This window comes from Diadema setosum, chromosome 1 (assembly GCF_964275005.1).
Source record: "Diadema setosum chromosome 1, eeDiaSeto1, whole genome shotgun sequence".
NCBI classification, from domain to species: Eukaryota; Metazoa; Echinodermata; class Echinoidea; order Diadematoida; family Diadematidae; genus Diadema; species Diadema setosum.
This window is the reverse complement of record NC_092685.1, coordinates 8,884,548-9,028,726: the sequence shown is the minus strand read 5'-3', so window position 1 is coordinate 9,028,726 and position 144,179 is coordinate 8,884,548. Positions and strand designations below refer to the sequence as shown.

The 144,179-nt window shown below is 38.9% G+C and overlaps 6 protein-coding genes across 6 annotated transcripts; 2 read left to right on the top strand and 4 right to left on the bottom strand.

Annotated features, from left to right (window-relative positions):
• Window positions 1-39,601: 39,601 nt before the first annotated feature.
• Window positions 39,602-53,996, bottom strand: LOC140233932 (elongation factor 1-gamma-like). The gene is made up of 10 exons (XM_072314022.1): window positions 53,847-53,996; window positions 53,547-53,705; window positions 50,907-50,970; window positions 49,388-49,530; window positions 48,524-48,667; window positions 46,310-46,439; window positions 45,653-45,839; window positions 43,267-43,445; window positions 42,277-42,401; window positions 39,602-40,652 (listed from the first exon to the last, which is right to left on the bottom strand). The coding sequence occupies exons 1-10, from the start codon at window positions 53,856-53,858 to the stop codon at window positions 40,497-40,499; spliced, it is 1,299 nt and encodes a 432-aa protein (XP_072170123.1). The 5' UTR covers window positions 53,859-53,996; the 3' UTR covers window positions 39,602-40,496.
• A 139-nt stretch (window positions 53,997-54,135) lies between these two features.
• LOC140235665 (nuclear valosin-containing protein-like) lies at window positions 54,136-77,957 on the top strand. The gene is made up of 25 exons (XM_072315681.1): window positions 54,136-54,200; window positions 55,336-55,455; window positions 56,617-56,690; window positions 56,986-57,035; window positions 57,487-57,580; window positions 58,880-58,946; window positions 59,123-59,416; window positions 60,922-61,096; window positions 61,322-61,386; window positions 62,179-62,313; window positions 63,816-63,917; window positions 64,537-64,654; window positions 64,988-65,126; window positions 65,560-65,697; window positions 70,046-70,299; window positions 71,299-71,378; window positions 72,039-72,161; window positions 72,452-72,556; window positions 72,950-73,012; window positions 73,687-73,809; window positions 74,450-74,549; window positions 75,148-75,254; window positions 75,963-76,039; window positions 76,457-76,640; window positions 77,339-77,957. The coding sequence occupies exons 2-25, from the start codon at window positions 55,360-55,362 to the stop codon at window positions 77,447-77,449; spliced, it is 2,874 nt and encodes a 957-aa protein (XP_072171782.1). The 5' UTR covers window positions 54,136-54,200; window positions 55,336-55,359; the 3' UTR covers window positions 77,450-77,957.
• Window positions 77,958-81,596: 3,639 nt separating this feature from the next.
• On the bottom strand, window positions 81,597-82,964 carry LOC140235633 (uncharacterized). Its single transcript, XM_072315645.1, has one exon. It carries the CDS (start codon window positions 82,962-82,964, stop codon window positions 81,597-81,599), a length of 1,368 nt encoding a protein of 455 aa, XP_072171746.1.
• A 175-nt stretch (window positions 82,965-83,139) lies between these two features.
• Window positions 83,140-86,708, bottom strand: LOC140235585 (uncharacterized). Its single transcript, XM_072315593.1, has 3 exons — window positions 86,013-86,708; window positions 84,508-85,981; window positions 83,140-84,419 (listed from the first exon to the last, which is right to left on the bottom strand). The coding sequence occupies exons 1-3, from the start codon at window positions 86,706-86,708 to the stop codon at window positions 83,140-83,142; spliced, it is 3,450 nt and encodes a 1,149-aa protein (XP_072171694.1).
• Window positions 86,709-89,487: 2,779 nt separating this feature from the next.
• LOC140233924 (neutral alpha-glucosidase AB-like) lies at window positions 89,488-130,775 on the bottom strand. Its single transcript, XM_072314016.1, has 26 exons — window positions 130,680-130,775; window positions 119,590-119,711; window positions 118,335-118,574; window positions 117,363-117,536; window positions 114,583-114,685; window positions 112,919-113,060; window positions 111,537-111,633; window positions 110,275-110,376; window positions 109,220-109,298; window positions 108,464-108,637; window positions 107,378-107,439; window positions 106,776-106,853; window positions 106,202-106,277; window positions 105,045-105,171; window positions 103,363-103,586; window positions 102,621-102,717; window positions 99,480-99,581; window positions 98,571-98,629; window positions 96,948-97,132; window positions 95,894-95,958; window positions 95,253-95,326; window positions 94,611-94,685; window positions 93,886-93,999; window positions 93,371-93,480; window positions 92,891-92,991; window positions 89,488-91,967 (listed from the first exon to the last, which is right to left on the bottom strand). The coding sequence occupies exons 2-26, from the start codon at window positions 119,700-119,702 to the stop codon at window positions 91,864-91,866; spliced, it is 2,877 nt and encodes a 958-aa protein (XP_072170117.1). The 5' UTR covers window positions 119,703-119,711; window positions 130,680-130,775; the 3' UTR covers window positions 89,488-91,863.
• A 7,420-nt stretch (window positions 130,776-138,195) lies between these two features.
• On the top strand, window positions 138,196-142,846 carry LOC140226609 (uncharacterized). Its single transcript, XM_072307065.1, has 5 exons — window positions 138,196-138,220; window positions 139,249-139,290; window positions 140,089-140,344; window positions 141,028-141,215; window positions 142,304-142,846. Exons 1-5 carry the CDS (start codon window positions 138,196-138,198, stop codon window positions 142,831-142,833), a joined length of 1,041 nt encoding a protein of 346 aa, XP_072163166.1. The 3' UTR covers window positions 142,834-142,846.
• Window positions 142,847-144,179: the final 1,333 nt, after the last annotated feature.

Genomic DNA, 144,179 nt, shown 5'->3' with positions numbered 1-144,179 from the left:
GATATTACCGTAGAATGGAGAGGTGTTTAAAGTGATGATCCAAGGACTGAAATGCTGGTTTATGCATGCTTTCCGTGTACAGCATAAAAATTTGTTGCTGTTTTTTTTCCTGAGAATGGAAGTATCTGTTTATTCATTAGAAAATCATTCATGCACAAGCAAGCAAGCGCGCGCACACACACACACACGCAAGAAACACCTATATTTACTAAGAATGAAGTTATGGTTAACACAGTGTTGCCTGCACATGCTTGACATAATATTCTGTCATGTTGTTTGCTTCCAAATTAACTTTGCATGCAATGGCGTAAAAAAAAATACCAATTTATCACCCATCACTGCAGTATTCAAGAGTTTTTCCTATACTCGGATATGTTGTGATTATTTATATCGTCACTATATGCTAAAGGTCATAAAATCTTACCGAGCTGATTAACTCTGTGTTCGGTACAGTATATTAGCATGTCAAATCTAAGTGCAACACCACACCATACCCACGTGACCCTCGATAATTCAATGTAGTGAAATCACACAAACGGAGTCGAAGGAGTTTCATCAAAATTTATTAGACCTTAAACAAAGAAACTTTCTGAATCACTAGTATTTGAGTTTCACGTAGTGATGTTAGTATGATTATCAGACACAATGATGCGAAATAGACGAAACGATATTATGGTCACATTGAGATGAATACAAATCTTAGCTGAACTTTTTCTCTTTCTTATTTTACATGAAATAGAAAACTATATTATATCCCTCACATCAACTTTTGTCGCTGTCCTTTCAATGATATACCAATGACAACTTTATAAGTAAAGGGTTCTCATTTCTAAACTCTCTTCCACAAACACGATATTTTTTCTGTGATATTTTAATACACAAACGGGTGGGAAAGTTCGGAGTAGATGACATCATCATTTAGCTATCTTTTGCATGCTCTTAGTCAAATACCAATTTTAGGTCAAAACATAAGAAATTTTACTAGAATTCCAGTACTTGCTCATTTTAAAGTTTGATTTGAGTGAAACTTCTGCCATTTTGTTCTTCTAATGTCACTCCATCTATCAAAGTCAAATTGAAACTAGTGTATGGGATTGCACTTTAATTGTTTTCTCTGATGACCTAAACAGCATAACACAGGGGGCACAGAGCGTGCATGAGCTCAGCTTGAAATATTGATGCTCCTCAGCGCGGAGACATATCCTCGTCGTTGCTACGGACCGGAGCACAACAAACTATATGTCTCACCCTGACAACATAATTCAAATAGTTCCCCGGCCCACCTCTTCTCCCCATCACGCCTGAAGTTTGAGAATGCGAGTGATTTGGTCGTGACTCATTTACAAGCACTGAAAATAGTCCCAGTTGTTGATAGGTAATCGTATTATCATGAGTTTCAGTGACAGCAATCGTACCTGATCTATCAAGATTACATCGAAAGCAGTTTGATGAATGTGGAGAAGCAAACGAAACTAAAAAAAAAAAAAAAAAAAAAAACTCAAGGGGGACATGGGCAAGAAAAAAAAAATCACGAATTAATTAAGGTATGAGAACCCACGTCCTCTCTATCGTACAAATGTATATCCATAAAAGACGACGTTACAAATCATATAGAAAATTGACGGACAAACGAGGAATTAATGTGGTTGCCCGTTAAATATAGATAAAGGACAGGGCTAAATTCCTTAAGTATCACTTCTCACATAAGCAGACGTGGACACAAGGACAGAACTAGAGATAGGAGATGAGCAAGAAAGCTGGTGAATGGTAGCTGTGCGCCATTGTTTGATCACCGATCCATGGGGGCATGGCATGGCAGCCGAGGAGTGACCTCCATAACGCCATCATCAGGGCGCTGGCCGTCAGCAGTGACCATCTCATGACGTCACGTTTCGGCGCCATTCCGCATGAAAGACGCCATGTTGTTTCTTTGGCACTAGAGTCTCGGTAAGCATTCAACAACTTCGGTTTGAATATAAACATCTTCTGCCAGATGGCACTTTCAGGTCTCGGTTATTCTCCTCCACGACCGCTAAAGGAAACAATTTATGACAAACATTGCATACAAAGAAACATAGCTGCGGGATCACTACATTGATTTCCTTCTGCAATCTCAGAGATTAAAGTCCAGATCAAGAATGTTCAGATTTTGCTAATTCTAGGCCGACACCGTGGCTTCCCTTATAGTTTACAGAAACAAGGCAATTATCAAAAGCACGTGAAGTGAATATTATTGTCAATTCATCACGTATATAGGAAGAAAGATAAGAAATGTTAAGTGACCAATCAAGTGATGCTGATGATTGAGTGACAGAGAATTGACACAACTTCTCTTTCAATACTCTAAGTTTGGACACACAATGATTAAATCATTCGTCGCACATTGGTATCGTAACAACAAAGACATTACAATTTGTACAACGAGATGGTTATGATATTTGTCACTGGAAAAGCCCATAAAGACTTGAATTATAACAGCCGACAAACTAAATAACCCGATGTATAATCAAAACCCAACTCTGGCTGCCAATTAATGACGTATGGGGAGTTTCTCACAGTATACAGGCATGTAATAATGCAAAATATCATATTTATCCATTCGTCCTGTCCGGTTTTTCATTATTTGGTCAAATCAGACACTGCCCTAAAGATTAAGTATAAGGGGAATTTGAAAAGCACATTGAGGCGTTTACTTTGAGTCTACACTACGTTTAAGTAAAAATACAATTAAATCTTAGCTGTAGCAGTATATAGCTCTAAATTCGCCAGTTAGCCGACGTCCGGAGAAGACATCTGCCACAGTCTCGTATTTATTTGGATGGATTTGAGGTGTGGCGGTGGTCGACATAGTTTGACTAACCGACATCGGACACCGGACGGGTGACGAACGGATCGGATGTCGGCTGTCGGTACAGCTTATCACAAAGAAGACATGATACAGTAATATGACGGGAGATTTGCCGTCAAGAGAGTGTATATCTCTATATCCGCCGCTATCTGACGTAAAGGGAACTAAAGAGAGGGGGAAACAACAACAACAACAGAGAGAACGGAGTGATAAACTCCATGTCCATGACATGAAAGTATTTGGCAGTGATTCGGTTGCAAGCTTTTCATCAGGCTTCGAACAGAGTGCATCTTGATCATGGCCACCATGTCAACCAAATGGAGTGAATCAAAATGGATTAAAGTTAGTGCAGATGCTCTGCCATTGCCACCAGAAAATATTACTATTTATCTTTTGTTTGTCTAATTTCCATGTTGAAACTATTATATTCGTGGAAGTATTTGCTAGAAGAACCATATGATTCTTAATATGATAGAAGACAAATTCTTGGTAAAGAAACGTTAAATTTTCAGAGCGATTTCAAAGCTTTAAAGAAGTAAATAGAAATATAGGGAATAGCAAGCAATGATGTTCACCTACATAGCAACACTTTTCGAAATGAGAGCAATTTCTATATTTACTGTGTGATGTTCGATTCTATTAGATTTACAATCACTTTAATCAGAGTCATAGTCGTTGATTTCTTTTGTTCATTGTTTTCCAACTAGCGCTCATATTCCTGTGCACAAAGGAGGGGTGATGCATTCCATGAAGTAATACTGGGATCGTGTTTGAATGCTATGTAAAAATATATGGACTCCCATGTATTTTTATTCATCAAAACTTTGACTGTGAAGAATTCAACATCTACCCCGGACATGACGTGAGAAAGGTAGATGACTGACAAGCCCTAATAGTCATAAAACCACGTCTCTCTCTCCCTCTCTTTCTCCCTCTACCGCCCCCCCCCCCCCCCATGTCCGTGGTGACAGTATTGAGCATGCATATCCCGCTAATGGATGCCGAAACACAAGGCGTAAATCGACCCTGGCCTTGGTCATACCAGCTCGAATACTCCTTTTCCATCCATCTGTATCCATCTACACAGTGACATTATACCCGATGTCTATGATACTATCAGTAATGCATTACTTCCTGACTGCATGTTTTATGCTACACACATTCATACCTATGGTATGCCGAAATGAATCATACGTCTGCCTAACTTTGTGTATGTTTCATAGAAGGTCGAGACTTTGCTTTCAGATCCACGTGATTGCAGTTTATAATCTGACCCAAATAGTTTACGTGACTGTTATGATTATGTTGAGGTCTTTTTTTGTGTGTGTGAATACTTATGGTTTTATATATCGAGTATGTTGTCATTTATTACAGGAGTTCAGGTACACTTGTAGTATACTTTTTTATATTTCCATGATATTCTTCTGACTTAACAAGTTCCTCTCACTGTTTACAGTAATACCTTGCTGTCTTTCCGGTTAGGGTTATATTATTTTTGCTGCCGTTTTCTCCGAACTCAGTTTAGTGCCTGGAGAACGGAACATGCTTATGTGTGTGTGTGTGTGTGTGTATGTGTGTATGCTTATGTATGAATGTATGTATGTGGTGTGTGTGTGTGTGTGTGTGTGTGTGTGTGTGTGAGTGCGTGTGAGTGCGTGTGAGTGTATATGTGTATGTTTATGTATGTATGCATGTATGTATGTATGTATGTATGGATGGATGGATGGATGGATGTATGTGTGTAAGAATGACAATCATCACCGCTTAATCGATAAGACTTGGAAGTTGGGTCCTCTGTCCCGATCATGTGAGGTCAGATATTGAGTAACCTGTTCAGGCGAGCTTGGGTTTGAGATTACATCACAGTTTGCACACTCTCACAATGTCATTAACAATCCTGACTGCATGATTGATTACTCCTTCTTGTATTAACATTGATGGCGATGAGTGATCAAGAGGATCAATATACTTGTCCTCGGGAGCAAAGCCGTGATAACCGTGTACGTATGCCAACATAAGAACGGTGACATCTGTGTGTGAGTGTGTGTGTGGTTGTTTGTGTTCTCACTTATATTCCTTGGTTTTCTTCTTCTCACTTAGCTTTCTTTCTCCCGTACCCCATTTCCTTGTTTTAGTTTTCTTAATTTTCTTGTCTTCCTCTTCTTTTCTTCATTTTCATTGATATCCTCCTTTCCAGCTCATCTTGAATGCCTTCGTCTTCTTCATCTCCATCTTACCCCTTTGCTCCAATCCAACGCGGTGGTCATCCTTCTCCTCTGCATTTGATAAATAATCGCCAACCGGCCATGCATGCCGCGTATTTCGTTCCAGGAAGCTACCCACCATTGGTACCGCCGAGGTGTTGAGTTACACGGATGCGATGACGGCCCGCAGTGCGCGTCGGTCAGAGCCCAACCTACCCTAACCCATCAGAATAGAACCGCAATGACGACAGAATGTCTGACCATGCTCTCTCTTGATCGATTCCACAATCCTCGATCACAATGATGTCACTTGGGACGCCATCAGCATTTTTTTTTTCTATTTGCATTGTGGACAAGCGCCTTCTGCTTTTCTGTTGTTACGATATTTCTCAGTTTGTCGCAGTGCTATTTTGACATCTTTAAAAAAAGCAGCAACGTCAGGAAAACCAAAATTCTCCACGCCTTATAAATCACAGAGTGGCGCCCAAAAATGAGTGCCTACGAGTGTCCACTTGCCCATGTCTTCCTTATCATTTCATTTTCACTTACATAGAATTTCTTCTCATTTCCACTACTCTGATTTACATTCTGGGACACATACGTACACTTACACAATGAATGGATAGATGGATAGCTAAACAGGTTTAGAAATATAGGCAGACAATGTTCTTACAAAAATTAAATCGTTCGAACGGAAAAGTGTGATATTTGGCACATTTCAAAGCGACGTAGTGAGTGTGTCCGCGCGCACACACACCCACACACACAGACTTACATAATGTACGTGATATCATACACATACACACATAGGACATTCGTTCACCTATAGACTCTTCAAACAGTAAAATATGACCTTTTGCGACAATGCGACTGAAAGCTAGGCTAGTCAAAATATTTAGTAGTTGCCTGACCTGGGGAAATTAACGGCGAGAGGCACGTGCGCCATGGGATATCCGCCAATGAACATGCGCACAACAATGTCGCGATTTCGTAGTCTTTGTTCATGAGATGGTATCACTCAACAAAAAACATTAAAATGATACTGATGACAACATCATGGACATCATTTTACACAAACATTGCACGATACCGATTTACGGATTTGATCATTCATTTTCTCCTAGCAAAGCACGATCTTCCTCATCATAGCTTATATCTGTGTGCTTTTTTTTAAGGCCTCGGAAATTGTTATGAATGCAATTTGCACCCAACAGCTTTTTTTTTAATGATTGGATAGCTATAAATTTGCAACCTACTTTTTGTCGAGATAATATGTTCAATGTAATGACCTCCAGTCAAAACTTCGTTAGGGGTGTTTTGGAGGGAAAACTGTCAAGAACCAAGTATTTTACTTTCTTTTTATTTGCGTTGTGAAGGTTCTTAACAGTGTTGTCACGTTACAAAACATTAGACCACAACTATTTAGGTTAACAATACTTATAACACTAAAAGGCTAATGATAATAACACAGGAATTCGAGCTCTTCTGTTTCTCAACTGAATGTTTCTTGCCTATAGTAGTAACTGACTAAGCTCTGGAAATCAGTTTGCAAATCTAAAAGAATAGAAATAATTGGAGGTAATAATGATGGGAGTTAGAGTAAAACGAGAATTTTATATGCCATGAATATGACTTACAACGGTTATTTGGCATACTTGTGATTGAAGGTTTACAGTGCTATATATTATGGGAGGCACAAAGAACACATACCTTTTATGATGCACATACATCATATGCGATACACAGGCACACGCACACGCACACGCACACGCCACAACAGTATATACTCTCGCTGAACTCGATCTAGCACAGAAACGGGTCCGACGTTTTTCGTAAACTGCAATCGTCCTAGCAATGGATCTTGTTCCAGTACAGCTATCATGTCTGGACAGCCAGCTTGGTACGTTTTTCTTCCTCAGCTTCAGACTTTTCCTGAACGGAAACTTGAGAGGTGAAGGTTTCATTCGCTTTACTGTTGGTGCACTTTATTACTCGTCCTCAGTAATGTCTTCTCTGCTTATATATATATATATATATATATATATATATATATATATATATATATATATATAACAGCTTCTAAAAACAGTTGTTATAAATTCATAAGTTGCTGAGGACCGGCAAAAATTGGTTTCACTTTATTATCTTTGTCCATGTACTGGTTCATCAACAGCATCCCCTCTAACTTGTCTAATGCTGATGTGAAACTAGTCCCACGAGTCGACTCAAAAGTCAATCTTCCCTCTGCTCTTTTCAAATGGTGATTAGAAAGTGATACTTAATGATTATGTTCTTTCCCTGTAGTTTTATCTGGTTAATGAATAATGTCCTTCATCTTCTCTTTCAAAATAAAACAGAAAAGAATTGTAAAAACAATCATGTAATTTCGTGATTTCCACTTCAAAATCAAATGAAACACGAAGATCTTTACATGGAAGAGGAAATAAATGACTTTTTATTGCTGTTATTTATGTACCATGCATACACACATGCCTTTCTCATAACATGTAGGACAGGTAGGCCTATATCAATGTGAAGTCTGTATCAAAAGACTGGTTACCCATTCTCTGTCCCAATTCCAGGGGCTAGATCATCATGAACATTCGAAGTGCATCTGTTGATAACAACATCCCGTTGCTAGCGGCTGGCAGAGGGCTCGTCGCAGGGAGGGGGTAAAGATATGAGTCAGGATGGCGTACATGGTTGCAAGGGTGGCATTGCATAGCGGGTTGTGGGGTGGGGGGGGGGGGGGTGACCGGAGAGCTGCTACTTGATTTTCTCTCCTAACGTTGCATGGAAAGTCTACTCGGAAATGAATGGGAAGCAACGGCTCAATCACCATGGTGTACACGCGCATGTGTCTTTTCGTCGTTACTGTAGGCCTACAACTGTTGGCTTGAAGGACGTCATTTCCCGTGTCAAAAACGAACTTTACATCTGCGACGCGAACCGTGAGATGACGCTATTAGGAAAAAAATGATGTTCTGTCTGCACATGCACGATCGTGCATGTGCAGACATCTGTTACACTGTCCAACCCGGGAAAAGCGTCGTCTTTAGCGTTCTCGTCGCAGATGTAAAGCTTTCTGATAGTGTACTTTATAGATCTGCGACGCTCGTACAACAACACGGCTTTTTTTTTGGGGGGGGGGGGTGGAGTGGGGGAGGGGGTGTAGTTCTGCACATACGCCAGACAGCTGTTCCCATTGTCCAACCCAGGAGGCACGTCATAAACATTGGTGTCGCAGATATAGAGCAAGACGAGCGACGGAATTCTTCACACAGTCTCCATGGTATTAGTAGATTTGCACGTTTCGCAAGATTCGTATACTTCTTCCAATCTTCCAGGTTTTGTGTTTGATTCTGTAAAACTTGTACGGTGGGGAATAAAAACGCCATCGCATCTGTAAAAATGTACATTGTATAAAGATGGCAACTTTTTGTGGTAAAAATGCCATGGGGTTAAAGAAACTATCTATAACTTTTTTACATTTGACAGTTACCTCTTATATTTCTACCAGGAACCAGTATAAAATACAGCGTATTGTCTACATTATACCTTCATCACCTTCGACTTATTAAGAGGTGCTCCGTTTGTGCTCCTCATTTCCGTTTTTAAATGGTTTTATAAATCAAAAACATTCCATTTCATTGACACGCTTGAAAACGTATATCTATTCATTAGGCTGTTATATATATGTTTAGATAAACATAACCCACCCCCCCACACACACACACATGCACACACACACACATTCCCATGAAAAATACACTGTACTAAATTTGCTAAACAGGAGATAAACTAATTCGTTTCACCTGCTACTAATATCAAATTTAAATGTTAACTAATTGCTGAAATAATCACGGTATATGTAAATGAGTAGACGGAGCGACTGGTTGACCGTTTTCGTGTATCTGGTATTTGTTTGAGAGTGCGAGTGTTCGTGAGTCTGCGTGAGTCTGTGTGCTACAGCTGGTGTGTGCGTTTGTCTTTATGTGATGTGCATTGGTGGCTGTGTCAAACTTGTGGTGGATTGAAACAAGACCACAGTCACGTCATTCCTTTAAGTGTTATGACACTGGAGTTAATGGCTTTCCTAGCAATGCAACTGGAGAAACACATCTGTCATGGCGGATTCGTCGCTGGGATGTCGGCGTCTTGTTTGTGTAAGCGGTGTGTTTACGGCGTCGCCAGGGCACCATGCATCGGCCCGTCTCGACAACACTGGTCGTCGTATGTAGGAGGTCAGCTAGTCTCCTGTCCTCGTGGCTGTACATTGCGTCATCTTCAATGTCGATATTAAAATCAACAGACTACGATGTCATCCCGTGCTAGATAGGTCCCTGTGAGGTTGTCACATGTGATTTCAGTTCATGTACCAAGGAGAATCTCATGGGCTGAAATCGTCAAACGTTTCTTTAGATTTATTATTATTAAGTGGACCCAAGGGTTAAACGCCAGTCCATGTAATCGCGGAGGCAATTTTATGGACCCCATAAAGGCTGAAGCAAGACTATGAATCGTGAAGGAGGAGAAGTACTGCGATTACATTATATAATATGTTAAAGTAATTATGGCTGTCTGATTGGCCTATCTATGTACATGCCGCGATGGTGGTTAGGTTTCATGAACTCTGTACGGTATGTAACGATGCGAGCATTCGCGTCTCCACAATGCATGCAGTATTAAGTTATGCGCTGCGTAAAAACAAGTGAAACCCGAATGTGGGAGAGAAAATAAATGACTAAATTATTAGGTAAAGTTAGGTTAGACCACCCATAACACCAAAGGTTATATCTGTAACTCCAAAGTTAAGACAAAGCCTCACATTGTCATAGGGAGTATCCCCTTAGTTAAAAAGCAAGGAGGTGGGAAAATCTCTTTCTTACCTCTATAGATAAAAGCGCCTCCCTGACAAAAGCTAGGCCGTGAGAGGAAGATGCGAGTTAGGTTAAAACCAGCCACCAAAACGGCGCTAAATTCATATAACATTCTGTCATGTATCAACCGCCTGTTTCGCACCTGTTTCAGTCCCTGTCCATGGGTAGCAACCTGTCATAACAACTCGTCTCGTAAAGCAAACATTCTGGAAAATACGGCTGAGTGATGGTGACTTTGTGCCCTCGTCAGAGACATGTTTTGTCATTTCATTGCGATCATGAAATTCTCGCGAACAATACATGAATACATTCGTCTCAGAATGTATACAAAAAAAAATGTAAAAAATCACAATTGTGACATGGCTACCATCAGCACTCCTATCACATAACGTAAAAAGTAATACTCATATGTATGTGGTATTGTCTGTATTGCATTTTACCTATCTATATACAATCGGTCACGAATCCAAGCACCTTCTACGTGGGCCTCTTTTTCAATAATACAATTATTGTGAACAAATGGTTTCATACGTGTATGTTTATATGTTGTAAAACATTGTTCATTTGTTTTTCATGACATTCTATCGAAAACAAATACGTGATGTTGAAAGTAAATTTTGATTTGACTTGACTTGAAACATAACATTTCATAGACACGCCCTCAATGTTATACGTTATACGTGTAGTACCGCTCGGCTTACAAAAGAAGAAACTTTTCCAAAACAATAAAAAAAAAAAGAAGTGTACATTTTGGAGACATGTCGTTAAAGCAAACCAAATCGAACTCATGCTTCGGTATGTTTCTAATGGTCCAATCCATATTATACCTGAATTGCACGCAAAATGTTCGTATCAAGAGCTCTCGCCGAAGTGAAAAGGGGTTTACTTTTACACACACATCATCGTCACATACTACGAGACTCCGGGACGAGACTGTACACATGGGCGTCACACTTCAGCGTAAAACCTCATCTGAAACGGTACTTTTTGCTGATCCAATATATAGTAGAACTAGTTGGGCACTTTGAAATTAGACTCCTGCCGCAGAAGAACGTAAAGTAGCCCGACATTATTTGGATAGAATGTCTGCCATGATCGGCTTTGGAAAGTTGCATACTGGTCTGTCACGAACGTTACTCTGAGTCTGACCTGCCAACATTCCATTTAACATTGACAAATCCGCGGATTTGTCAACCTTTTTTTGATACTTGATCATAATGCATTTTTTTTAAAAGACTTGGTGTCCCTATCAAGCCAGTTCTCGAATAAAAACTACGTTGAATGTCACAAATGTTATAATAGTTATAGCACCATGAAAGAAATAAAGTTTTGATAATCAGGCTTACTGGCAATCGGAGCATTGACCACAATTCTCTGTTTTTTGTTGTTGTCGTCGTCGTCGTTGTTGTTGTAGTGTCAGTTCCTTGTCAACAGGGAAGAAAGATAGATGAACCCTTAAATACTTGCAATCCCTCTCAAAATTAAAACAAAAAACAAAAACAAAACAATCAAGCAAACAACAGCAACAACTAAAACGTCACCAGATGTCAATGTGTCTGTGGTTACAGCATGATCACTGTACAATGGGCATTGACCTGTGACGTGTATCAATAACTTTACATTGGCTGCTGTGCTGATTACTTGATGGAATTCACTGAACGCCATTAAAACAGTTCCTTATACAGGAGCAAACTTAATTATACAGAGCAGTGGAAACTTCAATAGAGTTGTAAATGGTTACAAACTCTTATACGGTCTTTCTACAAACTGAGAGCAAAACATCCTGCCGCTTCACGATGTACATCTAACATTTAGACTAGAGATATTGATGCGCACACCTTACTGCTACACAGTAAAAAAAAAAAAAAAGTTTGTTGGTTGTTTTTTTTTAAACAGCATGTTGAAGCTTCTTCAACTGCTGCCTCATTAGAAGTCGTCTTTGCCAAGTTCATACCCTTTACGATAGATTTCACCGCTGAATTTCACCCGGACTTTTCGCCGGCTTACCCCACCCCCCGTGGGCGCGGTGAAAGGAGAGGGTGAGATGGACCTCATTGGCTGGACGGATGGCGTTATGGCGTGTTGCTCTTGTTTTGCTTTGATTTTGCTTTGTGTTGTTTCATGAAGTATGCGGCGGTGGTAGTCTGTCAGGATTGGCGTTGCAGAAAGAGGCTGTTGGATCAGATGTCGTCTGGCAGGGACTTCGTTTCATCGCCAGCTGCGCCACTCGCTGAGGCTGTCCCGTGCCAAACGAGAGCTGCTTGTAGCGGGAAAGCACGCTGACGTCCAGCCGCGCCACAGCCTCTCTGCTGTCAGTCAAACACCTTCATACCTTTGACGTGCAAAGCGAGAGAATGGAGGAGGCAATAAACTGAGAACAGAATCGCATGTTTCAGTGTGGTTTTTTTTTTCTTGAATTCCTTCATCTTTGAATCCACATTAGAGAGCCATTTAAAAGGCACAAAGCTAGGGTACATTAGTTTCACAACGCTCTTCACCGTAGGCGAATGAACCAAATCAAAGTCCAAACTAAGATATGATATTATTTCATACACCCATGATTCACTGGGGGTTTAACTACAGTGTGTGGAAACCGTTGGAAAAGTCTTCATTTGAGTAGCACATGATGGCACGAAGACATTACATATTATTCAGTGTGGCGTAATATGTTTTATGTCGAACACAGCATTTACGTAACAAATAGAGAAATATTGGTGGCAATTAATGGTAAATTCTAAAAACAATTATGAATGAAGCGCTTGAGACGATATTCTTTTTTCAAGAACACCTGAGATTGATAGGTCCTACACAAGGATGTTTTTAAAGAGATTTTCACCTCGTTGTTATGTCTGATGAGAGTACCGTGGAGTATTGGTAAGAAGCTGTATTTTACGGAGAAGGTGCAGAGTTCGAATCCCACCTGCTGTGTTAGTACTTGAATGTCATATATTATTTTGTCTGTAGTTGTTCCCCTCTTTACCCAGGTGTTTAATGGGTACATGACAATGCTCTGGGATATATTAGTATTAGCAAGGCCCTCTGCAGCAGTGCAGTGCTGACACTGAGGTTACCGTCGGTGAATCCGACTTATATATGTTATTATCATCAGAGCTTTATCGTCAGAGATGCCCCTTTGTTGCATTAGAAGCAATGACATTATGTATGATTAAAGGAATCACTCAGTAATCTACCCTGCATTGTCCAGAACCAGCACTGTATATACTTTGTAATACAAAGTATACCTAACATTCTCAGCAAAACCTGTTTTGATCCTCTTCTTTTTTTTAAGTTAATGAATGCATGACGTAGGGAAACATAATTTCTTATGATGCTATTGTTTTCCTTCCATGTCATCATGCACATCCTTCAAAGTTTAGTTTTGTTCTTGCTTTAGTTTTCTTGAAAGATTGATATTTTGGGGATGATGTAGCACTGCTTGCTGAAAACTCTCGTTGATGGGGATTATAATTTTGTTTATGACCTGATCACTTGATATTCAATATAAAAAGAAACTTGAAAATTTGACACATGTTGTATCACAATAAGTTTTTCTTACCATATCTAATGGTTGATGTTGCTTTGTTGTTGTTATTTTTCCATAATAGATAAGTATAACTAACGGTTCTTCCTCGAGAGAGCCACTTGAAAGCTCATACCAGATAGCCAAAACCCTATCTATCAGCTATCCCCTTATCTCGTGAATTTAGGAGAAGACTTAAAAGCACTTTTTTTTTCTTTCCATTTTATGGTGAACATCGACTTTACCCTATATGCAATAGAATAACAATTTGCTTGAAAAAACCTAACTGACAATCGACAAGTTATGACAACTGACACTAAAGATGACCACTTGCTCAAAATACATATTTCGCGCATGCGTGCACACACAAAGCGCATCCGCCTTGAAAGAACAGTTTCATTTTACGTGTTTCCATGTTAATAACTGAGAAGTGGAAACTAATCGCTCACCCAATAGAATTACTTGATTCACAAACAGCTAAGCTATCTTATCGCCTGTCCAATTAGTTCAAAATTCTGCGGATTACTTGCTTTTATTTCGTAGACATTCCATTAAAGGAATATTAGGTTACCATAATGAACATTTTCCGTCGACTGGTTCGAGTTTTGAATTCCGTATCTTTACATTCTATGTTGGAGTGAAATGCTGCTCTGCTCGTTTTGTATAAAAGTTTACTACACGTCAGAGTAATAAAGATAAAAAAAGACACTTGCTATTTGCTTCACACTATCATATATATGCATTTTACAAACGGGCTCTAAAGGAGATCAGAGACATCAAGTGTAGGCAATATCCCAGTATAATATGCAGGTTACCATTCAAAGTGAAACTGGTAATGAACATTGAGATACCACGGTCGAGCAGACCAACTCTGCCGTTTCATTTGGACTTCATTTCTATTCGAGTTGACATCTTACGACACTCGGTCGGCACTCCATCGGACTGGAGCTCGAGTTTCCCCGAGCTGCAAGCTCCACTGTTCCCGGGGCTCAAGCTCTTATACCAGCCAGAAAGTGATGGGGGAGAAAAGGGGGAGGGGGATACACTGCAACTAGCCCGAGACGATTGGATGTAAACACGACTTCCCACAGGTTCCTGGACTCCAGTGCAGCTTGAACAATTGTTGTCGGAGTGGAAAAAAAATGAAATTGGGGTTTCGGCGTCTTGTTTCACAACGAGGGAACAGGATCTTTACGATAATGGAGTAGGAAAGGAGGAGGGCAAGAGGGTAGAACAGGGGTAATGGATGCTGCTGAGGAGTAATTTGGGTACCCATGTAGGAAGTAGTTTCTCCCCGTCGTGTCCCGAGGACATCTTTACTATTTTAGTGATGGAGGAAGAAAGGACATCCAGTGAATTCAGGAAGAACGAGCAATGACCTGATGCCTGGATTAATTCCAGCAAGGATTCCTGCTTTGATGTAACCCAATAGCAAGACCTGGTATATACATAACAGTAAAAGTTATGTATGTTGCAGATGCATTACGTCCTTTAATCAACTAAGTGACCTTTTTTTTTGTGCAAAGACGAACCATCGAAAGTGAAAGTGATGTTCTCTGATCATGATCCATTTTTGTTTTCGTTTCTTCAGCGACTGTCAACGTATATATAGATGGACACATATACCTATGAATCTTCTTTTGTATTAAATCCGTCAAGTTATTCGAAATTTGAATAGAATCTTTTGACATAGGCCTATCTGAAACAGACACATAATTGATGTGATTGATTTCATTAAAGTTCATTCAAAAGCATGCATATATATATATATATATATATATATATATATATATATATATATAACTTTATTTGTATCATTTGATATCATTTGCAAAGTTGTATGTATATGTTTGTGATATACTGTGTTGTTTTCTGTTGGAAAAAAGAGAAGAATGAAAATAAATTAATTGAAATTGAAATTGAAAGTATTATTAGAAATCTTGAGCTTTTCAAGCTGTATACCTTTAATGATGAGGCTCTAACAGAGAAAGATACATTGTCATTCCTTTAAAAATGATCGCTGATGCGGCGAGTCTATGTTTAACAACATTCTCGTTGAGCAAAGGATTGACTTCTTTAAGTTACAGGTGTATGGAATATTCTTATATTGAAAAGATCATAGCAGAACAACCTTTCGCTCTTTTTTCTCGTTTCTTTTCAGCTCAAATCCTTCAGGCAACGTGAGCTTAAGTTTGATTTATGTCGCTTTATAAAATGCTGATAGCGTTTCATCATTGGTCCTCTTGAAACTCCTTGAAAAAATGGAGGGTGCTTTACGTATTTGTAAAATGAAGTCATTGAACTTACTGAAAGAAATTATGCTCAGTCTTTATCTTTTTAACCTGACATATAGTTTCTTTACATTGAGAGAAACTAAAGCGAAACGAATCTGTTTTCCATCTTGATGACTAGATGTATGTGTGTATGTGCGTGTGTGTGTATGTTGTGTGTGTGTGAGAAAGAAAGCAGGTGGCAGTAGCCCCCCCCCCCCCGCACTCTTTGTCGGAGCATGTCTGCATGTAATAGGGACAAGTAAATACAAGTCCCTAAAAACAAAATAGAAAGAAATCAAATGTAACACCAGGTTATCTTCGATATTGTATCGAAAAGATATACGTATAAATTCATTTTAAAAAATTGTAAGTTGCAAGAAATTAGCAAAAGGGGGAGGGGGTAACATAATCCTCTGAGTTCTCATCATACAATTTCTCTCCCCCTTCAGATGATTTTTTTTTTTTGGTTGCATACAGCCTTGTGTGTCATGGTGTGTGTGGGTGTGTGTAAGATAATTTACGCTGGAAAGGGGGTGTGTCAAGGGGGCAGGGCTCTGCGCGCATCCTGAGGATTTAGGTGAGCTATCACGTTAGCAAATCATTGCGTAACAAGATGCATTCCCTTCTGATATTCAGTAGTATAGTCACAAATAACCCGTAGAAGCTATTGTAAAAGCATCATAAAGTGTAACCCACGCGTAAACATTGGGTTGGTGTAAATAACTCAAAGGAATGGTATGGTATCGACATTCAGGAAGTGGCCAACATGTGGAAAAGCACACAAACACAATAATTGTATGTGTGGGTTTGTGTGTGTGTGTGCGAGTATAATGTTTATGTTATGTTGTACAGAAATGCCAACTTAGCTTACTTCCCTAATATTATTTGATTGGGAATCTATAAATACCGCTGAACAAAAATCTGTAGTTGTGTGTTTTATTTGCTATTTTTATCATTGCTTTGAGATCAGTTACGGTAGCAGGTGTGCACATAATGTGCAATTGGATTGTAATATGCGTAGCACGTGGTGTGTGTTTGTGTGTATGTATCATTCCATTTTTTAGTATGTCCCTATCTAATAATGCATTTTCCGCACTAAAATGAAATTGAAATTGTAACTGAAATAGAAACGATTATTGTAGCAATGTTTTTTCAATCCCTCTATCGTGTAGCTAATGACTTCGTATAATCTCCGCTTTCTCACTGACTCTCGGAAACATGATTTGATTGGTTCAAGAAAGTAGCATTGATAAGATACACAAACTCATGAATTCAATCGGCAGATACATTGCTTGAAATCTGATAGAATGTCTTTCCATGCTCGGCAATGTACATATAATTATCTGTGTGTGCGTTGTGTGTGTGTATGTGTGTGTGTGTGTGGGGGGGGGGGGGGTCTCTTAACGTTGTTTCTAATGATATTACTAACCAGTCATTCATTAGCAGCGGACTCTATGATCATAGAGAAGCTCGGAGGTCGCGGAGCACATTCGGCGCATAACGATGCAACCAAACTTTATTCCTCTGTGCAACTTTAAAATTTAAAGAGAATCCCGTGGTTCTCCAAGGGGCGATAAGGAATGTAAAGAGACCAGATGAATGGCCGATGTACTGTCAGTTAAGGACCCTCAAAACGCATGGTTTCACACGATTTATTTTTGGGAAGGGGGCAGGGTTTCATCAATTTTGGTCGAGGATTAGTTCTGTTAGCACTTCTCATGTCTCTGTTTTGTATAGTAAAACATTGATTAGAATATCTGCAATGATTACGAAGCTCTATGAAGTTCCGGTTTCAACGAAACACGCGCGCACATATACACACTCTCATACCCACACACGCACATACACAAAGGAAACAAACCTGAAAGACTGTCTGAACACCTATACTTATGGATGGACTCAATGCCTGTTGACCAGCTGTATGGTCTTACATCCAGATAGTGTACCTGTTTGCCATCATTATAAGCAACGTCATTATCATCACTAGATAGGGACATACTTTGAAAAACGGATTGATACATACACACAAACACACACCACATAATCTAATTGTTTGATTCATATTGATTCATATTGCGAGAAACATCGTCGTATGCCACTATTTCTTTTTTGTTTATCCCAAGTATAGTGATTGTGAGAAATGAAGCACCGATGAATAAAAAGCAATCAGAAGACTAAAATCCTGCCAGACATGTCTCTTTAACATAACTTTGACATGAACGATATGTTTAGTTGACAAATTGAGTCCCCTTTACGTGCTGTTTGAGGCTAGGAAAGAGAGCTAAGCAAACGGCGAGAAACTACTGGGTTTGGTTTGTTGTATGTTTCTCCAGTGTGTTTAATGTCACACCGTTGACCTTCATCATTCATCATTGAGCTGATTTACGGAAGGTAGACGGGTGTGTTTATGGGATGATCGGTCATATTTCGCCTTTTTTTTGGGGGGGGGGGAGGTAGGGTGGGGTGTATCCGCCCACATGGCATTCCAATATAACCATCAATAGTTCTATTTGGGCATGGCATTTCTGCTGGTTTTATTTAGGCACTTACGGCTCCAAGTGGACCAACCACTCCAGTTTCGTTTGATGTCCCCTCCCGATTCATAAAGCGCCGAGCCTGTGAGATATCTCTCGTAAACTGAAAACAAACATACTGGGAAGGTGCGGTTCAAGCGCGTTGTTTTACATAGTGTAAATCATGATATCGAGAAAATGTCTTCTCATTTTTCCTTGCTCTCACGATCTCCCTCTTCTCTCCGTTTCTAACCCCCCCCCCCCCCAAAAAAAAAAAAAAATCCCGGTAATATCACAAAGTGTATGCTATGTTCCCATTGCGTTGCGCCCAGCTCGTGAAGGTATCCCTATAGCCTTTATAGAAGATGAGATCGCTCGCCTTAAACTCTGGAAATGACATATTAGCACAACAAAGATGTCAACAAGATTCATCTCATATTGATTTCTAACATACATTCTACTGATACATCTCAGATTTCTAACCTTAAGATTGAAGGAATGTCGATGTAGTGATATTTATAAAACTAACTATAGGGTTACCCCCGTCTCCTGCCTGGATGTCTCTCATTGCGAGAGTTAAGGAGTTAAAGGGTGTGTACAGTATTGGTGGAAATGAGAATTGGGCTATTAACTTTTTGCGAGATACCAAGAAAACACTTATGATATAGTACAGATCATACCATTTTAAGAGGAATACAAAGCTTATTTGATGAAAATCGGGTTTGGAATGACTGAAATATCCCAAAACAAAGTAAAAAAAGCAACCGTAATAAAGACAGTGTGGGTCCCATACTGTCTTGATTAGAATCGCTCTCTTTTGGATATCTCAGCCATTTCAAAACCAATTTTCATCAAATAAATGTTGAATTCCTCATAGAATATTACATACTCTTTCATATTTCATAAGAGGTTTCTCATTATCTCACCAAAAAAATGTTAGAAACCTGAAATTAGTTCTCAACCAAAACTATACAATCCCTTTAAGAGGAGTTAAGATTTGTTAGACGACGAAGTGTTTAATTTTGTACAGTGTTTGCAGCTAGTCTGTCAGCGTCCGTCTATCTTTTCGTTATGATGATAGTTGTGTGGGCTAAAACTGGAACATCCACTACTATAATCACTGCTATTGCCAATTACGCCTACGACTTTTTTCATTTACCATTATACTGTCTACTGCTACCACTTTTCTCCTTTATTTCCTTCATCTTCTTTCTTGCTTTCTCTGAATCTGTTTTTTCTTCAGCTTTCATGCAATAAAAACTCGTTAACTCTCTGTGAACTTTTCAATGAGTGCATCATTATTGGTGACTTTTGACTGAACTTTTAAAGATGGTAACTGCTCACTCTTCAAGAACTTCTGCATTATGTAATCACAGAGAATGAGATAAAGTTGTGAATAGTCATAAAAGAACGCGAAGAGAAGACAAGAACAGAGGAACGCAGGGCACACAGCGCATCAGACTGAGCAGTGAGAACTACTATAGCATATTCGGCATACCAAGAAGAGGCCCCTAGAGGTACGAACACACACCGCGTAGCGTAGTAAACGTTTATCACGCGGACTGAGGCGGAGAAGCTCCAGCGTCCGGCTTGCGAGGCGCATGACGTGCCACGCCCACCTCGAGGTGAATCTACACTCGTGGTATGTCATGACAGGTCTATCATTGAGATCGTTTCGAAGAGTAATAGTCCCTGTATGATAATTGGGAACTCTAATTGTTTTTCTTTGCTTTTATGGATCATCATCAAGGGTTGGGTTGCAATTCATTCGATTAAAAGGAACACGTAGTAAAGGTCAACATCAGTATCATCCTCAGCAACAGAAAACCAGAAAGACGCCGAAACTCTTATGACCTTCATGTTTACAATGGCTAAACCATTACAGATGATGATTGGTCAGGTAAATCTCTCTTGGATTGATATAACCAAGGAGATACCTCCTTGATTTAACAGTGTGTGAATTCCATAATCATCAGTGCAGTACATGTAGAAGGTATCAGATGCATAGCTTAGCTTCAGCAGCTGCCCCCCCCCCCCCCCACACCCCATTAAAGGCAAGAACGCTTCCAGCGAGAGTAGAGTTATTGCAAATGATATATCAATCGAAAATGATGATTGTTTTAGTGGACGTATCAAAAACTATATAGATTCAAAGTCAGTCTCTAATTATGGTGGTATATATAGCGTCGACAAAAGTAATAGTAGTATCAGAAGTAGTGTAGTAGTAGTAGTAGTAGTAGTAGTAGTAGTAATAGAAGAAGTAGTAGTAGTAATAGTAGTAGTAAAAGTAGTAGTAGTATAGTAGCAGTGAGGAGTAGTAGTAATAGAAGTAGTAATAGTAGTAATAATAATAATAATAAAAGTATTAGCAGTAGTAGCAGTAGCAGCAGCAGCAGCAGCAGCAGCAGCAGCAGTAGTAGTAGTAGTAGTAGTAGTATAGTTGTTGTTGTTGTAGAAGAAGTAATAGTGGCAGTAAGAGTGATAGAAGAAGAAGCAAAAGTGGAAGTTGCAGTATAGAAGCTAGTTATTTTTAACAAGTCACAACCGCTAATTTAGCTACTGTTCTTGTTGTCCTAGTTTATAGCTTGGACAGTATGGTTAAGGTATCGACACTTACAGCAGCTGCACCTGTTCTCGTGTTTTAGAGTGAAGGATGGCGTTAAAGAGAAAACTTAAAGATGAGAATGATGGAGGACAGCGGCAAGACTAGAAATAGGATCAAGGCAAACATCGTAAATTTGGGGAAGTGTGAGAGTAACTTGTCGTTCTTGGCCACCTTCCAACTTTCCTTGAAAGTCTCTCTTCCTATACTTGCAGAGTTATATTCTAAGCGTTTATTTACACATATCTAAATATGGCAAAAATTATAAACAACGCATACTTACTCTTAGTGTCAACACGAGTACCTTGGATTTGAAACTTCATCGTGTACTGTCGAGTTTTCACACACATTGGAGTGGGGTTTTTTTTTCTTCAGAAGTTAGTTAGATATTCTACAGACATGATTTTACATCGAAACATGTGTGTGTGTGTAGGTGTATAGAGCCCTTAATTGAGACTCTGTAATGCCGCTACCTCACAAACAATATGAGGGACAAACAAGAAACGAAACACTTTGGTCCCGATTCCCTCACTTCGCGTGCAATATTTTGTTCCTAAGCAGTGTATAACGTTTCTGTGAATCTTTTGTATCAAGTTAATGGTGGTTGAAAAAAAGCAAAATAGCAATTTCACGTGAGTACGTCGGCGTTTGAATCTCTTTCAGTAAGCCTCGATCGGTATTCAGTTTCGTTACCAGCTACTTAGCATTTTGTCACTCCCAGAGTAACAATGCGTGCTTCTTAGCGGACGTATAGGCTGTGGCTAATCCTCTCTCACACGGCTAACAATTGCTCACTTTCGCTTTAAGCTTTAAAGCATCGAATAGTTTAGTAACGGGCGAAATATTTAAATCTGCAATTTACGATCTCAGTCCCTTTACTTTTCCACCCCCACCTTTCACAAAAAAAGAGATGATAATAATATGTCTCGGCTAATAATGTCTACGACATACAGTGGGGAAAAAGTTTTGGGGTGTGGTCACGCACAGTGAGATGATGGCAGGTCAGATGGAAGAGCAGAGTCAGTAGGGGTTTGTGTGGGTGGGAATTTCAGTGAGAAGCCATTGACAAGATGCCACAAACGGGGAGGATGGGCTTCACTTCTCCCATGAATCTATTGATACAAGACAAAAAGAGAGGTCTCAATGAACCATGTTTCCAAACTAGCCAAAATAACGCATTTAGTCACTTCACTGCTTTTCATCTACTTTGAGGAGAGGCAATTGTTGAGCTGTCAACATTTTTCTTAGATAGCTGTGTCATTTTCTAGTACCGAACGAGAAGACTGACACGTCGTTTCCCCCTTCAGGTGCAACTCCCATCCCACCTTAAATTTGAAAGAATGTGAAGTTTAGCAACTTGGGTAAAATGTGATATCAATCTCCGCGAAAACGAGTTATCGAACCATTATCACAGAGCGATTGCGAGAAAAAGAGGATGAAGAGGAAGAACAAGAACAAGAACAAGATGATGTCAGAGCTGATAAACTATTATTATATTAATAGCTATACTGTTTACTGTCAGATAATTCAGCACGACTCTGGCGCATGTGAAAAAATAGGAATGAGATCAATTACTGAACAAAAATTGGCCAAAAAAAATGTTTTATGATTCCACGATAAGATAAAAATGATCCTATGACTGGATTTGTTGTTTGTTTGGTGTTTTTTTTTTAAGTATAGATATGACGTTGACAGGTTAAGGTTATCTCGCTGACTGAATCGAAACTAGGATTCGATTCGAAACGTTGGCGTGTAAATGCAATGGCGTAAGAAACAAATAAAATAGTACATATAATCATAATTATGTTTGCTCCCAAAAGTTATCATTAAACACAATCATGATACATGTGCGCATACCACGCTACTCATGAAACACATCGTCACTACGAGAGTGATGGTATGAGTCGGATGGCTTAATTCATTTTCATTGTTGTTGTTTCTGTTCTTCTTCTTCTTTCTCTTTGGTGTTTTTTATCTTTATTTTTCGCCAAGCAGAGATACGTTATAGTAATGTTTGATCTTGTGTGTATAGGGGGGGGGTGTATGTGTGTGTGTGTGTGTGTGTGTGCGTGTGTGTGTGTGTGTGTGTATAAGTCGGACGTTTTTATGGTTCAGAGAAATTGGGATCAACCTTGTTATGGTTCTTGGTATGGTTCTTTCTTCAAACTCAAGCAAGAGGGGGCGTTTTCTCACTTAACAAGAGGCCCGCAAACATCTCTACAGTCGCTCAAGTATTTTTTTTTTTTGGTATTCTTTTCTTCATGGTCTTTATGAGTATTCATAATATTCCTATACTAAAATGCTATATATCACTTTGTAGCACCTATAGACCAACCATTTGAATCTCTTTCTGCGTGTATTCGTGAATTTCAGCTTTGTAGACTTATCATGATCTTTACATTATTTTGTACGTATAAGCAGACTGACATAAAGAGAACGACATAAACGATATTACTGCAACCTGACAAACGAGAAGTGATGAATATAATAAAATGTTTCAGTACCGAAAACTGTCGGCACTCCTTCATTATATAGCATTGTCTTAACTCTCACAAATACCTACGTGCATACTCTTTACACCAAAATTTTGATTTAGGTTCTATTTTCGTTATCCGCGGTTTACAGAAACATATCGAAATGATAAATCAAACTTCATGTCCCTTTCCTTCTATCTGTGTTCTGTCTTGGTACATTTTTTTTTCTTTGTCGTATCTGTTTTCCTTTATATTGTGTGCATGCCTGCTTGATCCTTTTTATGTGTGACATGCATACTATAATTTATGCAGGGTTAGGAATAGCTCAAAATCTTCCTTAAAGGCATGCATAATTTACCATTTGCAGATGAAACAAAAACCCAGTTTTACTGCTTAAAATAGTTCTAATATGTGAGTTAGGGATAGAGGCATCCAATGAGGAAATTTGAATCAGTATGATTAATGTTAAGTATTGTTAGATATACAATATGTGAACAATAGTTATAATAAAATGGTCCTATATTAAACCGTCTACAGTTATGATTTATTGAGAAAAACAGTGATATATCCTTATATTTTAGGCTTTAATGCGAAATTTTGACATTGTAGGATGTTTTGTGATACAAGTGACCTACACATATGCATCAAATGTGATATCTCGAACATTTTTTAAATCACTGCTCCCAATGGTAAACGGTACCTTTAATCCAACGGCATTTCAAAAGCGTACTCCTCCCATGGATCTTGTTGGTATATGTTTTTGCTTTCTCGGGCAGATGAATACAAGATTAAATGAGTAACAGACTGTACTGATTAAGCTTCAACTGTGCTAAGTCAACAACGAGTTTCTTTGATTAGTTCGAACCACCCCCCCCCCCCCCCCTTCGTGGCTTGCTGAAATGTGTACAATAGGTCTAAAAGTGCCTTGACCTTCATAGCTACTGCGCACCCACCGATTCACTCAGCAAAAGCATGTACCTTTCAGGTGGTATTTTAATAGATCACCGATACCACTCAACTAGAAAAGAACCAGGGAGACAATGTTAACAAAGCATTTTCAAAGAGGATTATATCAATTAGTCTGAATGAACTTACATCTCCCAGCGGGGTTAATACAGTGGCCGCAACAACTTCCTCTTACCGTTCTTATCTCACGTGTAAATCTATCGCACAAGAAATGCCTCATGGTGGTTTATTTTTATACTGTTTTATCGTATCTGCCATTTTTTTTTTGGGGGGGGGGGTTCTTTGAAATCAAAGAAAGAAAAGAACAAAAAATGAGCTGTTGATAAGCAAGAATATTTGAATAAGAAAATGTGGTTACTGTCATTATATCAAGCCATCACGAAATAAAATTAAATGAATTGAAAAAGAACAAAATGGAATGAACTGCACGCTTTTGTCTGACAAACAGATTCTCGGAAATGTGTTCTCAGATGTATCACGTTAATGGTTTAACATGATTGTATGGAAGTGTTTTCTAACAAAAACAGAAACTTTTTCCCTTTTTTCTTGTATCACTCTCTTTGAATAATTTTCCTTCTTCTTTTTCTTGTTGCCACTGCTCTACCAGAGGGCCTATCCATTTGTTACCTTAACATCGCCAGGAAAACGATTTCTCATAATTATGCCTTGGTCGAGAGGGACCTCTTGGGTACAAACATCGTTTTTCCACGAGGACGTCAGCAGTAGCGGGATTTGAATTTGGGATCCACGTTTGAAAGTCAAGAGTCTTACCAACGACACCATGTGCAGTGCCCTAATAAATACTATACGATGAAATTATTACGTTCATTCTTTCATAATAAATGTACGTTCTAGTCTTACACCAGCAAGGGTGTTATACTATCATAGCACTTAATTTTACAAAAATGCGAAATCTTTCCACGTCAGATGCACTCTTTAATCCCATAATGTAATGTACACCCGAGTAAAAGCATTTTCATGTGAAACTTGAGACGCCTTTAAGTTGCATCAAGTCGAAACAGTATACAATATGCAATGTTTGATTACATGTATTATTTCATAATAATAATAATAATAATAATAATAATAATAATGATAATAATGATAATAACAGATTCTTATATAGCGCATTTCAGACTTGAAAAGAATTTCAATGCGCTTTACAAACAAACAAATTATACCATAGTACAAAATATAATAACAACAATTACAATTTACCAAACAATATAATACTCTACAATAACTATTTCTTAAACGTACATAAAAGGTCAGAGTTGCCAGTACTACTGAGATAACTGCATTAATAACTTCAAATTTAACAATCATAGGCGACTTTGTATAGATAAGTTTTGAGTTTTTGTTTGGAATTGTGTATTGGCATCTGACTTCTCAGTGGGTCTGGCAGAGAATTCCATAAGGTAGGTAAGGCAAAAGAAAAAACCCTCTCCCAAGAAGACTTTGTTCGAAACTGTTTATATAAACTAAATTCGAAGTGTGATAGACTCAAATCAGCCCTTTTCTTCAGGCCAGATGCTATGCCATGATAACGTTATAAACTGCTGTACTTCACTTGCAAATGTAGTCATTATAAAGAAATAAAGTCATACCTAAAACCTACATTAAACCAAGCATAGAAACTAGACTAGACTCTCGCTTTTGTGATAGGAGTTGTACCTTACTGAATTAGAATAGTGGTTTCTGTGGCAACCTCATGGTTTGTATGATACTCTAAACAGAAGTCGAGACAGTACTCAAAATAGTCAAGGATCATTTGATATCCTATTTTTAAAATCATCAGGGTGGTGTCAGGTACTACATCATCGTTCATGTACCGTGCAAATGCCATAATTTACGGCTTGAAGCATTATTTCCTTGAAAAAAGAAATATATGAAAGAAGCTTTTGTGAATAGCCTCTTCAGCTTTGACAACCACTGAATAGAATAATTTTGATGACGACGCCGCAACTATGTTTCCAATGTCTACAGTGCTCAGAGACATCAGTATAACATTATGGACTAACAATGCGCACCGATTTATTGCCGATGGCTTCTTCTTCTCATATCAGTACAAAGTGTGTCGGGAAAAAATAAAGGGAGAGATTGGGATGGGGGTAATAAACGTAAACAATGAGGGTTATTGCGATTTTGAAGCTGATCGCAATCTAGTTGTGATTAATAGCCTCATCGTGCTCCGTGACTAACCAACAACGGAATGCAGATGCTCTCGGGGACCTGCCACACGAAGCACTTGGAAATGACAAGCAAAGTATAGGGCAACATTAAGTACAGTATATAGGCATGTCGGTTGTCTCTCTCTCTCTCTCTCTCTCTCTCTCTGTGTTCTTGTGTCTTCTTCAAAAGCTGGATGAAGGGATGTCGATTGTAGACTGCCAAAAAAATTAAGTTTTGTTAGTTGGAAAAAAAAATAAAACAAAACAAACAAACCCATATATATATATATATATATATATATATATATATATATATATATATATATATATATATATATTATATATATATAAGTGTGAGTCGTGTGTCTTCAGCTAATGATACCGCCTCTTTACTCTCGTTTATATATATATATATATATATATATATATATATATATATATATATATATATAAATGTATATTTCGTTATCTTCTTTTTTCTCTATCTCTCTCTTTTGATAAAAAAAAAAAAATTATGGGATCCTATCGTCCTATCAATACATTCTTTAAAGGGATCGTACAGTTTTGGTTGAGACCTAATTTCAGGTTTCTAACATTTTTTTTTTTGTGAGATAATGAGAAACCTCTCATGAAATATCAAAGAGCATGTAATTCTATTAGGAATTCAACGTTTATTTGATGAAAATTGGTTTTGAAATGGCTGATATATCCAGAAAAGTGCGATTCTAATAAAGTGTGGGACCCACACTTTATTACGATCGCTTTGGTTTACTTTGTTTTTGGATGTTTCAGCTATTCCAAACCCGACCTTCATCAAATCAACTTTCAATTCCTCCTAAAATGGTATGCTCTGTACTATATCATAAGTGTTTTCTTGGTATCTTGCTGAAAATTAAAAGCCCAATTCTCATCTCCACCAATACTGTACCATCCCTTTAAGACAGCTATTTCCGCGAACTCTGCCTAATAAATGCTTGAAATTCTATCCATTGCTCAAAAAGTTAGACATTTTACCTGATATTTTTATTGCAACTGATTGACAAATTGCTCTACATCGACGTAAATGAGCATTGATAAGATCAGTGTTTTAGAATTTCATGAATTTGAATAACTATGCAGTACCCGCTGCATGCTCTAAGGATTAGAAATAGCACTTGATTTCGGGCGAAAGCTCGATGGTCTAGTGGAGATGACGTCTGTTCGGAGATCAGGAGGTCGTAGGCTCGAATCCTGCTCGAGTACGGACACTCATGATTTCTTTTATTGTGGCTACCACCAAAACACTGATCAATTCACAGCTTATTTACGTCGATGTAGGACAACTTGTCAATCAGTTGCGATAAAAAACATCTCGACGGAAGAATTTCATGAATTAGAAAAAAAAAGGAATATTGTTCCCTACCTTCTGAAAGAGTAAGTCAGGTTCTCTGTGGATTACTCTCAAGTATTGTGCTAGAAAATGAAAATAAATGTTTCTTATATTTTCTTTTTTCTGTGGTGACATATATCCAGCAAGAGCGGGTGAAATTACAAATTAAAGAATTCATAACTTCTGAAGATATCGTCCAATTTTTCTCAAACTTCACTGGTGTGTGGTGTTCGGAGACTAGATAATTGGACCTTTCCCAACCTGTTGTCTAACCATACACACAGAAGCTTCCTGGCATATCTCCGATATTAGCTTGCCACATCGGTTGTCGCTGGTGGCAGTTGCTGTTAGTTGTTGAAAGTAAACAGTTGCCTGTGCCTCTATGTGCCGGAAGCTTTCCTTCCAACTTCTGTCATGATTCACACCACATCATGGCGCTATACCTCTCCTGCAAAGACAAGCAAAGAAAAGTTTGATTTTACGTTTCTTTACATTTTAGAGTGAGTAAGTCATTGTTTTGGCATAGTGCCTGATGATTAGGACATTTAAAAGATGGCTCAACCATAAAAACCTGTTGAATATTCATACTTCACAAGGTCGAGTGTGCATACATTGAGGCCCACTCTTTTTCTTTCTGTACAGCAAGCAACAGGCTTGTGAGGGCGCAATTATATAATTCAGCCCTGACAAGAAAAAGAAAGTGTATAGTTGAAATGAGTCAACGTAGTTTGTTACTTGCATGTGTGGCAGGTAAGGATCTGCCCGTTTGTTTGTTTGTTTGCTTGTTTGTTTGTTTGTTTGTTTGTTTGTTTGTTTGTGCTTATTTGCTTTTTTTGTCGAAATGCAAACATGACCTTCATTTTGATGAAGGTCATCTATGCAAGACAGACTCTTATGACAAATCTTCCAGCAAAGTTTGAAATCGACGAAATCCGAGAAGGCAAACAGACATTCACTCGTCATAATTATGTTGAGGGCCTGATACCAATGTCTATACATGTATCCAAATACTAGTGAGTAATTTTCAAGTATCATCATCATCAATATAATCCTATCATTATCATCAGCATGATCATGCTGATCTGTATAGTCTCTGCTATCTCCTGTGACTTAACACTTTAGCTCCTGTCCAGTGAGTAAAGACTCAGTATCTGTGGTGATGTACATCATCTTCATATGATAGATTCTCGGAGCATCCTAAAGATCGATCCATATATGGCTTTCCAAACTTGGCTTGGTATATACATGTGACATTGCACCCTTATGAGGGAGAAACAACCCGGATCCAATGTCTCATCTAAAGGACGGGCCGTGACAGTGTGTATGACTTGCCACGAGTATTGTGAATCATGATGTTGCAGTCGTGCCAACAACAATTTCGTGAAGCCGTGCATTAACGGCACACTCTTCATGTATTTCAAACTGGACATAATTTATGTAATCACTGTGAGAACGTCCAACAAAACCGATATGAGTGGAGCATAACTCCATTGATTTCAGTATTACAAACACCGCACAAACAGTATTATAAACACCGCACAAAAAGGCCCCGTATTATCAATTATCTGCATACGAGTGACTATAAGATCAAGACTTCCATAATTTATAAAGAATGATGAAAAAGGTCATTACAGATTCGCATCCCTGCGTTTTAATGTCTGTTGCTCGAGGTCATCGCAACCGTAGCTGTCACATCACATCGTCTGGATTTAACAGCTATGGTGGTGAGCTAAAATCATGGTAGCTCCATGATTAAACTCTTCAAAAGATTCCCCCATAAATGGCAATGGCCCGTGTAAAGCTTATCATAACTTTGCAATTCTTTCTTCCACTGGGCAGAGTACGACGAAAAAAAAAGTTACTTGTATAGACATACATTGCAATCAGTGCGAACCCGGGAAATATTTGTTGTATAATTCAGTGGCACTCACTCTCTCTCTCTCTCTCTCTCTCTCTCTCTCTCTCTTTCCTTCTCCCCCCCCCCCCTCTCTCTCTCTTTCCCTCCATCTCTCTCAACGCTAAACAGACTGTGTGTGCCCTTTAAAAAAGTTTGATTCTGACGTGTCAGAACTGTGTTCACGATTGACTGCTCTGAAAAGAAAGAGCGGTCTGCACCCACCAAGGCAAATAATAGGACACACAATGTTATTGTCGGAAGTTGAAAAAAAAAGAGAAGAAGAGAAAATTCTCATTCTCACGAGACATCCATGGTTCTGTGTGATTAATTTTCCAAATATTTGGTCGAGGGAGCCAAGCAGACGATGTTTCAGACTTGTGCAATGAAGGTGTCTCTCAACTCAAAAAGGGCTCAAAGTGGACGATGTGAAGTATGTTAGAATACTGAAACAACCATGTACAGCATAATATAACATACATGTATACACATATGCACACAACAGATACATACGCATAATAATGTACATTTAGTAACATGCATAAATATGTTCTCACTAAATCAGTATACATACTCATAACTATCAACACAACTGTGCAGTACATTTGTACCTATTTGCGTACATGTATATGCAATGAGCAATGTGGTGCGTGAGACGTTGTTTAAAAGACAGTTCGTTCCAAACCTCATGGTAGGCCGTCCAGCATAAGCAATGTAATGACAGATTTTGGGTTATTTGTAGTGTCATGCAGAAAGAATCCGACATAAAATATATAAATCAGCTCATACGATATCGGGTGAATGTATAAACCATGTTATTGTCATATAACAATGCATGATAACTTCTTTTACTCGTGTCTTTACAAGATATCGGCCAACAGCGGATCACGTCAGTCTTTATGTTTGTTGTTGGGGTTTTGCTGTTACTCTGAAGCGTCTATTTCTTTTAATGGCACTTAAAGGGGCTGTACAGCACTGGTTGAGGTGGGGATTCATGTTTTTTACATTCCTAAGTGAGATAATGAGAAACTTCTTATGAAATATGAAAGAGAATGTAATTTTAAGAAGGATTCAACGTTTATTTGATGAAAATTGGTTTTCAAATGGCTGAGATATCCAAAAAAAAAAAGTGATTATAATAAAAGGCGACAGGCCACAACTTTATTAGGATCTCTTTGTTTCACGTTGTTTTTGGATAGCTCAGCCATTTTAAAACCGATTTTCATCCAATAAACTGTTTATACCCCTTAGAATTGCATGCTCTTTGACATCTCATAAAGTGGTTTCTGAATATCTCGCAAAACGTCAAAAGCTAAATCCTCACCTCGACCAGAACTGTACACACCCTTTAAGAACTTTCAACTGTGTTTGCATAACACAATAACGGAATAATGAGTTGAAATACATAAGTTTTTATTCGCTCATAACTATATAATGCGCCTAGCTCCCAAATCCCCACTCAAAAGAGCTTTACCCAACATTACAAAATTGATATTCTCTCTATCTGGTTGAATAGTTGTCTGTCGACCTCGTGTTTCTTTTTTTTTTTTAAATCTTGTCATAACTGCGAAATCTGCTCCAATCTGACATGAAGGATCGTTACGTGGATAATACGGGCCGAGAGAGCACAATGATTAAACAGACAGAGGAAAAGTACAGATGAATTGTCAACAGGCAGATCCAGGCAGGCATAGCATTGTGCGCAGCCAGCGTTTCGAGGGCACTAAATTGCGCACACACAAAAAATGGGGAAAAAGTAAAGGAAGAAAGAAAAGGAAAGCTTAAGCCATTTGCATTCAAAACGGTTTCAAAGGGATGAAATGGTTGGTTAGATTTCGGCAAATATTTGCACGGCGTGGGCAGATTATGGAATTGCATGCGCAGATTTGTACACACTCAAACACGTATCATAACCACATGGAAGGTTTTATTCCACTAGTTTTAGACGGTAATGTTGGCCAACGTGTTGCACATGCTGGAGAGCATGGCGGCATTAAAGTGATTTTGGTTTCACATCACAATCGTGATCAAGTTTCCTTTCTTATTAGTTTTCAATGATTTTCCATGGCTAGTAATGACTGAACTGCTGTCGACGATGCAAATTCATTATGCAGAAATCGTACAGCCTAACAGTTATACAGAAAATCATATATACGCGAGGGACTTTCAACGAAGACAAGGTACGACCTTGATATGATCAGCAATGTTTATGCGTCGCGTTTAGACATAAGATCCATGACTGTATACAATGATGGCTAAACCTATAACAGACGAATTAAAAAAAAAACCTAAGGAATAAAGAGAAGAAGAAATGGTATACAAATATGGAAAAAGTCACCTTCTCAGCCCAACAGATGAAGGAGTGCAGTCTGAGACAAATAATTATCATAATGATATGCCGAAAGATTCAATTTAACCTTTTTGACGGAAACTGATTTGTAGTATTCCGGTCGTATTTATTAGATGCACTCTCAAAAGCCTTCACCAAATAATCATCTTGCCATTTTAGACGCCAATGCCCCAATAGCCCCAACAATGATATCGCCTTCGATATGGATCTTCTAAGTTGCGAGGACAAATCGGCGATTCCACGGTTTCCATGAAACTTTATTTTAAACCAAAGTGCTCTGACATGACAAGGACATCGGTCGTTTATTGAAATAATCAAAGCTGGTGTTTTTCCAAAGTAACGGGAACGAGTAGATGATTGCGATGTGTACCTCGCGAAAAATGCAAAGAAGCTTTTCAAACAAATTATGTATTATTTCGTACACCAAATGTATGCAAATAAAAGAGGTCATGTGACAAGAGACAAACTAGAACAGCCACATGATTGTGTGCAAACATGAGTAGGCGTGACCATACCTTGGAAAAGTTCTTTCCGTAGAACAGAAAAAGGAGAGCGTGGGTCGGGAGAATATCATAGACACAATGCTGGGATTTCACTGCAGGAGTCGTCTGGCATCATTCATTGCACCGCCCACCTATGGGACCAACTTGTAGGCTTGAACACTACAGTATCATGGGACTATAAGTTTCAACCAAGAAGAGGGGTACACAAACAACTCATGATATACTGACGAAAAAAACAACTCATTCTAAAATAATGTTATTCACGTTATGTCCAAGTTGGCTCAGTTGAATAAACAGAGTAAAATGACACGTTTATTTAATAACTAATTTCCCTTTCCTGACATGAAATAAGTAAGAATTTGTTGTATCTTTCGCACTGAATGATTGATGTCTTGTGATGATATAATAACGGTGACTTCCAGGGGGTAAGGATTGTAGACGTTAACGCATCGACCAAAATGTCATGATCTGTAGTATAAGCATACGCTGCGCACACACCAAAGGAGAGCTCTGAGCTGGTGACACCATTCAGCTCTTTAAATTACCGTTGTAAACAGGGTCTGTGTGCTTGCGACCAATGTTACCTACTTGCGAAGCTTCAAACTTAAAAAAAAAAAAAACCCTTATTTTTGTCATATTTTGATGGAACTTTCTGCCTATCTCTTTGTCTGAGTTTGCTTTATCAAACCGAGTCAACATGCACATGATGTGAATTTTCGCTTTAATTGTATTTGTTTTTTTTTTGTAATGAAACCATGATACGAAATGGGTCCATTATATACCCATGGTGATTTCGATACCATTCCCGAGTCGTCGTTAACCAAACAATATATTAATGTACTTTTATCACAGCTCTAGATGGGAAGTTTAAGTCGTCGAGAAGCGATATTGCGTAAGATTATGACATCGTTACATGATTTAATCACCACCTATAACGCCTCCTCCCCGAAAAAAACAAACAAACAAACAAACACACACACACACACAACAAACTCTCAAACTATCAGTTACAGAGAAGCCTGGAGTGACTAAACATGAAGAAATACACAAATCTCTGCATAATCATCCTCTCCAAACATTCGCGGAGTCTTGCTTTACGTGAAAATAAATTGGATTCATACGTTGGCATAAACAATTGCGGTGAATAATTTCATGGGGGACGGATGCGGATTATAGTTTCAATATCCTCATAAACACACACAGTCATCTGACTGCAGAAAGCTTGACATTCCACACAAATCGCTGTGCCCACGTGATCTCCCACTACATTCCGCCACAGGGCTGTTGACGATGGTCAATGCACTGGAATAAAACAACAACAACAACAACAACAAACCTATAATGACGAACTTGACAAACATGGCACGAATATTGTTTGTCTAAACGACTTAATTTATATTTGTGTATACTTAGAACTTATTGTAGTCTTTGACGTCGCGTTGGCGGTGCGAGTCAAAGGGAGCTGGGGAATAATTACTGAAGTATATTTCCGGAGCGAATGTAAAACCATTGAAAGATTGAATTGCGACATCGACAATGCAAACACAGCGGTTAAAGCCATAAGAATGTCTGAAGCGTGATTCTTGCTGGAATAAGGATAACTTCGATCCGCAGGCTGTACCAGAAAGCAGGAAGCAGCATACCATACATGAAATATTTATTTCATGGCCCCAAAGTATACTTTACATTATACCTCAGCAACTGCTATTCTGTATCATCCAGAAACCGTGTGATGCATCAGTTGAGACAATAATCACTTGTAAATAATTCTAGAAGCCACAATGAAACCCCAGTTCGCTTGGTCCTACCACAGCGATTGCACCGAACAACTGCAGTTTATGCCGCATAGCAACAGCTGGACCATAATTATATCAAATAAGCCATGTCCCTTGTTGCTATGTTGCTGTGATAATGACAGTTACTAGTATGACAACTAAGTATTTTAAGATGGAACACACTCTCTTATACATTATATATATATATATATATATATATATATATATATATATATATATATATATATATATATATATATATATATATATATATACAAACGATGATATACACAGAAGATGAATAGATATTTAGACTTCTGTCTAAAGCTCTTCCTTTGAGGACATAGCACCCTTCATAGTAGGATAGAATCACCAAGTGTATTACATACATACTTATGCATGCATGAAAAAAGCAAGCAGATGTGAAGATTAAGTATTCGAAATAATAGATGGATAATCTATCATAATCGAGCTATTACTCTTCAGTGTCAATTTTATTTTCGATTTCAGTTCTTATGTTCATTTTTGTCTTTTGTTTTTATTCCGAGTACCTAATGCGTTTTCACAAATGCACACACTTGTGAAGCGGGGAACAGTTACAGCAACAAAGTATCATGATAGTCTGCGTCCCTCCAGGCATACTGAACGTTTTCATTAATCGACTGATGTATAGCAGCTATACATTTCTTTACCTTTATCATTGCCCCGGACTATTGCCTACCAGCGCTCAAATAATAATGATACACATGTAGCCAAATTAATTCACAGTCGGTCCTTTAACCATCGCTCCTTGGCACAATATCAACTCGAGATGGCGTCTGACACCGTCGTCCTTCTGCTCATCCTACATGTACATGTACTGCCTAAAATACAAAAAAAAATTTCGGCTCGCTCGCTACGCTCGCTCGCCAAAATTTATCCCCCCCCCCCCCAAAAAAAGAGAGAAGAACAAAACGTGATGATGAAGCGAAAATATACAAATTTCGGCTCACTCGCGCGCACTAATTTAGAGTAATTTTTTAAAGTCCTCAGTTTGTTGGTATAAATCGTTATCTATAAAGCCGTCACTATTGATTAGAATTGTAAGACTTGATAAGCAAAAAGTGACAAGAATTCCATGTTTTGTAAGCTGAAATACAAAAATTTTCGGCTCGCTCGCTGCGCTCGCTCGCCAAAATTTATCCAAAATTCATTACATTTAAATCACACTCAAAAAACCCTTTTAAGTGCTTGAAAAAGCATATCATGTGGACTTTGTTTAAAGTCCCTACCGGGATGGGGTTGGGGTTGAACACTTTTTCAGAAATTAGGGGCGCAATTTTCGTGCTTGCCCCGGGCGCCGTCTTCCCTAGATACGCCACTGCTAGTAGGCCTAATATTTGCAAGTTAATGGAAACCATTGTCAGAGACAAAATTGTACAACACATGGACTCAAATCTGTTATTTACAGAGGAGCAATACGGTTTTAGGAAAGGAAGAAGCTGTGGTGCACAGTTATTATCTGTGTCAGAAACATGGACAAAAGTACTAGACAATGGTGGAAACGTTGATTGTATATATTTGGATTATAGTAAGGCGTTTGACAGTGTACCTCACGAACGACTGATTAGGGAAGTAGAAGCGTACGGGATCACTGGGAATCTTTTGAAGTGGATTAAGTCTTTTTTAAGTGAAAGATCACAACGAGTGGTGGTCAATGGTGTTTCATCTTCACAAACTGCGGTATCCAGTCACTGGCGGTATCTAGTGGAGTCCCACAAGGTAGCGTTCTGGGGCCGATTTTGTTTCTGTTGTACGTAAACGACCTTCCTGATGTGTTTTTAAGTGGCAGATGTGAAGTTAAGCTTTTTGCTGATGATACCAAGTTGTATTCACAGATATATGACAATGATGATGTACTGAATCTGCAAGCTGATCTAACCAGAGTGATGGAATGGTAAAAAAAAAAAAAGTGGCAGCTTCCTTTTAACCAGGAAAAGCGCAAAGTTACTCATTACGGAAGGAATAACCCATGTGTCAATATTATACAATGGATGAATCAAACCCGCCCATCCCAGTAGCTACATATGTAAAAGATCTTGGGGTAAATTACGACAAGAAGTTAGATTTTACTCAACATGTGGACACAATTTGTACTGCAGTGATCGTAGGATTGGAATTATTAACCTTACATTTTCTACTTTCAATGAGAAAGGATTTATTCAACTGTACAAGTCTATTGTAAGACCGACATTAGAATATTGTTCATCAGTGTGGCATCCTCACTGGAAGAAGAATGTTGTAAAAGTAGAGAATGTACAGCGTCGAGCTACCAGACTGATACGTACACTCAGACCTTTGAGTTATAAGACTTAAACAAGTGGAAATTGCCTTCATTGGCATATAGACGGCATAGAGCTGATATGATTCAGATTTGTAAGATTGTGAATGGGATTGATGATATGAAGTCTTCAGAGGTTTTTGAGTTCTCAGTTGGAGGAAGGACGCGTGGTCATAAATTTAGGATACTGAAGAAACATGTAAAGTCTAAAGTGAGACAGTGCTCTTTCTCTCAAAGAGTTATTAGTGAGTGGAATAAGTTGCCATCATTTGTAGTTGACAGCCCATCCGTGAATAGTTTCAAGTCTAATTTAGAGAGGTTCTGGAGTCAAGACAAGAACAAATACAACCCCGAAGGGATATTTCTTTGTCCATGTTATACTGCACAGCGCCTAATAAAAAGTTATTAATGTCATGTAATGACGACACCGAGGGGCAAATAAGTTAAGTCTAACTTTACGCCCACATCCAAGGTATGTTATCCAAGGTATGTTATGTACAGTTCGACCTCGATTATCCGGCCATGTCGGGACCGGCGCTCATCCGGATAAGCGAATTGGCCGGATATGGGAGACACAATGTTACTGTATATAGCTGCCATCCAAGGTGCCGTCCCAGTGCACTGTGCAGGTAGGCAGGTAGCGTACCCCGCAACGGTGGTGTAATCTATGCTAGCCTGCGCAAAATTGTAGTCGCTTCTTCACAAAAATAAAGTATATCTTTATGTGAAAATCATACATGTTTTACCTCATTAGATATTGAGAAACCTATCCTGCACATCTTATGAAATTAGTGAAATAGATCCATGAAAGTCAGTGTTTTTTCACAAGTTTTGGATGGAAAAAAAAAAAAAGTCCTTCACTGCGTGAACGCGCCCGGATAATAGAGATTTCCCGATAAAAGGAGGCCGGATAATCGAGGTCGAACTTTATACTGTACACCAGGGTAAAGCACACAGGTTTACACTAAAAGGAAACCCAAATCCAAACAGAAATGTGGATTGAGTGAAAGCAGCAACATTAGTAGAACACATTAGTGAAAGTTTGAGGAAAATCAGACATTCGATGCAAAAGTTATGATTTTTTTTACAAGTTTTTGAGGTTATGATGCATGTGTGGACAACAATATAATGAAAATATGAAGGGAATTCCTCAAAAATCAACTTTTTTAGCATAATGAAAGAGCACTTGACTAATCGCTTTCATGAAGCAAGGGGAATAATTGCTACCCTTAACATACATGTATGTCAGTTATCAAGTTGATGGAATATGTTAACGATCGCCCCGTCACTGTACAGGCATGCTAACCTGGAAGCATTAAACTGCACATTACTTGAATATGAGACCATTCTGAAGCAAATAATTTTCACACAACAATAAATATATAATGCACTCTTAAATGAATCCCACAAGGATTGGAACAGTCATCCCCCAGCATTCCCATCGATTCCCACTGATCAGTTACTAGCCATCCTCTTTAAGATTTGAACCAAACAATCTAACATGCTTTTCACTATCTCACTGTAACCCACGAGGCCATATACCATAGACAGGGCTCGACATAGGTGGTGGTCTGGTGGTTCAGGGCCACTAAAACTTGATGTCAGGGCAACCTAATTAATTGTATCATAAAACATCTTATCATATAAAAACTTCGCAAAAAGCCTAAAACATCCAGAGATATCATTATTTTTCGCAATAAACCATAACTGTAGATGGCTTTGTCTAGAAACAATTTTCTACTACAACTATTGTGCATATTTTGTATATTTAACAATACTTAACATTGATTACACTTATTAACATTTTTACATCGGTTGTTTCTATACCTAACTCACATTTTAGAACTACTTTGAAGCACAAGAAGCTGGGTTTTTGTTTCATCTGCAAATGGTAAATAATGCCATTAAAAGGCTATCTTTTGGTGGCCCAATTGAGCAACTAAAATTTAAAATGGATCTTTACATTTCCTTTTTATTTTTAACCAATACTTTTTTTTTTGGGGGGGGGGGGGGAGAGGAGGCATCAAATTCAAGATTTCAAGATTCAATCAAGATTTAAGTGGCCCATGAGAGAAAAAAGCTAGTGTCGAGCCCTGCTGCATACAAAAGATATGTTACAAGCACTCCAATCACATTCAAAAATATATTGCTGAGAAGTTTACACCAGATTTCAGGCGAGTCTCACACGATACACACCAGTGTCTTGGATCTATCAAATAACACACAACCACAGAACTTGTGTGTTTGCATTGTATTTTCCTGTACAATTTTGTACCAGTCCATGTTTGAAGGCATTCATCACCCAAAACATTGAGCGCGTATAATCAGTCACACATAATAATACTGTGTTAACATTCTTCTCTTTTTGCGTACGTAACAAAAGCAAACAAATGGAAACTGACCAGAAATGTATGTACTGTAATTCACAAGTGAAAAATTGAGCAAAGAAATTGGGATTTCACACACTAAAACAGCTTCTGACGGTGACCACACGAGCATTGAGAATTAAGGGTTTTTGGGACAGACACTGTACGAGGGCTTTCTATAGCTTTGTTAAGAGAGCACCCGACTAGCAATCTGGAGGTCTTGGATTTGAATGCCCATGGAATCCACTATTTTTTGCTCAACTTTTCACTTGTGAATAACACTACAGTGCACTCCCATTATAATGAACACGGTTATACCAGCAATGAAATTCTGGTTACAAAGAAATAAAAATTCAAGCTGCAACACTATCCGCTCTATGTTTTTTATTGTTTATTTGTTCGGTTACATTTGTATAAGGAAATTTAGATACATTGTATCACCAAAAAAAATAAAAAATAAACTGCCGGTCCCAAGAACTTCGTTATAAAGGGAGTCCACTGTATTCTCTGTCATTTTCACACTGCACTGACCACATCACACAAAGTAAAACAACAAAGATATTGACCATGATCTCCTGTTGTGACAGTAGTTGTAAATAATAGGAATTTATTGAAGTTTCCTGACTTGGACATTCACGGGACTTTCGTACATGGACCCCAGAGTGGACGGGAGGGAGGAGAGATGTATATAGAGAAAAAAAATCCCACATAACTGAACAATAATTTATGAATAATATTAAAAAGAAGGGGAAAAGTTGCCTTGAAAGAAGCAGTACTCAAACACTACCCCATGTAGGTTTGACCATCTGCAGTAAACAACCTATACATTTGTCATCTGTCTTGTGTGATTAACTAATCAATGCACACTGGTGGTTAGCTGAATTTTAAGACTATGTAACTCCTGGTCGAAATCAAACCTACTGCCTGCCATTAGCTCCATTTCTCTTATGCGAGCATTCTTCTGACACAGCCTCCTTCCAACAATGTGTGCACCACTCCATGACATATTACTAACAGACGTGGTGCAACAAGTAGCATTACACAAAGGGTCCTCTTCTGATTATCTGTCTCTTCCACAAGAATCTGCCAAGGATAACTGCCGATATGTATGATGCTTTGGACTGGTTGTTAATATCTGGACAATTTCCATCGCTTTCACCTTTGAGGCTAGTTGCAGAGGAATTTCCCAAAGATTAATTTCACTTTGCATTAATATTTGTGAATATTTTTGTTTCTTTACAATCTGACAAGTCAAAAATTAGTCACGTTAGACAGAACAGTACAGGTTATCCTGCTCCACAATTTGCCATGATTCGGAAGAGGTAGAGTCAATGTGACTGATTTAATGTCATTCATATTCAGTACAGTAATGTGCTCATATACACTGCCATTATTCTAGTCTCTGAAATAGAAGAGGAAATGAAAATCTGGAAATATGTAACTGGTGTGAAATCTACTAAGGCTGTTCTCATTTGAAGATCTTTCCTTGGTTGAATACCAAGCCACCTCCGAAGTCGCCTTCCCATGTGAAGTATGTCTTCACCAATGCCTTGGTTTCTTCTGCGTCTGGGTCCAGTTTGGTCCACTTGTAGGACGGGTAGTCTGCTTGCCAGTCCTCGCAGCGCTGTAGACAAAGCAAGCATGTCACAGGAAAACAACGGCAATAATAAGAATTTGGCAGTCAACACTAATACTCTGCCATAAAATGAATGTGAGTCATTCATTGAAGAATGAGAGAAATTTGCTCAGTAAATATTGGTCATCAAAAGGCAAACAAGAAACAAAAGAAATGGATGGTAACAACTGCATCTGCTACAGCTTACTTACAAGAAACAAGGGGGGGGGGGGGTTCTCAAGCTCACCCGAGTATCAAAAGTTCATCTTCCAAACATTCTTAATAAATATTACCTACCAACATAGCAAACTGGTCAAGTTTGGGGACAAAGTAGACCATGTGTTTTCAAGAAGATGAAAATGTGAAAATTAGGTCACACTTTGACTCCCTCCCCCCATTGGCCCCCAATCTGATCTGCCACAAACAAACTGAAACTACAATTACAATCTACACACTCATAGCACTAACTCAGCTTATTACTTCTGTCTCTGGAGAAGATGATTTGTAAAATATCTTAATTTGGAGACTTTCTTCACTTCTTTCAGGGCATTGAGCCCCTTAGGACCACCAAAATTGGGGAATTTGTACAAATATATGTGACCCGCTGCAACAAAAGGATCCGAAAGTCGGGGAAGGACAATTTTTTGAAAATGACATGCCATTATTCCCTTACTCTTCCACTTTAATGTCATATATAACATGACTCATAAAAGTACTCGATTTTGGAGATATTGATGATTTTATTAGCGCATGTCGAGTGGTTTAGGAAATCAGCAATTTTAGAAAACTGCCTTCAAAGTTTTCCTTCCAACGCTATCAGGATCAAGGGGAAGACAGTTTTCACCGTTTGACAATAGAAGGTACCCGTTTGACAATAGAAGGTACGCTCCTAGCAACCTCCGTGATGTTCATTCAAGCTTAGCGCCAGCGGTCTACACACAACCAATCAGTAACCAGGATGCCACGCACTGACCAATGAGATCACCCCCTCGTTGCTTGGGGCGGAGTCAAGATGTGGCGCTAAATCCAAATCTTCGGACACGTTTCTGTTCCGTTGAAAATCGGAAGATCATGGCCCAGAAAAATGCTATTTTCTTGCCTTTCCTTTGATCATTTAGCTTCGAAATTTCGGCAGATGATAGAAAAATTTCGGCAGATGATAGAAAATACACTGCCAAATACACTTTGGCACTTCAAAATTATGTCAAGAACAGAAATCCGAACATTTTGACAGATTTTGATGATCTGATTTCAAACTCCATTTTCTCGGCTCACCAGTCAGCGACTTTAGGATCCTTTTGTTGTAGCGTTTCACATATACTCTACATTTTATCGTATGGTGAAAAACTTTTTATGTGTTTTTAAGAAGTGGAACATGTGAAAACTGGGCCCCAGTTGTAGGTTCTCTTAAAAGTGCCATGACTAGATCTGGAAGAAACGGACAGAAAACCCACACTCATGCAAGGCCTCTGGCACCCTTCAGCCAGATGTATACACAGAAAAGAAATGACCATGGATTGGTAATATGTGAGAAACCAGTGCAATACTAATGAAAACACACACACACACACACAGGATTCTGACCTACCAACACATCTGAAGGCTACAGTACGGAAACAGAAATCATGCTTACATCGAAAACTAGGTTTTGTCCCCTCCAGAACCACAGTCCCTTGATGTGTGTGTCCTTGTCCTTGCCAAAGATGATCATGCTGGCAAAGGCGTTCTTGGCCAATTTCTCCAGACGCTGGAACATACCTATGTATTCGAAAAAATATTTTTTGTTCACTCATTTTCATCTTGCTCCCCATTTTGGCTCTTCCATGAAAAAACCTCAGGAATTTTTTTTTTCTTCTCAACGAATCTATCTTGTCGTTTTCTGACAAACCTTTTATCAAATCCGACAAGATTTGTTTAGCTCATCAAATCTTGCAGTTACTGTTCACCGTTGGGAGCAGAAATTAAAAAATATTTGAGTGAGCACATTTGATGCATATGTATAGTTCAGCTGTATCACAAAACATCCGACCATATGAAAATTTTATTATAAAGCCACAAATTTAAGGAGATATCACTAATTTTCTTGATAAACCTTAACAAATAGTAAAAAGCGGCTTTTACGTGCTGCAATGAGGCCTTGGCAGACCTCCCCCCCCCCCCCCTTCACACTAAGACTGGCATTTATCCATAACATGCCTTGGACACTTGCTGTGGTACATACAGCAAATTCAGCAGTAAGTGGGACTGATAAGGACAGACATCAGTGCTTCACTTAATATATTGTGTGTAGTTGTCATTTTACATTTGAATACGCTAAGACCTTCACACCTCCAGGGTTTCTCCTTCGCTGGTTACGTGCACCATCTAGGAATGATTCTGCCATCACATTGGACTCTAAAACAGAAAACTGATGTAATAAACTGCCACTAAAAACCAAGTACATTTATTTGCTCAGAAATTCCTTTGCATTTCATTGTTCAAACCCACATAAAACAAAATATAAAAACAAGTTTGTTTGAACAAGAGTCCATTTTACGTAATGGTCATTGTCACAAAGATTCAGAGTAGTTCTCAGTCACTCAGTAGTAACTTTAATCACCATACTCTTATTGCTAAATCTTACCTCCAACGAGATTGCATGTCTGGAAGACACGGTTTGCCTTGATGTCTTCAGGGTAGTTGTAGTCACAGAGCCACAGGCTGTACCCTTCTTTGTCAAACTTCTCCCAGAAAAAGGGGACGGCTACTGTCTCTGTGTCATTGTTGGAGTAGCACCGTTTGAACTCATCCATGTTGAAGTTGCTGCAGAGCACAAATGAAAATGAATTCCAGAGTACAGAAACTCAACCTCTGCATGCAGTCAACTGGGCAGTATGTAATGTTTCATGTATTTTCAGCACGTCGAGGCATTGTCACTCAATCACCACAATGCCATTCTAATGCTATCAGTGTACAGCACAATAGCTCTCTATCAACACAAAGAAAACAAAACAAAATTTTTCCTACACCCTATCCTTCTTTCTCCCATAAAACATCTAATGGGAAAATTTCTCCAGATTCAACAAATGAAGATCAGCGAAAAACTCGCTGAAAGTTTGAGAATCACACAATCACTGAAAAAGAATTTTGAATCCTTAAAATTTAGGTTATTTCTTAAGTGATGCCCTTTCTGATGGGAAATCCAAATCACAATCTGCACACGCCCTTGCTGACTCCAGAGCATTGAAGCCAATACACCATCCTGCTGGGCTCAACATGTGGTTTAAAAGAGTAACTAGCACTCTTTAACCCTATTTTAACTGGGCTATTTGAGACCAAGTTTTTACTTGGGGGGGTCAATTTGACCCCCCCCCCCCCCTTCAGATCTCGGCCGCCACGTGATCGCTGCAAAATTTTGCCTGAACATAGAGCCGGATGTCAACTACAAGATTACATGGTCATACAATAGAAAAATGTTGATTTTATATTTTTTGATAAATTAATTATGCAAATTTATGCATGAAATCATATTTTCATATATAACTCCATCAAATCAAAGAGGATGAAGGATTGCTAAATCTTTGTGTCAGAGTTCCTCAAGACACATCAAACAATTTTCTTGTAAAAAAATAGCGTAATCAAAATCAGTTTCTTTTGTTTTTTATTGTTTTGTTAATTTCTTATGTATTTTATTGTTTTTTGACCTTTTGTTTTTCTATTGTTTTTTGCCAAAATTTGTTGCAGGTACTTTTTCACGCTTATCTACATTAGAATTGAATAATTTCAAAGTTCAAAAGTTGAAATAATCTAATTTATATCAATTAAACAAAAAAACACAATTTGCATTGGATTTGCACACGAAATCATGAATTTCAGCTGTTTTCGGGTTGACATGCATATGCAAAACATTGCGTAACTTCAGAACGGTGTACCCGGACGTCGCAAATTTGGTCTCAAAATATGCAGGAGACTTCAATGAAAAAAGTCATGAAACGACCCTTTGCGCGTTGCAGAATCGTGACACATAATGTCGAGGGGGGGGGGGGTGTCAATTTGACCCCCCCCCCCAGTTAAAATAGGGTTAATTAAGCCAGCATCATAATCACGGTTGTAAAGTTCTCCAGTGTTAGCCAGCCTATCAGAATCCAGCTGGTCATAAAGTCGCACATGAAAAGTTCCAGAAATCATCTCTTACAGAACTCACAGCAAAATAAAGATTTAAACTCACTGTTCTTCCAACATATAAATGGGGGGGGGGGGGGAGGGGGGGGTGGGTGCTAAGAGTACAGCACATCTGGCCCTGAGCACTAACACACTTGTATTATGTCTGAGAGGCACGGGGTCTGGAGAATGAGACTAACGAAGACCATCCAGACACGAAAACCTGTCAGCTGGCATTGCTGTACCCTCACTTCCAAATGAGGCAGCTATGATTTGGGAGCTGCACCATTGAATGGTAAGGGATGGTTTACCTGTTAATCAATGTAAACTCTCTTGACTGACAAAGGGAATACAAAACCCTAAGGCCATTGTGTACTTACACTGTTGGGTGCTGACCGTTAACAGAACTTTAAATGATTCAATGATGTGTATAAAGTCTACTAACATCACTGCAGTAGCTTTTATTTAAGATGTGATGATTCGCATCTCATATGGCATAAATAATTTTACATCAAACACCTATGTGAAGCTTCTTGGACAGTTCATGCAAGTTTAAGCATCACACTAACATCAACCCTGCACTATATCATTTGAATACTGTGAAAAGTTGAAGTGCTTTTATGTGAACAAAATACATCTTTAATAAATTTCAAATCAGATATTCAATTGGTAGTCAAAGCCTTTTCATGGGTCCAATAGACGGTATATTTTGATCATGAGTTTACATATAAGACTAATACCTGGAAATTGAAATGTACAATTGGCTTTACATTCCATTTTTAATTGGTTCTATTTGCTGATTTATTTATGCAGGACTTCCTGTGTATTTTTCCCACACCATACATGTAAGGCTACTATCAAGATCTTACCTTGGTGGTAGATCAGCGAAGGGGTCCTTCTTTGGCTTGGGTGGGGGTGGCGCTTCATCCTCATCCTCTTCCACCTCCTTCTTGGCTTTCTTCTCTTGCTTGGGTTTTTCCTGCTTGGGCTTTTGTTCCTTCTTTTCCTTCTTCTCCTTCTTCCCTCCACCGCCAGACAGCTCATTGAACTTCTTGGCTATGAGTAAGAGTACAATATCTTATGAACAACTGTACCAGTCGTATATAGGCGACACTAAACTTGAGGTGCAGAGCATATAAGAATTGTCTCTTGTCAAAGCAAGACTCTCTTCGATACATACGAACATACACACTAGTATCTGGTGTTGAAGTGACTGTGAGTTAGATAAGGTGGTAATTCCTGCCTCTGTGTTACAAATTTAAATAATCAAAGTAGGAAAGAAGTGCTGTCATATTTCCTGTAAGTCAACTGCTGCACAAGTACAAGGTTGACGCAATATGGGATAAACAAACAGCGATGCAGCTTCCTTTTCTGATTTTGTATACTACATCAAGATCAGTATTTTCCATAGTGAAACCACAGTAATTGATGCTCGTTGCACTTACTCCGTGTGAAGCGAAGCTGAAAGAACAAAACATAACAAAACAAAATTGTATACATTTCTGTAGAAAGTGATCTAAGCTCACCATCAAACTGTGCTGCCTTTTCACAGAGAGACACATCCCCGAGAACAGCCTTGACTTCAGGTTGGTTGATGAATGTGACAAACCACCTGTTCAGGTTAACAAAACCTTGGCGGAAGGCTTTGTCGAAAACCTTAGGAAACACAAACAGATGTATGGTGTATACGAAAATGGACATTACATCAATGTGTACAGGTCAAGAAGTGGGGGTGGGGTGGTAATCTGATGGTTGACCATAACTTTGGAAGACCCGAGAATTATAGGTATTCTGTTTTTCACAAATACCTTCCCTAAAGCTGCCCAAATGTAAATTATAACTTTGTAAAAAATTTTGGCAGGAGCCAGTCAAACAGGAAAGGAAACAATAGTTTTACAATCATGAAAATAAACTTAAAAGTGCAATTAAGAACAAGTCTACGGAAACAGACACATTTCAATAAAGACAAATGAAGACACATAATATTTTTACCCTCTTAAACTGATATAAAGGTACTAGCCCACATTTGTAAACCTGCAGCAATTGGTCTCATAGTTAGCATGGAGTTTGGGTATGATTGCAGTAACACCTGTGCAAAATTTCATTCCAATTAGTCCATTTCTTTCATAAAAATAAATGAAAATGCACCGTATGCATGCGTATAACGCTCGCTAGCTCTGGTCCACGTACGTACTACTTGCATGCGATACATGTGTAAGTTACATGTACGTACTAGTAGCTAGCCCCGGAGACCGTGCCGCAAGGCACGGTCCTGGCGGCTACCTCGCAGCTGAGCGGGAGCAAAAATCACTGCCACATTCACGGCGACTTCACAAATAAAGCACGGCTAAATTTCTATCATAAACACAGTGACAATTAATACATTACCCCTTCGACTTGGGTTTTTCTCACCCATTTATCTAGAAACTGCAAAATTTTCTACATTTTTTTAGGAGTAATAAGCGGCCTGCCCCGGTGCAACAGTGGAGAGACTTGCTGCTATATTCATTAGTACGCATTACGCACGCTCTCAATGCACTGCACTGCATGCATGCTGTGCGCCTGTGCAAGTGATTGTGAGTTTCAGTGAGTATCGGTGAGCTGAAGATATTCGCGTTATAAGACAACATTTTCTGCATCATAAGCAATGAAATGCATCAAACAGTCGCCGAAATTAATCATTTAGGTTTAATCGACCCATGTAAGTATTCCTAGTAGTTTTTGTTGAAAAATTAAGGAAATATAGCGCCAAAACGGCACCCGTTTTGTACAACTCCTTGATCTGAATGCGAAAACGGCACAGCCCCAACGCTGCACGTTGGGGCTGGTCACAGTTAGTACGTAGCTAGGCTGCGCTCGTAATTCGATTTTGGGTCGGGTTGACCCGGTTTGAAAATTGATTTTAAAACGATGATTTTCTCTCTTTTATCGAACGGTATAGACAAAGAGCAACAGGTGAGGTATGTTACTGTTATAACTTGTACTTGAAATCATATTGGACCTGTTTTATGCAGTTTTGATTTTCGTGGGTTTGCAAATGTGGGCTAGTACCTTTCATAGAAAGAAAATAGTAACTTTATTATAGGTGCCTGTACTCTCTATTACCCCAATCTACTAGTACTTGTGAACTAGATCTATAAAGGTAAAGAGTTTTGCCAAAGTTTGAGTTTGAATGATGAGAAAGCAATATACAGCGTTAACAATGCCTTCAGCACCTTGAATAGAGAAACGTATGACAAAGAATCTACAACAGTGCACCGTGGTCAGAGCACACATGAAACAATGTCTGAGAGGCACGGGGTCTGGAGAATGAGACTAATAAAGACCCATCCAGACACGAAAACCTGTCAGCTGGCATTGCTGTACCCTCACTTCCAAATGAGGCAGCTATGATTTGGGAGCTGCACCACTGAATGGTAAGGGAAGTACATTGACAGCCTCAATCAAAGACCCACTGTTTGCATGTGGGCACATAACTTAATCTTAATTCTATCAATATTTCAAACAGCCAGACTTCTACACTTTGCAAAGTCAGAGTAGATTCGTCCCAACTGCTTTCTCACTACAGCAACTTGTTTAATAGACATTCAAGTATCAATAGTTCACTCCATCCAAAAAATTGACAAGATTCAACTGCCACAAACAATTTAGTTAGGCATATATACACATGCCACAAAGGATAATACACAAAGACAAAAGGTATATTTTTTCCAAACATTGATGGTCTTGGTTGCACTCACCTGCCTGTAGGCAAGGAGGAGGTTGCAGCCCACACTGATGTCAGCAAGCGTCACCCTCTCACCAACAAGGAATGTACGCGTCTTGAGGTATTCGTCAAGGAAACCCATGACTGTCCTCAAGTGCCCCTTGGCCTTCTCTGTTGCCTGGAATCAAAGCAAAGCCTTACCATTTTTATACTGTCAACGACAGCCACTAATCTGATCAACTATTACTGACTTCATTAGAACTTACATAAGAACTTCTTGCCAGACACATGTCTAAGGAGCGCTGACCTAGGGGGTTTTGCCTCAAAACTGGCCACACGTACTGGAGACATGGAACCACTGATTATTTACAGAATGTATGTCTGAACACTGATATACATGGTATAGAAGGATACACATCATAGAAGACATGCTCAACAGATACAAAAATAGATAAAGATGTTGGGTGGGGGAGGGGATCAGCTCTGATTAATCAAAATTTGTTTGTATCTGTTCTCAACATGACTGGTAACGGTTCTCAGTCAGCCTTCTTCTCATAACACAAGCTACTGTAACTGAAGAGGTCATGAAAATGAACTGTTCAAAACAACAAAATCTTTTTATATTGCATTCATCACAAATCGATGGCAGTTTCACAAACTGCTTTTATGTCTCATACTCATTATGTTACTAAATTATCTCTGTATCTCTCTATTCTAAAAGTCACACAGATTGAGACATGAAAGATACTAAAGGAAATACTTTCATTTTCTACTTTTTCTTCTCCTCCTACAGAGAGCATCACAGATAAAATTTGACATAGCTGCCTCCAACTTACCTTACACAGATTACACAAAGATGTACATCTTGCCACTTGTGATACTAGGAGGGTACACCCACCTGCTTGTTGAACTGCATGACGCCAAGTGTTGGGAAAACCCAGGTGCTGGCAGATGGCTCAATCTCATTATCAGCCAGGTTGACAAACATCTGGACTTGAGCCCTCGACAGGTCGTCAGTACCCCTCAACTGCTCGTTGGCAACTATGAAGTTAGAGTAGTACATCAATGGAGGATGACATTAGGTAATTTGAATAATTAGCTACTAGTCACATTTCCTCTGGAAAGCTGGGAAAATGTTCCTTTTGATGTTATCATATCATTACCTACCTCTGTAATGTAATATACCTGATTATTAAGAATACAGAATAAATCATGTTCTGGGCCCCGTTTTATCAAAAGATATAATCGATTATAAACTTCCTTACCACACAGGCTGCCATAGACTCACCATGGAAATCAACTATATAATCAATTTTAACTCTTCATAAAATAGGGCCCTGGAATGTCTAATATTTGGGGAACATCAAAATGCAAAGATATCTAAACTTCTGGAACCATTTGGACTATCAAACTTGATTCTGGTGTTTTTATCGCACAAAAGGTCATTGAGCATTGATGATTTACACTTTATTCCTAATTACTATCACAGTCATTGTTGTGGTGTATATTCATCTTTTATTTCCTTCCAATATGTCAAAACATAAACATGATGCACACAAGATATTTTGCTCTCTGATCCACATTATGGAGAAAATCTGTGTATCTGATAAAAAGTTTTCTCAGCACTCATCCTGGCCATTAATTCATATGCAATGTGAAGTGCATACCAAGGAGGTTCAAGAGAATGGTGTCACAATTGTCTACTTTCCTTTGAAACCATGTTTGCAGCCGCACTCAAAAAATATTTGAAGTATGTGTCAAATTTGATCTGCATCGCAGATAAGGAAGACAATTGATTCATGTCTCACTACATAATGAACAGCCACTTCCAAAGAAGATATATGCTTCTATGATGGTAATTACTTTTCGCAACCCCTAATAATAAAAGTTGGGATGTCATGTAGTCGTATAGTCACAGGATTTGCAAATAGAAGATGTGTAAAAATTGATAAAATTAATATCAAAATTACTCAACTAGGCATGCCTGGGCACTAATCTGACACATTAATCTATAAAAACTATACTTGCTTATTTTCTCAGTTTTATTTGACAGAAATAAGCGGAAAATTAATAAAATTGGCTTTCCAAAAAGAGTACGGTTTTATATACTTCCACATGATAACCCTCTGACTTACAATTTTACACATGTTTCTGGACCGGATCGATTCTTGCTTTGTATGTTTAATCATTAGGTGAAATTTCATGTCACTTTATGAATAAACAGGAAAAATATCCCCAACATTATGTTAGAGTTCAAAATAGATCTCCAGATTGCCGAGAGAGACAGCAGCATCAAATCCCAATCATCAAAGGCACATGAGCACCTCTGGGATTTATATGTGCATCCATGCAAAACCGACTGTAATAATCAAAACCAGTTGGAACTCCAACTCTTGAACCTCCTTGCACATACATACCGTAATAGGCAATGGCATTGGCCTCAAACAGTGTGGCTCCACTTCCATTCTCAAATGCTGGCACCTGCAGCAAGAGAAAACAAACATGAGGATAAAAAGTGCTTAACATGAAATTGACTATGGCGTTATAAAACATCCCCTCTTCGATGTATACTTATGTAAAATGTCATGAAACAGAAGTTTTATTACTTCAACACTGATTTCTCTACTCAATATGTGTGAAATGCACCAGGCTTGGTCATTCTTTGGAAATTGTTTACACATGGGGAACATTTTTGTAAATAATTAAGTAATCTAAATAGCATGTCTGCAAAGAAATAGCACTAAACTCAGGCATCTCAGCATGGACACCATGGTGTGAAACTTCATTCATCATAATTTATGGCCCCCGCACCAAGGTTCGACCTCCCATGCCAAGGTTCGACAGTCGCAAATAAAAAACATTTTTTGATGAAATGTAATTGAAACTACAAGTATGCATTGTTTCTACCTCTGCCTCTTCTCTTCTCTTTTCATTGTATCTCCCACTCTTGTTTTATCAATTGAATTTGTCTGATAATTGTTCAGTTGAAATGTTAATTGTTTGAAGGGGATCATTTCCAACAAGCCTCTTGTGTGCATGTCCTTTCAAGGGCCGGCGGAGCATTTTGAAAGGCGTGGGGGGCCCACTTCCGGGTTTCATTAGCTAAAAAGGGTCCTCAGCTCACCTCTCCCCTTAATTTCTGGGTTTCTTCAGTTGACAAAAAAAAGGTCTTCAGTGGAAAAACAACATAACCCTACCGCGCTCACTTCAAGATCTCTACATCTATCTATTTCTATTTAGTGCCACTTACGTACTTCTGGGTTAAAAAAAAGTGTGGGGGCCCAAAGTGATGACACCTTATATATTCCTTTGTATGGTGCACAAAAAATGTGGGGGCCTGAGCCCCCAAGGCCCCCACAATTTTGCCGGCCATGCTTTCTATGATCCCTTCATTCAACATGTATAAATTATACCAAGGCAAATGTGTTTTTATTTTTGTAAATGTTATGGTTTCAGATATGGAAATAAATGAATGAATGAATGAACATGTAGCAGGTGGCTGAATCTTGGGTGGTGCTGCATGCTGTGGTCGAATTATGGGCGGTTTGCGTTACTCACCAAATTACAGCAATGTCATTGGTTTGTAAACACACTCACAGCACTATTTATTACAAAAATTGATTATTTACGGCTAAAAAACTAGAGTAACTACGGCAGTATGCGGCCTTGCAGCCGTTCGCGGCAGGTACAGCATACACAGTAATATACCGCTTAACACAGCACTGCACTGAGTATGCACACTACACTATACTAACATACTAGCAATCAACAAAAACCAACCATTAAAATGGGCAGGACCTCTGACGAAAGTGAAATTTTCTCACCTAAATGACAACATATCGCATCCAAAATGAAATTTTCGGTACTTCTTAACATAACAGTTAAGAAACAATGGTCCAAGAAACTGGATTTTTTGTCGTTTTCTTGATGTTCATGGATTTTGAAAACATATCCTCATGTAAAAAGAGAACTTTCGCGAGCCGATGTGGGCCGCCATTTTTTTCGGAAAGTGGATGTTACCATCGAAAAAATGAGAAAAACATGAGAAAGACATCAACAACACCGCCAGATTTGCGATCTTGTTTGCGGCCAATGCATGTGCGCCCGCTATTTTCACGTGCTTTCGCAATGGGAATTGGCGCTTACGCAATGTTCGCGAGACATGTGAAGGCGTTCAGCAGATCGCGGAGCACGCGCATATTGCATTGGGATTGTACATCGTGCCGCAAGCAGAAATACTACGTCGCATATCGCCCTTATCGGCGAAAATTGTGCCGGGTTTTGCCCTGGTAAATCATGAAAACTGCGTTGGTCAATGGTAAATTTCTTTTATGAAAACAGTTGCGTTAATTAATAATCTTGTCTATGATATATGAAACGGTTGAAAATAATTTGCCTGATTTGTTTACAAGTTGAAAAAACCCTTAACAATGCTTAAACTGCCGCAAATGGCATATTTTACTCTAGACTCTAGTATAAACTAGAGCAACATCGTGCACTCCTCCTTCCCCCTTGTTTGGTTCCAGATGGAACGTCGAGGATTATTTTGAAGAAAAAAAAATGAGAATGTCAATGACATCATACAAGACTCAAGAGACTAAAAAGCATGTGAGAATACAATTCGGTAACCTAATGATGAATATCAATTCAATAACACTAACAGGTATCATTTTGAGGTTAGAACTAACTGCCCATCAATCATCATTGACATCATGCCCATACTGCCATGGCCCTTAAACCCCTGCCCTGAACTGCCTCCTCATGCTACAATTTTTACTACTGAGTGCGGTTGCTGATGACACGTAACAACGGTACGGCCACACCGCCCGTCTCCGCATCAATTTATATCTGCAATAGATCTAACGTTACAGACCACAAACGTATTGCTCGCTCAACTGCGAGCTACGTTGAAGCACCAATACAAACTCCATACAATATACAAAGGAGTAGACAGATTTTTCCATCGGAACAAGCAATGGTCAGCTTCTATAGCAAGGGGGCTAATTACTTCCTCCAAGTATTCTAAAGAAACAATTACATATAAAATAATCACATACCTTTCCCAGAGGAAACTTCTTCAGAAACTCAGGTGTCTTGTTGGTTTCCCCGAGCTTGAAGGCCGGTGGATCTTGCACTACTTTTACCTGCGCTCCGCTGTATTTCGCAGAGATCAGGATTTTGTAGGCCCGAATATTTTCGGGGTAGGTGTACAAAGTCTGGACGGAAAATAATCATAAAAAACACAACTGAGTATAGATACACATATATCATGTACAAATAGCCACTAAAATTCGCAAAACAATCAAGGATGATCAGAATATCAACGGATTTTAACACAGTTACACGTGTAGCCTTACCCCGGAAGCCATGGCTACGTACGAAAAGGCTCTGCCTACGTTGACGTTGCACAAAGTCCTATGCAAATTGCATGTACCGCCGACTCGCGACAGGCAGTGAGTTTCGTCGGAGGCCTGTACGCCGCTCGGCTGACACTTTGTTTCACGCCAGAGCCGCCGGGGCTGCTGAAGCTGCAGGATCGATAAGACCTGCCGTACTCCATAGCTCGTCTGCTGCACGCTGCTGGTGTGTACGTGTACGTACGTACGTGCACATGGAAATCTGGTGGATAAAATATCACATGTGTCTAACCATTTACTTTAGAACAGAAGCAGGCAGAGAGCGGGCCGGCTGCTCAATTTAACTACTTTGACGTATGAATATTTCATATATTGTTATGTGTCGATTATTTCATCATTAGTTGTACTCACATTTTTGTATTATCTATTTTCGAGGAAACTTTTGACGCTACAAGAAAAAGCAGAAACCTACGAATGATGAAGGAGCCTTTGACATAGTAGTCCCACGCATTGAGCTGTGTGTATGCTTGTCCCTTCGGAATAGATTCGATTCCAATATCTGTCATTTCTTTGTTGTGAATATGAGTGGTTTGGATATAACCTGTTTATATTTGATAGCGCTGTTCTTTGGTCTGAAAAATAGCAAGTTGCCTTAACACAGACTATAAACTGAGTATAAATAAGGGGTTCTACTGAGCGACAAACAGTGACCGTTGACTGACCCGTCCATAAATAAATCAAATTAAAAAAGCTTTGCCTTGATGGTGATGGTAAATTTGATATACATTCTGTGTTTACAAATCGAAATTTAACATTTGTCTTTAAAAGAATTATTTTGGCATTAGTAAAACTACTAACTACTATGCTTTTTACTTTTAAGTATTCCTTCAAACTTACCAATTGATATCCCTACTTTTAGATTCCAAACTTCCTAAATTGTAGCATATGTTCACTGATTTATTGCAATTGAGTATTCCAGGCCAAGTCCCTACTTCAATTTTAGTGCAATTGTGTATTGACACTTGCACTGAATCGTCTAGCCCAAGAAGTGCTTTTATGGTGCCCATGTGTAGTAACTTTATCTTTGGCAAAGCTTGCTTGGGGTTTTACAGTTATGTTACTTGTGTTGTGTTACTTACTCTGTCTCTGAACCTTTGAATAATGGCATACAGTGTAGAATTTTTGTACCTGCAAAGAGGGGACTTGGTTTTCAAAGTACTGCTAGTACAGTAGTCCAATGTTGGTAAGGTAACAGTTAATGAGGTGTTAGTGTCAATTAAGTGGGATTTAATTAAAGCATTTCCAATGAATGCAATGAAGGAATTTTCACTTTTCAATCAGGTATTCTGGGAAAAATGCAAGTACCGGTAATCGAAGAGGACCACAATAGAGAAGGTGAACTGAAGCATTATATTTGTAAATTCCTCGCACATTAAGCTATGTCACTGGATATTTCCGTGACTCAAGATGATTTTTGTTTCTCTTACAGCTTTGCCTTCCTTGAACTGTGGCCATGGCCCCAGGCAAGCATTCCAGACCTAGTGGGAATGACAGGCGTCAGTCAGGATCGTACTTCCACGATCGTGTCCTGCTGAGGAGAGTGAAAGAGGTGAGATTGTCTTCCTTGCTTCGTTTTATTTTTGCAGACAGTTTGTTTTGTATAGTCCCATCGTTTTTATGAAAATGATGAATTTTTGTCTCAGTCAAAAAAAAGAAAGAATAATTGTGACATTTCTCATTCTCTAACTTATGCTAAGCTCGTATTACTGTACATGTCATATATTTCATGAGTGATATTTTGCAAATTGAGACTTGAAAGACAATTTCAGGAGAGGTTGTATTCATTATTAAAAATCACAGTGATAGATGAGAAATACAAGGGTAATTTTTTTTTTTTTTTTAGAGAAATTTTAGTGAGTGCTCACCATAGAGATGATGTATAGTACATTGTGTTATGAGAGGAAATATTTTGATATACAAAATTTCACACTACACCCAAAAGTCATGGAAATCAAAACATTGCAAAATAAACCAAGAATACTGTATTACTTTCTTTGACTTTCAAGTGCTGCTGTATATATTCAAGAAGTGTCTATATACACTTCAGTCTGTCTTGTGTGTTTGGGTTTATGTTGTATGTAAGTGTATTTCAAGGAGGATGTGAGAATTGCGCTGAAGCTAGACCTTTTGCAGGACATTTAGGTATCACTCTAGCTCTGTCTTGTGTGAATTGTTGCTTGTGTCTTGTGCAAATAGATATTGCCATAAATGTTAATCTCTTCAAAGTGTATAAAGTATTATTGTTTCTTTCTTAAAGCACTAGCTATATATCTGTATGTTTATGTGATCTTGGTAATAATCCAAACAATATTTTTTTCCTTTTGTAAATGATTGGTTTGTACTATACGTTTTGACCTACACGTTAAACAATTATATCCTCACAGTAGAAGTCCTGAGAATGTGCTTGCACAATTCAGTTGTTGGTAGAACCAGTAATGGAAACATGAATAATCAGAGTTTTGAAGGGTGTGTAATGTGTGTCTTCACCTGAAATGAAGAATATTAAAATGATATAATCAAAATGTAGGGATAGGGTTATCGTAATGTATACTGTGTGCTATATGTATGTTTGTTTGTGGTGTTAATTTTTTTTTTTTTTTTTTCAGGGCTTTCCAGGTCAAAGTTATCCAACTGATTGAATCTATTTCTAATGTGAGTTGATGTACAATGTGTAAGAATGTTCATTCTTGCTTCTTTTTTTTTACCAAAGTATGTGGATGCAGAGTCAAGGAATGGCTACGTTGATGTGGACTGCATGGTAGAAGATCTCCAGGAACTATACAGGTGATATTTCCCTGATTTTCCAGACAAAGCTTTGCTTTGTTTCATTTTATTTTTAAGTATCTGTTCATTTAGTGTTGTGAAGTAAAACCTTGTTTGTCTTGAGTAGATGTAGAATTGTGCTTTTCCCACTCTGTGCTATTACATCACTTGTTTTCAATGTATAATGATCCAGCGTTATTTAAAGAGAGAAAGAGCTACAAGTATTTCTGCAATGTGCTGGAGAATAGCCTGTTCATTATGGAAAAGTGAAAATATGAAATATTCAATAATTTGATGTGTTTGATTGACATTTCAGAGAGTACAGTCGCAAGAAGAGAACTGCTTTCAAGAAAACAGTTGAAAAAGGTTAGTGAAGGATAACAGTAACAGCTGTTTTATGAGCTGTAGAGTTTAAACCCTTTAAGCATTTTAATCAGTCGTGTGTTTCAAGAGAAGTTTATGAATGATTGCTTGTGAAGCAAATATCAGAACCCAAAGTGTATATCATGGAATCGGAAAAACCACAAATCAAACTTGAATTATTATGAGATGAATTACAAGTTATTTTGGAATAAATGATCAGTTTTGACTTCTTCAAGTATCATATAATAGCACGTAATTGTGTAAGAGATAAATGAGTCTCAAAGACAGTAATGGCAAAATGAATTTAGAAAATGTTTGTGGATATTTTTGAGCTACTGATTGTTGAGATGCACAGTCACTAGACACAGTCTTTACCACAAATGCTCCAGTGTAGTTAGAGTATCACAATGCACTTTTTCCAAACAACTGTTTGCTGTTGCTAACTTCTTTTCAGTATATAGCTTTTTGTCCCACAAGCAGCAGACACCAAGCCAAGAGCATGAGGAGTTTGAGGCAAAGCACCTCTCAAAACGGCAGAAGCGAGAAGAGTGAGTAAATGTGACCCTGCATCACAAAACCAACAAAATGTCGCCACACATGGATTTTTAGTTAAGAGCATATTCTGAAAGAGCAGACTTAAAGCTTTAAAATGATGTATAACTCAAATAAAATGGACTCTCCTAACCTACCTGTATCTACATATTGGATAGAAAGCACACACTCAGGAAAAGTGTGAACTGAGAAAAGAGGATCTGAAGCACAGGGTCTATTCAGGCGCTTGATCTTTTCCAAGCCGTGCTAGCTGTGCGATTAAAGGGACAAAACACTGGATGTATACCACCAGAGTAACAACAATGACGGGATTATCAGATTAAGCTGAAATTGAGCATGCTTCATTAACACATTCTGTCCATGATTAATACCAACTTTCAAAGCAGTAGCATCATCCTTTCTAATGTTATTGGAGTTGAAAGTGAAGAGTGTGTACAGGGTTTTTAAGAAATGACAAGGAGACTCTAAAGACACACCTAATCACACTATTCTAAGAAAAAAGTGTTCGAGATAAACTGCTAAAAACACACTTTGTTGTTTGTTTTATGATCCCAAAATTTAGTATAATGTAGAAGAAGACTTACTCTTTCAGAAAATATGAAAAGGTCAAGATTTGCTAGGTTGACCCATTCCACTTATTTTCAGTCCTCACACAAAATCAGTGCGTGCGACTTTTTGTTCGTTTTGTGATGCATGGTCACAAATATGCACTGTTTCTGGTGATAAGGAGTTTTGTATATTAGTGAGATGTGAAGCAACTGTGTTCTACTTTGACATGTCTGTACCACAACGTTTTTATCTTTTGTTTCGTTTTATTGGTTGGGGGAGGGGATAGAAATGCTGTTGAAAATTTAATTTGAATTTAGAAATGGGACAGAGTTTCAGGGTGCATGACAGGTGAATTGATAAGATTTGATTTCATCTCGCAGTAATGTTCATTGCAAGTACTACAACTCACTATAAGACATCAGTTAGGAAAAGGGTGTAATAACTTTTCATTGTATTGCCTAATTTCTGATTTTACCATGTTAAAATTCACCCAAACATTTCTTATGCTCTTGTCTACCTTCTCATGATCCAGAATCAAATCTGTCCAGTCCATAACTTTACAAATCTGTAATTGCAGTATTAGACCAGGCTGATCAAGATACAATTCCCATACAATTGGGTTGTTTGACAGAGATCTCTGTGCAGTTTCAATCACTGGTACCTTTGATATTTTGTAAGTGAAAATGAATGAAAATCTTCTTGAAATATGATCAAAATATTTTTGTTTCTCTTTTTTATTTTAAAAGAAATGCCCAGGAGGATTCAGACAGCGAGAATTTTTCTTCAGATAATGCAGAGTATGTTGAAATTCAGGTATGATAGTACTAATTTCCTTCTCCATGCTATTTTGTAGCAGTATTACAGTGTTCTTACAACATCCCTGTCGAATGTGATTTCTATGTGATTATTAGATATGTTTCAATTATCTTACTTCATTGCATTGTGTGTCACTTATCCACAATTATGGCTCATATGCACTCAATTCACAGGATACCAATATGGTAAACAGCTCCCTCCACAATCTTTACAAGCGGAAGACTCCGACCAGCACCCCAAAGTACCACAGTGCTGCATCTACCCCACTGGGCACCCCTCTGACTACACCCCTGGCCACACCCAACAGTACACCCATGGTGACAGACAGTGATGAAGACGACAAGGACAGTGTGGAAATGTCCACTGTGACCCTTGACCTGAAGGGAGTTGGGGAAGATGTGGAAGATGATCAACGTCCAGCCCAGAAACCCAGGCTCTTGCTGCCTCAAGTGAAGAAGAAGGAGGAGGTAAGAGCTAGGGTATTCCCTGGCAGTTCTTCTATCAAACCTTTTTCATAATATTCATTATTTGATTCATAACATTATTTAGTCATGGTATCATATTGTCATTTTTTTTTTTCGAAGAGGACATCCCCAAAAGTAACTTCACATGCCTACAAACACTTAAAAATCTCGAATTTCCCTCCCCCTTCCACTATTTGCAAGATTCTTCAGATTTGAGGGAGACGGATAATCCCCACTTCCCCCCCCCCCCCCCCCATAGAGAGAGAGAGATGTATGATTGTGACTAAAGTGTATGTGTACAAGGTTTAAACCTTACACCCTGCTAGACAAGCAATTTGCTTTTTATGGTGCTACCTAACACATATTTTCTCATTTTGATTCATTGTTATGCTTCGATGTGAATTAAACATGAATTGAATTGATATCAAAGGAAAATAAACATGAGTTATTGCTCAACTACAATGAGAATGAAGCCAAAAGAGGTGTGTGCAAGAAGTTGCTACTTTTTGCCTGGTTACTGACTAGTCTTTTTTCTGCCATCGATACCCCCAATCTAACCCCCCCCCCCCCCCATGAAAAAGTATATAGTTTCCCCTGGTTAATAGAGTTCTGTATTCTTTCAAAATCATGTAGTGCATATGTGACTATATACTGCAATTGCAGAATGCATTTGTCACTGATATATGAATACAGTCAACCTTGCCTAAGTCGAATCTATTTGGACTGAAGAAATAGCTTCGACTTAGAGAAAATTCAACTTATGAGGGGTTAAAATCAATAGAATAGAAAGGAAGAGGACTTGAAAAGACCTTCGACTTAGGTGATTATTCAATTTATAAGAGGTTGCGTAATTAATTAATTTTAATTAATTAATTATGCAAATTAAGCTCAAGATCACATTTTAGCCTAATTAAAAGCATTGAGAGTCTAATATTTGATCTGTAAATCTGTTTTAGCATATTCAACAATTGTACATCACAAAAGCTTCCAAAACTCATTTCAATTCTTATGTATTTTATTGTTTTCAGAATTTCTTATGTATTTCTTTGTTTTTCAACTTTGTTTTTCTTTTTTTTTATTGGAAATTGTCACTGACCACTTTTCTACCAGAAGTAGCATAAAAGTGATCAATGAAAGTGATTAATTGTAAAAATAATCAGGTTTATATGATGTTCATAACAGAGCACTGTTTTCCATAGGAAATGTACACAAAATCACAAAATTGTGCCCATTTTGGGGCGACATTCCGTTACATAAATGGGCGTGGCTTCGCAAAAGTATGCTCAGACGTTGCAAATTTGGTCTCAAAAGTTGCGCGAGACTTGAACAGACAAAGTCATGAAGCCTCGCGACAATGCATTCTCGCGTTACAAAATTATAGCGCAAAACGTCAAGGGGGGGCGGATTCCGCCCCCTGGCCCTTTTAGGGTTAAGCAAGGTTGAGTGTATAATCACTTAAAATTCACAGATTTAATCCTCTGTTATGTTGCATATGACTCATGTTGTAGGTGACTCCTTCCAAGAGCAGTGCACCAATTACCCCAGTAACGCCAGGAAGTACAGCCAAAGAGTCAAAATCTGTCCATCGGAAGTCATCGACCAGGGATGACGACAGTAAAGAGACGAGCAGGAAGAAGTCTAGGTCATCAGAAGCCGAAGGTTCAAAGAGAGGGAAGAAGAAGGGTGGGTTTTATTAAAAGTCAAGAATAAGTCTAACAAAATACCATCCTTATTCAGCCAGCAGATACAAAATTATTTGCTGTAGCCTTTAACACAGCATAGTGGTGAATATTGTTGATATTTGTATGTATGCATATGTGTTAATGGAGGTATGGTGTATATGTCTTCACTTTGTACTGTGATGTTAAAATCCAACTTATGTATTTTTGTGACCATATTTACACACAGTTGTAGAGCCACAGAAGTCAAACAATACATTTGCAGATATTGGAGGAAACGATAATACACTGCAGGTAAGTGATAATGATTTTTCACTCCCATAAAGTATCTGTGGACACAAGCATTGTGTTGTCAATCCTTGAAGATACATTGAATGCACCCAATGTGTATACTTGATAGGTAGAGATTGAGTTACTGCACAAAAAGTATACAACCAGATTTGAAGCGAATGATACAGTACCTAGTGTTTTGTGATATTTATTTGCTACCAAGATTTCATACTGCAATCACTTAACTGAGCTTAAAAACCAGTACAGACATGATATATTTGTGGCCCTTTTATATATTTTGAATGATATTTCAGGAAGCCTGTAGTTTGGCGAGGATTGCTTTCTGCAATTTGTTTCTGTGTATGTAGTGATAAGCAGTCTTAAGAATCCAAAGATTAGTCTAGTCTGGTAAAGCCTCCTGTTCACTCCTCTCAATTTGAATAACATAAATTTTGACATTGATATGTACATTTATTGTCCATGAAGTACTCATCAAACCACAGCTTTCTCAGATTGTTGTTGAAATTGTGTAGAAAAATAAAATTGGTAATTGACATTGTGTGTGTGTGTGTGACTAATCTAAATGGACCCTGTTATTTCGATTCAAAAGGATAATTTATAACTTTTAGTGCTGATGTAACAAAGTTGATATATAAAGTCTGTTGCTTTTAACAATTTATCCTGGGGAAAGTTAATTATGTTTTAGTTAACTGTAATATGTGAATAAGTTTGATTCCTTTTGTTAGGAAGAGTGAATGTACATGTTTGTCATTTTCAGGTTTGTAAATAGAAGTTTAAAACATTGAATTTTGACAGGAGGTGTGCAAACTTCTGGTTCACATGAAGCACCCGGAGGTCTACCAACAGCTGGGTGTGGCACCTCCAAGGGGTGTACTCCTCCATGGACCACCAGGGTGTGGCAAGACCCTGTTGGCCAATGCCATAGCAGGGGTAGGTTGAATTCTGCACAAAGTCATTCTTGCTTTTCCTGAATGTGAAAAAAAGAAGTTCCATAATTTTGCTCAGATGGCTGTGGTGAAAGGAAGGCTGGTTTGATCAGGCTTTCCTACTCTATGGGAATGAGCACCAGTAGATTTTAGTGGGTGATGTATGAATGTTAAAACGTCTTACCTTTATTGAAGAAATGTCACAAAGCAAATTTCACAGCTGAAATGTATCATTTCATGGCCAAGAAATATTAAGAAATTTACCAATTTCATCATTATGACATACAGCTCAGAAGTTGTATTTAAGGTGCATGATTGGATGCCAAAGCAAAGAGCACACAAACTACATTCATGCATATAAACTTAAGCAGTGTAGAGGATCCAATGCTAAGTAATTTTAATCAATCATATCTTGTGACATACCAGTAGGAAGTGACTTTTAAAATTGCACGTTTATTATCAGAAAGCGTATGTAGCTTAAATTATGAAAGGTGGTACAGAAACACACACAAAAAAAAACAGGAACAAAATGTAAGCTCATGGCCATGTCTGTTAAATGGCATCGCAGCGAACCTAATACACTTAAAGGGACTGTACAGTACTTGTTGAGGTGGGGATTCATGTTTTGAACATTCCTAAGTGAGATAAAGAGAAACCTCTTATGAAATATGAAAAAGCATGTAATTTTAAGAAGGATTCAACGTTTATTTGATGAAAATTGGTTTTCAAATGGCTGAGATATCCAAAAAGTGATAATAAAAGGTGACAGGCCGCGCCTTTTATTAGGATCTCCTTGTTTCACTATGTTTTTGGATATCTCAGCCATTTCAAAACCGATTTTCATCAGATAAACTTTTGATACCCCTTAGAATTGCATGCTCTTTGACATCTCATAGAATGGTTTCTGAATATCTCACAAAACGTTAAAAGCTAAATCCTCACCTCGACCACAACTGTACACATCCTTTAAACCTGCCCCAGTGCTCACCTGCTATGTGCAGCCTCTTCATACCCTCATGGAGAAAAGTTATGTGTTGTAGACCTTGCACAGAGTGACCACCTTGTTTCATTCCCCTTTGGCAATGTTTCACTGTGCGCTGCAGACACAGAGTCCAGATTGAGCCAGGTCTATCTGTGTATTAGCTACTTTTCTTTCTTGTAGAGTTTCTGCATCTAACAAACCAACCTTTTTCATGCCAACCGAATTGTTTGTTGAGAATGAAATACTCGTGTAATCAATGAAACAATGTGTTTGCATGTGCATGTAATGCTGAGTAATGTGTTACATATCTTTTACATTCATATGCGCATGGAAGAAATACATCTTACATGTGATGTGTATTACTGGTATCATGATTAAGTTGGATAAGCTGCCAACCTGTCTCTAGTGGCCACCTGTCTATAACAACAACCCTTTGTTTGCCTTGAGTGGGTGCTATATGCAGGTATGACTGTATTCTCAAGTGATCCTAATCCTGTGTGCTACTGCTTAACGACTCTTTGCAGGAACTTGACTTGCCGTATCTGAAGATTGCCGCCACAGAGATTGTTTCAGGAGTGTCGGGGGAGTCGGAGGAGAACATAAGGGATCTCTTTGAACAGGCTCAGGTTGGTGCAACAAGATTTTGGGGATGAAGAGATCTTCCACTATCTTGCAATCACTGCTCAGACTCTTCTGATATCAAGGGGATATTACCAAGCTTTTGTGTCCAAGTCACGTTTGCACTTGCATTCGGTTCTTTGTTAAATCATACAGGCCAGGTTTCTAAAGCAGCCTATTGGCAGGAAAATGGCCATGCAGAGTCTATGTACTTCACAGAGGAATGAGAATCTAAAAAGAAGGAATATCTAATCTGCGTTGTCTGGTCAGGGTCATTGATCAGATGCCTGGTATTCAATCACCCTCATAATTGAACCTAATATCTAACAAAAACCTTTCGACTCAGTTCAGTTGGGGATGCCAGCTCATTACAGGTTGAATTAGATATTGCAGTAGATTGGCACAAAGTAGATGTTTTGTGTATCACATGTAGGCCAGGAAAGGTTGAACCCTCCATCTTCTGATAAATTAGTGGTTAATATTTTCCACAATCCTGGACATAATGCATATGTAAGTGAAAATGCTTCATTCCACCTCTAACTTCTTGCCACTGTAAAAAGTGTAATACTGGGTGTTTCTGCTGGAAGACTGATCTCTTTCTCCATTGCTTTCATGAAAATTAATCAGGCACTCGCTCCCAGTGTGCTCTTCATTGATGAGATTGATGCCATCACACCGAAACGGGAGACTGCACAGAGAGAGATGGAGAGGAGAATTGTGGCTCAGCTGCTTGCATGCATGGATGGTATGATATATGCATATATTCATGCAAGTGCCAGTATATATTCACACATATGTGTGTGTCAGTGTGTGTATGTACCTGATATATGTGCATATACATATGAATTTGTTTGTTGTGATGTGTACAAATATGTACCACCAATATAGTATGTATCAAGCCTTGAATCACATTTTGATCTTATGCATAATATATTTGGGACATACAACATGTCATAGATACATACAAATGAATACAGCATTAGTGTAATCATGACAAGCTCACAAAGATATATGAACTAGATCAAATGTCTGTCTGTCTGTCTGTCTGTCTGTCTGTCTGTTTCTCACTCATGCCTAGACCTGAATAATGGAACTGCCCATGTGATGGTGATAGGGGCCACAAACAGGGTAGACTCACTGGATCCAGCCCTCAGGAGAGCAGGGAGGTTTGACCGAGAAATTTCTCTGGGCATCCCTGACGAAAGTGCAAGGACGAGGTGGGTTCAAAAGCAAACCTGTGAATGAGAACTACACTCCGACTGTAATGAATTGTACACATATCGGTTATCTTCATAAGATTTCCTTTTCATAAATGAATTGTAAAAGAGGAAAAAAAATATCCTTTGCATCAAGTTAATCGTGAGTCAAATTTAAGTAATGATCAAAGACCAGTAATGGTTGCTGAACTGTAGTTACTGCTCATAGTTACATTTGCTGGTATCCTTTGTCAACTTCAATGAATATGTAGACTTGATTTTGCTGTTAGCTTTACCAGTAAGATGGCTGCTCGTGACATGCTCGTGCAGCTATCGGATTATTCAAAGGCAAAGCTCACTGTGTCCTGTTAAAGAAACAGTCTGTGATGACAGCAAAGTTGTCAGTGAAGTGATTTTGCTGTAGAGTTAATATTTTTGTTTTTTGTTTTTCCAGGATTTTACAAGTCCTGTGCAGAAACCTTCGTCTGGCAGAAGAGTTCAGTTTCAAGACTCTCTCCTCCCTCACACCGGGCTACGTTGGAGCGGACTTGAGGGCGCTATGCAGGGAAGCTGCCATGTGTGCTGTCAATAGGCAAGCTTTATATTATGTTCTTCTGAATAACAAGAACTCAGGGCCTTTGACAAGGAGTTCCCCACCCCCTTAATGATGTCTACCGCAAATAATACCTGCGACCCTCCTTCCCAGTCCTTGTTACAGGTCCATAGCTGTTCAGTAATCAGTAGTGTCCACAGCTATTAGACTATTAAAGTAATACAGTGTTAATCTTGCAATTGCTGCAGGCAATATTGCTATCAAATCACCACATGCAAGGGAGAGTCTTGCTGAATTCCTGGCTTTTCCTTGTCTTTTCTCATTCAGTAAGAAAAGTGGAAAGAATCAAAGTGCTTTGATATTTGATTCAGCCTTCATTGAATTGACTTTACATGATGCAAGTGAGAGATTCTAGTCTTTACCTGGGAGGTGTCTTTGGTGTAGGCAGCCTCTCCGCACAGCATAACAGCTACCTTCAAACAAATATGAATCAGTGATGGAATACATTGTAGGGTAGCTGAGAAAACAAAGAGCATGGCTAAAGTTCTACCATGGCAGTGTAGAGTGATGTCATGACACATTCTCATGTTCTATCTGACAGTCATGTACAGAATCCCATACCTAATTGACTCGTATAGAACAAATTGCTCATTCATCAGGGGTCGCGCTTAACTTTTTTTTTTAACTAGCCACACGGACCAGTTAGATTCAATTTTGGCTAGTCCGCAAAATTTTTGACTGGCCAACAGAAATTTTTGACTAGTCCGTCTTGTTTTTTAATCGCATGACTAATGTCAATTTGGGGAGGGCCCCAAGTACATTTCAGTTATTATATCATATATCATATTCATTATCATTACTTCATTATCATCATACATCATCACTATGTTTTGTAACAGTTTTGTGACAGGTTAAATTGTCTCCCGGGTCAGGGGCAAGACATACAGCCTACAGGCCTTCTCGGAAATGTTGATGTTTATTTACGAACGCACACACGCCGTAATCACACCAACACGACATTCACAAGAAGTGAAGAACATGTCGATTATTCATTCTTTTTTTATCTCCAAACAAACGTTTCAGTAGTGACAAATACAGGCCTAATTAATGGTCGATTTGTTTTAAGCTAAGCATCTTTTTGAGGCACCATTATAAACCAGGGTGCTACACAACTTTTTTTACTCACTTGCCCGATCGGGCAAGCAGATTTGCAAATTAGTGTAAAACACTTGCCCGAACAGAAAAAAAAAAATCAGAAAATATAAATAATTGAAAAAAAAAATCAGTAGTATGTCAAGGTTTTAATGGGAAAAAAAAAAGAGAGTGAAGTTGATAAACAGCTGAGGTTGAGAAAAAGAGAGAAATAGCATATTTAAGGCCAATTATCAGGGTTTCATTTTTGAGGACTATTACCACGCTCCTTTACGCCTTGTCAGGAGCACTAAAATAGGTGTAGCTCTCCTTATTTTTTTTTCACATAATATTGGTACTTCAATATTTAAAATGCTTCTGGTAATTGGTTATTCCATCTCCCCTCTACCTGACTCATTTCACTGTGTACTTGTACTCATTTCACTCTGATCTTTCCACACCTTGGCCTCGATCTCATTGGAAAAGAAAACCAAGAAAACACAACGAGAAAACACACACACACACATATTGCAACACACAACAAAAACCTCTTCCCTACACCTTCCTGATTTCCGTGTTTCTGTCAGGTGAAAGAATAAAACAACAGTACTACATGTATGTTGATTGAAACTCGACACCCATATAGGCCAGCCAGGCCAGGCTGCCATGTAACTTCAAAGCACATTCCGACAGCTGGCTGGCAAAACCACATGGCAAAATTTGCGCGCGCGTGTAGATTGCTGGATTGGGTGGAGCTAGGGGCCTGGGAACAGGCAAGGGTGATTTGATAGTCTGTGAGTTATCAAAAGCAGACCTTTTGAACAATTGATACGTCATGATACTATCTTGTCTTCCTTTTGGACTGAAAGAAAAACATCAAAAAGACGAGTTGAGTATCATAAATTTTTACATAGTCATGCAAAAAGATTACTACACTCATGTCATGACAAGAAATGAATCAATATTCCAAGACAAAAACAAAGCAGCCTCGGGTACCTGACGGTGACATCGAGACGCCATGCATTTACCATGCACGTTTGGGAGCAACATGTTGGAGTTGGCAGGGGGAGGGGGTGATCCTGGAGTTTGTGAAAACTTCCCGACACCCAGGGAGGTTAGATTCTCTTCCCGCTGTCTAACCGGGTAGTGAATTTGTCTCGGCATACGAGAACTTTCATTTATTTCTGTGATTTACTTTTTAATCGAGTGATTAATCAATCCCTTTCTACAGTTCAGTAAACATTTAAAATACTCGATCAAGCACACTATTATGATTTATAGTGAAATCGACTGTTCGATATTTCTACTATGGGTCACAAGAAAGGCTATAGAACCATTGTTACTTATAAAATCATGATCTTTGCGATGATTCCTTGAACTCAACTCACGAGCTAGTTCTTCGATCGATATTTCCAGGCTATATTTACACCCTGTTTATAAATTCCAGTGCGCACATTCTTTCGTCTGGCACCTAGCTGGGGTCTGGCTCCTGGTTTTGTGGAAATTTCCACAAGGGGAGAGGGGGTGGGGTGTCAAGTTTCTCGTAAGACCAGAGACTGCATACACAATCTCTTCGCTTGTATTTACTGTCGTGTTTTTCCCCTTTGCTGTTAATGAACATTTAGATTTAACTTTACGAAGGTTGCTATCTAGCAAGTGGTTCTTGTTGTGAGGTGTATGTATTTTTTTTTTCATCATTCATGGGCCGGAGGGGAAAGAAGAAGTATGCTCAGCAAGCTGTCTTTTACACCAGCATCAGTAATTATCGTCACCATCACTCAGATCATTCGGCCCTTGTCCTATAACATTCAGAAACATGACCAACGTGATCACTCGAGATAAACTGCACCTACGCAAACAACAACATCCCGACAACACAAACTCTACAAAAGCTCACACACAGCTGGGATCAAACTTCCTTCGAAATACTGCAGCAAAGCGGAGAAATCGCCGTTACGACAATGCATGTACAGTGCCAGACACTTAAATTAATCACTTTTAAATACTTCGAAATATAAAGGGAACGAACAGAGTGACATTAAACGAAAGAAATTGTACCAAACTAGTAGTGATAATCACGATAATATCAGAAACCACGGAAGAGAATAAGCCCTAGCGGAAGTTTGCAGCACCGAACGCCAAGCGAAATACACTTGTACAATGGAAACTCGGTATGACGAGCTCCTTGGGACCAAGACAATTTGTTCTTTGTAATCCTAATGTTTATATCAGTAGTCAATAAACAATACAAAACAAAGGAAATGAATTCAATGGGACCAGAGAAATCAGTTTGTTATCAGATCTCCGAAGGCGAATGAAGGTCTAGTCACTGTATATTTAATACAACTATATATCGAGTTTCCACGGTACACGGGAAACAAAGTTCGAACACTTTTCACCTGCACATCGTCAAACAAAGTATGCAACACATGAACAGAAACTCACCTCTTAATTGCAGAAAAATGATGCAATAACATCGTTAAGATCACACAGACAACACTCTAAAAAGTCAGTTCGTACTTGGGAGGTAGGGGAATAAGCGGATGAAGAAGCAAAGAAGAGAGAGAGAGAAAAGAAACAGACATTGGACAAAGTGCATGTAGCAGCATGTGCATGTGGCTGGCCAGACACACAATACAACTACCGGTATTCGGTATACATTCAGATACCACGGTGATCGATGTAAACACCAGGGTCCATGGGCGTCTGCTAGTTTGCAGGCACAAACCCTTGTAGGTCGTGGAAAAAGTCTGCATGCGCCAAGACTACAACACGCACCACTGGCACTGCAGCCTCTCCAGGGAGAAGCTACAACACGGCCTATATATATGAGACCGTGCCAGGGTGGTGCATGTAGTAGTCTTGGCGCAGACTCCTTTACAGGATGCACAAATGGACAGGATGCACAAACGGACTAGCTCCGTTCGCGCGCTGCACACCTACATACGCAGCGATTTGCGTTCAGCGCTTGTCACAGCCAGTATGCTGGGAACGACACTGGAGCAATATTTGGCTGGCCACACGGACTAGTAACTTCCGAATTTGATGATTTTTAGCTAGTCCGACGTGATTTTGGGTGGCCAATGGCCAGCGGACCATCGCCAATTTCGAACCCTGTTCATGAGTAGTTAGTCTTGGATGTGATTCTAGGGTGTCACCATTAGTATGATTCTTCAAACATGCTTGATTTATTTGTAGAAGTTAATTTCATTGTGAGTAAGATTTAATTTGACTGCATTTTGTTTCACTTATATAGAATTTTCACTGAGCTCCAACAGAAGCATCCATCACCGGGGGCAGTGAGGGACACAGCGGAGGCAGGTCAGGCACGTCTCGGTGCAGCGCTGCCAGGAGGTGATACAGAGACGACAGGGCAACCGTTGCGGTTGCAGACAACCGAGCAAATGGACACTGGTCTTGCCAAAAGTTTACCCAACGCTGGAAGTGGAACACAGCAGGTGATGTCTGCTGAGCTGGCGGAAATTCAAGAGACTGAAAGCTACAAAACTGGTATGAAATTCTGTCTGTGGAGTTTAGTTTGATTCAAAGATGGTGAAACTATCAGTTGTTCCATTTAAACAAAATTCTATGGCAGTATACTTTTAACTGTGAAAATTTGATGGTGCTGAGTCCAATTTGCTGATTCCACAGAGCAACAAAAAACAAAAGTCTGCATGCCAAAAAGGCATTGATTAAGAAGAGGATATTTGCAATCTTTCATGCTGAAGCCTGTCATAATTGCTCTTTAAAATCCAGTAAAAATACAGATGTTAGTCACAAAATGCTATTTTTGGAACAGTTTATCTTGCTTTATCTCTCAAGCTCAGATAAAATGTATTAGTGCATGAGTACAATTATTCAAGTGTGCTTTCTCAAAGGATAAATGTTTGTATGTTTATATAGATTGTGTCATTCAGTTATAAGATTTCTCATGCTACATGGATGTCATTAGTATTTGTGACACAAAATTGTATATATCTAACATTTTCATTTCACAAATGTATCAATTTGATTTTGATTTGATTTGAATTTATTTCCACTTTGTCTTCACAAAAGTGACAAACAAAATAACTAAGTTATAATGATTATTACAATTAATTAATTATTTGGTAGATTGTATGAATGTTGGTTAAAGCCTTAACAATGAAAGAAAAAAAGCAACAACAGATGATACCTTGCAATCGAGAGGCTTAGGATGGAGTCCAGTGGAGTGACGTTATGTGTTATCAAGCCATCCCTTCTAGTGAAAAGGAAAATATTATGTTCCTTGTGTATGATATAAGTTGAAGGTCCTGTCTGTGAGAAAGTCACTACTCACATGCAGTAGAGATCAAACTCCATTTCCAACTTCCAAAGAGTAGTAGTGAAGTGGCCCACCTCAAAAGCACCCAGGGAAAACAGACAGTGATGCTGACTCCTTAACTTCAGTCAGTTCATGAAGATAGTATCCACCCAGCACATTAAATTCAATGGCAAAAATATCTTTCTCTGGTTCCATTCATCCTACAGTCTTGAGCTGGTTGAAGGAACAGCCTCCCCTGACTGAGAGTCAGCTTGAAAATCTGTCTATCTCAATGGAGGATTTCACGGTGAGTGAGTTTATACTACACAGGAAAGGATGCTGCATCACATGGAAGTCAAATTAAACAACAGTTTCATCACCAGACAAAGTTGATATGAGACATTTGACTTGATGATCATGTGACTTGGTGGTCATGTGACTTGGTGATCGTGCACCATGAATAAACACAAAGATTGTAATGTCTCCCACTTTCGCAATTTTTTTTGTTTTGTTTTGTTTTGTTTTTGTTTGTTTTTTTTTGTTTTCCTTCATATACCTGTGCATTTATATTACTTATTGCCATTAATTGGAAAACTTTAGAAAGACTTTTACCAAGCTATTAGTGAAATGGTTCTATGTAAATAAGACCATAACACAGATGGCCTAAGAAGGTACGGTGTGATGAGGCTCATGCTCAAAAATTGTGCAGGTAAAGGTATAAATCAGTAGGTTCTATTCTATCTAAAGCTATTCTAAATAATTCACTCGATAAAAGCAAAAAGTCTGAGAAATGTTTTCGTATAAAAGTCTGTATCTATCCACTTTTTAAAAATCCTATGAATAGTATTGCATCGTAATGAGGGCTGCTCAAATTTATTAATCACTTATATATAATGTCTATCTTAGAGAATGATTGGCAATAAATTTGAAACCTACATCCTTTACTACATTCTTACCCCACCCACAGAAAGCCCTGCCCAATGTCCAGCCATCAGCCAAGCGAGAGGGCTTTGCCACCATCCCTGATGTGACATGGGAGGACGTTGGAGCCTTGCAGGCCATTAGAGAAGAGCTGACCATGGCCATCCTTGTGAGTGTGAAGTACTGGTTGTGTAATCTGCGTGTCCAGAGTAACAAGAAAGTTGTCACGTTGATTTTATTGCGATGTGCAATACACACAGTAGTTCCATCAAGTACCAGCAAGGGTCAGACTCGGTAATATCAGTAAGTGTGATGTACATAGAAGAAGTATGCACAGGATGAAATGAAATTCTGAACTCAGTCAGTCATACGACCAAGTCATACATTCTCTTCGATAAGCATCTGAGAAAGTTTGGATCTGGGGTTAACATGCATTGATTCAATTTGTTTCTGTCCTAGGCTCCTGTGCGTAATCCTGAGGCATACCAGGCTTTGGGCCTGACAAGTCCCCCTGGGATCCTTTTGGCTGGCCCACCGGGGTGTGGAAAGACCCTCCTAGCAAAGGTGAGTGAGTCACTCAGGATCAGACTGGTAAAGAACGAGACATTACTAGCAAACATCAAGTGTGTCATACCTCACATATCGTTGATGTATGAACTCCCTCTGGTGTTTGTTTTCAACATATGTATCTCTTTCAGGCGTGGGTTCCTCCGTGCAGCTCTGTTGCTGTTAATAGAGGTATCAAGATATGATGAAGAAACTGTCAAAAAGAAAGTTTGCCTGTTATGATCTCTTTCTATGTGAAGATGTATTAGTTGCAAGTTTGGGAAGATAGTATCCTAATCATGAATGCCTGGTTGTGAGATTTATTGTCATTTGTGCCTAAGGTAGACATACTCATGTAAAGCTTTCTCAATATACTTGCTTGCCTTTATTTTACCTTGTTTGAAATTCCAGGCCATTGCAAATGAATCAGGCATCAACTTCATTTCTGTCAAGGGACCAGAACTCATGAACATGGTGAGCAGTGTGGTTTCATGTATCTCCTTCTTATTCAAATTCATGAAATTCTCCTTCGAGACATATCTCCTTCTTGTTCTTCAAGAATGTCATATCAAAATCCACTAGAGGATACGTAGTACACTTTAATTCTCACATCTTTTAACCTGTACCCTTGTCATGAGACAGTTTCTTCCATTCTACAAGACAGAGCAGTTCCTAAGTTAGCCAGAGTATTCCGGCTGATACTGATCATGGACTGCATGTGTCTAACTTTCAGTGCTTTTGCTGGTCTACTGTGTGTGAATGGTAGAAACATATTAGATGATGGAATGGCTAGGAGCAAAAACACTGGCAGAGACACATGGGGGAGCATTTTGATAGGATACAAATGCTACATGTTGTAGGTCTGTGCACAGTCACTGCAAAGAAGAAACCGTGGCAAATCGTGCACATACACAAAGTCGCTGTGTCATAAAAACAAACAAATAAACACACTTGTTCATGTTTGAAGATCACACCCTTGGTTTCTGTCTGAATGCTCAGAGACTTGATTACATTCCCATTGCAAAGGTTGAGACATTAGTGTTACTTGGGAGGAAACAGTGAGATTGCATTCAAGTATAAATGACTAAAACCTGGAACCCTACTCGGTTTATAACACCTGGGATTCTCTCTCTCTTTCTTTACCCAAGTATGTTGGTGAGAGTGAGAGAGCAGTGCGCCAGTGTTTCCAGAGAGCAAGGAACTCGGCTCCTTGTGTCATCTTCTTTGACGAGCTGGATGCCTTGTGTCCACGGCGATCAGATGTGACAGACGTGAGTTTGCACAATGAGTTCAAGAGTCAAAAGGATTGAAATTGCCTTCAAAATTAAACTTCTCTACATATAAGTTGTACAATGTATTCATTTGTTGGTTATTTTGATGCTGGGATGGGTAGAGATATGTTTCACTCAGTCTTTTCTTGCTTAAGGATTGACAAAGGAATATGTTACCCTGTTGCGTATCTCATTTACATGAGCAACTTGAAAGCAATTACTGTACTTAAGTACAGCAGAATTCAAGTACAATTTTGTACCTAGTGTACCAAAAAATTTGATGTATGAGAATATGAGGTGAGACAAGTATAGAATGCTAGAAAGAAATAAAGAAAACTTACATAACTGATTCTAATCATGTCTAAGGCAGGAAATAGGAAAAGGCAAGGTCACACTCTAAATGTCAATAGCAATCACCCACTTTCCACAGTCAGCTGGAAATGAAAATGGAAAAAAAAAAATGTATAGCTTTTATATTCTTGGTAATACTAGAATCACCAAATTATCAGCTTAATGTAAAATTACTGTACTGCAGGCCATTTCTTTCATGTGAAATCATTTTAATTCTGAACCCTTTTCTCCCAATTTATCATCCTTTTCTCCTCATATTGTACCTCCGACTCCCCCTTGCCCCACCCAGTCAGGGTCCAGTGCCAGGGTGGTGAACCAGCTCCTAACTGAGATGGATGGCCTGGAGGCCAGGAAACAAGTGTTCATCATGGGAGCTACCAACAGACCAGGTGAGCACCAGCAGAGACTGAGACACCCTGGCAGGGAGAGTTAAATAAATCACAGATCCCCAAATGCAAATGAAAATATTAAAAATGCAGAGAGAGGAAACCTGGGGGGGGGGGGGGGGGGAGGTGGGGAGGATTTCATGAATCGTTTTGTGCGACAAATTTGTTGGACAGATTTGCTCTTGGCCAATCAGATGCAAGGATTTCACTAACTTATAACAACTTGTTCAAAAAAAAAAAATATATATCTGACAAAACCCTTCATGAAATGCCCCCTGGGCAGCCAGTCAGTAAAAACTATGCATCTTCACCCTTTGTGCATGAGACATATGCATTTTCCGTCAAAGCGTAGATGATCCAAACTTTAAAGTACTGTATCAAGCAGACTGCCAGAAAACCAGATGTGAATATCAAAGTGCGATAATTATCATACGTGGATCTTGTGGCATACACAAGCCCAAGAGATCATTGACACCATGCGGTATGTGCATTGTAGTGTAACGGCCTCAGTTCCGTCAGATGATCATCGACGACCCTTCTGTCTGTTCATTTGATAACAGATTGAGTAAATACCTCCCTTTTTTGTTTACATGGTCAACAGACATCATTGACCCAGCCGTGCTTCGGCCAGGAAGGATGGACAAAATCCTGTATGTTGGCATTCCTTCCCCAGCAGACAGGACTGCCATACTGCAGACGATCACAAAGGTAAATCAACAAACAACTGCCGATCTACAGTCTATTTGTTCATTAATACCATTTTTATAGTGTTTCATGTTCTTGTGCCAGATAGAGCTATATCAGAAACTAGGTAACCAACATTCTCATTACATGAGAGTTATTCAAAAAATTGAATTTACAGTTTCAGTGGCTAGATGTCAAAAGCTAATTTTGTGAAGAATTCAGATTCCGGGCGTACTTGTTCTTCCACTTTTTGGAGTACTAGTAGTGATCTTACAAATAGGTAATCTAACTCTGCAGCAAACAAGCTATGTGAGAGACATTTCCAGATAGCAAGCAGCATGTGGCATGATTTCTAGTCATCTATTAGCATTGCATCATTGTAAATCTTAGCCAGAGATATTGGTGAATTCTGATATAATGATACTGGCTTTGTTGTTGGCTTTGCATCATCAGAACATGCACTAATGGATTGTAAAATCTTGAACAGTGGCCCCTTGTAAATGTAACATTTGCATCCACACTGCCAGTCATATGACTGGTTGAGGGGCCTACACAAATCCACAGCAGCTTTATTCTTAGCTTCTTCCAAAGCTCTCCAGCATTGATGTATTTCTTTGGAATATTCTGATTTATGACTCTTGTTGATATGATGTATTCAGATGTTACATGATGACACATATTGCTTGTGTTAATGGATGCCAATTGTAATTATGCCCTGTACTTTGACCACAGAATGGTTGCAAACCCCTACTGGAGAGTGGTATTGATCTTCAGGCTCTCGCTGAAGATGGAAGATGTGATGGCTTCACGTGAGTACATCAGTTTTTCATGTTGTTTTCCAGTTAGGTGTCAAACGTTCATAATAGACCTCAAGGATAGTAGGTGATGTCATCCATTGTGCTCAGTGAGGTACCAAATTGTTACTGTCATTCAGGGTATCTCTCATTTACATCAACATCAGGTTCTGAGGTAATCTTAAAGGAAGCACATTGTACAGTATCGAGCAGAATACTGCCATGTGATTGCTACATGACAACATCAAGGGTAGATGGACATAGAGACATCGGCAGCAGTAAAAAAGACATCTGTCTTGTGTGGAACATTTGTGTTGTAAGACTGAAATATGCTTGAATGACGCAAGATGCATGGGATATGTTGATCATCTTGTAAGAATGATGCAATGCTGATAATCAAACATATCAACACCTCCACACTCTCTCACACAGTGGTGCTGACCTGGCTGCCTTTGTAAGAGAAGCATCCATGTCAGCCCTGCGAAAGGTCATCAGGCTCGGTCTACTATCCAAAGAGGGGGATCCATCAACCTCGAGGGACTCATCATCAATCCTGGTCTGCAGAGATGACTTTGAGGCAGCCTTCACCAGAGTAAAGCCATCAGTTTCAAAGAAGGTAACACTTCACAATTAGGTCACATTTGAATCTCTGACAGAGGCTTACACAGCAGTGAAGGAAGAATTGATAATGTTTTGGTAGCTAACAAGAGACAGCTAAACATGAAGAGCTCCCTCGGTCTTACAGGAGTAATCTTGTATGATGTCATGAACGGATCCATTTTCACAGTCGCCTGTGTCTTGACAGTGATGTGGCTGGTCTCGAATAGACAGGAGATTCTTTGACTCTAGATGACAGTTTGTCTTAGGTGGATTACTGCATTTAAAGCCAGATTATTTATTTGATATTAGAGAAATCAGACCATCTAACATTCAGATCCTCTATAAATTGTTATGAATATTGGACAAACATTTAAAGGTAACTGCAAACAGATTGCAGAAACAGGACACCTGCTTTAAGGAAGTGGTATGGGAATTTAGAGGGAGTGCATTTTACAGAATAGAGCGAATATGACACTTTTTTTTTTAAAAACCATCCACAGTTAATACATGGTCCATTGAATGGCACAGATTACAGCAATTTTTTTTTTTTTTTTTTTACTATTCAGCTGGTGGCTTAATATTTTGTTTTTCAGAATATCATGAGTTGGTACCTCATGGAAAGTCTAGCTAACTCTTGGTCGTTTTTTTGTTTTTGCTTTTTTGTTTTCATTACCAAGTAACTTCAATCATTTTCTTTACTACATTGTATTCAAGGACCGGCGGATGTATGAGCGCATGAAGACTGGTGTACTGAGAGACTCACAAGTGTTGGAAGATTGTGACAAAGAAGGCAGCAGAGAGAACCGTGGAGATATAAACACTTGAAGAAAGAACTTGGGACTTGAATAACTCGATTCCAAACCTGGTTTACATCCAGGTGTGAAAGTCACTACTGAGGCCAGAGTATTCAGTCTGAACCATGAGCTGTGGCTGCAAAGCTCCAAGCTCTTCAGAAATGGAAGAATTTGATGAGGGAAGATTTGACATGGAGAAGACTGGCATGATGTGACAAGATGGAAGCTGCTGAGAAATTTTGAGATCACAAACAGATGTCAACATGTCACTGGAATTATAAGTAAAGTTATCTATGTAGCTAAAACTTTCAGCAAGAACCAAGAAGTCAGGGAAAAAGGCTCTATCATACAACAAGCAGGGATGCCAGTATAGTCAAGGGCCAGAAAATGTTTGGAGAGCTAAATTAGTGTGCGCGAAGTGAACATCACAAGCACAGTCCGTTGAACCTGGGTCTCTGGGGCCCTGTTAAACAGACCTTACCCTGACAACATGCAGAGAACAAAATTCCTAGCCTTGGGCAGTAAAACAACAGGATAGAGGGAGGGGTACCATTTTAACCCACACCACAAACATTCTCTTGTTAGGTTTTGTAACAACCTACCTGTTCATGGGGGGGGGGGGGGGGTGTTACAATCCATGCACATGATTGGCAAGCAGTGTGTCATTCTGTTTGAACTGTTGCTCATGCATGTTGAGTGCATCCAAGAAATTAGAGTGTTTTTTTTAACAGAATGGTCGTTGAGGTAATGTTGGGGTAATGTCAGGGTAGTGTTGAGGTACTGTAATTACCCTTGCTGGCTAGGGTAGAATTTGGCTAAAGTATTTTGAATGTTCACTTTCCTTGAACTGGGTTTGCTATGATTGTCTAAGAGTGCAGCTACACATATTTAGGGAATTGAGAATTTTTACTTGACTTCTGATGGACCCTTTTATAAGTTTATGCATTGAGTAATTTCCAAGGTATGAAGAAAGAGTCTAATTACAGTACAAAATAGATTATTTGGGGGGCATTGAAACCTGGCCTTTGACCCTTAACCTTTGACCTTTGACCTTCTGGCTGGAAATTTCCCAGAGAATCTCTATTAGGTAATGCATGTATATATTAAGTTTTTAAACTAATAATGCAAGCATTGCATATACTAGTATATGAGGGAAATAGTAAAATTTTGAGGAGTTGACCTTGACCCATGATCCCTAACTTCCCTAGATAATCTCTGCCAGTCAGTACATGCGTATGTACCAAGTTCCATGAAGATACATTGAACCATTTGTGAGAAAAGTGATATTGCAACATTTTCACCTAACCTTTGACCTTTTGACCTTTGACCTTATGACATGAAACTCTCTCTGGAGAATCTTTATGCAGTAGTACATGTCTACACTAAGTTTCAAGAAAATACCTTTGGGCATTGCCTAGATATGGGGGAAATAGCAACATTTTTAGCATTTGACCTTGACCTTTTGACCTTTGACCTCTTGGCAATGTCCCTAAAATCTACTCAACTAATTGTCCCATCATACATCATCCTTGGACCAAGTTTGGTGAAAGCTGCTTCATCCAGTTTTGAGTTATCACATAATGAGATAAATTTTAGGATTTGACCTTGATCTTTGACCTTTGCCTCTGTCCGATTTCACTAAAAAACTAAACAAGTAATTGCCCTATCATACATCATCCTCCGACAAAGTTTGGTGAAATTTGCTTGATCCAGTCTTGAGTTATCGCGTAAATGGATACAAATTCATGATTTGACCTTGACCTTTGACCTTTGGCCGATTTCACCCAAAATCTAATCAAATAATTGCCCCATCATACTTTATACTTGGACCAAGTTTGGTAAAATTCCAGTCAATATTACTCAAGTTATCGCGTAAACGAAAGCGTACGGACGGACGGACGGACAACCCGAAAACATAATACCTCTGGCACCACTTCGTGGCGGAGGCATAAAAAGATTGTCTGGACGTGGTAGTCGTCGTGGTAACTCTGGTTTGAAAGGCTCTGTTGAAATGGGGCTCAAGTGTCACTAGTACCGATTTAATCACCTCACAAGGCTCACATTGACCAGCACACACATCTTCACTACAGTTCAGTACAGTATAAATTAATCCATGGTATCACAGTTATTGCTGAATAGCGCTGTTAGTGACGTATTAACCACTTTACTAAAGTTCACTGTTGACCAATAAATCACTCAAGTAGACCCGTGTGTTCTGCCCTACTTTGGCAAAAGGAAGCAAGTGACAAAAGTGACATTTCTCGTAAAAGAGCAAAATGTGTCTGTCATTTACACTGACGTCAATGGACTATCATGATGTGTTATCTAACATATCTCTTAGTAGGATGAGTGTTTCTGCATGAAATTTGGCCTGGAAGAAGAGCTCATTATGTAAATTATGAAAGCATCAATAACTCAAATTCGGATGGTATGTCACTTGCTTCCTTTTGCCAAAGTAGGGCAGTGTTGATACCAACTGGCATAACATTGGGCTTGCGTGAAACAACCAAAATGTAACAGTGACCTTAAGTGACCACAACACGTTGACCCAACGTGAATTAGCTCCTCCCCAAAACATCAGCGCCCTCAACGGCAATGCTCAGAAAGGGCGATAAAACTCTCGCTTCTGACGTCACAACACTATCAGAACGTATCAATGTGAAACCGCTGTAATCATGCACAACATCCCGGCCCCTTAAATGCACAGCCCAAAAGCGAAGCATTTACCAAATTAATCATAATAATCATTCTACCTTAACAACAAATGAACGATTACTTCTTCGTAACTCCAAATTCAAAACTCATCATCAAACAAACAAGTTAAATTCAGTCTGAACATTCTTCCTTAATACAACATTCAGCCTAGTCCTGTATGCTCAACCTATTTTACATAATAAATACTAACTGAATAACTCTTTTAACCTTTACATATAAACATGACAACTATTATGGTTGTATATTCATTATCAAGTGTGAAATACAATCTACCCTTCAAATGTATCTAAAATTATAGCTCGGCTAAACACTGATACCCTTTTACATGACAATGGTAGAATTCCAGAACCTCACAACACCACATATAAACCTCTACCAAATAGGTTCTGTAGATAATTTGTACCCTAACCAGTGCCACTACAGTAGCAATCCACTACTTGCGGTAATAGATGGCTCCATAAGTTTGTAACTGCCACACAATCTATGCATGATAAATATGCAAATACTGGTACATACACACAATGCATACATTACGCATTTGCAACATAAGGTGAAAGGAAGTTTGTCAACATTCCATAATTGACTAACAATACCTATAATTCTTTCTTTCACTTTGTTTCCTTCAATTAAACTCCAGAACAAAAGTGTGTATATTAAACCCCGTCCCAGGTCAGGATTTGAAATAACATCTAAAGAAAAGGAAGAGGTGCTCTGGCAAATTTCATACACAACGGTGCAAAAGTTCTGCAATCAGTCTTTACTTTAGATGAATTCACAGTAGTACTGAGTCTCTCACAGATATTCATCACGACCTATTGAATCTCTGTTCACTATCAGAATTTCTACTAATTTCTAGAAATATCCCTCTGCTCATAAGTTGACACATGATGAAATAAACTGAATTGTTCTCTCTCAGAATGAATTGCTGTGTTGTTGGTTCTTTCATGAGTCACAATCTTAGCGCTTAAAATATTAGCCTCAGCTTCAAACTGCTAAATATCTCCAAATCGCCGGAGTTGCATGGGTGGGTCCTTCCATATCCGGTGATGCGCTATGTATTCACTAACTGAATCCATCAACAAATAGCACGTTCCGTTGGCGATTCGCGTCTATATTGCAAGGATACTTCCCTGCTTGATGTTGAAATCGCAACATAAGTAATTCATGCTGTTGATAATAATGAGCGATCACACATGGGAGACGGGAGGCGGCGCTAGGCTCGCACCTCTAATAAACAACAACATACAATGTATTTCAAAAACACCTTGCATATCATTTCAAATGAAACTCGCCGTTTCAGAATAATGTTCTCTGAACTCGCTGACTGACAACTATTCTGTTGTCACTAAATACACAAAACTATCAATATCAATTCAGCGTTCTAGTTCTGACTGCACAAACAAATAACTCCGCACGGGGCAGCGCTAGGCTTGCACCCCTCATCTTAGAAACACCAATTGTCTCTAAGAATCTGCTTCGAGAATCAAACATAGCTTAGTAACTGGTCTCCGCAGTATGCTGGTTCGTGTTTTAACTTCACACTGACGAACAAAGCCCTTCTCATCCGGCCATGTCTGGAGGACCCTTCCCAAAGGCCAAACATTGCGCGGGGAGTGCTCGTCGACTACTAAGACCAGATCACCAACACGAACATTGTGTTGAGAAGTAGCCCACTTATGCCGTTCCTGCAATCGTGGTAAATATTCTCTCCTCCACCTCGTCCAAAAGGTATCGGCGAGAAACTGCACTTGACGCCATCTCCTCCTGGCGTAGTTGTCTGCCTCACTAGTAGCCACTGGAGGCGGCGTTGAACTTGCATTTAGCAGAAGCAGATGATTTGGTGTCAAGGCTTCTACATCATTCACGTCAGTGGACACCCCAGTTATTGGCCGGCTGTTGATGATGCTCTCTACTTCACAAAAGAGCGTGTGTAACGAATCATCGTTCAAAGTTTGCTGTCTGACCAAGGAACACAGCAGCTTCCTCACAGTACGGATTTGTCGTTCCCACACCCCACCTTGGTGACTAGCTGCGGGTGGATTGAACGTCCATTTAATGTTCTTCTGCAGCAACGTCTCATGTATCTGAGCCTGGTTCCAACTGTGTATCGCAGCTCTCAGTTCTCTCTCCGCTCCGACCAAATTAGTGCCATTATCAGACCTAATCTCTCTCACATTTCCCCTGCGTGCTATGAAGCGTCTGATAGCATTAATGCAAGAGTCTGTGTCAAGGGAATCTGCGATCTCAAGGTGAACCGCTCTCACAGAAAGACATGTGAACAGAACTCCATACCTCTTCACGACACTCCGACCCCTCTTCAACTCGAACGGTCCAAAGTAATCAATCCCAACTCTCGAGAAAGGGGGCTCGTCTGGAGTAAGACGGTCTGCTGGCAAATCCGCCATTTTTTGCACCTTCCCTCGCTGCCTTCTGCATACAACACATCTAGCAAGTAGCCCTTTGATCACAGAGCCAGCAGCAGGAATCCAGTACTTCTGGTTCAGGCGAGACAATATGTGGTTCTTCCCACTATGTCCTGATGTCTCGTGTATTTCTCTCAAGATAAGCTTGGCAACATGGCTATCATTGCGGAGTATAATCGGATGCTTCGCGTCCTCTGGCAGCACCGATCTGCCTAGCCTTCCTCCTACCCTCAATAGGCCATTGATCATTCTCGGGTCTAGCTTGTAGATAGAGCTTGTTTTCTTGACATATTTACAGCTCTGTCCTTGTCGTGCATCGTCATTCTGGCCAGCCTGTAGGGAAGATATCTCATCAGGGAAGTTGACTGATTGCACATACTGCAGAATTTTCTCCTCTGCTTCCTTCATTTCCTCCACCGTCAGATTTCCACTAGTAGATTCACCTGAAATGCTTTCAGTACCATGCTCAAATCTACATCTCAGCCATTTCAGGTACCTCCTTAGCCAGCAAACTGCTTTCTTCAGCCTGTGCCACGATGAATAATGTTCAAGCAGTTTGCTCATTGAAGCTGCTCCTTCAACTTCAGCCGACATGTAAACAAACCCCAGCCTTGTCCTTACTCTTGACTTTGGGGTCACCGTCAAGACTGACATTGTCCCAGGCATGGCTTCCTGGCCATAACTCCTCCTCAGACCACAAGAAGATAGGTCCATTTACCCATCTGTCACTGTTCATCAGCTGCTCAGCCGTCATCCCTCTCGAGACATCATCAGCTGGATTCTGCCGAGTGTCGACATAGCGCCATTGTTTTGGTTTGGATCCTTCATGGATTACTGCGATCCTGTTCCCAACAAATGTGTGGAATCGCTTCTCCACATTCTTGATATACTGGAGCACTATAGTGCTGTCACTCCAGAAGATGGATTCCTTCAAGTTGAAGTCAAGCTCACGTCTCAGCATACTATCCACTCTTACAGCAAGCGTCGCCGCCATCAACTCGAGTCTCGGTATTGTAACTCTCTTCAGCGGCGTCAGACGAGTCCTGGCCATGACTAGACTGCAATAAACTTTGCCTTCCTGGCTCGTCACTCGAAGATACGAGGCTACACCATATGCCCTCTCCGAAGCATCAGAAAAATGATGCAACTGATACTCCATCACCTCACCAAAGTCATGAGGTTTTAGGCACCTGCTGATGTTGAAATCCTCCATAAGTGGTAGATCTCTCTTCCAGTTCAGCCAGCTGTCACGTTGCTTCTCTGGTAATGGGTCGTCCCAATCCAGTTTCATTGCTGTGAGCTCTTGCAAAATAACCTTTGCATTCAACACATATGGACTCGCAAATCCATACGGATCATATACCGAGCAAACCTCACTCAACACTCCACGACGGGTACATGGCTTGTGCTTCGGTGTGATTCCATATGTCATGGTGTCAAGTTCAATGTTCCATTTCACACCCAGGGCCCTCTCAATTGGTAATGCGTCATAAGTCAAGTCAAGTCCTTCCACCTCCTTTGCCCTGTCATGAACAGGCACAGACTCCATCAACTTTGGGCTGTTGCTCAGCCATTTAGTTAGGTTGAAGCCTCCCCCTTTCAGCATTCTCTTCAGCTCATCTACGAGCTGAACTGCTTTATCCTCTTCCTTCACAGACACCAGGCAGTCATCCACATAGAAGTTACGCTTCACCACGTTTACTGCTTCTGGGGAGAACTCCGCATCCTGGTCTTCACTGGTACGCCTCAGAGCAAAGCTGCACACACTGGGACACCAGGTCCCTCCAAAGAGGTGTACACACATCCTGTATACCTCGGGTTGCTTCTCCACATCTCCTTCCGGCCACCAGCTCCTGACGAAACCTCAAGAGAACACCCAGAAGTGAGTTTGTCAAATCAGGGCCTTGTAAAACAGCAACATTCAATGATCTTCCCAGGAAGGTAGACGCACAGTCAAACACAATCCTTGTCTTCCCTGGCTTGTTGGGGTTCTCAACGGGGTGATGAGGAAGATACCAAACAGGGTCGCATGAACCTGCATTTTCTTCCGCTACTTTCTCAGCATATCCTTCCTCGACCAAATCTGTCATGGCCTTTATATATCGTCTGTGTAGATCCTCATCTCTTCTTAATCTCCTACCAAGACTCTGCAGCCTCCTTTCAGCCACACTCATGTTGTCAGCCAGCTTTGGGGGTCTCTCCTTGAAGGGTATAGACAACTGGTAGTGACCATCTTCCTTTTGGATACTCTCATCCCAGACATCCAGAGCCCTCCTGTCATTTACAGACATACACTTAGACTGGTCTGCTAGAGACTCTGTCGACTCAAGTGACCAAAACCTTTCCACTTGAAGCTCCAAATTCGCGTCCCTGGAAATAAAGCTTGACGATACGTCTTGGTCACTGTGGTGGTTCCCAACTGGTCCATTCACGGTCCAACCTAGCACAGTCTTCACGGCATAGATGTCCTCAGCCTTACGTCTGACATCTAGGGGTACCAATGCCTCTGGGACATCTTGACCGATGAGAAGCATCACGTCTCGAGGGCTGGCCTTAGGGACATCTACATCTGCCAAATGTGGGAATCGCTCAGTGTCGCTCACATCAGCAATGTGTGAATGGCTCACATTGATTTGTTCCTTCGCATACACATGAGGAAGATTCAGCCTGTTCCCAGTTGACAGACTTTCCACTTCAAGGCTGACTGTCTTGCACGTTATCACACTTCTGGACTTATCCAATGTTGACATCGACAGCTTCTGAGTTCCTCCCTCAGCCTCGACCTTCCTAGTCAGCTCTGTAGTACAAAACGTTGAAGTCGAGCCACTGTCTAAGAGGGCGTAAGTGTCAAAGTAAGTGTCCTTTCCCTTGGCTCTCACTCTTACTGCCACCATAGGAAGTGCAATCTTGCTACCGGCCCCTATGACATTGCTAGCCATCTCTCCTACTCGAGCTGATGAGTGATTACTAGCTTCACCTGCTGTAGATGATGACGGGGGTTCATCACGACGCGTCTCCTGAGCATTCGGTGGCAATGCATTTCTACCAGGCTGAGAAGGCTGTCTTGGAAGATGCAAGAATTTTGTGTGTTTCTTGCCACATCCTTTAACCGTACAAACATGGTTGACCTTGCATCCGTTGGCACCATGGCCCTTCTTCAAGCAGTTAAAACAGAGCTTCTCGTCTTTGGCCAACTTCAGTCTTTCATCTGGCTCCAGCTGTTTGAACTGTTCACATCTAAACAAGGTGTGATTCCCCTTGCATTTAACACAAGGCCTCGTTTTGACATCTCCGTCATCAGTGCTCGCTGTAAAGACTCCCCTATGAGCCTTGCTGGATGCCCTCTTCTTCATGGACGGCGTCTTAGAAACATCTCTCTCTAGCAACCTTCCAAAGACCGGATCATTTTCTTCCTTGGCCACCTCCTGCAAGAGGGTAACCAGGTCGCCTTCTCACATCTCCTGCGCAGTAGCGAAGTAAGCGGTCAAGCTTGACCGCATCGCTCACGGTTGTTTGGTCGACGCAATTTTCGAACCCACGCCAAAACTCGTGGAACTTCAAAGGATTTCCATCATACCTCTCAAGATCTATTTGAGGCAGAGATACGGATTCTAGTAGTCGCTGTTGCTGTTGCTGTCCTTGTTGAAGCAACTCAAGGAAGACAGCATCTCTCTCCGAAGGAGGGTATGGGAGTGTCTCATCCTCGCATGGCCTTTCGACAGCATTCACTGCAGCAGCAGGGCGTGAAGGCGTGGAAGCGTGCACAACTGGCGGCTCCATAGGGGGACCTTCCTGCGCAGCATCATCCTGTTGGTAAACTTGCTCTTGAGCTTGTGCAACCTGCAGCTCTATTCTCAGCGCTAGCTGAGCCTTGCGCTGCTTGAGTCGCAACTCCTCAAGCTCGTATTCCTGCCGCTGAGCTAAGGCCACTGCCTCTACCTCCAAGGCTGCCCTCTTAGCCATGGCCTTTAGCCTCGAGGATGTGGATGAAGTGGAGCTCCTTCCACATTGGCTCACGGAATCCTCCGGATTGATGTCATGATGCAGAACCCCACCATCTGCTGACTCAACACTGTTGATCACTGGTACTGCACCTCGCTCCTTTACAATGAGCTTGGCTGCCAAGTCTTCATCGATATCTGTGTGACTCATCCTGTCCTGTAGTCACAACCGTGGTGTGATAAGCCGTATATTATATCAGCCTGTTGTTGACTGATGACTCGTAGAATCAGCCCGTTGTTGACTGATGACTCGTAGAATCAGCCCGTCGTCGACTGATGACTCGTAGAATCAGCCCGTCGTCGACTGATGACTCGTAGAATCAGCCTGTCGTAGACTGATGACTCGTAGAATCAGCCTGTCGTAGACCGATGACTCGTAGAATCAGCCTGTCGTAGACCGATGACTCGTAGAATCAGCCTGTCGTAGACTGATGACTCGTAGAATCAGCCCGTCGTCGACTGATGACTCGTAGAATCAGCCTGTCGTAGACTGATGACTGGTAGAATCAGCCTGTTGTTGACTGATGACTCGTAGAATCAGCCCGTCGTCGACTGATGACTCGTAGAATCAGCCTGTCAAAGACTGATGACTGGTAGAATCAGCCTGTCGTAGACTGATGACTCATAGAATCAGCCTGTCGTAGACTGATGACTCGTAGAATCAGCCTGTCGGAGACTGATGACTCGTAGAATCAGCCTGTCGTAGACTGATGACTCGTAGAATCAGCCTGTCGTAGACTGATGACTCGTAGAATCAGCCTGTCGTAGACTGATGACTCGTAGAATCAGCCTGTCGGAGACTGATGACTGGTAGAATCAGCCTGTCGTAAACTGATGACTCGTGGAATCAGCCTGTCGTAGACCAATGACTCATAGAATCAGCCTGTCATAGACTGATGACTCGTAGAATCAGTCGTGTCGTAGACTGATGACTGGTAGAATCAGCCTGTTGTTGACTGATGACTCGTAGAATCAGCCTGTCGTAGATTGATGACTCGTAGAATCAGCCTATCGGAGACTGATGACTAGTAGAATCAGCCTGTCGTAGACTGATGACTCGTAGAGTCAGCCTGTCGTAGACTGATGACTCGTAGAATCAGCCCGTCGTCGACTGATGACTCGTAGAATCAGCCTGTCAAAGACTGATGACTGGTAGAATCAGCCTGTCGTAGACTGATGACTCGTAGAATCAGCCTGTCGGAGACTGATGACTCGTAGAATCAGCCTGTCGTAGACTGATGACTGGTAGAATCAGCCTGTCGTAAACTGATGACTCGTAGAATCAGCCTGTCGGAGACTGATGACTGGTAGAATCAGCCTGTTGTTGACTGATGACTCGTAGAATCAGCCCGTCGTCGACTGATGACTCGTAGAATCAGCCTGTCAAAGAATGATGACTGGTAGAATCAGCCTGTCGTAGACTGATGACTCATAGAATCAGCCTGTCGTAGACTGATGACTCGTAGAATCAGCCTGTCGGAGACTGATGACTCGTAGAATCAGCCTGTCGTAGACTGATGACTCGTAGAATCAGCCTGTCGTAGACTGATGACTCGTAGAATCAGCCTGTCGTAGACTGATGACTCGTAGAATCAGCCTGTCGGAGACTGATGACTGGTAGAATCAGCCTGTCGTAAACTGATGACTCGTAGAATCAGCCTGTCGTAGACCAATGACTCATAGAATCAGCCTGTCATAGACTGATGACTCGTAGAATCAGTCGTGTCGTAGACTGATGACTGGTAGAATCAGCCTGTTGTTGACTGATGACTCGTAGAATCAGCCTGTCGTAGATTGATGACTCGTAGAATCAGCCTATCGGAGACTGATGACTAGTAGAATCAGCCTGTCGTAGACTGATGACTCGTAGAATCAGCCTGTCGTAGACTGATGACTCGTAGAATCAGCCCGTCGTCGACTGATGACTCGTAGAATCAGCCTGTCAAAGACTGATGACTGGTAGAATCAGCCTGTCGTAGACTGATGACTCGTAGAATCAGCCTGTCGGAGACTGATGACTCGTAGAATCAGCCTGTCGTAGACTGATGACTGGTAGAATCAGCCTGTCGTAAACTGATGACTCGTAGAATCAGCCTGTCGGAGACTGATGACTGGTAGAATCAGCCTGTCGTAGACCGATGACTCGTAGAATCAGCCTGTCGGAGACTGATGACTCGTAGAATCAGCCTGTCGTAGACTGATGACTCGTAGAATCAGCCTGTCGGAGACTGATGACTCGTAGAATCAGCCTGTCGTAGACCGATGACTGGTAAAGTCAGCCTGTCGTAGACCGATACCTGTAGTCACGTCCAGACTCATTGTTGTTGAACTGTTAGTGACGTATTAACCACTTTACTAAAGTTCACTGTTGACCAATAAATCACTCAAGTAGACCCGTGTGTTGATACCAACTGGCATAACATTGGGCTTGCGTGAAACAACCAAAATGTAACAGTGACCTTCAGTGACCACAACACGTTGACCCAACGTGAATTAGCTCCTCCCCAAAACATCAGCGCCCTCAACGGCAATGCTCAGAAAGGGCGATAAAACTCTCGCTTCTGACGTCACAACACTATCAGAACGTATCAATGTGAAACCGCTGTAATCACACACAAGCGCAATAAAGCAACGACTTTTGAGGGTTATGGAGTTGTACCGGTAGTTGCCAAATCATTCACCAAAAGCATGGTTTCTATCAATATTATATGTACCTGCATTTTTCTGAATAACTAATGTAAGTTATGAGGCAATTACATTATGTGTAGTGAAGAGTAATGTCCATTTCTTGGTCTACTTGTGTCGTATCCATTCTTTTGTGTGAGAACATCTGTCAAGGTGTCCTGGATGTGCTAACATCTTTTTAATGAATACCATATTTATAAATCTGCAAAAAGAAACGACAAAAGCTCAGAGCAGAATTCTTGTATTCAATTTCATTGTCGACTTCATCTCTTTATTACCAGATTTTATCCAGCGACACAAGTACAGTACAAGTTCATTCAGCTATTGCAGAAAATATTCTTGTCACATAGAATGTGTGTGGACGTGTAACATCCTTTGATCAAACATGGTGGAAAACGTGTACAAAATTACATTGCTCATAGAAAATACAAGTACACACAAAAACACTAATTGATGTTTCTGCTTGTTTTTCTTCATTCATTGCAATACACATGACGACAAATATACATGATTCACAAGTTTGATTTTGAACGTGCCATGCATTGCAACACACCATATGTACTACAAATATACATCCAGAAGTGTTAAATTTTGAACATGACTGACTGCAATCTTGCCACTTGTCTATCCTACTCGTCAAATTCTTCTTCCAAAATAGTGGCGTATTTGTCGATATACTCGTATCTGGCCAGAACACTTCTGCCAGTGACATGCAATGTCTTCACGTAATCTCAAATTTTCAGAAAATGATAGGCACCAGTAACAACAACCCAAGCTTCTATCCTATTTTATGGAATATGAGATGAAAGTCGGAGGACATGTCATGAACTACCCCATAAAATTATTTGTATGGTATTCTGTAGTGTCTTCAAAGTGTGCAGAATGGCAATGCAGCCACAAAGGAGGGTATACTCTCATACATCAAAGATTATGATCCGAGGTGCAGAATACTGATGATGGAGAATAGAGTCAAACATCACAACTGACTGGCTTTTTTGTGTCTGCAAATAACATACAGTATTGAGTGTATTCCATTCTAGGTAACTGATGAACAGACAAATATTTCTGATTTCCTGCATGCAGATTAAGATTATCTTTACTAGTTTACACATCAAATGTGAAAACATGGCAGCCGAATCAGCGAAATCTGCCTTTGCATACCTTCCAACAGAACTCTGTAAAATTTGACATTACACTTGACACCACAAAAACAACACAAACATAACAAAGGTATACATTGTCAAATATCAACATGAAAGATTAGCAGATCACAAGCACTTTTACAGTATAGAAGCATATCATAACCTAGTTCTTAATTTCACAAAACAAATTTCAATGTACTGTGTCCAGATTTGCAATGGCACGCATGTTAACCACACACAGCAAATCAATTTTGTTGTGTAATACATGTCATATTGTATATGCTCAAGTTACACTTGCTACACGTTGATGTGCAAAATATCACAAGATTCAGAAGGCTCTACTGCAACCCTGTTTGATTATAATATGACCAAAAATATAAACAAATGTTCATTGTCCAGTAGATGGAAGAAGATCTTGCATGAAATATGGGATTTTAAGTGTAAACATTTCAACAAAATGCAGTAATGGATGGTACTTAATGTGTCTTCATTCACTTATTCTAAACAACTGATTTCATCAATGGAATAATACAAGATCTTACAATAGATAAATCAACATACAGCACTGGATTAACAGAAACAGTGATCATGACTGGCAACAGGATAAATCAATACTTCAGCTAGCTTTGACCATAAAAATACTTTGATGAGGATACATAATTATCAAACACCATTATGATAAAGTAATTAAGACAAACAGACTAGACCCACTGTAATCCTGTGAAGATATTCCACTCTCCACTTTCATATCACACATGAGAAGAAGCAGCATTACATCCAGACCACATCCCTCTGCAAAAAGGTACTCAACAAGGCATAATATCCCCATGAAATTAATTTAAATTCTCTTCCGTTTCTGTGTCTCTGTGGTACTGTTGTCTGTCTTATTCTGAATTGTCTCATTTCCGCCTATCATGCTATTTCTTCCCTTCTCTTGTTGACTAACTGAATGTAGATTCTGGATGATCAAATTCTGCTTTCATGAAAAAGCCAGGAAAAGGAGTGACTAGGACTGCATGTGTGTAGACTGTAATTTAGAAATGATATTCACAGATGTACAATGTAGTATATGTGTACATTGTATGTGTGTGTGTTTATCCCTTGAGCCAAGACAGACATAAGTATTCTTTCTTGTGACAGTCGGAAGGTATGCAGGTGGCAAATTGTGGATACCTGACGCAGATCTGAAGACAATCAAGTAGCACGTCATGTACAGCAAAGCTATCTTTTCCAGTGGACAAATTTATTGAATGTCCATTTGAGGTTTACTTGCAGTATCACAAAATTTAAACACATATTCCATGTCCCTACTGGCACTGTCAAAGTCTTTAATTCATACCAGTTTGTCAACTATTTGGTAATATTTGTCTCAGGAAGTTGCTGGTTAAGGGGGCTAAATTATCTGAACCCATTTCCAAACTAGACCCTTATATACATATCAATGCTACTGTTGTGGAACTTCAAGTCACTGTGCTGTCACTACGACAGCCGTATTGTCCAGTTCTCGCCTATGTTGACGCCTGGCTTGCGTATTGTCAACACCTGCCGGTTGTGTGAGGTAGTGAAAGATAACTGGGTAGTGGCTGAAAAGAGAAAAGGAGAAATGAAAGAATGAAAACAAATGTTGGGTATCTACACAAAATTTTGTTAATCAGAGCATAAGTTCAGGTCCCAAAATTGTTGCTTATGTATCTTAACATACTTTATTTGTTTGGCTAATGAATTTTCAATTCAAAGGACAATTCACCTTCATAGACATGTGGATTGAGTGAATGCAGCAATATTAGTATTACTTTTTTCAAAAAGCAACATTTTGTGAAATTCTCTTTATATTTTCCTTATACTGTTGTACGCATGTGACATCATCAGCTGTAGTAGTCTTCTCATCCAGCAGTGACTAAGCAGACACTTCCAAAATTCATAACTTTCAACAGATTGTCTGATTTTCCTCAAACTCTCACTGATGTGTTCTACTAATATTGCTGCATTCACTCAATCCACATGTATATGAAGGTGGACTTGTCCTTTAATGAAAGAAGAAAACTGCAGATACTGAGGACTTCGTAATAATGCAAATTGCCTGTATTTATTTACTGATTTTTTTAAATATTTATTTATTTATTTTTTTATTTATTTTATTTTATTTATTTATTATTATTATTATTATTATTTTTTTTTTTTTGGGGGGGGGGGAGATGTTTAAGATCAAGAAACCATGACATTTCCACAAATGCCTCTCCAAACTGAATCCCAGAAAGTCAAACTATAATAATGTTTGTGGTGTGCTTACAGTCTTCATACAGTTGTAGTATTACTTTGCTCTGTACAGCATACAAAGGTTGGTGAATATTAGCATTTAGAATCTGCCTACCAATCAACGTTCCACCTCATGATCATTCACTGAGAATTAATTGGACATAAAGGGTTGGATAAACAAAATGGCCCAATAAAGAAACACTATTTATTTCAACTTTGTGACAGGCAGCAATGACATAATGATACTCACTCTGGCCGATTAGTTCAACTTTTTGTGGCACTGATTTTATTCCTATGATGACGACACGCTCAAGCCATGACTTGGTTGTGAAGCTTCCTCCAGACACAGCCCTGCAAGAGAGAAAGTCAGACGAAAACTTGAATATTCACCCCACCATACATTCATTCTTACAGCAAGTGCAGCAACTGAATACTAAAACCATATGGACATTTACATTCCCTCCATTTTGGTCAGCTGCAAGGTCAAGAGACAAAAGGTCATTGGGTCACACCCGAGCAGAATTTGGTTGCAAAACAAGTAGCAAAAATGTATCATCTTTATTTCTTTCTAAATCCTGCCATATATCTGAAAGCATAAGGCGTTACCGACGGAGATCTACAGTATTAGAGCATTAAATCCTCCAACACTTTGCGACAAAACTTGTGATCAGAAACTGGCATGCACCAATGACTCCTCCTGTTCGGTGAATATGGAAATAGGATTACTCACCTTGACTGTAGCCTGTTGGAGCTAAATTCAAATTCCCGGTAGATGAACTTTTGTTCTTTGTAATCAAAGCTGTGACCATCATCAATGTAGAGATCTCCCTTGGCTGTGCCCTGGATCAAACAATGAGATACCATCAATGAAATTCAGGCATTACAGAGCTACGTAATTGAAATTTAACATTACACTGTTTGTCTTTGGGTGTGATCTTCATTAATGAGTAAAGTTGGGTCTTGGTGTGGCATTGATACATGTAGAAGGCACTGAGCACTGATTACCTACTGTAAAGATACCATTACCAATGCATTTTGAGTACAATAGCACAGGCCATATACTAGACTGATGCAGTCCTACCAGTACACTGTCCTTCAAAAGCACACTTTATGTAAGAATTGGTACTGTTCATTTCCATCACTTCCTTCATCCATACTGTCGTTCGAGTCACATCACAAGGCACTTAGTACACTGTCATCTACACTGTCAAAAGGTGGATGGTGAAACAAACTTGGTAAACTTACATCCCTGCCCAAGGCAATGGTAAGAGTGTACGGGTCATCCACAGTGAGGGCAGAGCAGCGGCGAACTCGCTCCTTGCGAGGAATGATAGAACCCCCTCGCTGGAAGACTGGAATCTGGAGGGTAAACACAATACACACATATTTCAAACAGAGAAAAACAAGAGAGACATGTGTATCATCAACTAGAACCCAAATCAATGCCACGAGTGATTCATTCCCTTATTTCAAAGCTGATAACATGTAGCAACAACAACAACAAAAGAAACAAATAAAAAAAAATATTAAAGTACACATACACACACCTTTTTTTAGGCATGCAAAAAGATCCATTATGATCAGAATGTTTTTTGACATTAAGGAAATGGATTTTAGTCGTGACAAAGGCAGAATATATAGTTCTTGTTTTTTTGTTTTTTTGCAGTGTACTGTCGAGCAATCAAAACTGACAAAATGACATGGGTATATCCCAGTGATTTCAACATGAAAATCTGAGACAATTTAGGAAGGATGCTGAACATCAAATCAACAAACCTTGTTGGGAAAATTCTCTGTTAGTAAACATGCATTCATCAAGTTTTGCCTCAATCATAAGTTCTGACTCAAAACATTTCGCTCTTTGTAGCAATGTGGTATTATCTACACACTCATGTAAGAGATTAAGGTTGAAAACCCTGAGAAATTCCAAATCTTACCAATGCATTCACATGGCACAAACTGAATCATACCTTATCTAAATCGGCAGCCAAATTGTGGGTAGCTGGGCCTTGGTATGTGAAATAAGTGTCCACATCATACCATGGCTAGAAAAGGATAAAACAGACATGTAAGTCTAAATGAGTAACTTCATTATCACAATCACTGGCAGCATAACATACAAAAACATAGCAAAATGAACATATGATGTAGATATAGAGTGTTATCAGCAATAACTGCCATGAAATGAGAATGTTGATCATGAATGTGGCATGAAAATTTGGGGTAACCAAAAGTATGATTGCATCATTCCTTATATACACAGAAACAAACTTGTTATTAGTCATGGGAATTGCTACATTACAGACAAAATCACAGTCTTAGGAAATTCTATGAATCAAAATTATCTGCACTTTCTCAGTTTTCAATTCATATACCTGTACAAGGAATTCAAGTTGCCATGGCAACTTTCCTTGTGAATTATGACACATTGTCACACTTTGTCTCATCAGTCATCATGACTACTTGCGTAGAAAAAAAAAAGTTGCTGTGCATGAAAAGAGTCAATTCTAGCAAAGTTGCCTGTAAATACAATAACATAATTGAACTTGCACATATGAACATAATTTGTGTTTCCCAAAGTGGACAAACAAGTGGACTGAACAAACACTCACATCTGCTCCAGGGAAGTAGACTGTGGCTGTCCGTGATCCCCTCTCGGTTACCGGACTGACCAGTAGGGCATCACCTAATGCAAAATTCACAAGACACTCCATTAGTTCTCAGGTGACAACACATCTCAATACAGCATTTTGGCAGACTGGCAACTTTAACCCTTTCCCCAATCTATATTCTCCACCTCGCAGCAGTCACCACACCGCTCTCTATCAGGCTTAATACCTGGCTATAATTGAGCAAGTATTCAGCATTGCCACAAACACATTGCCACATCTGCCACTGTTCATTTCTCTCTCCAAATAAGCAACCAGGGGGTGTTTCATAAAGCTGTTCTTTAAGTTATAAACAGCTTACGAGCAACTGGTGATCAGTTCTACTGTGCTATACTTATCAGAATTTCAATAATTCAGCACAAGAACTGATCACCAGTCGATCGTAAGTCGTTCGTAACTTTAACTTTAACAGCTTTAAGAAGCAACCCCCAGATGTGTTTTCTTCCATTACATGCATACTTTCTTTAGAGGTAAATCAGCAACAACAACAGACATGGAATGGAGCATTCATGTTATCATCCATCATGGCAGTGTTATGTATAAATGCTGTACACAGTGATGAAAACAAACCAAACATCACTCACCAAGCATGTACTGGTCCTCCATGGTGAAAGTGTCGACATCTGTGGGGAATTCCATCCACATGGGCCTGTAGATGAATATATCGCAACTTGTTAAGCCCTATGAAGACTCATATTTAATATTCACTGCTTCGTTTTCTAAAAAGATATTTCTCTATCGGGGGGGGGGGGGGTGATTGTGCATAAATCACAGGCACAAAGGAGTTGCTCCATCTGAAACTGGCTATTGAACAGAGATGGAATATGGAAATAAAGCATCTACTCACCAATGTCACAGCATATAATTGGGGATGTGGATATTTCAGATTTAAAGCTATGAAATGACTAGTAATATGAAGTGAAATGTTTATATTACATTGTCATACAAAAGCAACCATGATGCTGAATTCTGAGACACCAACTAACTGCCGATACATTCTATTAAAAAAAATCCTGAAAAGATTCTTGCTAACCAACCGGTCGACTGCACATCATGTGGTATTTGCTCAAAAGCACCAATGCATGCTCCCATATCAAGCATGCAAATCCTGTCTATCAGCCTTGGCTAGCAAACACCGACATTACCAACCATGTCCACTACTCCCACGGACTGTTCATTAAATTCAGTATCCCATTATTCTTGCCCTGAGAATTTGCTGTTTGTTTGTTTTTCTATTCAGGTATTGTCTTGGACCACTACTAATGAACATCTCAGGTATTGTTTACAAAAAATAGTGAATGGTTGTTATTCATGTATGTAACAAGACTTTCACGTTCTGTAAAACACAAGATGTTGTATTCAACCCCATGAAGCAGGGATGCCAACATCTGCCGACCAAAAAATAATTGATGCGCACTGAAAACATATTCTGCAGGCAAAAATCATACTTGGTTTTGTAAAATTGTTCATCAGAAGCATGCTACAATTTAATCTTAGAACATTTTCTTCCTTTGGATGAAGAAAAACCATACTAAATTTGGTACAAACAATCTATTAGGCAACTGCGCATAAGAAATAAAAAAGAATACAAAGATATTTTGTGGGTATTGGTATTACAATAGGGTGAACATCACTCACCTCATGACAGGCAGGCCTGTCTGGGAGGCATTGTAGAAGAGAGTATACCAGAAGGGGAGGAGGGCATATCTGGCTCGGATGGCACTACGGATGATGTTCTTGTTTTCCTCCTGTAGGAGCCACGGCTCGCGACGCTTTGTATCGATGTGAGCATGGGCGCGGAAGAATGGCTGGTAGGCTCCAGCCTGGGGCAAAAAAACAACAACAAAAACAGTGCAAGTTTCCTCTCAGTTGATTATAGGAGAGTGTCATGTCTGATGGAGTGTTTGATGATGTATATACAGGTGACCAAAGACAAATGTCTCTGTCTTTGGAAAACATCAATTCTGTTATCTCCAAATATGATGGAAATTTTGGTCTTTGCACAATTTTGGTCCAAAACTGAACCCTCCCACTCATGAATTTTGTAACATATTCTTTCCATCAAAATACATCCACAAGAGAGTAAGGTTAAAGAGAAATATCACAATATATTAGATGAAGTACATTCTCAAACCTTATGTGGAATCTCAGGCATAGATGTCTGTCAAGATGCTATGCTTGAAGAGCTTTTAATTGATTCCTTGAGCATACAGTCAATAGTGATGATAGACAATAAACACATTATGCACAATCTTCTTGACAATAAGGACCTTTCAAATTACTTCAGTGCCTTGTGACTTCAAGTAAGGAGATTGATTGGCCTTCTGTCAGAAATATGACACTGTACTATCACCATTATGCTAGCAGAAGCGAGTTTGGTTTTAATTAAAATATGGGAGAAATATGCAATGAGATATTTATACTTTACAAAACCTAAAATGACATGTACTGGCTGGTATCAAATTAGCATGGAGTCAAACAAGGATAACAAACATGGGACTCCATTGCGGGACTCTGCAATTTACAAGTCTTCATGATTGTATTGTGTTACGGACATAAAATTACTCCTGCCAAAAATGTGGCAAAGAGTATGTAAGAGTCATAAGATCATAAAAGTAGCAAACTGATACATTTTCAAAATTGTTCTGGCTGCACAAATTTTTCTCGGTATGGTTATATCGTTTCTGTGAGCCACAGGTGACGATGGTGGAGAAGAGATAGGCTAGTTTCCACCATGTTTTCCTCCTGCTGTGGTGACATCACTCTAGCATGGATATCCCCCTTCCTTGGCCACTGGGACAGACCAAGCAAGGTCTACAGGCATGCAGATTACCAGACGTAAAACAGCACTTTTCAATGTTGTCAATTGTAGCAATCTCCACCCGATTAAACTGAAAAGAATCATTTGTGTTGCAGACAGTTTAAATTGCACAAAGAATGTGGCAATTTTTTATCATGTAATTTTCTAAAAATCTACCAGACCAAGTACCAAGCAATTTGAACTGTGGAGTGGTTGAAATAAACCTACAGATAAGTGTCAATTATGTTCCTATTGCAGTTAAGAGTAATCACATCAAACGTTTTGACACCTACAGAGCAATGGTACAGGTTCATTATTGATAAACTGCCACATCTGCAAAAGAAATTCATAAGTAGCACTAGAAGCAAAGAGGGTGGCATCTGCTTTACTTTTCATTTAATTCCTTGCTAGATGTAAAGGAGCTACTAATAGTATTTTGCAAACTGTCCTAGCTGATGTACCTGGTACCATCTTGTCAACAGTTCCTCATCAGGGTTCTTGAAGAAACCACCAACATCAGCTGAAACACAAATGAATACGGTAAATGACGCATTTTGTTACACATAAATTTTATGGCAACTACAAGAAAATTTGACCATCTCCATCCACAGCCAAGTCTATGGATTGTTACCAAGGATGTTTTGTTTTTGCTGGCATTTATGTGTCTGTTCATTTCTTTGTCTGTCTAAAATATAATCTGACAAGCTGTGAACGGATTTTGATGGATACATGGTAGGTCTGCTTTGGTAATGAGGTTTGAAATGATGACTGCAAAGGCAGAAATGTTTGCACAAGTAACATTTTTGTACTCAGCTGGGTAAGATACATTTTGCATGTTTTAATTTTGTGGACATTCAAAACAATTGAGCAAGTACCTCTAACAACTCACCGTTGCCAAGGCAGTTAACAGCCTTGGCAGCAGATACTACCATAAGAGGAAACTAATCTGCATTACATTTTACAACAACAAATTCACTCACACTGCAGGATAAGCAATATGAAAACTACCATAACAGTTATGGCCATACAATATACCTAATGCATACCTTGAGATCACAGATAAAAAATAATTTAACATGATGTAACAAGAGCACAATTGACATGCTTTTATTTCAGCACTAGTTATTAAATGTCATGCAAAATGCAGCAAATTTCCACTTTTAAAGTATGCAAAAATCACTACATTGGCAGAGTCCCAGTTTTTACATGTAAGGTTTGATTGCTACTTGCTCCATAGCAGAATTGCTCTGTGTAATGTTGAATTTGACTGGTTTATTGAATGTTAGTTTCATGTATGATAAATTCACAAAGTATACTCATGACTACAAATTCTGAATCCCTAAATCACTACTCAGTAAAGTGAAACATACCTCCTGCAAATGGAATGCCAGCAAGTCCAATGCTGAGGATCATGGGATTGCTTGCTTTCAGATGACCCCATTCGGCAGCGTTGTCTCCTGTCCAAATTGCACCTATCACCAAAAGGAGATTGAAAAGCAATAACTTTGAAGCTCTACCATTTGAAAAGTAATACTTCTGAAGCTCTATCACTTGACAGGGTACCAAAACCAGGCAACATGGTTGAAGGTATTAGGTTTATGATAAAATGATATGTCAAGTTGAATAAAAGCTCTTTTTGAATCTGAGATACAAGAGTGTTGTATACAAATATGATGGGTTGAAATCTGGAATAATACGAGTCAAATGAAGAAATTGCGACAACACTTTATGTGATATTTGATGTTATGAGATTACGTGGCATTTAATACCACCTAGTACATAATTTCTAAATGAAGGAGCACACATTCTCCTTTAAATTATCTCACAAAGCACTGTCCGGGGAATTGGGGGCTTTTTGTCAATTTATCCTCTCTGTACACAGACACACACACACACACACACACACACAGACAAAAACTAGAAATGTCGCTATGGCGACTGATGCCTCCGCCATAATGCATGATTCTCCCAATAGGCGTATAGTACAATGTCTTCACAATGTGTGATCCATGACAGTTTCACATAACTGCCAAATATTGAAATGACATGTTTGTCAGAAATGTCTTGAACTGGGTTTGCTATAATTTTCTAAGAGTGCAGGTACACATATTTGGGGAATTTTGGGGAAGTTTATGCATTGAGTAATTTCCAAGGTATGAAGAAAGAGTGTGATGATGGTACAAAATATATTTTGTGTGTGTGTGTGTTTTTTGTGTTTGTGTTTTTTTTTTGTTTTTTTTTTTGGGGGGGGGCATTGAAACCTGGCCTTTGACCCTTAACCTTTGACCTTCTGGCTGGAAATTTCCCGGAGAATCTCCATTAGGTAATGCATGTATTAAGTTTTGAAACTAATAATACAAGCATTGCATATACTAGTATATGAGGGAAATAGTAAAATTTTGAGGAGTTGACCTTGACCTTTGACCCCTGACTATTGACCCATGACCCCTAAATTCCCTAGATAATCCCTGCCAGACAGTACATGCATATGTACCAAATTCCACGAAGATACATTAAACCATTTGCAAGACAAGGAAAAGTAGAAATTACGCGGTGCGTAACATATGTCCCCGCCGGAAGTAGCATTTTGTAACAAAATGTGCAATATAGGTAAAAAATCAAGGTCAAAGGTCAAAGAAGTCAAAGGTCAAAATTCTGTGTAGAAGTTTTGAAGCCCTCACCTAGTGCCATCACATAAAGCAAATGGAATCGAAATTGGGTTAGAAATGGCGAAGGAGTAGCATTTTGTAGCCAATGTACAATATAGGTCAAAAATCAAGGTCAAAGGTCAAAGAAGACAAAGGTCAAAATTCTGTGTAGAAGTTCTGAAGCCCTCACCTAGTGCTATCACATAAAGCAAATGGAATCGAAATCGGGTTAGAAATGGCGAAGGAGTAGCATTCTGTAGCAAAATGCACAATATAGGTCAAAAATCAAGGTCAAAGGTCAAAGAAGTCAAAGGTCAAAATTCTGTGTAGAAGTTTTTTGAAGCCCTCAACTAGTGCCATCATATAAAGCAAACGGAATTGAAATCGGGTTAAAAATGGCGAAGGAGTAGCATTTCGTAGCAAAATGTACAATATAGGTCAAAAATCAAGGTCAAAGGTCAAAATTCTGTGTAGAAGTTTTGAAGCCCTCACCTAGTGCCATCACATAAAGCAAACGGAATCGAAATCGGGTTAGAAATGGCGAAGGAGTAGCATTTTGTAGCAAAATGTACAATATAGGTAAAAAAATCAAGGTCAAAGGTCAAAGAAGTCAAAGGTCAAAATTCTGTGTAGAAGTTTTGAAGCCCTCACCTAGTGCCATCACATAAAGCAAACGGAATCGAAATCGGGTTAGAAATGGCGAAGAAGTAGCATTTTGTAGCAAAATGTACAATATAGGTCAAAGGTCAAGGTCAAAGGTCACGACTGAAATTCTGTGTAGAAGTTTCAAAGCTCCCATGTAGTGCTATCATATAAAGCAAACAGAATCAAAATTGGCTCATAAATGACAGAGAAGTAGCAAATTGAAGATTTTGATCACACACGGACGCACACACGGACACACGGACGGACGGACACACGGACGGACGGACGGACGGACGGACGGACACACGGACACACACACGTACGGAGCCCGTTTCATAGTCCCCTGCTCGAACTCGTTCGGCGGGGACAAAAAGTGATATTGCAACATTTTCACCTAACCTTTGACTTTTTTACCTTTGACCTTATGACATGAAACTCTCTCTGGAGAATCTTTACGCAGTAGTACATGTCCACACCAAGTTTCAAGAAAATACCTTTGGGCATTGCATAGATATGGGGGAAATTGCAACATTTGTAGCATTTGACCTTGACCTTTTGACCTTTGACCTCTTGCCAATGTCACTAAAATCTACTCAACTAATTGTCCCATCATACATCATCCTTGGACCAAGTTTGGTGAAAGCTGCTTCATCCAGTTTTGAGTTATCACGTAAACAGATAAATTTTAGGATTTGACCTTGATCTTTGACCTTTGACCTCTGTCCGATTTCACTGAAAAACTAATCAAGTAATTGTCCCATCATACATCATCCTCCAACAAAGTTTGGTGAAATTTGCTCCATCCAGTCTTGAGTTATCGCGTAAACGGATACAATTTCATGATTTGACCTTGACCTTTGACCTTTAGCCGATTTCACCCAAAATCTAATCAAATAATTGCCCCATCATACTTCATACTTGGACCAAGTTTGGTAAAATTCCAGTAAATATTACTCAAGTTATCGCGTAAACGAAAGCGGACGGATGTACGGACGTACAGACGTACGGACGGACGGACGGACAACCCGAAAACATAATGCCTCCGGCACCACTTCGTGGCGGAGGCATAAAAAACAAGACACACACAAACAATGAAGCTGCCTATATTTTTGCAGTCTATGCAGCAGATTTCCATTTTCAAGCATTTTCTCTGCATACAGGAAGTAAAGTCATGTTTAAAGTAGTCTTGGTATTCATGGATGGCTGTAAACAGTTTACCATATCGCTGTGTTCCTGCGTAGAAAGCCCTGGTGAGAATGAATGGCCTTTCGGTGCCACCAGACCTCTTGATCTGACCCTCAGTATTGGCCATGTGCTGCGTACCGAACAGATGGTATCAGGAATTAAAATTGAAAAAAAAAAAAAAAATTGACATCAACTAGACATAAACATAATGACTAGCTATACAGCACTTGGTTTACATGATTATTTTGATACACATACATATGCACACTTATAGTTTACTTTAAATTTAAAAGACTACTCACTGCATCTCATACAATGTATGGATGAAACCTGGCTTTCACCATGATGCTGCTTATGATAGTGTCTCACTCAAGTCTTTACTTGAGATGGTTTGGATCAAGATGAATTTTCTTCCCTACACTGATATCAATGACGCTCATTATTCATGGGACTTTCTTCTTTTGTTATTTGATCTCACACGCTCATGGGATTCACACTCTACGGACTCTTGGAGTAAGACTAATGGACAGTGAAAGTATGTAATCAATCAAAATATTGTTGGCATGTTTGCGGTAAGCAGTGGCAATGCCAGATGCTATATATAATTTGCTGTACTATCAAGCAATATTACATGAAGGTGTTTCATTTGCTGAGCAAGGCTTGAGGTACTGAACCATTCAAGAATGTTTAATAATTTGCAATCAAAGAAATAATTTAAATCAGCACTCAAACTATCAAAGGAAATCTAAATCAAATCACATGAGAGCCAACTCACAAAATATAATCCATAGAGGTTGTGGACGTCACGGTGTTCCCAGCCGTTGGCGTGCAGGGCGTCTTTGTGCATGGTGACCTCAGGGCCATTGAAAACCGACGGCTCATTCATGTCATTCCAGTTGAAGAGGTTGGGACGGCTGCCAGCGTAAACCTGGTGGCTGAGCTTGTCTGCCCACCAGTCACGCACATCCTTGCGGGTGAAGTCAGGGTAGCTGGATGACCCTATGGCAGTCCAGTCAAGAATGATAATTCAAAACTTGTGCTCTGTTTTCCTCTATATAAGTAAATACATTACCTACACAATGCGGGTCAATTTGAAATTATAAACAAAGTTCTGTACTCCTGTGACTACAGTGGATCATTGATGCCAAATCTGAAACACTGATATTAAAGATACTTTGATACGCAGTTGATCCTACGGATCCCCAACAAAGGAAAAATATGTTTTTCCTTTCCATTTTTTTCTTTAGACAGATACATGGGTAGACCCATTGATTCTGAAAGTCTTCTTTTAATAATAATTATGATCCAGGTTCATTTTAACCAAGGCTTGCTTCCACCGTCCATGTGTGACAATGTACCATTGGGGTCAAGAGATACACAGAGGGCACAGATCTCTCTCTCTGAAGCAGTGAGAAGTCTTTCCCCAGTAATGGCTGCATTCACTTTAGCATGACAATCCCCCTCCCTTGGCCACTGAGAAGACCAAGCAAGGTCTACAGGCATGCATTAGAAAGGTTACAAAGAGTAGTGAGTATTATCTTGAACATTCACAGCTCCGTGTGCACATGTGGTTAGCTGACGAGCAGTAAATTTTTTGCTACAAGTTGGCATGTGATTGTGTAATTGTAGCTGACTGAAGTTCTGTCATAGTGATATGCTTGATTGGTGTGGCTTGACTTCCATAAATTTCTGTCAGATGCCATGGCTACACACTTACCCATATTTTCTACTGGTCCTATCTGTCTGTTAGACCAGAAGGTACCCAGTTTTTTTTTTCCAGTTTTTACTGTACCATTCCTGAAAAAGTTACTGGTCTGACAATGATTTTGAATTGTCCCAGACTGTCGGACCAGTGACATCGTGCAGTGCTAGAGATACTAAGAGGTACTGTGCATATGCATAAAGGTGGATTTTATTTTGAGAAATTCAAGAAGGGATGTATAGGCTGATTTTAAAAAAAAACCTCCGCTATCACTAAAAACTAACCCCAACCTACGTACATCCACACATCTAATTTTTTCTAAGTTCTGATATGGTGATATTATGACAATTGTGATAAGTATAAGAAAACAGGATGAGAGATTATTCAAATAAATTACACATTGTGAAATTTCTTAAAGCCCTACATGTACATACAACATACCATCAACTGATCCTAGTCAGTTATGATGGAATCAGTATGTGACTTTATGCAATGTCTCATGTTTTTGATCTGCTTGTAAAACTGCCAGCATCTTCTCAAATTGAGAATTTATCAACAAAGTCAGCTATCAGCTCCTTTACTTTCCATGATACAACTGATAACTATCTCCACACTCTCAAGGGGTAACTCAAAAAGTGCAAGGCCAACATCACTTGTTATATCATTAGTTTGCCATATAACCCAGCACAATATATATGGAACAAGACTCCATAGTTTGGCTGAAAGCATTTTTTTAGTGACGAGTTTCACTGTACCTGGCCAACACCAGCCTTCAAATTCGCTGCCGTCATTCTTCTGCACAAAGTAGCCATTGTTCTTTCCCTCGCTGTACATGAAGTAGTTGTTATCCCTGTGCACATGTGGATCCACTATGGTTACCATCTGTCACAGCAAACATAGAGAAACATGAATATGGATGGCGGCACATTGAAACAAATTTTAAAAAGAGAAAAAAGTGTTCAAAAGCTGCATTCATTAGATGACAATAAAAAAGAAATATCACTACATCATAATCGTTTGCACATTTCACATTTTGGATGAGGTAAGGCTGTATATCTTAAATCTTCTATTTATTGAATCATTAAATACTCACAGCCTGCTTATCACATAATATTCTTCACCAAAGGCAGAAATCTATGTTTGCTCATTAATCTGTTAAGTCTCAGCAGGTGATATGTCTTTTTGTAATGTATTAGGCTGCATCTTGAGTGGTAAATGCATCACAGCATGTTTGCAGCAGTAATACTCAATGTAAAATTAGACTCTCTTTTTGTCAAAGGGAATGGAATGACAAACCAAGCACTGGAAAAAAAACTTAGGTCAGGTAATTCACTACAAGACAGTGTCATTTGACATTGCTCAACCAACAGGCAGTTTCTTCTTTGACATGTTGATGTGATGTTATGCTGATATGGAATGCAATCTCTTTTAATATTCTGACAGAACTGGAAGAAGTGAGCTTTAATTAACATATCGTCGCTGGGGCGATAAGACCTCGTATCTACAAAATGTCAAATGTTCAGGAGAGCCAAAAAACATGGCGGCCAAAGCACTGTGGCGAATGGGATAGCCTTTCCTTTGACATGCCGTGGTGGCTTCATTTTTGGAGTAAGACAGTTGGTATTTGGACAGGACAATCACTTAACCCATTATTTGACCATTAATCCAAAAAAATCATTTTCACCAAAATTGCAGATACAAGGTCTTATCACCCCAGCGACGATATCCTAGTCTGAACCTAACAACTCATTCTTCGGCAATGCTTATTGTTCTTCAGGAAAAGATTTGGTCTCTACTGACACATACAGATGCCACAGCCCCTTAAAATGTATTTCAGTAGTATTGATTCACTCTCTAGTATCTTTTTTTTTTTGGGGGGGGGGGTGAGGGGCTGGGTGAGACTATATCTGACCTTTCTTCCTTTGGCTCCCAGGTGGTCCAGCATTCGCCCTGGGTCTGGGAACTTGTGGGTATCCCAGGTGAAGTACCTGATGATTATTTGGGGGGAGGGAAGAAGAGCAAATCACTAACATCTACGTTCACAGCACTCACCAGAAGCTGTTCCTCTTTGTTTACATTGACTGGCTTTATTGGACCTCAAACAAAATAACATACATATTATGGTTAAGGACAATTATAAAAATCCTTTCAGTAAATTTTACTGGAAAAGCACTTCTATGACATCAATCTATTTACTAGAAAATTATTTCACACTATGAGGTTTCATCACTGAACTATGAACTCAGATAATATCTGGACTATTATTAGTAGCGATGCCCATGCTACAGAAGTGATGTGGCACTGCTCACCATGATTAAAGGTCAGATTACTATATCAATATAAAGGTGGCATTTTTTAATTCTGTTTGTTTGGAATTTACTGTGCAAACAAAGTGTATGAAATCTATCACTGCCATAACCACTCAAGACAAAATGCATTTTCCGTCACCACCAGACTGGCTGTTTAGACAGAATGACTGTACCAACCTCTTGCCGTCAGTGTGCTCAATATCCAGCCAGATAACATCACATGGAATGTCGTGTGCATCAAAGTTGGCATCAACTCTGTAAAGATGATGAAACTCAGAAATTTGAAAGCAATCCCATGCTTTTCATAGATAGCAACAATCATCAATGCCTGAGGTAAATGTAACTTAGATAGTCCTTTAGGCTCTCATACTACATAAGATCAGTCAGTGCAATGTGAATCTATTTGGCTTATTCTCTTTTCAACTTCTTGGTTTAAATGGTCAATACATAGAATCTCGAAACACTGATATGCTTCTAAATTCTATAGATAGGACAAAACTAATCACTTGTACAACATATCACTCTGGTATACTGACAATCCACTCAAAACATATGAATCAATAATATACGGATGACTCATGAATATATGAGGGAGGAACTAAGACAATAATACAGTTTTACAGACTCTTATTCTTTTTTTAAAAGTCATTCATGTCTTATGTGTTCATGTACCTCCTGAAAGGGGAAGACATGAAGGCATATTATGCCTTCCACACATCATGATGAAAGAAACAACACTTGAGTCAAAAGTAAGTCATTCTTTAGGAGAGCATACTTACTGTTTGACATCTTCCTCGTCATTGTAGTTCCAGCGGCATTGGTGGTAGGCTATGGAGAAGAGCTGGTGTTGGAGAAAGAGAAAGAAGTTTATACGACTTCACTAGTTAAGCATGAGTTTAATCAAATCCATCTTGTCCCTTGAGGAAAGACACCACAATTTTGTGAGGGACAGCAGATAGTCTCGACAAGTACTGTAAAAGTGGAAATTTTCACGCATTTTGCACAACCAGAAACTAGTGCGAAAATAATGCACACAAATATTTGTGCTTGCTACGTTACAGTAGCGCATGTCTTGACTGCATGGAATAAAAAACATGCGAAACCAATTTTATCTGGCTGAGCGTGAAAAATTACACATGCGAAAATATCCATTTTTACAGTAAGATGTCCAGCTTGGCTGCTCACTTGCAAATCAAACCACATAGGTCATCTGCTTAAAAAAAACTGCTCTTATTTGATCACACAAGTTAAAAACATCATCTGACAGTGCACAGGGCATATTCTCAGAAACCAGAAGAAACCATAACAGGATCAAGTTGAAGTCAAAATTAGAATCATTATGTAAGTATGACAACAATTCAACTGCAAGGAGGCTCTCACAAAGACTTCACACACTTCACAGTACCTTTTGGAAAAAAAAAAAAAAAAAAAGCTGATGTAATAAATGAAAACACCATTATTTCTGTACACATGCATACAATACCTCAAAATACCAAACATTGCATATATCTGTCATACTACAATGTAAATAAAATACTGTATTAATGGCTTACATTCACCCATTTCTTTCTTGCGGGATAAAGGAAAGCTGTCTCACTAGTAACAGCATTTTAAAAGCATGTTTGTGTTCCCCTTGTTACATACATTCATTTCTTTTTTTTTTTATTTAGTTTGCTTTGCTACTCAGTAATCAGTCAAATAAGCATGATATTACATTTTGCTGACTGAAAATACAATTTGGTGAATTAAACTGAACTGACATCAAATTGCCTAGGTCCATTGTTCAGTACAAAGTAGAATAAAGAGGGACTTTCCTGAATTCTAGGAAAGCCAAATCAAGTAATAGTAAAGTAAGGAATACTCACAGGAGGGAGGTAGGGCTTGCCAGTGAGAGATGTGTACTGAGACATGACATCCATGGCAGAGGGTCCAAAGATGAGGAATGTATCAATGATACCAGACTCAGAGTACCAGTGTGTATCTACCTGGGGCACATCACTCTCCCCTTTCACATAGTCCAGCATGCGACCAAACATGGACTAGGGGAAGGAATAGTACGGAAAAAAATATAATAAACAAACAATGTATTTCTTCTTGAACAGAATGAGTGCGGTGGGGTGGAATTTCTTTGCCTGATTTTGTGTTAATTACCTTGTACATAACAGGCAACAAAAGCAGACAAAATGCGAAAATTCAAATTCCATTAGCAAGACCTTCAGTACACTTACATCTGGGAGTTGAATTCATTTAGTTCTTATCTGCCAAAGAAATATTACACATTACCTTCATCTGTCTAATATCTCTCTTTCAAATACTGCTAGAGCTTTAATAAACTTGTTATGTTTGTTCCAGAAAGTACAGATGACTTAAAGCGTGACATATAAGTAAATAGCCTCAAATACCCTACATTTCGAACCTCCCAAAAATGTTAAGACACAGGAAAAAAATGATATCAAATTCAGTTGTACATTACTACTACTCAATTCTAAATTGAAATTTATTGACAGGAATTTAATTCAAAGGTCTAGAGTTGGCTATGAGCGTTGCCTATCACTGCTGACAATCTTTATGCACAACACTGACTACTGCAAAGGACGCAGAACTTTATCATGCACACTAACCCTGTCAGCTGTGTTTGATGAGATATCAATCCACGTCTCTGCAGCGTTCAGCCAGAACAGACCAACTGTTCGCTCTTTGCTGTAATAATAGGAATTAAACACAAACAAGTGTGGCAAGTAGTAAACCCAATATTCAATATGCTTTCTTTCTGTCTGTTCATTATCAGGATTCTTCGAGATTTTATATCTTCCCCTATCAACCCTTGAGCAACTGATCTCTCCCCGCCCCCATCTGTCATTCTTCTCAAATATCACTTAATTATCCAAGGTTGTTCTAACCTATGAATGTACATTTATGAATGAGTGTGTCTCTGTGTGCCCGTATCCATGTATGAGGTGTGGGAGTGTTTTCTTTGCCTGGTTCATACCACTGTACTCTGCACACAAATCTCCTATAAAAGGTGTGAAATCTAATGGATCCTTCGGTGATAAGAGGCTGACACTGTTGGCAACTTCTAGGAGCATTATGGTTTACTGGCATCAAGATCAAGATTGCTTGTGAAGAAATTTTGTTGGGAATGTGTACATTGTTCCAAGCAATCTGTACTGAACCATCCATATAAAATCACTAAAAAGCACTGGACAAGTTTTGGAATCCTCTTGCATTATGTGAAAAGTTTCCTAAGACATACACTTGTATGTATGCAAGTAAGATAATATGAGAGCTCTCACATAATTCTTAATTGGTTTAACAGCAATACCGATCGCAATTCTGGAGTCATATTTCACTTGCGTCTACAGGATTTCCAATTTAAGTTCTCTGGTATGGATTCCACTTCGGCTATATCTTTTGACACATTTTTGCAAAGTTACATAAGCAGTTATATCCACTTTTAAGTTTTCCTTTGCGATATCTTCATCAAAACAATATTACCTGGAGACTTGAAATAATAAAACAACAATAGTAATAACATGAACACTTGTAAAGCGTAAGTATCCACCATGAATAGATAGATGCTCATGGTGCAGAGAAAGGCAAATAGAAAATAAACAGAGACATATTCTCAGCAGCACTCTATAAAAATATATGATAAAAAAGTAATAGTAATACTCACTTGTGGGCCAGCATTAGTGGAACAGAACCGTAGAGAGCCATACGCTTGTCAAGCTCATACTCAAAGACATCCAGATTGTACAGGCGGTATGGGTCAGATCCCCTGCAGGCCAAGAGATTCAATAGATTGAATTCAATAGATTCCAGTCTGTACCATGCCAACGAGGAAACTGAACATACAACTTCCATATTGAAGACTTCCTCAACCTTAGGCCAAAAAAAAAAAAATTGTTGCATTGGCGTAACATGAGATTTTCCAATAGGGTCGGTTGGGCGGATTTTTTTTTTTTTTTTTTTTTTTGCTACCTGCATTTTACGTGTAAAATTCGTGCTCAGCTCAGTAAACAGTTACAACTGCTGCACCGAATGTGCTGTGTTCATCTATTCTACAAATCATTTATGAGGCCGATATTACTGGAATTATACCCCTTCACAGAATTTAAAGATGTTGAAATCCCTATCCTGAATGTTTTCACTTCATATTTTACTATTTTGACTTAGATAAGATAGATGCAAATTGACCCATATGTACGATCTTTTCATCGCACACAGCGATCTCTATTACAGTCCCACATATACAGATTCGTGTAAGTTCTCCACACAAGAAACCTATGGCAAAACTGTGCACAAGACATCGCAGTCTGAATGCTACGTATACACTGAATAAATCTTGTTAGAGTACATGTCCGTGTTGGAAACAGATGACGTACTGATCAAGGAAGGCTTATGCGAGGCGCTAGATCTCTCCCTCGTACATCCGATATCCCCAGAGCCGTTTCCACTTCCGAGTTTGTGCGATCGCGATCGCAATCAACAAGATATTTGATATCGATAGCAAAACAAAAAACAAAAAAACATGGGGTCGGCGGAATTTTTAGGATCGGGCGGGCTACGCCAATGCAACAATTTTTTTTTTTTGGCCTTAGACACATACTCAAAATGACCTAAATTGCATAGCAAGTGACTGACAGTCATGCACCTGGACAGTGGTCAAATTGTTCCACATAGTTGACAAATATCCTGCAATGAAAATGGTGAGACAGCGATCCCTCCTCTGCCCCCCCCCCCAAAAAAAAACAACAACCACAACACACAAAACCACTGCAAACCTTTTTTCAGTATGAAAAATTGCACAAGAAATAGCCCTAAACAACAACAACATTAATTACAAGAGTCAACTCACTTGTAACACTTGTAGATAAAAAAACATAGTTTGCACAGAGAATCTATGTTTAAGACATTACTGACAGACAAAAGCCTCACCCTGTTGTTTTGAGAGCTAGGGTATCAGCATGCTCTGGAATTCCATAGACATGCTCAAATCCGGGAAATGAGAAATCCATTCCAACAGATGTCGGGCCTGGTTGAAATGAAGGAAAGGAAATATGCCAATCAGACAATACAATTAAAATTCTTATGATCACTTCATACACCATCAACATCCTCCTCCTCTTCCTCCCCCCCCCCAAAAAAAAACAACAACAACCCACAAACACGCAAGCAAACCAACCAATCAGAAAACTAGTTGCAACAGCGTTCAAATATATCAAATGAGAATTGACATTGAAACTACTTTTTATATCAATTGTAAAAAGGGGCAACAACCCAATAACTTTACCCTGTCAAGAATCTGACTGTGCCTTAACCCATTGAGGACGGTTTGATTTTGCTACAACACGCATTTCCCATAGACACCTGCCCGAGTATACTCGGGACTCGTCCTCAACGGGTTAACAAATGTAACATCGATATCAATTAAGTGTACTCATGATGGTGATAGAACAACATTTTTTGAAGTGATAAAATTGACCCTGTGAGCATTCCACATTTAAGGGGACCAACTATTACACTTGGCATGAACTGACCTATCTTCAAGAATACATCATTCTGGTGACATTTCAAATTCCCTCAAAAACATGTACATTTTTGTGACTCTGCACTCTGCCAAGTTGGTGCAAAAACAAGACCATATAAAAGTTTTGCAGAACGAAAACTTTTGAGAATTTAATATTGTGCTAAACTACCATGAAATAAGAGCACACACACATTTTGCAAAGTGATCAGTTTTTGTAAATTTTGCACCTTGTCAAACTGGTACAAAAATAAGAGCAAATGATTATTTTGCAGTGTGGATATTTCAAAGAATTTCATACTCTGCTTTCCAAGCATAAAATACAAGAATACGCAAGTATTTTACCGCGTGGAAATTTTTTGTGAATTTTTGTTTTCTGCTAATTATTTTTGAAATGGGAACAAATTAATATTTTGCAGTGTGAACACTTGCGCTCATTTTGCACTCTGCTAAACTAGCTCAAATATAAGAACATACATAAACATGTACTGTGTGGGTGTAAATTTTCACCAATTGTGCACTCTGGTAAACTACTGGTAAAGAACAAATGATTATTTTAGGGAGATATTGAAAAAAAAAAAAAAAAGATAGAGGAGTATTCTCATCCTACTAATCAAACGGATGTTAATCTCACTGAAATTGGATAGGAGCAAAGCTACCACTTTCACAGATCATGATGCCACATGTGACATTCACCTGCCCGCATCTATCACACTCCCATCTACAGCAAATCCCATCATTCCCCCAGGAGTAAAGAGAAACCACTGGCATGGAAAGGGAGGGGCATGCTCACCATTTGGTTTCCTGTCTGTGTGTGACTTGAATGTCTCCTCCCACATATCAGGCTCCTCCACCTCTTCCTCCTCCTCCTCCTGTTTCACTTCTTCACCAGCTTGCTCTCCCTCCCCTTCCTCATTCCCCTCTCCTTCCTCTCCCTGATTCAGGGGGACAATTTTTGTGTCATTTCAAAGTTAGAACGCCACACTCTACTCTACACCAAGTGAAGTGCAAAATGGTAATATATTTCTTTTTCCAACAAACTGGCTTCTGGTATGTGATCTTGAGGTTGTATTAAGATAATGAACTTCAAAGCTTGGAAAATAAAGAGTGAGACAAAAGGGCTTCGAAGCAGAATGTGCAGGCTCACCTCTCCATGTTTTCAACACATCCTGATAAAGATCACATTGCACACACTGCATATTAATAACATGCCGATAAACAGCCCCCAAACAAAAACACTAATGTGCATCTGTTGGAGAGTGATATAACATTTACAGAGATTTATATTTTTGCCTGTATCACTTTAAAAATTCACATTTCACACCAGATTGCAAAGTGCAATTCACTCAAAAAAGAAATCAACAAAGCAAAACAAAAAAGAAACCCAAATAAACTTTGTAACATAGCAAAAGAAAACTCTAAAAAAAAGACAAGTCAGAAATCACAGACAGAATAAATTGGAAAGAGATTTGATGGACAGCAACACAATATTATATTTTGTTTTTTTAGATGCCAACCTTAGACACACATAACTGAGTGGTGTCACACTTGTCAATTTGTCTGCAACTTTATAACCAGAAGAGTACCTAATTTGAAGTCAAATTTTTGCATTAGGTTTCCTGCCAACTGCTGAAGTAAGTAGGTTCTTGAGCAGGTTATATGCAACTTTATGAAATGGCAGAATTTAATGACAAACCTAGATAAGCATTCTTCTTTTTTTTTCAATTTGAAAAATACTCACAAGCTTCATTTCTTTTGGAGTTTGGTATTGAAAATGGACTGGCTAGATTCCTCTCAATTCGAGTATGCTATAGATAATGCTTTTCTTCATGGCCAAGCATGCATGACTACACAGGTGCTAACATTGTGAGTTACATATTTAACCACCACCTAGATCAGTTGAACAAGTTCAAATACAAGTAAAAAGACAAACAATATATGCTTTAGAGAGTAAAAACAGCATCCCTTATTTCTGCTCTACATCTCTCTAGTTCATCTTTGAGAAGACACACAAGAATGACAAAGTGCAGGCTGTGTCAATTTGAAATGCTTGTGCTCTGTTTTAACACACACAAAACCTTTTTGCTCTACGACTAGTAAATGCACGCACACATGTGTTTGCCAGTGCAAACGCAAATACGGCAGGATAAACTGGAATCCTGTTGACACTAAAAAAAAACAAAAAAATCAATCCAGGATTATGGCACACAAAGCTCAATTGAGAGGGGTCACAGACCATCCATATGCATAAATACTGGACAATGATCGAATTGCAACCTGCTCCGTACAGACAGATATCACATACAGGGCAAACATGGGCAATACATGCTGCAAGTATTCACTACCATACATATAGTAACACCACTGCTGGAAGATCAGTTTCAGTGCAAAAAGGGTGTAGGGGGAGGGGGAAGAAAAGAAGAAGAAGAAGAAGAAGAAAAAAAAAAAAAAACTCACCTGCTTGTCCTCCCCTTCCTCGGATCTGAAACCAACCAAATCAAGAATGGCATCTTTAGCTAGGTCAAGGAGGCCTGGCCCCTCTTCAGGCTGCTGCTCAACACTGGCGATCAAGGCACGTTCATTTGGCGAGACAATAGTAATCTGTTAGATGCCGAGCTCATAACCGTCACACGAATATTGCACGGATTATCTCTTGTGAATTTGCCACAGCACTTTTGCCATAATAGATGCGTAGTTTGCATGATGAATATAGCACACTTTGCCAAGCTATTTCCTAAGGGTAAATTCTGCGATGATGAGCAGCTGTGATTTGATCAGGCATTGAAAGACAATTTACTCTAGCGAGGCCTCTTAAGGGACAAAGCAGAAAAATTCAAGTGTGGGTTTAATTTCACAAATTTGCTTAAACATATTCACTTTCAGATGTGATTAATAGTAGTTTAAGAATATTGTAATGACAGTGAAGAATAACAAATCTGCTAAAATATAATGTTTCTGTATGGCATGCTGAAGAAGGACCGAGTGGATTGTTATGAGCTCTTGATTGGCTTCAAACAGATTGCCTCTACCCAAGCTTAATGTTTTATGATAAAAACATGCAAGATATTAGCCACACTAAAATTTTAAAACACAAAATGTTAGCACATATTATTGAATGAAATTCCATATGCGCTGCTGCATTACATATATACAACCAGCATGTGTACACTGGAAATCACAAAAACATTTGAACTCAATGTATGAAATCAATGAAGTACATACACTGCAACACAGGGAAATTAATACATAATGATGAAATACATGCACTATTGTTACAACTTTCAACGTTTGGATAGAATAATGAAGACGATAATAGAATAATAAAACATTGCATGCATTGAAAAGCTACAAATTCATACCTAACAAAATATTAAAACTAACAAACAATAAATTGACAAAAAACAAGCCGCAATGGGGACTTTTGATTTTAGCACAACGGCTTTTGCAATTACTGAGAAAATGTCATGCTATCTGGAAATGGGTGATCCATGTTTTAATCAGTTCAATACTTAAAGCCCTTATCTAAACCATGCCTCTTTCAAAGTTCATGAAACAGATAAGGGAAACAAAACACAACAAAAATGAGAGTTTTACAAAAGAGTTCATAGACCTATAGCAGGTTTCAGTGAAACAAGTACGGGAGTACATTTCTGCAAAATGCATTTATGGTAACAATAATCTTATTTTATTTTTTATAGATGAAACTTAAAAGAGAGATTTAAGGAATTGCTGGTGATAATGAGAGAGATAGGCAGAAGAACATGCATAACAGCTGACTCTGCCTCTACATGACCAGACATGGAAACAGAACTGCTGTTCGTAAGGACACACTGAGTTGCAATTTTTCAAAACCATATACCTATGTACTTGACAGAATACAACAAGCAAATGAAACAAAAACCAAACATTCTGTGAATTACGTTTAAAAAATAACCACACAGATGTATGCACACGGCCACAAAGCATGCCTCAGAAAAAGCACACTGCCAGCTGCTAGTCTCAGAATGATTATATGTCATTGCACATGAAAGTGAGGCCCTCCTCAGCATGTGTCTAACCTGTACAAATAGTTGTATTAACTTTTATCTCAATAATGTTACTTTTTTCAATTACATGCAGGTGTAGAAAATGGGTCCTGTAGTGAATGTAGCACTCTCACACTACGGAAGCAGAACAACAATCTAGTGTTTCCTCATTTCTGTAATTTACCTGCTGGCAAAAGTATTATTCATATCTAATCTTTGAAACATCATCAATAAGTATAACTGTTTTGCCTCTTTTTAACTTTGCCCTACTCTAGACAGCAGCTCTGGTTGAAGCATTTCAAGGGAGACATATGCAAGCAGCTCACAATCATTCATGAAGCGCAAGATTCGGGAATTTGTGCATGGTGCATGTCGAGAAGCACACGCTTAAATCTTTCATTTTGTTTGCATGAACTGAATGTACAAAGTGTGTACACTTTCATATGTAGGAACAGTACAGTAAAAGTTGGCTGAAATGTTACATCACAAATAAATAAATAAATAAATAAAATGTGCTCAAATCTGTAATAACTGCATTTAAAAATGTCACACAGCAATAGCAAGATGTCTAAGAGAGATCACATCCTTCATCATCAAAACAACTTCCTTTTCTTTTTCAAATATTCTTTTTTCCAGCAAAAAAAAAAAAAAAATGTAACTTTGTAATTTGTGTATACAGATCTGAAGAGCTCAAGTTTTACTTGAAGTGTTCAATATGCCATAAAGCTAGCAAATGCCACAGCTTTCTGCATTTTGTGCATCTTAGTCTTGGCAACAAAATGAAGGGGAAAAAAAGAAATAACATCATTTTTTTTTTCAAATGCTGTTGTTGGTATAAAATGTTTTCCCAAAATATATTTATCACTGCTCAGATGTTGCAAATTATTTTCTCATGCTTTTTACCTGGTATAACAAGTTTGATATCATTTCTCTGTTTGGGGGTTCTCTCCGTATTTCACTAGTGGCTTCAAGCAAGCAAAATCTAATAATTCCACAGCAGGCAAGGTTGGTGAGGCATTAGATAGATATGTGCATGTGTGATAATCTGAACGGTAAAAAGTGAAAGGATGCGAGTATGAAACAGAGTGGAGAAAACCATTCCCCGGCACCAGTGTCCTGTCTAGGCGGTGTATTGCTTTTTTTTTTCTTCCTAATGTGAGTGTACAGATCATCTCCACTACTGTTAGGCTAACCATCATCATTCTGTCTTACTTTCTGCGCTCTCTGAGGTGCTCAAACTTCATGAGGCCTCTGGAGTTGACACTGAACACCAGCTGCTTGTTGTCGTAGAAGTCCATGCGGAACGGCTGGGCCGACAGCAGCATTGTGATCCCAGTGCTAGTGGTTGCCTCTATGGATGAAGAATCCTGCTTATTGATGGTCCACCTAGAGTTGTTTAGTATAAAAACATGTCAGTTAGTCAAGTTACAGAGGAAGTGTGATATAAAAAGCAATAAAATAAAACAATGTGCCACATAGATTTTGAGCAAAATCAGACAAATCATAAAAAGAGTCTTGATTATTCAATGCCACATATGATCCACCATGGCAACTCTCATAGTGCTTTAAAATGTGCATGATGCAACTTGACAGAAGAGTAGGAATGTTACATAACACACATAAAAAATTATGATTTACCACTCAAATATGAAATGACAGACGGCTATGATGGAACTGATAGAGAATGGAGAATATACTTAACACATAAATTATGAATGTGGACTGAATCAATGATACATAAGGAAGATATAAATGGAAATTTGAGCAAAATATACTCAGGATGAGAATATTTTGAGTGTCACAACAGCTGACATGCTGTCAATCAAACATCTTACCTTTGTATCGGTGGTCACGCATCTGCAGTGAGACTTGCAAGAGACTATCATTTGTCTTACTATCAAACAATAACTTTAGTCTACTTACAGGACCATCTTCCCCATAATTCTATTCAAAAATTTCAACAATGGCATTATTACTTCTTCATATCCTCCAAGATACAAAATATATGGAGAGACACTAAATCTTCATATAGAACAATTGTAACTGACACTTCTAGACATTTTGCAACACAGATTTCTATGGTCTCTCTCATGAAAAGTTTAAAGTATGTTTCATGTTTCATAGAAAAAAAGGCAATTTTCTACTGAGCATCTATAAATTATTAAAAAAAAAAAGAAAATTGACCTGATAGCAGCAGGCTCCTCCACAATGACATCCTCCACCTCGTATCGAGGCTTGATGGGGCTGAGTTCATTGACCTTGAATCGAACCATCCTATCTCGGAGGCCGTAGATCTCCACGCTCAGGAGCACGCCATTCTTTGTGTTGAGGATGTTGCCCCTCAACACACCATCGCTTCCAATTGCAAATGAATCTAGAACGGCAGCATAGGGTGACTGCCCTGGTTCGACATTGCGATTTCGTCTGGGAAAAAAAAAAAAAGAATCAGAGGCTAGAGCCTAATATACACAAAAACATTCACATGAAACTAACATGTCCATCTCCCATGCCTACAAAAACAGTGTCTACAAAATACTGTGTAACATAGTGGCAACTAAATCTAAAAACTTGTAAACCTTTGCTGATTGGGCTGTACAATAGCATTCAAGTAGATGATAAAAAAAAGGAAAAAACAACACTACTCAAGCATTAAATAGCTCTAAATATAGTGCTGTCATTAAAAAAAAAAAGAATAGAAAAGGCAAATCCAGTCAAGCATAAATTTCCACTTCTTAAAATGGTTAATGATCATTTTCAAGAGCAGCCAGATACACTGACACAGCTCAGATTTATTTATTTATTATTACTTTTTTTTTCTTTTTTTTTTTTAATGGAGACACTATTTTCCAGTGCCTTTCATATTTATATTTTAGTATGCAAATATTGACAGTCATATCTCATCTGGGTATTGTATGTAATGCAATGTTCACATCCTGGCAAAATCATATAACATCAACACACAATGAGGTCTATGAATTTGAATGCAGCTTGGCAAATTGGCAATAGACTCCATTTCTCACAGTGTGGTAATGTAAAGAAAAACTGTTCCCGACTATCAGGTGGCACATTTCACTTTAAAAAGGAGTACATCTTGACGAAAAAGTAAATACATGAATTACACTTGTTGAAATCATTGAATTTCATTGCAAGTAAATATCTCTGGAGGTCATTAATAATACATCTGACGAGAAAATGGAAGCTGAATTAAACTTGCCCCAAATACATATCAACATTGAGGGTAAAGTGTACAACAAAATGACTTAGTCAAAAGAAAATGGTAACATCATTGACTATACTTCACAGGCATAAGTTTTTGTATAACTATTCACCAATTCAAACATATAAAATATCAAACCCCATTCATCCATAAATTTAAATATTCCACTACAAGAGACCATGTGGATTTTCAGAAATTCTTCAGTGTCTCTCCACTGCATACCTCGCAAATCCACACTGTTCAACAGTCTTGAAGTTTGATTTGTCGACTGCATGACTGGGGTAGGCTACTGCTACAATGAATGCACAAACCAGCAAGCTTTGCCAGGCATTCATTTTGCTGTTCTGCAAGGAGATCAAAGAGCACAAACACACAAACAAGAGTTAATGTACCAATGCACAGTTACCAAATGTGACAAATGTACAGTGTAGTCAATGCAAATGCTCCACTTGATTGTCAAAATCTTATCACATAACAAGAGACCCGGGGGTCACGTGCTCACCTGAGTATCGCAAGTTCACCTTCCATGCATTCTTGCAGACTCTTACCTGAGAACATTGGAAACTTGTGGTGGGGGTAGCTTTGAGAGTGGGGGCATGGTGTCCATAAACATATTCCATCACACTGGTAAATAATACCTACCAAGTACACTGTACTTTATAGAATGTTGGATTATGCGGCTTGGGGGGAAAAAAAGACTTGAACTTAAAGCCCTATCACTTTTGATTAGAACTGGAGAAAATACATGTTATTATTGAATATTCACTAATTTAGGAGGTTTGGACACCCTGGGGCCCCCAGGGAAAGCATGGTGCCCATTCGAACACTTTGAAATCTTATCCCCATGGGAATGCTACTTGCCAAGTTTAGTGAAAATCCATTGTCGTTTTCAGCAAGATAAAAATTTAGGCCCGCATTTGGACCCCCCCCCCCAATCCCATCAATCTTCCTCGAGTCCCAAGGGGGTGGGGGTAGGGCACCCCTGATTTTCCCATGAACAAACTTGAAACAACAGTCATCAATATACTGACTCATTGTATCAACTTAGCTCAATCACGTCTGGTTCCAGAGAAAATCTATAAAGATAAAGGAGGGGGGTGGGACCCCTGGGGCCCCCAGGTGGGGCATGGTGCCCATTTGATGGAATTGAGATTCTATCCCCCTAGGTATGCTACTTGCCAAGTTTGGTGAAAATTTGTGATAGGGTTTTCAAGAAAAAGATGACAATTTACAATTTTGGTCCAAATTTAGGCCCCCTAGGGCCCCCCTGGTAGGGCATGGTGCCCATTTGATAGAACTGAGATTCTCTCCCCCTAGGGATGCTACCTGCCAACTTTGGTGAAAATTCATAATGGCATTTTCAAGATAAAGATGAAAATGTACAATTTGGGCCCCATTAGGACCTCTCCCCACCCCCCTCCCCTGGGTCCCAAGGGGGGCACCCCTGATTCCGCCATGAACAAACTTGAAACTACAGTCATCAATGGACTAATTCATAGTACTAGTTAACTTAGCTCTATCACTTCTGGTTCTAGAGAAGATTTTTTAATATTCCTTAATTTTTGGGGATTTGGGCCCCTCTGGGGGCCCCCCAGGTAGGGTATGGTGCCCACCTGAACAAACTGAGATCCTATCCCCCTAGGGATGCTACCTGCCAAGTTTGGTGAAAATCGGTCAAGGGGTTCTCAAGAAGAAGATGAAAATGTAAAAAGTTTACGCACGACAGACGACGCACGGCGCACGGCGGACGCCGGACGAAGAGCGATCGCAATAGCTCACTTGAGCCTTTGGCTCAGGTGAGCTAAAAAACCAGATTCTCAAAGTATCTCTTATAAATATCAAAGTAAGAATAGTGCAATACATAGACAGAAAGTTATTTTTGATAACAGTGGCTCACTTTAAACCAAACACAGGGAGAAAGAGAAATACAGCAGGTTCATGGCTGAAGCTCCTGCATGCATCACTGACACAATGTATTGTCAAACTACACAAGACAGTGATATAGTGCGTGCTTCCTTTGTTGTAACACAACCGCTTTGACACACTTAGAGATGCCTAATCTAAAGCAAATGTGCCCCCTGCAAGGAATGCAGTCATTTTTCTTGCCAGAACAAAGCATCAAACTGTACTATTATCACTAATTATATTTAGTCACTGTATCAATTTCTTTTCAAAGGCTGCTGTGCTACACTGTAGAGACCTGGAAGATCTTGTAATTTTATATACATTGTACTATTCAACCTTTAAAGCTCTAACCTCTTTCCATTCTTGTAATAAACATATGGAGTAGGTGTATGTTAAGAAACTATGTACAGCGGATAGTTTCTAGTTTGTCACTTGCTATGAAAACATATTACCATGTACACAACTTTCCTTACTTTCCTTTCCCCAAAACGTGACACAGTGATCTCTGTCTAGAATACACAACACCGAAAATGTGAATTTCAATACTAGGCGTGGCGATACGGTGCAATTGTCTCGCCAAAAGCATATGACCTCAAAGCCTCATTTGCATAAAGTCAACAGCTTGTGTACGCAAAACCGCTGGGGAAGTGTTGCAGGATAATCGCAATATCTCCCCTCAGAAACCATCAAATGATTAAATCTATACAGCAAATTGAAGGAGAAACTATTCTCTAATTCGCAATGTTAGATATTTTGGGTTTTATTGAGGATAAACCAGTGAAAATAACATTGAAACTTAGCTTCCAAAAAAGAAAATTTGGTCTCTAAGCAAGTGTTATTTTCTCACATTTTCTTTCATTGCCCAAAAATGAAACTTCAGCATATGACTTGTGGTAGTATGTCCATACTGTGTTCCAAATATCTTTTCTGTATCATTTGGCGCACATTTATGTCGGGAAAAAAATCGAGATCATTGCCATTTGTGACCCACGTAAAATCCATAGCGAAAGCAGTACGCAGTCCGATGTATCGGTTTTCGGGCTGCATGAAACAGTTGAAGCACATTGCAGGGTTTGTCTTTCGCCCACTCACCACCCTGTGGACTGAAACTGAACCCTGTTGCCATGCGCCGAAACTGACACCACTGATTGGCTAAGTGTGTGCTGACCAGTAGAGAATGCATGCGCAGGATGATCTAGTTGTGCATGTCCAGTGTTTTCTCTTAAATTCGGTTGTCTTTTTGCTCTGATTTTCACTTTACTACCAATTGTGCAAACACAAAACTTCGCAGGTAGTGAGTCTGGTGTATACAGACTAGCAACATGTTAATCAAATGCATATCAGGCGCAGACTTGTGTCGGGAAATAATCGTAACCCTTTCCCACGGTCGACTCAAACAGAAAAATACACATATCTTGAAAGATATATCAGTATTTTCGCCTAAAAATCATATGAAGGATGATATATCCACAATAGATATGTGTGTGTGGTAAAATATGGGAGAAACGAGGAGGTGAACTTTCAAGATTTTTTTGTCCTTCGCTCCGCACAGTGCTTCGATGACCGTTATGAATTCAAAAGCTTTGGCCTCTTATCGTGGAGTTAATTGCACCGTATCACTACGCCTGATGCTGTATGTATGAGATTCAAGCAGTAAAGCAAGTTACAGAATGGTCCATTCAAAATTCCAGTCAAGGATCAGGCCTGTCTTCGAAATGTTGACTTGCATAATTGGATATACTATCTCAACCATTGTTAAACCAAATATGCAGGAGAAAAAGACAAATAGTTCCACATGAAGGCAACTCAAATAGCAGTAGGAGCTACAAAATGGTTCGCTCAATATCCCAGTTACACAAAAAAGACCTGCCTTTTAATTTGTTTAAATCTCAGTCATTTCAAACCAATTTGAACTGGACTCTGGTCTGCAAAATGATCGGTATATCTTTGGCCAGATTATCTGTGTTTTATATCTCTTATTCAAATCATCAAAATGAAATCTAAAAAAATTACATTTCAAAGTTTCTTTAATATAAAGTTTACACAATAAAATGGAAGATCTGTAGAATGTAGCTGAGGTCTTTGACCCCTGGAGGGTACCTGAATCTTGGGAGGAAAAAAAATTATATTCATCATTTCCTTGTTGGATCACATGATGTAAAAATTGAATTGGTAATTCTACTATAAAACACCTACACCAATATTCGTCCTCCTGTGCCAAATTTTGATAGTGCACAAGAGCATAGGTTTTACATGAATGAAGTGGGCAGTCAAATTTTGGATGGCGCTATAATGGTCGAATTATGGGCGGCTTGCTTCATGTAGCGAGTGAAAGTAAATACTTCCTTGGGCTTGATGTTGCTCTCTGCAGGCAAAACTGTGTCTCAGTCAGACCTGGGGTCCATTTCATTAAGTCATAAACATAAAAGTCTTTATATCAATCTCAGAATGGCCAAAGTGGCTCATATGTGTGTAGCTATGAAACTGTATGATAGACTTTCAAAGAGAAGTAGATTCTAATCATTTCAGGAAGTCTCTAGAAATGTGTCTAAATGAATATGAGAAAAAAAAAACAAAAAACATCAACAACAACAAGTCTCTGGAGTCTTAATAAAGACTTTCACGAAAACAGAAGACCCCTGGCCTCAAATACAGGCTTAAAACAGGTCCCATTTTACTGCCCCATTTCAAGGGCCATGAACAAGTAATACCCCGTTTATACTGAGGAAAAAGGGGGTTCTGAAACCTCCTATAGCAGCCTCAAGCAGGCTTTCAGCTCAGTATAAACAGACAGAATTCAGAAAAGGAGATCCGATCAGGTTGGGTTCTGAAACCACCTACAGGGGAGGTTTCAGAGGCTACTATAGCCGCCTCTAGGAGGTTTGACTGCAGTATAAACACATTCAGGGGGTTTGAGAAGCTGCTTTTTGGCCGACCCGGAGGTAATTGCTGAAGGTCATTGCCTTCTTACATAAACAATCCAGCCATCTCGACCAATCCCCGCTGCAGAAAGCCTTTCAACTTGCACACTTTCACTCAAAAGCCCGCGCCATATAAATCAGAGGGGAGGAGAAGGTTGGGCCTGCTAGGGTCTGCTTTTGGCGAGCAGTATAAACAGACAAGAGGCTGCTTTTTCAGAGTGGGCTTTCGAACCTCCTCGAGGAGGCTCTAAAACCCGCTAGCAGTATAAACGGGGTATAAGCTTCTCATTGACATTGGAGTTCCCTGCCATGCTGTAAATGTGGACCTACACGTCACCCTAGCTATGTATGGTAACCTGAACTTAGCACTCATGTGTAAAGTTTGGCAATTGCCTAAAGTTTTACGTATGGTTGAGGGGTCTAGATATCGCGCACGAAAATTTGTGATACTCTTATAATAAAAATTATTCCACAATCGTACCTGAATTTCTCAATGAATATCACGAAAATGCAGAAAAATCACCTCCCAGAATCTCCTGATGATACGATGACGGAGTAGTACGCTGTCGCCGTTTGTATGTCGGACTTAATTTTATGCGTTCAATTTCTCGGGGTATGTAAAGGTCGCGCAGCTGCCCTATGTAGTTTCATGCGTGAAAGTGTCTGCCCCTCTCTGCGGCTGAACGTGCTTCGGCTTTCGTAGAATATTATAAACGATCGATCGAACAAAATACAAATTCTATCGGCTACGATCATACGAACGAGACAAGCGAGACGACACGTCTACGCTACAACATCCTTAAAAAAGATTTTAAGCTAAGGTAGGTAAATTATAAGGTAAAAGAAATTTAGTGAAAAATTTGTTCCAAAAAATTGGAAATTTAGTGAAAAATTTGTTTGAAATCTAAATTTCTTACCTGCTTCCTTCTCATTTTTAGCGGTTGTCAGGTATGTTTATTCCATGGGCGTATCGGCAAATTTTGCGCCTAGCCTTACGCGTATTAATGCTTGCTATACGCAGTTATGCTATGCGCGATCATTAAGTCCCTCCCAGTGGCAGTAGGCCTACCACGAATACCTAGCTACTAGGTTCTACCAGTTTTGAAATTCTGACATTTTTGCTGGCTGGATAAATTAGCATGAGTCTGGTTTTTGAGTTCGGAAATTATATATCTAAGGATTGAAGGTTTTTGTGTAGGCTAATATAGTAGAGTTCACTGCTGTGTCTGTGGCTCTTGTGTAAAAGTGCTAGGGACTGTTTTATGATTTTTGTGTTTGGAATTAAAGATACCGGAATACTGTCTGATGTTATATTTGTCTGGTTTAATAATAGCATAGGTTTACACACCCTACAGTACCAGAAATAGTACTGTACATTGGAATTTTAGTTCAGACACTCGGGCTGACCGAATTTAATTTAGTTTTTATGGAGTTCTGGTGGTTTAATATATTCAGGACTTTAGGCTAGGTTATTACGGTTATTATGCAAGTGTATGCTACAACACCCACATGTGAATGATATGTGTTGCATACACAATTTATGGTGTAGGTGTGATGCTTGGGTAGATTTTTATTAGTATTTCGTGTAAGGTAGCCTAGTGCTGGCATGTGTATTAAATGATTATTCGGTTTTGAGTCAGCGTTATAACATTTTTGTGCTAGTTGATATTGATGCCCAGACATAAAATTTGTATACGGTTGTGTATTCGGTAGATCTTTGGAACATGGAAGACCAGAGAAGCACGGGTAGACAAAGAAGTCGTACGAAAATGGTGGTGAGCCCAGAAAATAAGGTTCATAGATCTCAGAGTGCACCCAGTACTAGTAAATCTGCCAATGAGTTTGATGTGGGAATTACTACCCAGACAAGAAGCAAGGGTAGAAAGGGTAGCACAAATATCGTAGGTAAGGAGAAGTCCACTCCAGTAGTTAAAACCACTACTGAGAGCTCTGTGAATGAGCAAACCACGGATACAACTTGTGGTGGTGTATGCGGCAAAATACTCTCTGGCACAGATGACTGTATTGAGTGCGAGAGATGCCAGAACTGGTTTTGCATGAGCTGTTGCTCTCTGTCATCAGATGAATTCAGTCTGTTTAACAGTGTATCCTCTGCACACTGGTATTGTACATCTTGTGAGGCCAAGGCATTGGATGCCGTAAGAACTGACCAAATCGTGGAGGAACGCTGCAGGAAATTTCTAGGAGGGATATTAGAGAGGTTAGACAAATTAGAGGCTATAAGTGATAAATGGTGTAAGGTGGAAGATTTGTGCAAAAAACTTGAATCTGACATGAAAGATTTGAAAGACACCATAAAGTCTAAGGACGTAAAGATTCATAGTGATGTTTTTGAATCTCATAGCGATGTGTTTGAATCTACCGTTGAGTCTATCGTCCAAGAAAAGATGGCCGAGGACAGGGAAAGGGAAAAGAGAAAACATAACATCATTATACAAGGTTTGTCAGAGTTCAGTTCCGAGGATCCAAAGGAGCGTACATACCACGATACAGCCGAAGTCTGCCAAGTCTTAGAGTATCTCGAGGTGGACTACCAAGTTAAGCGAGTGCAGCGGCTAGGCAAGAGAAACCCTGAACAGGAGTCTGAATCGGAGAGATCCCGTCCTCGCCCTCTACTGGTAGAGTTCTCAACTGTTGAATCTTGTACAGCTACTAAGGCAAGGGCAAGCAAACTACACTTCGCTACAAATGACTTCAAGAAACTGTATATACAGCCTGACAGAACGAAGAAGGAAAGAGCTGAAAGGAGAGAACTGGTTAGGGAACTGAAGAGAAGACAGGGTGAAGGTGAAGGAGAGTGGATTATACGCGGAAACAAGTTAGTCAAGAAAGGGGAATATAGGTCCCAGTATAGAAAGGATTCAGCCCCCCGCAAGGGAGGCCAGCCCTTTCGAGAAGAGTACAGGCAGTAATACTGCAGATGTTAAAGGTAGGGTTTACAGTAAGGTTTATAGTCATGTTATTAGTGATAATACACATGCTTCAGGAAGAAACTGTGTTAATCGTTTATCATGTGTATTTAGTAATGTTGATTCTCTTAGTAATAAGAAATCTATATTGGAAGCTAGGATTTCCATTACCAATCCGGATATCATAGCACTGGTGGAAATATACCCGAAGAACAGTTTGTATTCAATAGAAGAGAGTGAACTTCAGTTGCCGGGATACAGTCTGTTATTACCTGTTAAGTGCCGAAGAGGAGTTGCCATTTATTACAGAAAGAGTCTTCACTGTAAACAAGTTTTCTTTGATAAATCTGATTTTGAAGAAAGTGTCTGGTGTTCCGTTAAGGACAATAATGAAGAGTTACTGTTTGGCTGCATTTATAGAAGTCCAAATAGCCTCGAAGCTAATAATACAGCGTTGTTACAACTCTTTCAAGAAGTTGAGAATTCTCAGTACAAGTATTTGCTTATCGTGGGTGATTTTAACCTGCCAAATATTGATTGGGAGATCCCTGCTGTACAGGGAACAGGTACAAATGAATTTGCAAATGCATTTGTTCAAGTTATTCAGGATTTATTTTTGATGCAGTTAGTAAATGAGCCTACTCGACTAAGAGATGGGCAGAGGTCAAACATCTTGGATCTTGTTTTTACTAACCAAGAAGATATGGTGGAATTTTTACACACATCTTCCCCAGTAGGCAAGAGTGATCATTTAGTTCTTGAATTTGAACTCTATTTGCCAGGTTGCTACTTATCTACTGAGAAACCTGAACGTTATGCATTTTTTAGAGGAAATTACGATGATATGAGGAAATATGTGTGTGTCAATGACCTTTTTGATGTGTTGGATACAGAAGGAGATATTAACTCTGCAAATGATGTTTTTGTGAATGTACTTGGAATGCTTACTGATAAGTTTGTACCTAAAGTCAAACCAAGAGTGAAGGAGAAACCTCTATGGTTAAATAGTTCTGTTAAGCAAGCAATTGTCAAAAAACATAAAGCTTGGAATCGTTATCAAAAGACAAGAAGTCAGAAAGACAGAGATTGCTACAGAAAAGCTAGAAATGAAGTAACTAGAGTGGTATCTGGAGCAAAAAGGGATTTTGAATGCAAATTGATATCTGAATTGAGTTGTAACCCCAAAAGTTTTTGGAGGTATGTGCAAAGCAAAAGCAAATTCAAGCCCTGTTTAAGTACTTTGGAGAAACCAGATGGAGGTATAGCAGTAAGTGATGCAGAAAAGGCAGAAACACTGAACAACTTTTTTGCCTCTGTTTTTACACATGAAGACTTATCGAATGTTCCAGTTCTGGTTCCCAGAATTTATGATGTACAATTAGACAAAGTCATTTTTACAGAACAAGTTGTGAAAGATGTTATATTGAAACTGGATCAAACAAAATCCCCCGGTCCAGACAACGTGCAGAATCGTATTCTGAAAGAAATTGTAGATAGTGTTTCGAAACCACTTGCAGACTTATTTACTATGTCAATGTCAAAAGGTGAACTTCCAATGGCATGGAAGAATGCTAATGTTTCTCCAATTTACAAGCAAGGAGATAAGAAGAAACCAAATAATTATCGGCCGGTGAGTTTGACTAGTAATATTTGCAAGTTAATGGAAACCATTGTCAGAGACAAGATTGTACAACACATGGACTCAAATCTGTTATTTACAGAGGAGCAATATGGTTTTAGGAAAGGAAGAAGCTGTGGAGCACAGTTATTATCTGTGTCAGAAATATGGACAAAAGTATTAGACAATGGTGGAAACGTCGATTGTATATACTTAGATTATAGTAAGGCATTCGACAGTGTACCTCATGAACGACTGATTAGGAAAGTAGAAACGTACGGGATCACTGGAAATCTTTTGAAGTGGATTAAGTCTTTTTTAAGTGAAAGATCGCAACGAGTGGTGGTCAATGGTGTTTCATCTTCACAAACTGCAGTATCTAGTGGAGTCCCACAAGGTAGTGTTTTGGGGCCGATTTTGTTTCTGTTGTATGTGAACGACCTTCCTGATGTGTTGTTAAGTGGCAGATGTGAAGTTAAGCTCTTTGCTGATGATACTAAGTTGTATTCACAGATATATGATAATGATGATGTACTCAATCTGCAAGCCGAACTAACTAGAGTGATGGATTGGTCAAAAAAGTGGCAGCTTCCTTTTAACCAGGAAAAGTGTAAAGTTATCCATTACGGAAGGAATAACCCATGTGTCAATTATAAGATGGATGAAACAAACCCACCCATTCCAGTAGCTACGTATGTAAAAGATCTTGGAGTAAATTATGACAAGAAGTTAGATTTTACTCATCATGTGGATACAATTTGTACTGCAGCGAATCGTAAGATTGGAATTATCAATCGCACATTTTCTACTTTTAATGAGAAAGGATTTATTCAACTGTACAAGTCTATTGTTAGACCGACATTAGAATATTGTTCATCAGTGTGGCATCCTCATTGGAAGAAGAATGTTGTAAAAGTAGAGAATGTACAGCGTCGAGCTACTAGAATGATACGTCCACTCAGACCTTTGAGTTATGAAGCAAGACTTAAACACTTGAAATTGCCTTCATTGGCATATAGACGACATAGAGCCGATATGATACAGATTTTTAAGATTGTGAAGGAGATTGATGATATGAAGTCCTCAGACTTTTTTGAGTTCTCAGTTGGAGGAAGGACGCGTGGTCATAAATTTAAGATACTGAAGAAACATGTAAAGTCCAAAGTGAGACAGTGCTCTTTCTCTCAAAGAGTTATTAGTGAGTGGAATAAGTTACCATCATTTGTAGTTGACAGCCCATCCGTGAATAGTTTCAAGTCTAATTTAGAGAGGTTCTGGAGTCAAGACAAGAACAAATACAACCCCGAAGGGATATTTCTTTGTCCATGTTATACTGCACAGCGCCTAACAAAAAGTTATTAATGTCATGTAATGACGACACCGAGGGGCAAATAAGTTAAGTCTAACTTTATGCCCACATCCAAGGTATGTTATCCAAGGTATGTAGTACCCTTACTATAGGCCTAGGCCTACATGTATGCTTGCCAATTGCAGAGTCTAAAGTAATGTGGCCTTGCCTTTCATGTGGTCAGGCAACTTGACCTTGCTTCCTTAAATCAGACATAAGTGCTTAAATCACAAGTCAATGCTCATCACTCTCTTGTCTACTAAGTTTTGTAAATTACCTCTCCGACTGTGGAGATAGACCAGATATACCGTACTAACGTTAGAGGTCCTACCATACCAGTAGGTGTCCTACCAGTGGTACCACTAAAAGACAAAGCGTGTGCGGCAGCGCCGCCAGTGAAGGGAGCATAAGGGCCTAGCTATCCTTGCCTTTCTCTTTGCGGTCGGCCATGAACGGGCGACGGAAAAACCTCCTCAAGAGGTCGTATGATAACTACAAATCACAGTAAAATTTTAGCATCGTATGCAAGCGCATGCAACTTCACACTCCTCTCATATGAAACTTATAGCTAAATAGTAGTATCCACTTACTTAACACGACTGATCACAGACACGTTCGCTACCAGGATAACGTTTGAAATGATATCTTCCTTATCCTGCTGAGAATTTGTTGGGTCTAGCATGCAGTTAGCTGGTGCGTAGACAGACTGTAGGGATGGTAGGTAGTACACGTACGTACACGCACAGATATACCTGCCTTGGTATCCTACATCACGTCGACCTGCCTACGTACACGTGGATAAAGTTCTCGTGTACAACGTGTGAGGACTCTGATGATTGATACCTAGTAGAGTGACGTTTGCACAGTACCGCATCGGGTCAGGGTTTCGAGACCTCCCCGAGGGGGTCAATGAATTATGCACATTGTTCAATAATGCATAGTGGTTGATAATGAAGGGTTTTCATTTTTATGTTTATTTCTTACATCGTGCATACTGGATTTACTAAGAGTCTATAAAGACACCATGCATGAATACTGATGAAATGGGATTTTTTTTTTGGAAGAATCTAAAATTTTATGATTTATTATGTTCCCTGCTTGAACTAATGGAGGACTCAGTTTGAGCTACTGGTGAGTTGATCAGATCTATTCTTTTTCTTTTTTTTTTTTGTTGGTATAATCAAATTTGATCTTTAATCCAATCGTGATATGATAGGACGATGCCTGTTCATCAATCAAAGCTTCTGATCGGATTCGGGATTCCATCTAAATCAAAATGTCATTTTGTGTGCGTGCGTATGTGTATATATTTGATTAATTTTATGAAATCAGTGGTCTTGGTATTAATAAAGAAAAAACATTTTGTTTGGATGGGAAAGGAAAAGGACAAACCAGAAATATGTTTATTTAGGAATTTAGTACAAGAAGTAAAGATCTTGCAAATTTATTTTGCTTTGGATTTTGAAGAAATCTCATTATAAGGAGATAATAAGTAAAATAAGAATATTGTTAGGATGATGGAGGCAAAGAGATTTGACTTTAGCAGGCAAAGTTCATCTTTTCAAAACATATGCTTTATCTAAATTGAATTATATTTCACCTCTTACAGCAGTTCCGAATTGGGTGATGACAGAGGTGGAAAAATTATATTTGAATCTTTATGGAATGGGAAAAACAGAATTAAAAGGAATATTATATGTAAAGATTATAAGAATGGGGAATTAGAATGACAAATTATAAATTGTTTGTATAAGCGCAACGGGCAGTTATAGGTTGAAGCGTCTGTTATATGGAAATAAAAATATGCATTGGAAGATGTATTTTGATCACTGCTGTATATTAGGTCAGGAGATTTATTTTCCTTTGTGATTATGAATTACCGGGACTGAATTTAAAAATTCCGCAGTTTTATATGGATATTTTGCAAGTGTAGGAAGAGATTCGTGGGTGTAGATATATGGATGGGGAATTGAAAAACCTGGTTGATTTTTAATAATAGAAATATATGTTTGAAAGTGGAAATGGTTTTCAATCAAAGGTTGTATGAAAAAGGAGAATTGATTATATTGGATAGAGGTCATGTTAAGCCAGTTCAATTTTTTTTTTTTTAATTTAGGTATGAATAGTATATGGATTTGTTAATATAATTGAAATTTATGATACATTACCGAATGATTCTAAAAGTGAGAGGATGACTGTTAAATTTCAGTATATAAAGATGTGACTATGTTTGATTTAGAATTAATTGAAGATCTTAGGGAAAAATACAATTAAGAGATGTACATTCAAGGAAAATGTATTTTTTAATCAATTTGCAAAAATTGTATGAAGAAATTATAAAAGATGGCCATAATGATTTTGTGCAAATACTGAAGAAAGAATTAAAGAAATATTATTTTAGACAAAGATCTACAACTCTTCTTAGTAAACACAGATAATTTCAGTTTAGGTTGTTACATGCGTATGGGGTGATTTATACTAAAGAGCAACTTTTAAATTTAGGTTTTGTAGCAAATAATTTGTGTTCTTTTTGTAATCAAGAAATAGAAACTTATGAACATGTATATTTGCAATGTCAGATAGTTAAAGATTTATGGACAGTTATGATACTACATTATGATTTAGTGGAAATACGAGATATGCATTGGACAGATATTTTTGTATGGACTGTCCGGTATTTCAGTGAGAATAGAGTTTGTTAATTCATTAATCGTTGGTTTAGATGTCAAGAAGTAGATTCAGGTATCCATTTTGCCATCTTTTAACATAATTTAGAAGAGAATTATAGTAGAAAGTATATATATAGAAAAAGAGGAAAAGAAATTTGCAGTTGTGAGAGGTAATAGTTTGCCTTTGATTCATTAATCGTTGGTTTAGATGTCAAGAAGTATAGATACAGGTATCCATTTTGCCATCTTTTAACATAATTTAGAAGAGAATTATAGTAGAAAGTATATATATATATATATATATATATGGAAAAAGAGGAAAAGAAATTTGCAGTTGTGAGAGGTAATAGTTTGCCTTTAATGAAGTGGCAAATATAGTTAATTAAGATATTTGAATGGAATGGATTAGTAATAGAAGTGTTTTAAAGTTAATGCATTTGATTGGTTGAGAGTGGTTGGGGTTTATAGGTACCATAGGAAAGATTAGTTTCATGGATGATGGTTCAATAATGTATGGGTTTTTTTTTTTACTTCTCTGTGGTGTATTGTTAACGCCTATTTCCTTTTCTCCGTTGACTGCTGGCGCCTATGATTTGCAATTATAGGCAGGGAGGTGATGGTGATGTAATGAATATCATTGTGGAATTTTAAAGGTAATTCATTGAAGTGTATAGGGTTGGGATGTGAGCGGGTATCCTATATAGTTATATATATATATAATATATATATATGTATACATACATATACATTTATTGATAGAACTACGGGGGGGGGGAGAATAGGTCAGGAGGGCTTTTTTTTCTTACTTTCTTTTCTACTATTTCTTCATTTTCTTTTGGGTGTGCTTACAAGTAAGTTAGTATATCAGATCTATTCAAGATGTGTGTTATGATTTTTGAAATATGTACCGATTATTTTTCGTTTTCTGAATCATTGTTGATTGAATGCATGTAGTTGCATTTATGCATTCAAGCTGAATGTTATATTCTGTTATGTTATACATTATAGAAATCAAATAAAAAAATTACTGGAAAAACAAAAAAAAGTGTGTGACTGTGTGTGTGTTTGTGTGTGTCTGTGTGTGTGTGACTCAGTATTATATGAAGAGTCAAGACGTCATTTGGGTGGCCTCTGAAAGTTTTTTGTTTGTTTGTTTGTTTGTTTGTGGTTGTGTGTGTGTGTGTGTGTGTGTGTGTGTGTGTGTGTGTGTGTGTGTGTGTAGGGGAAGTGCAGCCGATGGGGACTGGGGGAGGGACCCTAGTGAAGGGTCAATGGTTACCCCCCCCCCCCCTTCGACTGGGAGAATTCGCGGAGCCCTCGGAGAGTCAAGAGTGCTGTACCTTTCACTTGTATTTTTTAATGATTTTCCATCGTAGCTTTTTGTTTGAAGAGCCAACAGTTGTATAGGTCCTAATGGGTGGGGCACATTTAAATTGACAGGATGAATATAGTGAACTTTAATTTATGCAATCAATCAGATTCATGCCAATGGGAAAATTGATAATTATGGTATCAGTCATTCGTTCGGTGTATTCCAAGGTAAATGATTATAACAAAAGTTTAACGCAGGTTAAGTTTATAGGGCTTCACTGCACAACATTTATAGGAATTATCTTGGAAAGCCATATATAGTGTTAATGTACTCACTCTTTTTAAACAAGATCTTGTCCAAAAACACAAGACGTGGCTACTAGTGTTATAATGTTTGCTTATCCTATTATTTCTGTTATAATACTTCTTCGAGTCACTACGACCATCAACATTGTGTTCAGTATACGTTCTTGTATTTGGTAATGTGCCCTTCACACGAGTGGTTGCATATTAAATTACTCTCATTAGTGCCAAGGTGAAGGAAGCATGGTCCACTGATGAAAGAAGACTTACGCAAACTCTGATGACAAAAATAGAAACCTTGCATGTCACTGCTGACGCATTCCAAAAATGTACGGTATACACGATTGGAACCCTGTTTGTTTGTTTGTTTGTTTGTTTTTTTATCTTTGCTCTTCTCATATATTTTCCCCCATGATGCTGTTTTGATCGCAGGAGGGAAATATATATTGTTTTTTTTTTTTTTTTTTTTGTTCATTGTCACTTCCAGTGCTAGTTACTGTTTTTGCCATTTTCTTTGTTTCACAATTGCTCTGTCGTTTATTTTCCCTTTGTATTTATCTTCTCTAGATATGCCATATGATTTTGCGACAAAGGACGTTTTTCCTTTTTTTTTTCATTGTCACTTCCAGTGCTAGTTACTGTTTTTGCCATTTTTCTTTTTGTTTCACAATTGCTCTGTTGTTTATTTTCCCTTTGTATTTATCTTCTCTAGATATGCCATATGATTTTGCGACAAAGGAAGACCGTATTAATCAAAGTGTGAACTTGGAAACATATAACTCAACTGATATAAATATTTGCTCTTACCTGAACGACAAAAGTAATCACTCAATTCATTTTCCGTTTGAAAAAATTAGAGACTTAACTTCTTATTTACGTCGATGAAAAACATCCAAAGACAATTTAAATTTGTGAATTCTCCCAATATAGATCCTTTATATTTATATATTGAATCGGAAATAAAGATCATTGAATTGAATTGAATTGAATTGAATCAAATTGAATGTCAAATCTATCGAGAAATCCACCTGGGGTAATCGATAAGCAACAGTAATTATAGGCCATTTGCTTTATTGCTAATACTATCATGATCATGATCATCATTATTATTATTATTATTATTATTATTATTATTATTATTATTATTATTATTATCATCATTATTATTATTATTATTATTATTATTTATTCATTTATTTATTCATCTATTTATCTATATATCTATTTATCTATTTATTCATTTATTTGGTATTTCACCATGAATACAGGCCTGACACTGACATATTATACGGCAATACATAATCCAACGCAACGGGAAGATCTAGACAATCAATGTACGCCTACAAGACGGTGTATATAAATCTCCAGTAGAGTATTGCAGTCATGAGCAGAAAGTCTTTGGATCGCGTGGTTTGGCAAAATGGGCAAGCTTGTTTATGGACGTGATGACACGGGCCCTCAGGCGTAGTCAAGTAAACGCAAGGCAACGCTGAATGTATGGAAACTGAGCACCGCGTATACGGATATAGGCCTACGGTACGAGTGTAGGTACTCCGATCCCCATCATTCTGGCCAGTTATGACGGAGGGTGTTGTTCAACATTAACTTTTCGCTCTGTTGCAGACTAATTGGTCATCAATCATCTATCATATTGTAAGCGGCATCTAACGTTAAGCGTGTAGTCACATGTAGGTGAGTTAAAACAGCATAAATTTTACGTCTGTGAATCTACAGTAAAATGGTCTAGTCTAACTGTAGATGATAGGTTAGTAAATTTAATAAACTTTCTACCAACAAAGTAACATAGATAGACTTATTTATACTCAGTTACAATGTTATTGTTAGAATATATAGTCTCATAGTAATTAGTATAAACAATGATAATGTGTTTGCAAATTACTAAGGCAGTTTAACATGAAACATATATAGCTGGTCAGTATGGTTGGGTGTTCATAATACCGGACACCTAACGTTTTGCTATCATTAATAGAAACGTGAAAAATCTCACAATTTGCCTGAAATTTTACTCACGTGTGGAGAAAATACTCCGGATTCACAAGCACGCACTGAAAATGCGATCTGAGGTACGCGCTCTTAAATGGCGGCTTCGATCGCGTGGGGTGTCATTTTTGCTGCACTCAGTTGCCCTGCTCATTTCAACCGACCACCCTGACAGTAAAGGGCACTTAAATGCGTTTTTTCGACAGGCCGCTGTTTTTTTCTAGCCGTCATTTTTTCCCCAATAATGTTTGAATATATTTTGAATCCTTCGATATCACTTTTGAAGGACTGTTTGATGAATTTGACTTGATTTTCATTAGGAAACTTTTCATTGTACCATAATTGAAATAAATTGATGAGTCGGTTTGTTTTTTCACATTCATTTCTCGTTTCTGTATCAACTCGTACGGTCGTAGCGGGCGACAAAATGTTTGTCATGTGTATGTGTAACGTGTGTACCTGTGTGCACGATCGTACAAGCGGCGGTGACAATTTTGCGGTCAAAATCGTCAAATTTATTACGGAAGGATACTCTACATCTAACAAAGAGTCAGCAAAGGTAGGCCTAGATATATGTAGTTACACGATAAACCTTATTCGATTTTGCTAAATTTCGGTAATTTAGAGGGAATACTTAGTTGTTTTCGCCACATTTTACTCGGTAGCGTAGCCCAGTAAAGAATCGAACACCGTTGCGCGTAGTCCCATGCGTACATTTTCTTTCTGTGCGCGCAATGCCATTATAATGCGCGGTCGGTCGTTATGGACCCGGTCGGTGGGTTGAACACCTACCATACTAGTAGTGTGTATGGGGTGGGGAGTCACTCTTGATCTACCCCTGGGCCCTGTTATTTAGAATTGAATGGCAAGGTATCCAGTATAAATTTATTATGCATATAAACCAGTCTAAAAACCATCGGAAATTTAAGCTGCTTATGTGATATTCCGTATTTTGTAATGCACATTCCAAATAAGTTATTTTTCCATTTTGTAATATGAAGTACAGAAAGGTCCAGTGCAGTATGGTAGCCCTACTACATATCGACCACCCTTTTTGAAACCGACCGCGTATACATTGGCACACAGAACGCTTAGTACGCACTTCACTGCGTGCAGAGCACATGAAAATAGATTGGCTTTGACCGTTGATGAGGATGGTGTGGGAAAACGCGAAAATTCACTTTGCATTAATGGTTTTAATCAAGGACAAAATTTCGAATGAATATTTTCACCGAATCGGAATGTAATGTCTATGGAAGTTTCTAAAAAGCTTCGTACAACACGGTGTTCAATACAACTCGGTTTGCGTGCATTGTCAATGCAAAAACAGTGGTCGATCTCAATAAGGAGCTTTACCGTGGGGAGCTGAAACGAGGCCACTCAAGTTCGACTGGGATATTTTTGTACTGAAACTTCGAATTGAAAAGGGAACAATGGCATTTGATAGAGCTGGATTTTCTCAATCACGTAGGTCAAGATTTTTATGTGAATTTCAGTGTTAAATATTGTTATCAAGCAAATAAACACTAGGCGGTCGATGAGTAGTAGGTCCAACCATACATGCGTGCTAAGCCAGATGTGAATGTTTGGTGTGTGAACATAACAGAAAACAGAGAAGATAAAATCCAGGACGAACCAGAGATACAATACTGCAGCAGTAATAATCATACTATTTTGTATTTTTGTTTATCTCATCAGGTATTCATCTGGAGTGACAAATTTAAGCATTTGTCGTGACCAAAGTATACATGCTTTGTGCCCATTCATTTAGAGTGGCAAACACAGCCTGATTCTGACTGGACTGTATTGAGTGAGCATGTCAATGTGCAGCACTGTACAGGTCATGTGTAAGTTAATTCCTTCTGTATGTTTCATCATGAGAAAAGCTTGGAGTCTTGCTACTGAAACTCAGGAGACTATTCACTCCAGTGTCTTTACATATGATAACTTTCATTTTTCAGATAATGTTTGGTTTAGTAATACACCTTGTAAGTGATCAACATGTTGTAATTGTGCTACAGATGTAGATGTAGAAGGGAAAGGCAAAACAACAAACATTGATTGATAATTTGAGCTTTGACATTGTTGTAGAGACTAATTGTTTAAATTCATTGTGGTTTTGCTAGAAATACAATTTTCAAGCCATAACTGTATTCAGTTTACAATGTCCGAAGGCAACAGCAGTTTGAAGAAAAAAGAAAGAAAGAAAGAAAACAATTGTTTGACTGGAATGACACATTGAAAGAGCGAATGTAATGGGCAAAGTTGACTTTGCTACTTGTAAAGCAGTCATTTTCCAGTCACAGCTAGAGCAGGGGGTGTCCTGTGTAGATTCAATTTGGTACAAGGATATGAGAATGATTTTAAAGATATTTTCTTTGTTCAAGGATGGTTAAAGGTCAATCTTTAGAGTCGGTGATCAAGATCAGTGGACTTTTATCATAATCTTAATCAAGGGCCATACTTTTGTCAAGAATATCATGGTATTTTGACAGAGCAGACAGGCATCCCAGCAGAGTTCATGCTGCAGCTAAAGGGCTGTGGTTTAAAATGAGTGTAAAATGAATTTCATACCTCACACACAGTTAGTTATTGTAGAAGTTGTTATGATCTAGCATTTATGACCATGGATTTCATTTAAAAGATGGAAAGAACATTTCGACTTGATGACTGTTTGCGATTAAACTGCCACCATTCAGTCAAATATCACTGTATTTATTTGACATATGTTGAACATTTAATGACATTTCACATTAATTACCTTTCCTTAAAGTAGTAGAGGGAAGGAGTTAAAGACAAATAGAGTGTCAAAGACAACAAGAATATTCTCACTCATTTATATTCATGTGTTAAATGATTTTGTCTCCATTTTCAGCTGGAACAGCAAAGCTAAAAGAGGGATATCTGAAGAAATATGGTGAGTTTATTGATATGTGAGCACTTTTGGCATGAAATTTGAAGTGAGCAGCTTGGTCTGTCTGGTCATTAGGGTCCATTATCTCCTACAAGAAGTCATATGAATCTGTAATCCAAGCTGCAGTCTTCTTATTAGTATAAATCAAATGTCAAAGTCCAAGTTCATGATCAATACGAGAAGTGAAAATGAGTCGCAGCTAAATATTTCCTGTATGATATGTTTGTGAAGTGTACACACCAGGGCCCCATGAAAGTTGATATGATAGCAACTCTTGCTGGCTTGGCAACTTCCCATAGCAACAGCCAATCAGGAAGCTGGATTCTTGTCATCATCATGACAATTGCCATTCCAGCAAGAATTGCTATCATATCAAGTTTTTATGAAATGGGGCCCAGTTTATTTATATTCAGATAGATAGAGAATTAGAAAAGAATCACTTTAATCATTCTGTGTGAGATGCCGCTGTTACTATGTTTTTTTTTTTCTTTGTTGGTTAGTTTTATTTTATAAAAATAGTAGAGTATAGATAGAATGTTTTGTACACTGCAATTCCTTCCTTTAAACTGTGAACTTTATAGATTGGTTGTAATCTGAACAATTCAAAACAGAAAAAAAATCTTCTCTGCATCCATTTGTAAATTATTTTCAAGAACATCATCATGAGTAGAGATCATTTCTCTTTCATATCAGTACCTTACCAGTTTCAGTGAAGATAATGTGAATTGAGATATAAAATATGAATGTGAAGTATTTTCCGTCTCATACATCATTTGCAATCCCTGTTCAATCTCCTTGAAGGGAATTTCATCACGCGGTGGCGAAGAAAATATTTCACCATCTACCAGGATGGTCACCTGGCATGGTCCGATGGCACCGGGAGCAGCCCAGACAAGGTTATCAACGTCCGCACAGAGTGCTCCATGCTGAGGGTTGGCCCTCAAAATGGCTCAGATGCCCCTGATGTGCCATCAGGGTCCAGGCGGGATTTCCTGTTCTCGCTGACTGCAAAGGGCAAGAACTACTACATTCTGGCAGAAACTGAGCAAGATTTATTGTAAGGAGATTTTTTTTCTTCAAGCATTCATTATGTTAGTGTGGTGTCCCTGGATTGTACACAATTGTGTATTCAGTATAATTATATTCCGTGCTTACAGAAATGATACTATAACTGTGCTTTCTGGCCAGTCTGACAAATTCGAGAAGTTATAGAAATTATATTGCCGATATCACAGCAATGTTATACATTGTGATGTCACATGCTCACCTCCAAAGTATTTTCTATCATTTCATGCATCATGAATCATGTAAAGAATGCAAAAACACAAAGTTAGTTACAAAGCGGTACATTTTTATAACTGTTGCACACAGCTGTAACATTTAAAGCTCCAATTAATATTATATATCACCTTTCTCTCTTGTCAAAAATATAACAGTGCAGCTACATTAGGAGCAAATATAATGAATGCAAAGACAAGGAACAGATATGGATGGATTAATATGGTGATCTTATAAGAGCAGTGTAGTGAGTATGTAGAAATGCAAGATAAATCAATGGAAAGAAATTATTCAGTCATGAAGACCTGTAGTTACATGGATGAAGTGTGCATTAATCTGTTAATGTTAGCCATTTCCGTTCACATTGGAAATATCGTAGTGAGAGTCCAATATCAGCCACAATCTGTGAAGAATTACCCGGAATGTGCATTTTTTATTTTTTATGTTTTATCCTCACTACAGGCAGTGGCTAGAAGTACTCTACCAAGCTAAGGGCATCCCTCCTCCTAGCCAGCGGCAACAACAGGCACCAGGTGAACCAAGGCCCCACACAGGGACTCAACCCCAGGGGCAATTACCATATCCCTCCCAGCCTGTTCCACAGAACCAGCCTCCACCATATGGATTCAATCCAGCTCTTACAGGTGTGTGTGTGTGTGTGTGTGTGTGTGTGTGTGTGTGTGTGTGTGTGTGTATGTGTTTGCATGCAAATGTAGCAGCCATGGGAATGTTTCATTCACCTCTTTAGTTCTTTGGTCAGTATTAGGACACAGTCTACTCTCTTCAGTTGAAGGATGTATCATGTTCAAAACATTGTGTTTGTTTGCATGTGTGTGTGTTTTTTTTTTTTTTTTTGGGGGGAGGGGATGGATTCTGTAGAAGTCAATGTTAGTTTGGTATAGAAAGAATATCTATAAAACATTTCATAAATCTACAGTCATACCTTAAAGAGAGGCCCTACTGTTTACCAAATGTTTGAGTTATCACATTTCATGCATATGTGTAGGTCAGTTGTATCACAAAACATCCTAACATGTAATAAATTTGCAGTAATGCCTAAAATATAAGGAGATACATTGTATCATTATTTTTCCCGGTAAACCATAACTGTAGATGGTTTAGTCTAGAAGCATTTTTATTATAACTATTGTTCACATTTTGTATATTTACCATGCTTAACATTAATTATACTGATTCAAATTTTAACAATGCTTAACATTAATTATACTGATTCAAATTTAACATTGGTTGTTTCTATCCCTAACTCACATTATAGAACTATTTTGAAGCACTTAAGCTGGGTTTTTGTTTCATATGCAAATGGTAAATAATGCCTTTAACACTTAACCCATGAAGTAGCATTAACAGAAATATAGCAATTTGTGTGTAAGTTAATTTGGAAATCCTTGTATCTTGCATACAAACTGATTAAGTTTTCTTGATCAAGACTGCAACATTCAAGAAAATGGATGGTAGAGCTTTAAATAAGGAGTAAAGATGAAAGATTCTAATGTATCAAAACATGATGGCTCTGTATACTGTACATATGTGTTTTTTACACTTGTTTGTGTGTTGGATTTTGAGTCATAAATTTAAAATAAATTGAGGTATATCATAAATAAACTGGAAGTAACAATTACTTCCATTCCACACTTAAGATGTTGAAATTGATATCCTAGTATTGATCACTGCAAACTCATGCTTACTTGCTTGACTGGATGTCATGTCTTGTCTGCAGGTCCACCACCTGCTGCTGCAGCTCCTTATCCTCAGGCCCAGCCAGCAGCAGCTCGCTATCCCCAGCAGCCCTACCCCACCCAGCAGCCCTACCCTTCACAGCAGTCCTACCCGACACAGCAGTACCGGCCTGTCTCAAACAACAGGCCCGTCCAGCAGACGGTCGTCGTTCAGGACCGGTCCCGGTCGGACGACGGATTTGCCACGGGGCTCCTGGCAGGATATGCCCTTGGTGGGTACCACGGATGGGGCTGGGGGTATGGAGGGGGCTACTACGGCCATGGCTGGGGTGGAGGCATCCACTACCATGATCACCACCATCACGACTTCCATCATGATCATCATCACGATCACCACCACGATCACCAACATGATCATCATCATGACCACCACGAGTATGGAGGCCAGGAAGACTATGGGGGAGGTGACTTTGGCGGAGGTGACTTTGGAGGAGATGATTTCGGAGGAGATTTTGGAGGAGGAGACTTTGGTGGAGACTTTGATGGAGGAGATTTTGGCGGAGATTTCTGAGGTCAAAAGAAGACCAAGTAATTGAGTTGCTCTAATCAAAACTTCACAGACAGCATTTGAATTAGAAGTTTGATTTACTAGAAGTTGATGTCATTATCAGAGACACTTCAACCCCCCTCCCCCCAAAAAAGGTGATGAATTACAATGGGTGTTGAAGTACAATGGGGTAATACAAGTATTTATTCACGTCTTAATTTACAGGATTTGTCCTGTGCTAATTCAATTGTCTACTGAGGACGAGAGCTGTTCCAGGTGACATCTCTGTCATCGCGCGGTGAGGTGAATAATAGACACTGCTGACAACAGAGACAGAGGGCAGTAATGTGGGATGTTTCACAGTACGTTATGTCAGAGCAGTAGACAAGTGTTACTGAAAAGAGTTGGAAATGACTGATAATCACTTCATCTCTCAATGACAGCTAACTCTTCTTTTGCATGGTGAGCTCAAATTGTTTTCCATACCGGCAGGAGACAGGAAGTTGGTTTGTCCAGCGGACTATTTCAAATCAATGATGTACTGCATCACTTTCATTCTTGCTGTACCAAAAGAGTGAGAGCAGAGACAGGCGATCCTGCTCCCCAACACTATGCTGATAACTGTACATATACACAATTTTGTGTTGGTGTCCATATTGATAGAGACTAGTACCTTGTTATGATTATATGACAAGGCTTCATTTTCCTTTCATAACCTCATGTGAGAAAACATCAATGAAATGAATGCAAGTGAAATTAGACCACAATACAGTACAGTATCTTTTGAGGTCGTCACAGTGTTTTTAGTTACAAGCTGTCACTTTGTTCATTTTTCTATGCAATTCTGAAGAAAAGGACAACATTGATAACTGCAAAATTGTACTTTTATTTCACAGTGATATCAAAGAAGACATCAAGTGACAGAGATGAATCAGGATTATGAAATACATAAATTATTTACAACAGAACTTAAAAAGTTCTTTGTTCTTTATTACATTATACTGGGGCCTTAACATTAACATCAGGCGATGTTGTCTTATATGTATCATTGTACAATAGCTATCTACAAAATAATATGTACCAACAATATCAAGTTTAATCACTCATTGTGGAAAAACACAATGGTGTATTGCTAATATTTGTCAAATGCAAATGTCCAGATTCTTCTCATCATTAGGTTCTCGGCCATCCCATTCACTCACTGTATTTACCCCTTCATATTAATGCTTTGGTAAACACAAACATCCAACATACCATATTGAAATATCATGAAACATTAATTTCTTTGAGCATATTATTGACAAATTAAGATATTTACTTTGTGTACATATCAAAGAATAAATTATGATATATATGAAATCTGTCCAGTT

Bases quoted from the DNA above. Each gene is read 5' to 3' on its own strand.
- LOC140235665 (XM_072315681.1), top strand. From the start codon at position 55,360: ATGGCCCCAGGCAAGCATTCCAGACCTAGTGGGAATGACAGGCGTCAG. The intron at 63,918-64,536 runs GTTGGTGCAACA...AAAATTAATCAG, and splicing joins ATCTCTTTGAACAGGCTCAG to GCACTCGCTCCCAGTGTGCT. The intron at 76,641-77,338 runs GTAACACTTCAC...ATTGTATTCAAG, and splicing joins AGCCATCAGTTTCAAAGAAG to GACCGGCGGATGTATGAGCG.
- LOC140226609 (XM_072307065.1), top strand. From the start codon at position 138,196: ATGTGCAGCACTGTACAGGTCATGT. The intron at 140,345-141,027 runs GTAAGGAGATTT...TCCTCACTACAG, and splicing joins GAAACTGAGCAAGATTTATT to GCAGTGGCTAGAAGTACTCT. The intron at 141,216-142,303 runs GTGTGTGTGTGT...TCTTGTCTGCAG, and splicing joins TCCAGCTCTTACAGGTGTGT to GTCCACCACCTGCTGCTGCA.
- LOC140235633 (XM_072315645.1), bottom strand. From the start codon at position 82,964: ATGAAGGAAGCAGAGGAGAAAATTCTGCAGTATGTGCAATCAGTCAAC.
- LOC140233924 (XM_072314016.1), bottom strand. From the start codon at position 119,702: ATGAATGCCTGGCAAAGCTTGCTGGTTTGTGCATTCATTGTAGCAGTA. The intron at 106,278-106,775 runs GTTGGTACAGTC...AATAATCATCAG, and splicing joins GAGCACACTGACGGCAAGAG to GTACTTCACCTGGGATACCC. The intron at 103,587-105,044 runs GTACAGTGAAAC...GGACTGCCATAG, and splicing joins TGAAGGCTGGTGTTGGCCAG to GGTCATCCAGCTACCCTGAC.
- LOC140235585 (XM_072315593.1), bottom strand. From the start codon at position 86,708: ATGAGTCACACAGATATCGATGAAGACTTGGCAGCCAAGCTCATTGTA. The intron at 85,982-86,012 runs GTGAGAAGGCGA...ACCCTCTTGCAG, and splicing joins TTCGCTACTGCGCAGGAGAT to GAGGTGGCCAAGGAAGAAAA. The intron at 84,420-84,507 runs GTGCGTCTACCT...TGTTCTCTTGAG, and splicing joins GACAAGGATTGTGTTTGACT to GTTTCGTCAGGAGCTGGTGG.
- LOC140233932 (XM_072314022.1), bottom strand. The intron at 49,531-50,906 runs GTATGTATGTGC...CTAACTTCATAG, and splicing joins CAATGCCATTGCCTATTACG to TTGCCAACGAGCAGTTGAGG. The intron at 45,840-46,309 runs GTGAGCTTAGAT...TCTTACTCATAG, and splicing joins AAAGGCAGCACAGTTTGATG to CCAAGAAGTTCAATGAGCTG.